This window comes from Lycium barbarum, chromosome 3 (assembly GCF_019175385.1).
Source record: "Lycium barbarum isolate Lr01 chromosome 3, ASM1917538v2, whole genome shotgun sequence".
Taxonomy (NCBI): domain Eukaryota; kingdom Viridiplantae; phylum Streptophyta; class Magnoliopsida; order Solanales; family Solanaceae; genus Lycium; species Lycium barbarum.
Window position 1 is genome coordinate 99,205,476 of NC_083339.1, and position 144,179 is coordinate 99,349,654.

General features: G+C 40.2%; 1 pseudogene; it reads right to left on the reverse strand.

Moving 5' to 3' along the window:
* Positions 1-16,383: 16,383 nt before the first annotated feature.
* LOC132631052 (uncharacterized) lies at positions 16,384-117,723 on the reverse strand (annotated as a pseudogene).
* Between the last annotated feature and the right edge of the window lie 26,456 nt (positions 117,724-144,179).

The following is a 144,179-nucleotide window of genomic DNA, read 5'->3' on the forward strand; positions in this document are numbered from 1 at the left end:
TTCGTATTTAAAGAGAAACCCAAAATTTTGTGTATGAACCCTAACTCTAAAATTCATAAATTTGTTACCAATAAAGAAGGATTCATGTTTATATAGCTATTATTCATCAATTCCATACTAATATAAGCTTACTCCACCAACAAATCAAGCTTTGGTAATCAAAAGTTCATTTAAGAAAGAAACCCCCAAAACCCTCTTTAATCCTTATGTTATTGAAAGACTCTAGCATGAATTAGGGAGTTTCAAAGGTGGATTATGAATCATAAATGAAGAATAGGGTTAGATGAACTTACCCCAATGATGAATGGACTCAGAATCTCTTGTTTTTCTCTCAAAATAGCTCTATAATCGCGAGTAATGAATGAGGAATGATAGGATTTTAAAAAGTATTGAAGGCATTTAAGTCCCCGTCGATCGCTACTGTGGTCTGCAGTCTGCTAAGGCGGAACCGCTGCTGCGGTGACATGACTACTACAGCGGGCACCCCATATTACCCTTAGCCGCTATAGCGGCAGGGCCATCACCACGGCGATAGGGCTGCCGTGGACATCAGTCCCCAGAACAGTATTGTTTTTGACCATTCTCAACCCGAAATTGACTATCACCCGAAGCTCCACAGATACAAAACAAACATGCAAACATACATAAAAACGCGCTAAGAACTCATCCGTGGCCTTGGATATCCCAACGGGGGTCTCGTTGACCAAGTCATCCTCTCATTACTCCGCAACCAACTTTCCAACCCAAGTCCCCAAACACACTCTAATGCTGTCACGACCCAACCCCGTAGGCCGTGACTAGTGCCCGATCTGGGCACCCAAACCCATCTATCAAATGCATTCAAGTATATAGCAGAAGCCGCCAAGGCTATATTCTAAATTTAGATAATTTCCAGAAAAATTTCGGCAGAGTTTCCTTTGTTTTACAGACTATCCAAAATAACCCTGCGCATAGAAAATACCAACAAAGGCCACACCGGCCAACAAGGCAACATGTAAACATATGCGGACCGGCCGCCGCGGCGAATGGGATTGCCCAAACACATCATATACACACATCCGTACAGAAAGACCCAACCCACAAACATGTCCACAAACCTCTAAACAGACCGACAGAATCATATGACGGGACAGGGCCCCGCCGTACCCAAATAGTCAGATATACAGAAATATATACATAACAAAATATGTATGTACCAAAAGTGTACTCCGGATCAAAAGGGAGTACTCCGAAATAGCAGAAAGTGGAGCCTACAGTGATGGATCACCTGTGTCTGTACCTGCGGGCATGAAACGCAGCCCCCGAAGAAAGGGGGTCAGTACGAAAGATGTACTGAGTATGTAAAGCATAGAGTACAGAAATATGAGCCATAACTGAAAACAAACAGGATACAAAGGGGAAATACCGAACAGTATATCAAAATCTGTATCAAAACCATATATACGTAATGCAAACAAAATCATGCAAAGCTCAGGAACGTGGTCACCACTCCGACGCTGGTGCCACACACAGCATAACACCGGAAGGTTCAAATCTCCGTACATCCCCGAGCACACATATCAGCATAGCATATCACCATCCATATCACAGCATAACTCCAAACGGAAACCAGCCCTATGGCGAGGTCTCGGGAACCGTAACACAGCATACGGCCGAATTTATCATAGCGCGCACGAATCATAACCGGCCCGGGAACCGGTGAACGAAGTCATAATAAGGGCACGAGCGGATTCATGAGCAAACAATGCAACTTATAAGTCAAATAGTTCGAATAACTAGTCAATACGGGTTTCGTTTCACAAAAGTATTTCCAACATAGTATTTACGGTTCAAAATATAGTTTAGAATATCGTGGCAGTCAAACATTATTTTATGATAACCAAACTCATAACCAAAAGTGTTTTGCCGACATTAGACAAGAATGGGCATAATAGAGCAAACAAAGAAGTCTCGATGCTAGCGGGCCCACCGCAGGTCAAGTCGAGGTGGCGGACATGAATCACAGACATTTGGGGTCTATGGAATCATACATGGAAGTCTCGAGGCAACTTGATTACATTTATAAAAGTTTCGGACATTAGATCACTTTTCAATATAATATGAGTTTTATAATTCAATTCAATTGAATGAATAATACTAAATTTCCAATTCGGATTTCTAGGAACAGAATTTCCCTCGGGGCTCCAATATCGACCTAGTATACCTAAGACATGCCAAAAGAAGGAATGGGTAGCCTTACATACCTTATATACGTCTTACGCTTGGCCGAAACTCAAGTCCTTTTTCGCTCAGGATCTGCAAATGGTCAAAGTTACCAATTAGGGATTTCAAGGCTTAAGAATTCACTTAACCTCATTTTTGTCTACCGAAATTTCGGCAGCATTTCCCCCATATTTATATATCACCCCGAGACTTAGCTCGGCTCCATATACAACAATAACAACAACCCACAGTATCACAATCGTCACAAGTCATAACAAAATCACTCTAACGTCAATATTCTTTCTTTCTACATAAATCAACAACTTTCATCCAAACTTCACCACCTCCACATTATCGTATTCATTTACTCAATCAAAGTTATTCAAACATATTCCAATAATATTCCAAACGATATACATCAATTTAAGCAATCCGCTGCTTTCCATATTCTATTCAAAACGTCCACAACTACGACGAACATACTAACTTGCATTGTTTCATTCCAAATTCATTAACAACAACCATAATTCACATTTAAAGTCTTAATTTCACAATTATATACGAATATACAAAAATCATATAATTTCCCATAAGGACCCGCAACCATTTTCAATGCCAATTCAACTCGTTAAACATTCATTTACGTCATAAATGCCACAACAACGCAACTAACAAACTAAACAAAATCAAAATTCACCTTGCCTTCACCATGACATGGCTCACGGCCACTTCACCACACACACACACCCCCACGGTTTCTCTCACACACCAAAACTACGGAATTCTCGTCTATTCTCAATCCTTATAATATTCTTACGAATTCCGTAACACAAAAGTGACAAAATCCTTACCTTATCTTGAAATTCCGACTTGCCGCAAACGTGATTCTTTCGCCAAACAAATTGTATCACGTCGGAGAGCATCTTGTACTTGCTACAAATATGAGAAGAACAAGATTTGTTTTATACCATAATCCAAGGCTAGAGAATTTTTTTTTTTGCAACAAGGGGTTCGGCCGAATGGTGTTCAAGAACTCAAGGATGAGTTTTTAATTTTGTTTCTAGATTTCTCTAAGGATAAGCATACCTATATACATAATTGATTAGTAGGCACATGGAAAGCACATGACCATTAAATGGGTCTTGGGCCAAGGCCTCATGGCCGGCCACCCCATGGTCTTGGGCTTCAATTTTCCTTCAAATGTTTCTTGGCCCAATTCGTTGAAATCTCATTTTGTAATTCCCGAAACCAATTTCCGGAATTCCAATTTTTGTCCTTAGACTTCCTCCACATTTCCACACCAATATTTTCATAAACAACATAGACATATTAACTAAAATCAAAGATATGGCCTTATAACATACAAGTCTCAATTATTTTCAAGATTTCCAATTATGCGAAAACACGGGACATAACATTCTCCCCCCTTTAGAACATTCGTCCCCGAATGTTAAATTACTCTTATAAGGTCTTACGAGCATAACGGGGGAGTCCCTCTCTTGTATGTAGTACACATAATTCATCCATCGCTTAATACAACAAGTTTAAAAAAAAAGTTTAGATTACCTGTGGGCGTAGGAAACAAGTGGGGATATTTCCTCCTCATCTCCTCCTCCGACTCCCAGGTCATCTCTTCCCGGTTGTTGTTGCGCCATAGGACTTTAACAGAAGGCACTTCCTTAGTGCGTAGTCTCCTGACCTGCCGATCCAGAATAGTTATAGGCTGCTCTTCATAAGACAAATGCTCCGTTACCTGAATGTCATTTACTGGGAATATTCTTGAAGGATCACCAATACATTTTCGCAGCATGGACACATGAAATACCGGGTGCACTGCCTCCAAATCGGATGGTAAGTCTAGCTCATAGGCGACCTCGCCTATCTTCCGAATGATCTGATACGGCCCGATATACCGCGGGCTTAACTTACCCTTTTTACCGAATCTCATAACACCCTTCATAGGCGACACCTTCAGAAATATCCAGTCGCCAATCCGGAACTCTAATGGTCGACGTCGTCTGTTTGCATATGCTTTCTGTCGACTCTGTGCAGCCAATAATCGCTCCCGAATAAGTTTTACTTTATCCACTACTTCCTGGATCACATCTGGCCCAATTAATTTGGTTTCGCCCACATCGAACCACCCAATAGGAGATCTGCATTTCCTGCCATAAAGAGCTTCGTACGGTGCCATCTGAATGCTGGAGTGATAACTGTTATTATAGGCAAATTCAATAAGCGGCAAATGATCATCCCAGCTGCCTATGAAATCAATAACGCAGGCCCGCAACATATCTTCCAGCATCTGAATAGTGCGCTCGGCCTGCCCGTCGGACTGAGGATGAAAAGCTGTACTGAGGCTCACCTGAGTCCCTAATCCCTCCTGAAATGACCTCCATAAATTTGCCGTAAACTGGGCACCTCGGTCAGTAATAATAGATACAGGGACTCCGTGAAGTCTGACTATCTCTCTGATATATAATCTAGCATAATCCTCAGCCGAATAAGTAGTCCGGACGGGGAGGAAGTGGGCTGATTTCGTCAATCTGTCAACAATAACCCAAATAGAATCGTACCTGCGTGGAGTGCGTGGTAACCCAACAACGAAATCCATATTAATCATCTCCCATTTCCAGGGTGGAATTTCCATCTCCTGTAATAATCCACCGGGCTTCTGATGTTCAATTTTTACTTGCTGACAATTTGGGCACTGACCAACGAACTCTGCAATATCTTTCTTCATACCGTCCCATCAATACAAACTTCTGAGATCATGATACATTTTAGTGGAACCAGGATGAACAGAATACCGTGCATTATGCGCCTCGCCTATGATTTGTCGTCGTAAGCCTGTAACATCCGGTACACAGAATCTGCCTTCATATAATAATACCCCTTCAGGCGAAATTTCAAACGGAGCCTTTTCTTTATTAAGAGCCACATCTCTGTACTGAACCAGAATAGGATCCTCAAACTGTCGCTGCTTTACTTCTTCTATAATAGATGATTCAGCAACTGCACGAACAGAAATCACAGAATCTCCAGAATCTGCCAAACGAACTCCAAGGCTGGCCAACTGATGAATTTCACGAACCAAATCTTTCTTACCAGGTGGTACATCAGCCAAGCTGCCCATAGACTTGCGGCTAAGTGCATCCGCTACCACATTGGCTTTCCCAGGATGGTACAGAATATCAACGTCATAATCTTTCAATAATTCAAGCCATCTTCTCTGCCGCAAATTCAGTTCCTTCTGTTTAAAAATATACTGGAGACTCTTATGGTCCGTATAAATATCAACATGGACCCCATATAAATAGTGCTGCCAAATCTTCAAAGCGTGAATCATCGCGGCCAACTCATGATCATGAGTGGGATAATTCTTCTCGTGCGGTCTGAGCTGCCGGGACGCATAGGCTATAACTCCACCGTGCTGCATAAACACACAACCTATCCCAATACCAGAGGCATCACAATAGACAACATACCCGTTTGATCCTTCTGGAAGGGCTAAAACTGGAGCTGTAATTAATTTTTCTTTCAACATCTGAAAGCTGCGCTCGGAGCCATCAGTCCACTGAAATTTTGCTGCTTTCTGAGTAAGCTTCGTTAGTGGTGCCGCATTAGAAGAAAAATTTTCCACGAACCTCCGATAATATCCGGCTAACCCCAGAAAACTGCGAACCTCTGTCGGTGTAGTTGGCTTGGGCCAATTCTGTACAGCTTCAATTTTTTGCGTATCGACCCGAATACCATCTGCTCGGACAATATGCCCCAAGAATGCCACAGAAGTTAACCAGAATTCACATTTGGAAAATTTAGCATATAATATTTGTTGCCGAAGAATACCAAGTATTGTTCTCAAATGATCTGAATGCTCCTCTGCTGATCGTGAATAAATCAAAATATCATCGATAAACACAATCACGAGCATATCCAGGAAAGGCCGAAATACCCGATTCATCAGATCCATGAATACCGCTGGAGCATTACTCAGCCCGAAAGACATCACTCTGAATTCATAGTGCCTGTACCGGGTCCTGAAAGCAGTCTTGGGGATATCTGATTCTCGCACTCGCACCTGATGATAACCCAAGCGCAAATCTATCTTTGAAAAATACTTAGAACCCTGCAACTGATCAAACAAATCATAAATCCGGGGGAGGGGATATTTATTCTTTATAGTCACCTTATTTAATTGTCGATAATCGATACACATTCGCAGTGACACATCTTTCTTTCTTACAAATAATACCGGCGCTCCCCAGGGTGATGTACTGGGTCTGATAAAGCCTTTATCTAACAGATCTTTCAGCTGCTCTTTCAATTCCTTCAATTCAGCCGGTGCCATTATGTACGGAGGAATAGATATAGGCTGCGTATCCGGCAACAAGTCTATAGTGAAATCTATCTCCCGTTCAGGAGGAAGACCAGGAAGCTTATCTGGAAACACATCTGGGAACTCACTAACAACCGAAACAGACTGAAGAGTAAGTGTATCGGCTGTAGTATCGTGCACACGAACCAAATGATAGATGTAACCTTTCCGAATCATCTTCTTAGCCTTGAGGTACGAAATAAACTTACCCCTCGGCGATGCCGTAGACTCGAACCACTCTATAACTGGTTCCCCTGGAAACTAAAAACGGACTACCTTTTTCTGGCAGTCAACATTAGCATAACAGGAAGCCAACCAGTCCATACCCATAATGACATCAAATTCCAGCATATCTAATTCTATCAAATCAGCTTTAGTGCAGCGATCACATATAGTCACAGAACAATCCCTGTATACCTGCCTCGCTATAATACAATCCCCGACCGGGGTAGCTACCTCAAATGGCTCTATAGGCTCAGACACTATCCCAATTTTACTAGCAACGAGCGGGGAAATATATGATAAAGTAGAACCAGGATCAATCAGTGCATATACAGATCTGGAGAAAACCAGTAATGTACCTGTGACGACATTTGGTGAAGCCTCTTTGTCCTGGCGACTGGCTAATGTATATATGCGGTTCGAGGGACCGCTAGAACCTGAAGCACTGTCACGACCTCAACCGCGTCCCATCGGTGCTGGAATACCTCGCCCCGCAGGGCGTGCAACTGATGGAGCAGATGATGAACCAGCGGCTGATCCCGTCGGCTGAGCTACACTACCAGAACCGCTCGCCAACGGACAATCTCGCATAATATGGCCCTGACCGCCGCATGAAAAACAAGCTCCAGTAAGTCGATAACACTCTCCCGGGTGCGATTTCCAGCAATGGGAACAACGGGGCCTGGGTGGTCTGGGCTGGCTAGGATCTCTGGCTATCTGTGACCCTGATGCTCTGGAGCTCTGACTGGCCCCAAACTGCCCTGCACTGTCAAATCTCCTACCGGCTGGCTGTGTACCCCGGCCTGACGGAGGAGGATGTCTGCCTGACTGCTGCTGCTGAGGCTGTCCACCTCGAGAATCTCCAGAATAACCTGCGGATCTGGCCTTCTTGGGCGTCCTCCTGTCCCGATCTCTGCTGGAGTAATCAGCTCTATGTCGGTCCTCCATACCCAGGGCATAAGCCTGTAGTCGGGCAATATCCATGTCTGTTTGCAATGCCACCGCCATACAACCATCAATCAAATAGCGGTCTAACCCCATGACGTATCTGTGCATCCGATCAGCCATATCTGCTACTATGGCAGGTGCATACCGGGCCAAACAATCAAACTCCATATTATACTCACGGACGCTCCGACCCCTCTGCTGCAGATGCAAAAATCGGTCAACCCGCCTCCGCCGTAACTCTGGGGGCAAAAAGTGGTGAGTGAAAGCAGTCACGAACTCGTCCCAAGTAGCTGGGGTAGCACCCTCACCCCTGGATAGCTCCCAGGACTCATACCAGTGAGCAACAACATCCCGTAGTCTATGCGAAGCCAACTCAACAGACTCAGTCTCTGAAGCCATGACCAAATCTAGTGAGCGCCGCATCCCCCAAATAAAGTCATGGGGGTCCTCGTCGGGCTTAGACCCGAAAAACTCTGGAGGGCCACATAATAGGAACTCTCGAACCCTCAGGCTGTCACGCCTGTCGTCATCGTCATCATCTCTCCGCCCGCGTCTGCGAGCCTGCCCCGCAACCAGTGTGGTCAATAACTGCACAGCCTCTCTCAGTGTCCTGTCCTCCGCCCCTGGCTGAGGAGCTGGAGGCTCGGGTGCGGGTACTCGGGCCCCTGGAGCTACTGATGGACCTGCTCCAGGCTCCGCCGGTGGGGGTGTAGCGGATCCCTCTGAATGGGGCACAACCTCGGGCAAATCATAAACACGAGCCCGGGTAACTCGCTGTGCCTGACTAGTGCCTGCCATCCCTGCCTTGCCCTTCTGGGCCGCTGTTGCCTTCTTCGGAGGCATCACTGCAAACACAATAACGGATCAGATCAAAATCGTCCTAATAGCACAGCTCTAACGCACGATCTAAGATTCCAAAGAAAAGTAACACCCCAAATGCCCTGTAGCCTCCTGTTTATAGACGTGGTGCACAACACACCGATAAACAAGACTCTACGAGACACGGCCTGTAGACATTCCGAGGACAAACCGCTCTGATACCACTTTTGTCACCACCCAACCCCGTAGGCCGTGACTAGTGCCCGATCTGGGCACCCAAACCCATCTATCAAATGCATTCAAGTATATAGCAGAAGCCGCCAAGGCTATATTCTAAATTTAGATAATTTCCAGAAAAAATTCGGCAGAGTTTCCTTTGTTTTACAGACTATCCAAAATAACCCTGCGCACAGAAAATACCAACAAAGGCCACACCGGCCAACAAGGCAACATGTAAACATATGCGGACCGGCCGCCGCGACGAATGGGATCGCCCAAACACATCATATAGACACATCCATACAGAAAGACCCTACCCACAAACATGTCCACAGACCTCTAAACAGACCGACAGAATCATATGACGGGACAGGGCCCCGCCGTACCCAAATAGTCAGATATACAGAAATATATATATATAACAAAAGATGTATGTACCAAAAGTGTACTCCGGATCAAAAGGGAGTACTCCGAAATAGCAGAAAGTGGAGCCTACAGTGATGGATCACCTGTGTCTGTACCTGCGGGCATGAAACGCAGCCCCCGAAGAAAGGGGGTCAGTACGAAAGATGTACTGAGTATGTAAAGCATAGAGTACAGAAATAAGAGCCATAACTGAAAACAAACAGGATACAAAGGGGAAATACCGAACAGTATATCAAAATCTGTATCAAAACCATATATACGTAATGCAAACAAAATCATGCAAAGCTCAGGAACGTGGTCACCACTCCGACGCTGGTGCCACACATAGCATAACACCGGAAGGTTCAAATCTCTGTACATCCCCGAGCACACATATCAGCATAGCATATCACCAGCCATATCACAGCATAACTCCAAACGGAACCCGGCCCTATGGCGAGGTCTCGGGAACCGTAACACAGCATACGACCGAATTTATCATATCACGCACGAATCATAACCGGCCCGGGAACCGGTGAACGAAGTCATAATAAGGGCACGAGCGGAGTTGTGAGCAACCAATGCAACTTATAAGTCAAATAGTTCGAATAACTAGTCAATACGGGGTTCGTTTCACAAAAGTATTTCCAACATAGTATTTACGGTTCAAAATATAGTTTAGAATATCGTGGCAGTCAAACATTATTTTATGATAACCAAACTCATAACCAAAAGTGTTTTGCCGACATTAGATAAGAATGGGCATAATAGAGCAAACAAAGAAGTCTCGATGCTACCAGGCCCACCGCGGGTCAAGTCGAGGTGGCGGACATGAATCACAGACATTTGGGGTCTATGGAATCATACATAGAAGTCTCGAGGCAACTTGATTACATTTACAAAAGTTTCGGACATTAGATCACTTTTCAATATAATATGAGTTTTATAATTCAATTCAATTGAATGAATAATACTAAATTTCCAATTCGGATTTCTAGGAACAGAATTGCCCTCGGGGCTCCAATATCGACCTAGTATACCTAAGACATGCCAAAAGAAGGAATGGGTAGCCTTACATACCTTATATGCGTCTTACGCTCGGCCGAAACTCAAGTCCCGTTTCGCTCAGGATCTGCAAATGGTCAAAGTTACCAATTAGGGATTTCAAGGCTTAAGAATTCACTTAACCTCATTTTTGTCTACCGAAATTTCGGCAGCATTTCCCCCATATATATATATCACCCCGAGACTTAGCTCGGCTCCATATACAACAACAACCAACAGTATCACAATCGTCACAAGTCATAACAAAATCACTCTAACGTCAATATTCTTTCTTTCTACATAAATCAACAACTTTCATCCAAACTTCACCACCTCCACATTATCGTATTCATTTACTCATTCAAAGTTATTGAAACACATTCCAATAATATTCCAAACGATATACATGAATTTAAGCAATCCGCTACTTTCCATATTCTATTCAAAACGTCCACAACTACGATGAGCATACTAACTTGCATTGTTTCATTCCAAATTCATTAACAACAACCATAATTCACATTTAAAGTCTTACTTTCACAATTATATACGAATATACAAAAATCATATAATTTCCCATAAGGACCCGCAACCATTTTCAATGCCAATTCAACTCGTTAAACATTCATTTACGTCATAAATGCCACAACGACGCAACTAACAAACTCAACAAAATCAAAATTCACCTTGCCTTCACCATGACATGGCTCACGGCCACTTCACCACACACACACACACCCACGGTTTCACACACACACCACAACTACGGAATTCTCGTCTATTCTCAATCCTTATAATATTCTTACGAATTCCATAACACAAAAGTGACAAAATCCTTACCTTATCTTGAAATTCCGACTTGCCGCAAACGTGATTCTTTCGCCAAACAAATTGTATCACGTCGGAGAGCGTCTTGTACTTGCTACAAATATGAGAAGAACAAGATTTTGTTTTCGACAATAATCCAAGGCTAGAGAATTTTTTTTTTTTTGGAACAAGGGGTTCGGCCGAATGGGGTTCAAGAACTCAAGGATGAGTTTTTAATTTTGTTTCTAGATTTCTCTAAGGATAAGCATACCTATATACATAATTGATTAGTAGGCACATGGAAAGCACATGACCATTAAATGGGTCTTGGGCCAAGGCCTCATGGTCGGCCACCCCATGGTCTTGGGCTTCAATTTTCCTTCAAATTTTTCTTGGCCCAATTCGTTGAAATCTCGTTTTGTAATTCCCGAAACCAATTTCCGGAATTCCAATTTTTGTCCTTAGACTTCCTCCACATTTCCACACCAATATTTTCATAAACAACATAGACATATTAACTAAAATCAAAGATATGGCCTTATAACATACAAGTCTCAATTATTTTCAAGATTTCCAATTATGCGAAAACACGAGACATAACAAATGCGTTGGGAAACGAACCGCAAGTCACAAATGACCATCTGGATCTCTCGAAATCGATGAATTTTTAAAAAAGGTCCGTTTACCTAAAAGTCAACATTGAGTAAAATATTTTTCGCTTTAAGGCTTATTATCAAAAAACCAATCTCATATTCGCCCGATGAACTCGAAAATCGTACCAACCATCCCCGCAAGTCTAATATAATCTAATGAAGCTTGAAAAAAGAACAATAAGGTCAAAAGTACTATAACGGCCAAACGGGTCGTTACATCAGATACCAATTAAACAATCTCCCATCCTTTAGCGACAAGGAAATGGAACGGGGAAAAAGTACCTGAATCAGCAAACAACTGGGGATATCTGTTACGCATATCAGACTAGGTCTCCCAAGTTGCCTCCTTAACAGGACAATGCTTCCATTGAACCTTCACAGAAGCAATCTCCTTGGACCTCAACTTCCAAACATGCCTATCCAAGATCGCTATCAGCTCCTCCTCATAGGTCAGATTCTCATCGAGCAACACTAAATCCCAACAGACAATATAGGCACCATTAGAATAGTATTTCTTCAACATAGATACATGAAAGACAGGATGAACACTGGACAGGCCTAGTGGCAAGATAAACTCATAGGCAACGTCACTAACTCTATGGAGAATATCAAATGAGAAAAGATACCTCGGACTCAACTTGCCCCTCTTCCCAAATAGCATAACACCCTTCATTGGTGAGATCTTAAAAACCACCTGCTTGCCCACCCCAAACTCTAAATCCCGATAATTCTAGTCCGCATACATATTTTGTCGACTCTGAGCTGCTAGAAGCTTTTCTTGAATAAGCTTCACCCTGTCCACGGACTCTCTCAACAAATATGTGCCCCACGAGCGAACCTCAAATGCATCGAACCACTAAAAAGGAGAACTACACCTCCTACCATACAAATCCTCAAACGGCGCCATATTAATACTCAAATGGTAGCTATTATTGTACGCAAACTCAGCTAGGGGTAAGAAATGGTCCCAATGACCACCAAAATCAATGACACATGCTCTCAATATATCCTCGAGCACCTAGTCCTCTTGGATTGACCATCATTCTGGGGGTGAAAAGTTCTACTAAGGTCCAAGTGAGTACCCAACTCGGTCCGCAAATCCTTCCAAAAATTGAAAGTAAACTGGGGACCTCGATCCGAAACAATGGAAATAGGGACCCCGTGCAATCGTACAATATCACGAATATAGATCCTGGCTAACCTCTTCGCAGTATAAGTGACCTAAACTAGAATGAAATAAGGGGACTTGGTCAATCGGTCAACAATAACCCATACCGAATCAAATTTGCCCAGGGTCTTGGGACGAACCACAATGAAATCCATGGCAATCCTCTCCCACTTCCACTTGGTAATAAGAATCCTCTGGAGCACACCACCAGGTCTGTAATGTGCATGCTTCACTTGCTGACAATTCCCACACTTAGTCATAAAATCTGCAATATCTCTCTTCATCCTCCCCCACCAGTAGTGTTGTCTCAAATCACGATACATCTTCATGGCACCCAGATGAGTGGAGTACCTCAAACTATGGGCCTCGGTCAAGATCAAATGAATCAAATCACCAACACGAGGAACGCACACGCATCCCTTGATCCTCAGGATCCCTTCGCTATCAAGAATGGCCTCCTCGGCCTCACCCCTCAGAACCTTATCTCGAATCTTACACAACTGAGCATGCTTAAACTGATGAGTCCTGATCTGCTCTAATAAGGTCAATCTCGCCTCAACACATGCTAAGACTCTGCCTGCAACAGAAATATCAAGATGAACAAAATTGTTGGCCAGAGTGTAAACCTCCATGGCCAACGGATGCTCGAAAGCAACCAAATGAGCTAAACTTCCCATACTCGTGGCCTTCCGACTCAAGGTATTAGCCACAACATTGGCTTTCGCTGGATGATAAAGAATAGAGATATCATACATAAAGAATAGAGATGTCACTGTCCTTTAGGAGTTCCATCTATCGGTGCTTCCTGCAATTAAGATCTCTCTGGATAAACATGTACTGAAGGCTACGGTGGTAGGTGAAAACCTCACAATGGATGCCAAACAAGTAATGCCTCCAGATCTTCAAAGCGAAGATCACAACTAGCAGCTCCAATTTATAGGCAGGGTAGTTTCTCTCATGGATAGTCAACTTACGAGAAGCACAGGCTATGACACTACCCTCCTGCATCAAGACTGCATAAAAACCCATGGGGGATGTATCACAATAGACTGAGAAATCCTTACCCACCACGGGTAATGCTAGAATCGGGGCTAAACTCAAAAATGTCTCGAGCTTTTGAAAGCTCTCCTCACAATCATCGGACCACTGGAAGGAAACATCATTTTGAGTCAATCTGGTCAACAAAGAAGCAATAAAAGCGAAACCCTTCATAAATCGATGGTAATAGCTGGATAATCCCACGAAGCTACGGATCTCTGTTACAGTATTGGGCCTCGCCCAATCTCTAACGGCCTCAATCTTATTGGGATCAACCATGATCCCGTCCTTAGACACAACATGGCCCAAGAATGCCACAGACTCAAGCCAGAACTCACGCTTCAAAAACTTAGCATAAAGCTTTTTCTCCTTCAACAACCTAAGAACACTCCTCAAATGACGCTCATGCTGCTCTCTACTCTTGGAATAAACAAAGATATCATCAATGAATACAATCATAAAGGAATCAAGATATGGCTTAAAAATGCCATTCATCAAAGTCATAAAAATGAAGCTGGGGCATTCATAAGCCCAAAAGACATCACAAGGAACTTGTAGTGGCCGCAACGAATCCAGAACGCCATCTTCGGAACATCCCCAACCCGAATCTTCAGCAGATGGTAGCTGGACCTTAAATCAATCTTCAAAAATACCGAAGCACCCTAAAGCTAGTCCAACAGGTCATCAATACGAGGAATGGGATAATTGTAACGAATGGTGACCTTGTTCAACTGATGATAATCAATGCAAATCCTCATAGTACTGTCCTTCTTGTTCACAAATAAAACACGAGCACCACAAGGAGAAACACTCGGTCTAATAAACCCCTTACTAAACAGTTCTTGCAACTACTTCTTTAGCTCCATCTACTCAGTGGGCGCCATCCTTTAAGGAGGAATGGAATTAGGACGCGTGCTCGGATCCAAGTCGATACACAAATCAATGTCGAGGTCGGGCAGCATACCCAGTAAATCAAAAGCGAAAACCTCGACAAACTCACTCACAATAGGCACGGAGTCAAGGGGTGGAGAATCAACACTAGTATCGCGAACATGATCTACATAAGTCAAACACCTCGTGGCCACTAACTTCTTTGCACGGATATAGGAAATTATCTTCTTCAAAGCGGGACTCGAAGTACCCCTCAACTCTAATCGAGGAATACCAGGCATAGCTAAAGTGACTGTCTAAGTGTGACAGTCCAAGACAGCATGGTAGGGAGATAACTAGGTCATACCCGAAATAATGTCGAAGTCTACCATATCCAATATCATCAAGTCTACCCACGTATCATACCCTATGAAAGTAACTAAACAAGACCGAAAGATTCGATCAACAATAACAGAATCTCCGACCGGAGTAGATACATGGATAGGCATACCAATACGATCACAACAAGAATCCCAATCAACAGCATGATTGACAGACATAGGAATAAGTAGACCCCGGATCAAATAATACCGAAGCAGGTCAAAGTCGAACAAAAATATTATATGAGATCACAGCATCAGAGGCCTCCTCCTCAAGCCTACTCGAAAATGAATAGCATAGACCGTCACCACAGCCACCTTTAGAAGCCTGCGGACCACCTCTACCTGACTAGTTTCCACCTCTAGTCTGATAAGAGCCACCGCGGCCTGACTGAGCACCGCCTCTAGCTGATGAGCCACCTCTGGCAATAGAAAATACTGTGGCCCACGGAGTCTGGAACCTAGAACCTGCTAGGACCCACTCTACACTGACCTGGGATAATCTCTCATAAGGTGGCTGGGGTCACAACACAAATAGCATGCTCTAGGAGCTGGAGGTCAATACACGGAAGCTGATGAACTGGAGGGACTGGCACGGTCCACTGTACGGGAGTAAGATCCACCATGAGATCGCTCAGCTCCATAGCCACTGGGTCTAGTAGGACCCCTCAAAGAAGCTTGTAGTGCTGACTGGACAGGGTTGCAGGATGACTGATAGAGCCTGGATAACTGTCCCCCACCCCTGTAACTGGATCCACTGAAACTACCATAATGACGTGGCTACTTCTCACTAACCTCTCCTAAAGATCGAGCCTTAGAAGACTCGACACCAATGGCATGATCAACAATAGCCTGGAAAGAAGACCCCATGGTCACAAACTGAAGACAAGCAATATAAATTGGGTACACTAGTCCATTCACAAATCTAGGGACTCTATCCTTCTCTAAGGGAATCATTTGCGCAGTATATCGGACCAAGAACAGAAATCTGGCCTCATACTCAGAAACAGACAACCCACGATATCGCAAACGGAGAAACTCATCCCTGCGTGCATCCCTCAAAGTACGCAACATATACTTCCCCAAGAAGGCCTGATGGAACTGAGGCCAAGAATGTAGGGGCGCACCCACTAGCCTGCTACCAATGAATTTTCTCCACCAAGTCTTTGCGTTGCCTCGAAACTAGAATGACACATAGTCCATATGATCAGTCTCAACTATACCCATCTTTTAGAGACGCTCATGAATCTCTTCAAGGAACTCATAAGTATCCTCGATATGTAAGCCAAAGAATTTAGGCAGCTTAATTTTCAGAAACCTCCGAATTAGATCCTGACTATCACCAGTCATAGCCTGTGCATCAACGGGCCTAGGAGCACCCTCAAGAATCTGAACAACACCAATACGTGGGGCCATGGTTGCAGCAGGATGCATACCTATGGTCTGTCCCTTCTTGAGAGTTCGTACCCCCACTCGAGTTTCAGAACCGCCACCTGGAGTAGTGGCACCCCCTACAACATCCTGGCCGTCATGATGAAGTACCCGGGACATGATATCCTAAAACATAAGGTTAGACACAGTATCGGGTGAGTATGATCTGGTCCTGTACTACTCCCGAATGTCGGTGCTGCCTCCGGATGCTGCTCTAGTGAGGCTGAAAGCATTCACCTCTATCCAGCTACAGGGGCTCTACCCCTAGCTAGTGCAGATCCACGGCCCTTAGCTTGACCACGACCTCTTACTGCTCGTCGTCCTCAAGTGCCTGCCATAGTAGCGAGCTATGGCACCTTATCCCAAGCTATCGTAGCTCGAATTACCACCATCTGTGAGAGAAAAGAATTTGAATGAGATACCAACTTGTAAATTCTAGATACCAATTAGAATAAAGTAGCACGAAGAAATGAAAAAAGGGAAATTTCCTAAAATCCTAAAGACTCTCGCAAAGAAGTACAGAGCTCTTCATACCGATTCACAAGACTCTACTAGACTTGCTCTTGTACTTATAGACCGGGTAACCTAGGGCTCTGATACTAACTTGTTACACCCCAACTCCGGGAACATGCGGGCACCTACCATTTCCCACCTTGGTAGGCAAACCTGTCCCTTAACCAACACCAATCAAATAAATAAGATCAACTCCAAACAATAATATAATTAAGTCTAACATAAAAGTAATAATAAGTGCGGAATAATACATGCCTAAATGAATTTGGTCTAAGTAATACAAGAGTTGCTACATAGATGAAGTCTTAATACATAGTAAGTCTGAATACATAGTCTCGTAGATAAATACTTTCTCAAAGATAGAAATAAGACAAGTAAAGAAAGATTAGCCATCCGGGCTGTAGATCCTGCAATTTCTCACCCCGGATGCTCGTGAATCAAGTCTCGGGATTTGTCATGAGGGGTCAAAGTCTTTCCAACAGCGTACTCTGCACTCATAAAAAGAGTACAACAAGGTAGTATCAGTACAAAACACGGTACTGAGTAAGCATCATAGGCCGACAACAGTTAGATCAAGCATGTAGACAAGGAAATGGAAAGATAATCATGCTCACAGACAAATACAAGTCAACAAGTCCAAATAGTGCAATCAATTACAAGACGATGTCTCAAATATTACACAAGTCCAAACATAAACAAAATAATCACCCAATAACTCAAATATCACCAAAGATCGATATCAAACCAACTGACAATAAGCACATGTAATGTGTATGCAAATGAAATGCAGTGCAATGATACACACATGCTCTGGGGGTGATGTTGTCCACCTCTCGACAGTCAAGACCCATGGGGGACCACTTAGTCCATGTACTGTAATTTCGTATCACACAGCCTAGAATGAATCCTCCATCCAATATCATTGCTAACCACTCCATATCCAACAACATAGAGATGGCTATGCAAATATAGTAATGTTGCATGAATCATACTTACCTCCGTCATCACCATCTTCCAATATCAAAACCAAGACAGATAAATCATAGATATGAGAAACTATGTCATTCATTGACAATATAATAAATAACATATGGATTCCAGTCAATTCATACATGCACTACCATTATAGTACAAGTATCACATGAATCCATTCGTTCCAACTAGTCTTCCATAATACATAGAAACCACCAATTCACATAAGAAAAGTCAAGCATAACATAGGGATTCTACGGGCCACGAGCACGAACACAAAATTCACACAACCCGCGGATACATATAATTCAGAAGAATATGTGAGTGATTCATACCTACTAACCTAAGAATTCCATCCAGACTTCATACACGAAGGTTCACATGATGTCTCCAATAGTTCCCTAATACTACATACGAGTCACTAACCGGAGTCTAACAAAAAAGGTAAGTCATAACCTACTTGGAGTGTCGAACATGAAACACAAAAAAATCACGCGAGCGCCTTGCCCTTCCTTAATACCTCCAAATTCTCAGGGTCTATTTATAACGTAATCTAGATTATAAATCATGAAGAACAATACCCATATTTCTATGCTTTTAATTTGGTCAATTTAAGCCTATGGAATTTGAGGAAACAGGCCCACAAGGGCAAAACGGGAAATTCGAAAGTGAAACATGCAATTCAAGTCTAAGTAATCAAAACCCACTAATCAATTCCAAAAACAACTTTATATTAAGCTAAATTCCTATTTAAAGAGAAACCTCCGATTTTGTGTATGAACCCTAACTCTTAAATTCATAAATTGGTAAACAATAAAGAAGGATTCATGTTTATATAGCTCCGACCCCTCTGCTGCAGATGCAAAAATCTGTCAACCCGCGCCTGCCGTAACTTTGGGGACAAAAAGTGGTGAGTGAAAGCAGTCACGAACTCGTCCCAAGTAGCTGGGGTAGCACCCTCACCCCTGGATAGCTCCCAGGACTCATACCAGTGAGCAGCAACATCCCGTAGTCTATGCGAAGCCAACTCAACAGACTCAGTCTCTGAAGCCCTGACCAAATCTAGTGAGCGCTGCATCCCCCGAATAAAGTCATGGGGGTCCTCGTCGGGCTTAGACCCGTAAAACTATGGAGGGCCACATAATAGAAACTCTCGAACCCTCAGGCTGTCACGCCTATCGTAATCATCATCATCTCTCCGCCCGCGTCTGCGAGCCTGTCCCGCTACCAGAGTGGTCAATAACTGCACAGCCTCTCTCAGTGTCCTGTCCTCCGCCCCTGGCTGAGGAGCTGGAGGCGCGGGAGCTGAAGCCCCTGGAGCTAATGGTGAAGCTGCTCCAGACTCCTCTGACGATGAAGACGTAGCAGAGTCGGCTGACCGGGACGTAATATCACGCATCATCTGAGCAAGGGTCCGAGTACCCTTCTGAGCCCGGCTGGTCTCTCCTACTACGCCCTTTTTCTTCTGGGCGGCCGTCGCCTTTTTCGGAGGCATCACTGAAAGAAAAACAACAACAGATCAAAACAGAATCATCCTAATAGCACAGTTCTATCACACGATCTAAGATCAGAAGAAAAGACAACATCCTAAATGTCCTGTAGCCTCCTGTTTATAGATGTGGTGCACAACACACCGATAAACAAGACTCTACTAGACACGATCTGTGGACACTCCGAGGACAAACCGCTCTGATACCGCTTTTGTCACGACCCAACCCCGTAAGCCGTGACTAGTGCCCGATCTGGGCACCCGAACCCATCTATCAAATATTATCTCAAATTCTATTAACTCATTCTAGTATATGGTGGACGCCGACAAGGCTTTATTTCAAATTTAGGTAATTTCCAGAAAAATTTCGGCAGAGTTTCCTTTGTTTTACGGACTATCCAATATACCCTGCACGCAGAAAATACCAACAAAAGCCACACAGGGCTAACCAAGCAATATATAAACATATGCGGACCGGCCGCCTCAGCGTATAGGATCGCCCAAACAACATATGCGGACCGGCCGCCTCGGCGTATGGGATCGCCCAAACGACATGTACATACATCCATACAGAAAGACCCTAACCCACAAACATGTCCACAGACCTCTAAACAGACCGACAGAATCATATGACAGGACAGGGCCCCGCCGTACCCATGAACGAATATATACAAATGCACTAATAAAAATATATATACCAAAAGTATAAGCTCCGGAAAGAGAGGAGCACTCCGAATAGCAGAAAGGGTGTCCTAAATAGGTGGATCACCAGGCTGTGCGTCCGTACCTGCGGGCATGAAACGCAGCCCCCGGAGAAGGGGGTCAGTACGAAATTTGTACTGAGTATGCAAAGCAGAAGGTACAGAAATAAATCTGAACAATAATCGAATCAGATATATAGAAAATAATACATATAAAAAAATATCAAAATGTTTATTTCCAAAGTATAAATTATGCATAGGGCACAGGAAAATGTGGTCGCCCGCCTGTCGATGGCGCCACAACACAGCATAACACCAGAAAGTTTCAAATCTCCGAATCCCCGTCACACATCACAACACAGCATAACGCCAAACACAGCATAACGCCAAACATAAGTGGAACCCGGCCCTCGAGCAAGGAGCACGGTGAACCATAATCACAGCATAAAACCGGAATGTATCACAAAGCGCACGACAACAGAACTGGCCCGGGAACCGGCGAACGATATCATAGTAGGCACGAGCGGAGTAGTGAGGAATCATATGCATAAAATCATTATTATAAATCTGAAGGATAAGTAAAATAGTCATATTCGAAATCGGAATAATAATTATCACTTTTTGATTCAAAGTTGTCGAATTTACATAAAGGGCGTCGCGGGACCCACGGACGAGTATAGACCCGAACTGAGCCCGCCTATGAAAAACATACCCATTATACATCAAGCAAACTCCTAATAAAAATTATTGGAGCGATCCGAGCCTCTATGCGAAAAATATGGCATTCAGAGATTACAAAATTCCTTAAAGTGAACATTTTTATGCGGATTTCGGAAAGCGATTACTTCAAATACATCATGGTTTATATTTCATAAAAACATACATAAGAGTGCCAAAGAATATATATATGGATCATAACATGCTCGGATCTCGAATTTGGAATTCCCTTAAAGCTCTAATCTAGCCTATGTGAAACTAAGGCATGCCAAAAGAAGGAAGGTTGCTTTACATACCTCAAACGCTCTCCAATATGATCCAACTCAAGCTAAGTCCAAACTATGATTCGGGCTGCCCACGATCTAAAAATAAGCCATAAAATGCCAAACATTAGCTAAAGACTCTTTGGGCATTAAGTTCCAATTTCGCCCTTAATGCTACAGAAATTTTGGCAGCATTTCCCCTGTAAATAGGCTACCCCGAGAATTTAACTCGTCCGTATCAATCAACAACAACAACAACAACCAACCTAACAACATCAATAATAAATTCGGAAGACAAAATAACATTAATAGCTCTCTTTTTCATCATTCGACAACTTTCCAAATATTCAATTCAACGGCTCACATTCAAGCCACCACATCGCTCACACATTTAATTATCCACCCGAGTCTTTACCACAATATTCTAGGACATTCTAAACAATCCACATAATATTTCCAACGACCCGAAAATTTTTCCACTGTTTGGCCGAAAACAGTCCCCTTTTTCCATTCCTCATTTTCAAGTCATGTTTTGTACCACAATCCACAATATAACGTATGATTTTCATAAAATATACAATTTACGTCAAACGCACAACTAGCCTCAAAACAGCCCACAATTTCTCAACATCAATCTTGAGCCACTTAAACACTTATTTCCAACTAGAATTCGTTTCGACGATAACTAAAATACTAAGCGATAGTATTACGATCTTCGACACATTATAAAACTCACATTCGCCCGCGCCACACACATACACATGTTAATGATTCTTATATATACAAATTTTATTCAATGCACAAAGTTCTCCAAATCAGTCCGCAACGCTTACTATGTCAATTTGGGACATTAAATTCTCATTTCTAACCTACAAGTCATCACCATAACCATTACGACGCTAAGCGAGATTTATTCCTTCTTTGCTACAATTTGGAGGCTATAAACACGGCTACACTACACATATACATGTATCGATGATTTTTATTCTTTTCCCCACTCGATACCAATCTAACATAATATAGAATTAATTCATCAATTCCATTTGTCACACCCATATACACGGCTAGAACACCCATCACACAACCCACTTCCAATCATACTATATTTCATGATTTCCATCCCTATTAACATACCATAACATGAATAAATGTTCACAACACAAAAACAAGAGCAAAACATACCTTTCTTCTTCAATCCACCAAATAGTTAGGGTTTGCAAATGGGTACAACTAATGGTTGGATAACCTGAACAACTCTTCCACGCTACTTAGGGACCTCAATATAGTGGGTTAACACCAAGGAAATAATTTTTGGAAAGCTAGAATTTGATTTGGTTTTCCTAAGGTTGGGCCGAAAACAGTGGGGGTTGGGAACTCTCTATTTTCTTGTTTTGTGCTAAGTGATGAAGTGAATAAATGAGGAATGAAGACTTGGTCTTCATCTTTTAAGTGGTTCACAAAATATCCACATTGCCTTGGGTCCACACAATGTGTTGGACCAATTAAAATTGGTCACACAATGTGTGGGACCCCTTTTTAATTCACACGGCCCCCATGGCATTTTTGGCACCACATTTTAAATTCCAATTTTATGAATTGTGGTCCCAATTTTCCCTAAGTGTTCAATGCCAACAATTTCATATATAACTTATATCTCAAAATAAAATCAAGGTCAAGAATCCCGACTTTGTATCCCGAAATAATTTTTTTTTTTTTGTCCTTAACTTATCATAATAAATCCAGATTATTCCACTGTACAAAAATACCGGTTCTAACAGAAGTACTGAATGATATATCAAAATTTGTATCAAAACATATATATATATAATGCAAATAAAATCATGCAAAGCTCAGGAACGTGGCCACCACTCCGACGCTGGTGCCACACACAGCATAACACCAGAAGGTTCAAATCTCCGTACATCCCCGAGCACACATATCAGCATAACATATCACCAACCATATCATAGCATAACTCCAAACGGAACCTGGCCCTATGGCGAGGTCTCGGCAACCGTAACACAACATACGGCCGAATTTATCATAGTGCGCACGAATCATAACCGGCCCGGGAACCGGTGAACGAAGTCATAATAAGGCACGAGCGGAGTCGTGAGCAAACAATGCAATTTGTATATCAAAATACCCTTTCAAAACTTGAGTACTTCATAAGTCATTTCATTAACCAAAGTAGTCGGATAATTAGTTAGTACGGAAGTTTATTTCACAAAAATGTTTCCAAAGTGGTACGTATGGCTCACAACATAGCTTAGTATATCATAGTAATCAAAAAATTATTTCATAGAGGACAATTTCAAAATCGAAGATTCTTTATCGAAACCTATCCAAAAAGAGAGCCTAATAGAACGAATAAGGCATCTCGGGGTTAACGGGCCCACCTCGGGTCAAGTCGAGGTGGAGAACATAAATTACGAACATTTAGTGTCTATGGGATCATACATAAAGATTTCGAAGTAATCCGATTGCATTTACATAAGTTTCGGACGCTTACTTGCTTTCTAGCCAAAATTGGGTCATTAGGCTTCAGTTGAATTGAATGAATAGTAGCCATTTTATAGATCGGATTTTGAGGAGCAGAATTGCTCCCGGGGTTCCGATATCAACCTAACATACTAAGACATGCCAAAAGAAGAAGTGGGGAGCTTTACATACCTTATATACGACTTACGCTCGCCCAAAACTTAAGTCCCGTTTCGTCCGGAATCTGCAAATGGTCAAGGTTACCAATTAGAGATTTCAAGGCTTAAGAATTTCTTAACTTCATTTTTGTCTACCGAAATTTCGGCAGCATTTCCCCTATATATGTAACACCCCCGAGACTTAGCTCGGCTCAATATACATCAACACAACAACCCAATCATCACAAACAACATAAACCATACCTAAATCATTCAAACTTCAATATTCTTCCTTTTTCTATAAGTTGACAACTTTCATTCAAACTTCACAATACCAACTAATGTCCACATTATGGTATTCATTCACTCATTCAAGGTTATTCAAACACATCCCAATTATGTTCCAAACAATATACATAAGTTCTAGGAGTTCGTCATTTTCCATATTTCATCCGAAATGTCAACAACTATGACGAACATACTAACTCGCATTGTTTCATTCCAAATTCATTAACAACAACCATAAGTCACATTTGAAGTCTTAATATCATAATTATACAAGGATATACACGAATATACCAAAATCATATACTTTCTCATAATAATCCGCAACCATTTCCAATGCCAATTCAATTCGTTAAACATTCATTTACGTCATAAATGTCACAACGACGCAACTAACCAACTAAACAAATCAAAGTCACGTTGCCTTACACACCACACAAGTCACGGCCACTACACCTCACACACACACATACACACGGTTTCATACACACACCAAACTATGAAATTCTCGTCTATTCTCAATCCTTATCATATTCATACCAATTCCATAACATTAAAAAGGGCAAAATTCTTACCTTTTCTTGAAAATCTGACTCGTCGCAAACGTGCTCCTTTCGCCAAACTAATTGTATCCCGTTGAAGAGCGTCTTGAGTACACTACAAATATGGGAAGAACAAGATTTTTGGATCAACAACAAAGGCTAGAGAATTATTTTTTTTCTTTCTCAATGGGTTCGGCCGAGAGCCTCCTTTGGGGGTGTTCTTCAATTTCTTTGAGTTTGATTTGGTTTCTTGAAGATTCTAAGAGTACATATGATATATATCTTGATTTAATGGTCACATGTATATCACATGACCATTAAAAAGGGGCTTGGGCCTTGCCTTATGGCCGGCCACCCCATGGTCTTTGGGCCTCAATTTGTTGTTCAATTTTCTTGGCCCAATTCGTTAAAATCCCATTTTTGTAATTCCCGAAACTAATTTCCGAAATTCCAAATTTGCCCTCGGCCTACCCCGATGTCTTAGCACCAATGGTTTCACAACCAACATAGTCATATAAGCTAGAATAAAAATATTTCCTTATAACATACAAGTCTTAATTATTATTATTTTTTTTTTAATCCAATTGTGCGAAAACACGGGATATAACACCAATGCCTCCAGTTCCTCCTCCAGGTGCCGCCGGCCAACAGATGAAAAAGGCTATTCAATTACTGACCCAGTTAGTTACCGCTCAGGCTCAGCAGCAGAGTACGGGTCCTAGTAACAGAGCGGTTAGCGCTAGAGCCCGTGATTTTATGAGCTTGAATCCTCCGAAATTTTTCGGGTCAAAGCCGGATGAAGACCCGCTGGGCTTTATAGATGAGATGCTGAGAACATTGAGGATAATATATGCTTCTGATACGGATTCAGTAGAGTTGGCTTCCTATAGACTGCGGGACGTGGCTGTTCTTTGGTACAAAAATTGGATATCGTCGAGGAGGGAAAATGATCCTCCCCCGGTATGGCAGGAGTTCGTAGATGCCGTCATCTACCATTATTTGCCACCCGAGGTCCAACGGGCCCGAGCTGACAGGTTTTTGAATCTAAGGCAAGGAAATATATGTGCTCGAAAGTATAGTATCCGCTTCAATTCATTTGATAGGTATGCTCCGACCATGGTAGTCGATAAGAGAGACAGGGTGCATCGGTTTGTAAGAGGCTTGGGGCCACATTTAATTAAAGACTTCTTGACAGCTCTACTCCAGGAAGGGATGGATATTTCTCGTATTCAAGCTCATGCTCAAAAATTGGAAGACCAGCAGTAGCCGCACAGGGGGGCGCGTGATTCTGACAGAGGGCATAGTAAGAGAGCTAGATCTGCAGGTGCTAGCAGTGAGTATAGAGGGGATTAGATGCAACAGTGTTCCATGTATTCAAGCCAATCCGCGGCTAGTACACCTCTTCGATTTGGGGGCAGGAGATTTGACTGCCCTATTTATTCTGGATCAGGTAAGAGCTCGAGAGTTTGGGGTTCCCAATTTTGAGGCGATCCTAGTCATAGGAGACCACAAAGTTGAGGGTTTCTGGGCTTAGCAGGTTATTACAGGAGATTCGTTGATGGTTTCTCTTCCATTTCTGCACCACTCACAAAGTTGACTCAGAAATCAGCTAAGTTTCAATGGACAGACGCTTGCGAACGTAGTTTCCAAGAGTTGAAAGACAGATTGACTTCTGCCCCAGTCTAGACACTCCCAGAGGGATTGGAAGGATATGTTGTTTATTGTGATGCTTCAGGCGTCGGGATAGGTTGTGTATTGATGCAAAATGGTAAGGTGATTGCGTATGCTTCAAGGCAATTACGGAAACATGAACGGAATTACCCAACACATGATTTAGAATTGGCTGCGGTGGTTCATGCATTAAAGATATGGAGACATTATTTATATGGTGTCCATGTGGATATTTATACAGATCATAAGAGTCTCCAGTATATTTACAAGCAGAAAGAGTTGAATTTGCGGCAACGACGGTGGCTGGAATTGTTAAAAGATTATGATGTTGATATCTTGTATCACCCCGGAAAGGAAAATGTTGTGGCTGATGCTCTTAGCCGCAAGTCTATGGGGAGTTTATGTGATGTGCGACTAGGAAATAGGGAAATGACTCGTAATCTCCAGCATTTAGCTAGTCTAGGAGTCCGAGTGATGGATTCCGGTAGCCGGGGAACTACTATTCAGAATTCAGTAGTTTCGTCGCTAGTAGCGGAAGTGAAGGCGCGACAATATGAAGATGCCATGCTAGTGCAGTGCAGGGATGCCCTTCCTCAGAGAGAGGAGTCATCATTTGACATTTCAGGAGACGGAGTTCTTCGATGTCAAGGCAGGTTATGTGTCCCCGATGTGGCAGGTCTACGCCACCAAATATTGAGAGAAGCTCATTTCTCCCGTTATTCAATCCACCCCGGAGCGACGAAAATGTATCATGATCTTAAGTCTATGTATTGGTGGAATGGGATGAAGAAAGATGTAGCAGAATTCGTAGCCCAATGCCCCAACTGTCAACAAGTGAAAATAGAGCACCAAAAGTCGGGCGGACTGTTGCAAGCTATAGAAATCCCAACTTGGAAGTGGGAAGTGATTAATATGGACTTCATTACAGGGTTACCCCGTTCTCGACGTAAACATGATTCTATACGGGTGATTGTGGATAGACTCAACAAGTCAGCCCATTTCTTACCGGTCAGGACGACCTATGTGGCAGAAGACTATGCCAAGCTTTACCTTAAGGAGATAGTGAGACTCTATGGTGTTCCAGTATCTATCATCTCCGATAGAGGGACTCAGTTTACAGCTAAATTTTGGGAGTCTTTCCAAGAGCTTTTAGGGACCCGAGTTAGCCTTAGCACGACATTTCATCGACAGACTGATGGGCAAGCTGAACGCACCATCCAGACTCTTGAAGATATGTTAAGGGCATGTATGATAGATTTTGGAGGAAGTTGGGATGATCATTTGCCACTCATTGAATTTTCTTACCATAATAGTTATCTTTCTAGCATTCAAATGGCACCGTATAAGGCTTTATATGAGCGAAAATGTAGATCCCCAATTGGGTGGTTTGAAACTGGAGAAGCTAAATTGATAGGGCCAGACTTGGTCCAACAAGCCATAGAGAAAGTCAAGCTCATACAAGATCGGTTGCTAGCAGCCCAAAGTCGTCAGAAGTCCTATGCGGATAATCGTCGAAGGGACTTGGAGTTCCAAATTAAAGATTGGGTATTCTTGAAGGTGTCGCCAATGAAAGGCGTTATGAGATTTGGAGAAAAGGGGAAGTTTAGTCCCCGGTATATAGGGCCTTATGAGATTGTGCGCAAAATAGGCAAGATGTCCTATGAGTTAGATGTACCTCCAGATTTGGAGTCAGTCCATCCAGTTTTCCATGTCTCGATGCTTCGTAAATGTGTTGGAGATCCTACGAGGATCGTCCCAGTAAATGATGTTCAAGTGAAAGAAAAGTTAACTTATGAAGAGATACCCATTGCCATATTTGACAGGCAAGTACGAAGGCTTAGAAACAAAGAAGTGGCCTCTGTTAAAGTTATGTGGAGGAATAACAATCGAGAGGAAATGACATGGGAAGCGGAAGTGAATATGCAATCCAAATACCCACATTTATTTCAGCCTCTGGACGAGGGCCAAGATGAGACATTGAAATCACAAGGTATGTATGTTTTCCTTTTATGCTTTTGGGTCGTGTGTGGCCAAATTTTAAGTGTTATTGTGTTGTGGCCCTGTGAGGCATCGATATTATGGGTTGTTGTGACAGGTTGGTAGTGCCATATTATAGGGGAAACTCTAGCGAAATTTTTGTAGAATTCCCGAGCACTTTAACATTCGAGGACGAATGTTCTTAAGGGGGGAAGAATGTTACACCTCGGAAATTTTTCGTTGGTTCGCAAGTGAACGAACTAGTGAGGAACGACATTTGATGACCCTAGTTGAGATTTTAAAGATGTTAGAGATGAGGGAAGAGGACTACCAAGAGAAGGCGAAAGCATTTGATAAGTATCGAGAAGGAATTACGAGCAACGAGTTAGCAAGGACTTAATAATGCCTTGGAGAAGAGTTATAATGTCCCTTAGATCGATAAAGAAGTGTTGAACAAGTGTTAAGAAGGTTCCATAAGGATCGGAGATCAAACAAAGAGACGAGAATAAGTTCAGTGGACTGATGGGTTATACGGATCGTATAATGTTATACGAACCGTATAATGGATCGTAAAACCATCACAGAGAAGGTTGCTCGCTGGTGGGACTATACGGTCAGTTATATGGACCTTATAAATTTATACGGACCGTATAACGAGACCGTAAAATGGTCACAGTGAAGGGGTGCAAGACAGCCCCATTTCACGGACGATTATACGGACCGTATAATGGTCCGTATAATGGGTCCCGACAGATCAGCTGTATGTCATTAAATAAGGGACCAAGTTCACAAAATCATTTCCACATTTCTTTCCTCTCTCTAAAACCTCTCTCTACATTTATTATACAAGATTTCAAGGATTATTAGCCATCAACAAAATCAAATAAGGGAATCAAGAGTAAGAACCCATCAAAGATCATCTAAAGTCAAGAAAGCCAAATAGAGGAAAACTAGGGTTTTGCTCAAGGAGGAGTATTATCAACTAAGGCTAGTTTCTACCACTTCTAAGGTAAGATTCATGATATTTACATGATGTTTAAGCAATTGGTGAGTTAAAATACATGGATTGTAGAAAATATGGTAAAATGGGTCATGAATGATGAATAGTGACATTTTGAGGAATAGTTTTAGTTGAATCATGAATGCTTTTGTGTCGTGATATGAATGTGTTATAAATGGTATTAAGATCATGAACTAGACACTTTAGGCGAATTGACGAAGTTGGGTGTTATGACCTTTAATATGGGTAAATTAGAAGCAAATTGAGAAACCTAGACAATGTGGATGACTAATGGCCATTGTTATGATATTAATGAAGGTAGAAACGCTAACATTGGAAGGGAACGTGCAAGTGTAGAATAGTCCGACGAGAAGGTATGTAAGGCTCACCCTTATTTCATAAGGCATGATTCTTGGCCAAATTCCTAATTCCTCTATATGAGTATGTTGTCTTCACATGGTTGATATTCCGAGCTCACAAGCTCACGATCCTTGATATGTGCTACGATTGTACTACGCTCCTCACATGACGAGTAGGCCTATAATGTAGACGTAACGATAATGATAATGATAGTAATAATGATGCTAAAGGTGCCTATGGGCTATTATATGTATGTGTGCCTATGAAGGGCTATAATGAGACCCCGAGCTTATAACGCCGGGTAGAATATATGTATATGAATATGTATAAAGTAGGTATATGATTACGTAACGCGCGCACACCTCTGTAGATGGTACGGATAACCCTGATGCCTTGGTAGGGCCAGGTATGTATGACCTTGAGCCATGGTTGGCCAAGTATGTATGAAACACCGAACCTTCATGGTTGGGCAAGTTATGTATATGTATGTATATATGTGAATACGTTATGTATATGAGATGTAAATAATTATGAGAGTAATTAAGTACGGATGTGGATGTATGTATACGGATACGCAGTAGAAACGGAATGCCCCTATGGAAAGCAAGTAAGTGCCATTATGATGATATTGTTGTCTCCACTCCTATGTTACTGCCTAAGTTGTCTATTATGCTTCTATATTGATGTTGATCATGCTTTACATACTCAGTACATTCTTCGTACAGACGTCCTTTTGTTTGTGGATGCTGCGTCATGCCCGCAGGTGCACAGAGAGACAGACTGGACTCATAGTTGCTTATTCAGATATTGCATAGCAGAGCTCCATCACATTCAGAGCCATAGATTTTGGGTACTTATTCTTTTGGTACATAGTTATGGGCATAGCGGGGTCCTGTCCCGCTCATGTGATATGCTATACTCTTAGAGGCTCGTAGTCACGTGTATGTGGTTAGTTATGTCTGGCCTTGTTGGCCTATATTTTGTATATCATTTTGTTGGCCTTGTCGGCTCATGTACTGTTATATCCCGTATTTTTGGACCTCGGATTATCTCCTGGGGTGACTGTTGACACCCAATTTTGTCCCGCCTCTCCTCCGAAATACATATTTGCGCTTCTAATATTTTCAAAAAATAAAATAAAAAATAATAATATATATTATTTTTACTATAGTTATTGGTCTCTTATCAATAACGGCGTTTTATTATTGTGTTACAACTATTATTATTATTATCATTATTATTATTATTAATAACTATTATTATTATTCTTAAATTATCATTATTACTAATTGTCATTATTATTATTATTGTTAATTGCTAATCACTATTATCAGCGTTATTTTGTTATCAACTATTAATCATCATTATCATCGTTATTTTATTATTAATTATTGTCATTGTTTTATCAATAATTGTTATTTATTTATTATTATCATCATTATTATTATTATTATTATCATTATTATATTATTATTCCCACTATTATTGTTATTATTATTAATTTATTAACGTTTTGTCACTATCAATAATTGTTATTTATTATTGTTATCTTGTTATTAATTATTATCATCTTTATTATTATTATTATTAATTATTATCATTATTCTATTTGTTATTTTGTTATTAATTATCAATATTTGTTATCTACTATTATTATTATATCTATTATTATTTTTATCACCATTATCATCAACATTATCATTATTACCATTATCATTATTGTTATTAGCAGTATTACTACCGCTATTTATTTGCTGCTATTATTTAGTATTATTCAAACTTGCATTTCTCAACGTTTCTACCAACTTCCGCATACGCATCGCATTTACTTCACACATTTTAATGATAGCGTTTGTTATTAAATATTATTGCACGGTCATTGCAACATCATGTAATTTTATTATCCGGATCTTTTATAATCGCATATTTCCGTATTAGGTGATATTCTGGCACCATTAGTACATCGTTAATCAAAATGGGTCTTTCATTCAAATTTAGAAGCCAAACTATTTCTTGCACTCGGTCCGTATTTTGATTTACCGGATCCCAAATCAAAGTCCAATCAACTCATAAATATTTTTGACCAGCCCATATTTTGACCCAAATTTTAGGACCAGTCCATGCTCTTAATTCAGCCCATTCATTTAATACCCAGTCCAAAAAATAAATTGACCCAGCCCACAAATTTTTGGATCCGGCCCACCCCGTTCAAAATAAGGGAAACCCTTTTAGGGTTTCCCATCATTTTTTCTCCTTTTCCCGTCCGCCGCCCCTACTCCTCTCTCTCCTCTCCTCCTCTCTCTCATCTTCTCCGCTCCCTTCCTCTTTCCCCCCCCCCCCCCCTCCACTTCTCCCTGTTCCTCTCCACTTACCCCTATCCCCCCCACGTTCTCCTGTCCCCCCCGCTCCTCTCTCTCTTCCTCAAAACGAAACCCTAGCCCCAAATCCGAAAATCTAGCTATAAATAATCGTTTCCTAGAATGAGTAAAGGGGAGATTTTTTTTGGTTCATAAAATTACCTTGAATGAGGGGTTTTTCGGATCAGTGAGAACCCCCCAAGAACGAGGTCTTTCGATTCATGAAATCCCCCTAGAACCGTTTTTTCTTATTGATTGGTGAAATCCCAAGAACAACTTGTTTCAGCCGCAAAAACCCCCTAGAAATTAGGTTTCAAATTCGGAAAATCGCAGGAATCCCCCATAGATAATATTAATTCTTTTTCGTTGTATTGTTCGATATCGAGTCAAAAATCCACACCATTTTTGTTTGGTTTTATCCTTGGCATCTGTTGGGATTCGAAGAGTATACAAATTCGGGTTTTTTTTTTTGTTTCGAAGTGTTCGAGGTTAGATCGAAACCTTCGCCCCATTTCGCTGCACCCGAAGAAGGTAATTCCCCTTTCCCATTTATTTGTTTGCATTTTTTCGTTTCCTTAGTTACTATGTGTTAACTCAGTTTTCTGCCATTTTTGTGATTAAGACATGTTAGCTTAGTCAAGTTAACTTAGTTTGATGGATAAATCTGTTCGTATGTCAGCATTAGTTAGGATTTTTAATTAGCCTCGTATAATAGTTTAGTTAAATATGTTTTCGGTGATAGTCTGTTTGGTTGTTTTAAGCACGTTTCAAATGTTTGTTCAATTCAGCCATTATATGGCATAGGTTAGATGTTGTTGGTCTTAAACCTTACTAAGTACACGTCTGGTCTTAGATCATCCGAATCTGATTGCATGTTTTAGATAGTTTGGAATCAGCTTGCAAATGCCTCTGTTTGGATTCGTGTTAGACATGTTGAAGAGTGTTATTCAATCAGGAATGAGAATCTTGTGTTCTGAACCTGTTAGACATGTTGAAGAGTTTTTCTTTTGTCTGAATCCTATCTACATGTGTGATTTGAAAGTATGAAGCCTAGATTGTGTTATAGATTGCAAAGTTATCATGATTATGCCCTGAATGTATATATGTCTAATTGAAGGTTTATTCATCTAAAACTGTCTAACTTCTATGTTTGAATTTGTGGCATTTTCCTACCCATTTTGTCTTTCTCCCTGTACTTGCCTATGTCTGATTTCTCTGAAGGAATCTGTCTCAAACACATTGTAGGAAATTATATGATTGTCATTTTGTTCAGTCCAATTTGTTTTAACACATGCTTATGCATTCGTTTGGTTCCAGTTCATAAGCATGTATCCAGCACACTGTTTATACTCAGGGCTATTCGATTGAATTTGTTTAAAGTTTAACTGCCAGGTTACCAGTAGACATGTATACATGCGTCTCTTGTATTAGTTCGATGTGTGTGTATGAACATGTAAATCAGTCAAAGCTGGTCCAGTCAAGATTGTCTGCTAGATAAAGAATGAATAAGCCTGTTTCAGTGTTCCTTGAATCTGCATATACTAGGTGTATGGTTTTTAAAAAAATAGGATCTGCAAATGACTTATGCTCAGTGTGATGTCCTGTAACTCCCCTCCTCATCTCTATTTTTCTATGCTTAACAAATCAGTCCCGAAACCCCCTAAAATATTTCATATTTAGATGTTGGTTTATTGGTAGGTTGGATTCTACCCAGAGTTTGTTTAATTAAATATAAGCAAGGTACCTAAATTTAGTTCATGAAAATGTTTCCATGTTCAGCTGGCTTCTTATAAAAAACAAAATGATTAAAATGTGCAATGTTTGGTTGATCCTCGGCTCCCCTTAAGTTGTTTGAAATTTGTTTTAAGGTTGCTCATGTGTCTTTGTTCTGGAAATTGAATCGAGGCGAATGAACAGCCAAGTATCAGTTTTGCCCAGCGCATTTTTACTCGCTCATTAAGGGTGACAGTTGGTTATACATTGGAACCTTCATTGAAATTCTTAAACAGGAATTGTTACGTTTTAGCTATGTTAGCTTATACTTATTATATTGAGAACAATACACGCCTTAGCTGTTCGACGAGAGGGTTTAGATGATTTAGTCAAGCGGGTATTTGTGATTCATTTTCTGGTTGTGTCCAATTTGTCTGAACCTTTGGCTGAATAGGGCCTCCGACTAAGCTTTTAACCTCGCTGAATTTCTTTCTTTTTTGGTTTGTTTGTCAACTTTCTGTTTCCAGAAATCCCTTGGTTTTGGGGTCGTCTCAGTTTTTTAAATTTACATTATACGTTGTTTAGCCTTATTTATTGAGTGCGTACTAATCCCTCCCCTTTCATTTTTTTTTTCCTATGCATGACCCTTGCATACGAGTCCGAGGGACTCATGCTTCTCCCGCATTCAGAGTTGGACTAAAAGCCCCCAACGAAATCTTCCCGAGTCATTCTCGTTCATCCCAATCCACAACAAAGAAAGCAAAAAGACATAAACTTTTGGGCCACAGCCCAGTAAGCAGGGACAGCGACAGCAGCTGCAGTAACCCAAAATGTTTGGGCCAAAGCCCAATTGTGGCCTGGTCGCAGCAGCCTCAAAATTGGCTGAGTCCATTAAATTATACCTGTTCCTTTATTTTATTTATTTTGTGCATCTAATTTGTATTATGTAACTAACCCTTTACTTTGTCTTATTAACTTAGACGAATTTTAATGAATCAGTAGCCTTAGTTTTAGTAATGGGTAGTCAATCTAAGGAAAACTAATAATTAATGCCGTAAGTTTCATTTTCTTCTTTTATCTCAAGGCTATTTGTAGTATTTATAATATTTACCTTTAGGATAATTGATTTTAATAGCATGAAATTCATATTTTTGAGTCAAAAGATTCATATTTTATTATCTTGGGAATTTTAAAACGTCACTAATACGCAAATAGGAGCTAAAGAATATTTTGTACTCCTAAAATGCAAAATCAATTAATACATAATCGTTAAAGTTGTTTTCAAATAGTTATCAAAACATGTTACAAATTCGCATTTTTTCTTCTATTTATATATTAGGTGTAAATCTTATTTCAAAGAGCATTATTATTTAAAGCCTTAGCAATATTTATAAGTTTATCTTAAATGGCATGTTAAGCTTCCTTTTATGTAAATTATTGTATTTTTTCTACAAATGTCATTCTAAACAGCATTTTTATTTTAAGCCATATCAACCTCTATAAGTTTTAAATAGCATTTAAAATCTTCTTTCATGTAAATTATTATATTTCACCTCAATCTTATTTTAAGCAACATTCTTATATTTTTTTATCAACCTTAGCAACATTTCTTAGCCTTTTTTTTTTTAAAGTGTCAAGCATCTTAATTAATTAACCTAAGTTTGCTCGGACAACCGTAGTTAACGGATTCTAGAGGATGCCTAACCCCTTCCCTTTAGGATAATATAGAACCCTTACCTAGAATCATATTGGTTAAGCAGACTATCAACGGAGGTTTAGTTAGTTTTACCTTAGTTAATAATTAGGTGTCCTAATTCACCATTAAACTAATTAGGTTGCGACTCCTTAAAACGAAACGATTTAGGAATCTCCAATATGTTGTACTCCGCTTTAACCCGGGTTAAAATGGGGTGTGACAGTGACGTCGGTACAAGGAGATATGAACGTTTTAAGGTCGAAAGGTCAGTGGGCTAGGCCCAACTCGGGACCAACCGAGTTGGCCCAAAAAAATGAAAAGAAAAAATTAGGCCCAATGTTTAAGGGGTGGCCGGCCAAGTGAGGCCTAACCCATGGTTTAATTATATTTCTCAAGTGCCTAATTAATTATATAAGGCCTTATCTATTAGAATTTTCAAGAAACAAAGAGAGCATAGAAGGAGAAAAACAAGAGCAACAACATAAGGACCATTTCGGGTTTGGCCATAGAAAAATCATCCCTCAAAATCTTGCCTCTAAAATTATTTTCTTGTTGAATTCCTACTAATTCAAGGTCCCTCTACAACTTGGTGTAGTTGTTTTGGAAGATTGAGCATTAGTTTCATCAATCTCACACTTTGGACAAGTGAAGAAGATTGGAGAAAAAGGTAAGAATTCATACCTTTTCATTATGTTATGAAGGTTTGTTTGTGTTGTAGTATATGGAAATGAGTAGAAACTATGGAAATATGGAAGTTTACAAAGTGTATGTATATATATATATATATATATATGTAGCCGTGAGTGTATATATGTTATATACATATATGAGTTGAATTTTAGGTTGTATTCTAGTTGTGGTTATGGTGAAAATTATATTGGGAATGAAAGTTGAATGAATTTTGGTTGAAGTTGGAATGTAGAAGATTATGTCACTTTAGAATGATTTTGTGATATTATGGAAATGAAGTTGTTAAGATGTGAATTTTGATTATGGTTGATGAAATTGGAAGATGGAAATATGTTATGGATATGTAGGTTGAATATTAGAAGTTTTGGATGAATTATGACTTTGGTGGAAAGTTTGTATATTTTGTATATCTTGTGAATATTTTGTGGAAATGATATGAAATGCTTCCAAATTATATTGTGATAATCTAGATTAATAATGAATATGAAAACATTGAGATTGGTTTGGAAATGGGAAATCGGAATGAAAGTTCTTGCATTATGTCGGAAAGAGACTAGTTGTGTTATATTGTGTCCTATATTGATTGTTGTTGGTGTTGGTGTTGTTGTTGGGTTGTTGTTGATTGTTTTGGCCGAGTTAAATTCTCGGGGATGCTATATGTATAGGGGAGATGCTGCCCAAATTTCTGTAGGCAATTATGAATAAAGATTGAATACTTAAAGATTGGAAATTGAGAATTGGTAAATGTGACCAATTGCAGATTTTGGGCGAAACGGGAATTGAATTTGGAAAGGCGTAAAGAGCATACAAGGTATGTAAAGCTATCCCGATTCTTCTTTTGGCATGCCCTAGGTGTACTAGGATCGGATTTGAGCCTCGGAAAGCGTTCTGCTCATCGGAATCCGCATTTGAAAATACCCTTTTTTCATTCACTGGAATTGAACCCTATAAGTATGCTTTATTGAAAGAATTGCCTAGAAAATCATGAAATGTCCCCAGAACTTCCGTTGGTGACTTTATAAGCTTAAAATACTTAATTTGAGCCTACCTCTTTGTTTGTCCCGAGGTGGGCCCACTATTTCCGATTTTACCCTTTTGTGTTTATGACTTGTCTAAGAGCGGCTTTAAAGGAAATGTTTTAACTACTCCTCTAGCTATTAATTAAAAATTGTTTTAAATGTTCCGTTAAGTCTTGTAAATTGTTTTGGAACTTGGAAATGATTTCAGAAGAATTATGCCTCCGTAATCCATTATGACATCCGAAATACGCTTACTATAATTCTGTCCGGTTTAATCATTTCGACTTGCCATTCGATATGTATCATTGAGTCTCTGAAATTAGATGGTATTTTTATTGCATTTAGTTTCTCACTACTCTGTTCGTGGATGCCTCAATGTTTTCCCCCACTGAGCCCGGGCCAGGATATGTTCTCAAGCGTATTCCTCTGCATTGTTCGCCGTGCCTCGATGTGAGGGGGCAGGTATACATGTACATGGGTTGTGGAGTATGCTGTGCCATGTACACACATTATGATATGATATGATCTGATATGGCCATCTGATATGATATGTTATGTTACGAGGTTATTCCCCCTTTTCTGATCCTTATGTGTTGTGGCACCAGCGTCGGGGGGTGACCACGTTCTGTCTGCCGAGTCCCTTGGCAGGGGCCGGATATGATATGGCATATGTTTCTGTACTCACTCTTTATGTTTTAAAAATATGCATTTAATACTCTGGACATCACACTCACTTTTCTGTACGTTATGTTCCGGTTATGATTTTATTCCGTAATGGAACCAGGTATGACAAACGTTTTCTGCAAGTACTACTTATGCTTTATGATTAGCATTTTGGTAATCTGGATATTCCGTTCATTTTCTGTATCTTCTGCTTTGATTATGACTTTGTTTATTACGTTCCGTGCTTTACATACTCAGTACATATTTCGTACTAACCCCCTTTCTTCGGGGGTTGCGTTTTCATGCCGCGCAGGTATAGACGACAGATTTGCTGACCTGCCTGTCTAGGACATCTATTCTGCTATTCTGGAGAGCTCTTTTGTCCAGAGCCTATACCTTGGTACAGTCTGCTGCTGTTGTATATATGTATGCTATTCAGGGGTACGACGGGGCCCTGTCCCGCCTTATGATTCTGTCATGTTCTGTAGAGGTCTGTAGACATACTTGTGTGGGTTCTGTTTATGTTTCGGGTTGATATGATCTGTGATAGCCTTATCGGCTTCTTTGTGCTATAACTGTTCATCTGTGACAACTAGCAGTGCCAATTGATCATTGTGTTGATATATTCTGTTAATATGTTGGTTTGGGTTATTGGGTACGTATGGGTGTCCAGCACGGACACTAGTCGCGGCCTACGGGGTTGGGTCGTGACATGTACATTGTTGTGGCATAGCTGCCTATGATGATTAAAGATGTTGTCATCCAATGGGACTAGTATGATTGATGCTTAGAGATGTATGATTAATGATGTGGCTCACCTAAATGCAAGCATAAGTATAAGTTAAAGGGTGCCCGGGTGGACTAGCACCGGGTGCTCGTTGCGGCCCCCTAGGCGGGTCGTGACAGGGACACAGCCCGCAGGATTAGTAGTCGACTCTTCTTCATATATGCGCCCTGTGGGCCAAAGCTCACTGGCACCACTAGGTCGTGGTAGGGGCAGAAGGGGAGCATTTAGTTCAAGTGGCCCTCAACCCCGTATTTATGCATTGGCCGTGTGACAGGATCTCGAGTCCTCCCCTGATGTTGTCACAGGTATATTATCAGTATTCTCTAATTATGTTTATACATTGATTGATCCGGGCTTTACCTTTTCGTATATTACTCCTTATATTACTGATCGTATTGGAGTGAAACCCGAGCCAATTAAAATCTTTGAGGTGTCTACTCCTATTAGTGACCTGGTAATAGCTAGAAGAGTATATAGAAACTGTATGGTTGTGGTGTGTGATCGTCATACTGTAGCTGATTTGATCGAGCTGAAAACGTTACATTTCGATGTTATTATGGGCATGGATTGACTGGCTTCCTGTTATGCTAATGTGGATGGTAGGACAAAAATGGTTCCACTCTAATTTCTGGGAAAACCAACACAACATCCCCAAGAGCTAGGTTTATTTCCTATCTCAAAGCGAGGAAGATGATTGCTAAGGGCTACATTTATCATTTAGTCTGGGTACATGACACTGAAGCAAAACCGCTAACTCTTCAATCCGTTCCGGCAGTAAATGAGTTTTCGGATGTGTTTCCAGATGAGCTTCTAGGTCTTCCACAGAAATGGGAGATTGATTTTACTATTGATGTGCTGCCATATACCAAACCCATATTCATTCCTCCTTACAAAATGGCTTCTACAGAATTGAAAGAGCTAAAAGCACAACTGAAGGATTTGCTCGAGAAAGGATTTATTAGGCCTTGTTCATCGCCGCGGGGATCACCTGTCTTGTTCGTAAGAAAGAAAGATGGTTCCTTGCGAATGTGCATTGACTATAGGCAGTTGAACAAGGTCACAATCAAGAATAACTATCCGCTTCCGAGAATCGACGATTTGTTTTATCAATTGCAAGGTGCTTAGTGGTTTTCAAAGATAGATCTAAGATCAGGATATCACTAAGTGAGAGTTAGAGAAGAAGACACTCTGAAAACGGCTTTCAGAACTAGATATGGTCATTACGAATGTCGGGTAATGTCATTTGGATTGACTAACGCCCCAGCAGTATTCATGAATTTGATGAATAATTTGTTCAAGCATTTCCTAGATCTATTCAAAATAGTGTTCATCAATGACATTCTGGTATACTCTAGATCAGAGGTAGAGCATGCAGATCATTTACGTACTGTCCTTAGAATTCTTTGGATTCGAGAATTATACGCCATGTTTTCAAAATGTGAGTTTTGGCTGAATTCTGTAACTTTTCTGGGCCATGTTATCTCAGCTGACGGCATTCAGGTAGATATTCAGAAGATTGAGGTTGTGAAGACTTTGCCAAGTGCTACAACACCTATAGAAGTCCGTAGCTTTCTAGATTGGCAGGCTATTACATAAGATTTGTAGAAGGATTTTCTTTTATTTCTGCACCATTGAAAAAGCTAAGTCAAAAATCAGAAAAATTTTAATGGACCGATGCTTGTGAGCGCAGTTTCCAGGAATTGAAAGATAGATTGACTTCAGCCCCATTCCTGACACTTCCAGAAGGATCAGGAGGCAAGGTTGTTTATTGTGATGCCTCCGGTGTTGGGTTTGGCTGTGTGTTGATGCAGCATGGTAAAGTCATTGCCTATGCTTCCAGAGAGTTGCAGAAACATGAGAAAAACTATCTGACCCATGATCTTGAACTAGCTGCGTTTATTCATGCCATAAAGACATGGAGACATTACTTGTATGGAGTTCATGTTGACATTTATACAGATCACAAGAGTCTCCAGTATATTTTCAAGCAGAAGGAGTTAAATCGACGGCAGATGTGGTGGTTAGAGCTATTGAAAGACTATGACGTAAGTATTTTATATCATCCCGAAAAGACGAATATGGTGGCTGATGCTCTTAGTCGTAAATCCATGGGCAGTTTATGTGACGTTCAGCCTGAGAAAAGGGAATTAGCCCGTGAACTTCAACAGCTAGCTAGCGTAGGAGTTCACTTTATTGACTCAGGCAATGCAGGAGTTGTTGTTCATAACTCAGCAGTTTCATCCTTAGCAGTGGATGTGAAAAAGCTCCAATATGAAGACCCCAAATAGAGTTATTACAAATATACACTTCCTCAGAAAGAGAAGTCACCATTTTAAATTTCTACAGATGGAGTTCTCAGGTACTGAAGCAGGGTATGTGTCCCGGAATGAAGAAATATATAGCGGAGTTTGTAGCTCAGTGTCCAAATTGTCAACAGGTGAAAATTGAGCATCAAATTCCAAGGGGATTGTTGCAAGCTATGGAAATTCAAACTTGGAAACGGGAAGTGATCAACATGGATTATATCATAGGCTTGCCTCGTTCTTGGTGTAAGTATGACTCCATATGGGCAAATTTTTACAGACTTACGAAGTCAGCTCATTTTCTACTAGTCAAAACTATATACTCAGCAGAAGATTATGCATAGTTGTATCTTCAAAGGATAGAGCGACTTCATGGTGTCCTCGTATCCATCATCACACATAGGGGAGCACAATTTACAGTTAATTTCTAGAAGTCCTTCCAAGAAGGTTTGGGAACTCAAGTGAGACTTACCACAGCATTTCATCCACAGACGGATGGACAAGCTGAACGAACTATTCAGATCGTAGAAGATATGTTGCGGGCATGTGTATTAGACTTCAGAGGTAATTGGGATGATCATTTCCCACTTATTGAATTTGCATATAATAACAATTATCATTCCAGCATCCAGATGGCCCCGTATGAGGCTCTATACATGAGAAAGTGTAGATCGCCAATTGAATGGTTTGAGGTAGGAGAGACACAACTAATAGGCCAAGAATTGATCCACCAAGTGGTAGAAAAGATCGAGATTATCCGAGACCAGTTGTCGACGGCCCAAAGTCGCCAGAAATATTATGCGGCAACCGTTGACGAGACTTGGAATTCCAAGTTAACGATTGGGTATTATTGAAAGTGTCGCCGATGACAGGTGTAATGAGATTCGGCAAGAAGGGAAAGCTTAGTTCCCGGTATATTGGTCCTTACAAAATTGTGCGCAAGGTAGGCCAAGTGGCTTATGAATTATATCTAGCTTCGTATTTGGAGTAAGTCCATCCGGTTTTCCATGTGTCGATGCTTCGTAAGTGTGTTGGAGACCCTTCCAGAATCATGGCTGTAGATGATGTCCAAGTTACTGATAATTGTCTCATGAAGAAGTACCCATTGTCATACTAGATAGGCAAGTGCGGAGACTCAAAACCAAAGATGTAGCCTCAGTTAAGCTCCTATGGAGAAACAGTAACAGAGAGGAAATGACTTGGGAAGCAAAAGAATATATGAAGTCCAGATATCGGCATTTATTTCCACCCCCAGAAGAGGCTCAAGCAGAGAGGCCATTGTCCCCAAGTATGTCATATTTTCTTGGTCGTGCGTGGCCATGATTGTTGATGTAGCCTAGTGAAGCGATATATTTTGGGTTGCTGTGATAGGATGGAAGTGCCATATTACAGGTAAAACTCTGGCAAAAATGTTATAGAATCCCCAAGAGTCTAACATTCGAGGACGAATGTTCCAAATATCTCAGGAATTTTGAGTTGTTCCGCTGTAAATAGACTAACACAAGGTTAAGGTAAACATGAAGTCCTTATGAAGTTAAGGGGAGTATTTGATAGCTTTAAGTGGGTGCTACAAGATTTGGAAGTAGCATGACTCGGTGGAACTAAATTCATCGAAGAAAGTGAAATGTAAGTTGTGTTTGGGAAGGTTTCGCATCAATCGAGCTAATTTTTATTTAGAAATTTATTGAGAAGGAGAAATAGGGCTCCTTAGATAGTTGATGAAGCGTTATATAAGTGCCAAGAAGGTTCCACAAGGATTGGAAGTCAAATGAATCAACGAGAGCAAGTTCGGAAAAAATGGGTTGTACGACCACTTATACGGTCCGCATAACTTATACAGTCCCTATAATTATACCTATAGCCATTCCAGAGAGGGCTTATCCCATGGTGGGATTATACGACCATTTATACGGACCGTATAAAATTATACGGACCGTATAAGTGGCCGTATAATCGGGTCGGGTCACTTTTTCTCTTTTTATATATAGATGACCCTTGTTCTTATTTTTCATTTCCCACATTTTCCCCAAGTCTTGAAAGCTCTAGAACCTTCCCCCTATCATATTAACATAAACCCAAGAGAAATCAAAGATTAAATAGCAAGAATCAGGAGAATCAAGTGTGGGGAGACTCACTGGGGTTTGTAGAATTCAAGATTTCCTTTGGTATTGAAGTTGGGGTTTCATTCAAGTGAAATACATTAAGCCAAAGTTCATCCTTATACAATAAAAGGTGAGTTTTAAATCTATTTCATGTTATTAAGAGTATTTGGTTGTTAAATAACTTGGATGAGGGAAGAAAGTAGAAGACAAAGATGAAATATGGATATAATGATATTTTTGAGTAGTAAATTAACTTGAGTCATGATTCTTAGTATGATATGAGTACAATCTTGTTGAGGGGGTACTAATGATGTTGGGGTTGTATTGTATGTAGAGAATATGGTGTTGTGTTGTAGCTATTGTTATGAATGACATTAAAAAGGAGTTTTGAGGGTTGGACAATGCTTAACTTGAAACAAGCCTCTTGATTATGATACTATGGTTGTTACTATTGATTTTTGGGAGTTGTCTATTGTATGGAGAAAGTCAATGAAACAAAGGAAATTCTGCCCAAATTCCGTTAGCCCGCCCTTAGTTGCATTAGTTTAAACTTAATCATGCTTTCAATGACCTAACCTTAGTACGAATCCTCTTTAACGTAGAGTCGCCAGCTTGGAAAGAGGACGTTTAGTAGTTAAGAAGACAAAAGGTATGTTAAGGCTAGCTCATTTCTTTCAAACGCATGATTCCTATGTTATGATTCCATCCATATTTTCCAAAAGCTAGAAGTTCATGAGTCTTAAATGCTTCTTATGATACCAAAGATGAGATGTTTTCTATGTTGAACTTGATGATGAGGATTTTGATGCTAGAAATTCCAAAGCTTATGATTTTGATGCTATTATGAGATTATTGAGTTTATTTCATGAATTCCTTGATTTTATTAGTTCTTGTTGATCTCACCTCGTGGTCCTTGTTCTTTCGAGGTGAGGTATAACGATGATGATTGTACCATAAGATAATTGGAGTTTACCGACCTTACGTCACTCCAGCAGAGTTATAGCATTTGATTGAGCTCTCATGCCTGCTTATTATTATGTATGATCACACCGGGCCTAATTGGCCGGGCAGACACCACTACGGTGGGCGTAGTGGGCGGCTTATGGATAATTAGAATAACACCGTGCCTTTATAGTACGGGCAGACAACACTAGGGGCGGCATAAGATGCTTATCCCGGGTGCGGGAGGCCTGGAAGCGGGCAAATGATGATTACACAGTACCCATATGGTCAGGCAGTTTCTATATATATATATATATATATATATATATATATATATATATATATATATATATATATGTTATGATGTTTTAAAAGTAAAAGTTAGCATGCATGGCTCCGACTTAAGAGGCAGTCAGTTACAAGTTATCTCTTTATTTCACGTTTCTTTTTTCATTATTATGTTATTATTCATGCCTTACATACTCAGTACATCTTTCGTACTGACGTCCTTTCTTTTGTGGACGCTGCGTTCATGCCCGCAGGTAGACAGGGAGAGGGTCCAGATCCCTAGGAGCTTTATTAGCAAATATACAGGAGCACTCCACTACTCCGGAGCTGCGGTTTATTTGTATATACTTTAGTGTTTATAATTGGGGCATGGCGGGGTCCTGTCCCGTCCTTATGATTTTCAGTACTCCAGTTAGAGGCTCGTAGACATGTGTGGATAGTAGATATTTCATGACCTTATTAGTATATATTTTGTATTTCATTTTGTAGCCTTGCAGGCTTGTTCATATACATGCTTGAGGTGGAATCGAAGAATGCTTCGTAACGAGTTTTTTTTAGAATGGCATTTACTCAGGTTGAGTTATTTGATAATTAGAGAAGTGATCCACCGAGATAGATTGGAAAAATGTATGACAAGTGCTACTCGGTAGGCTAGCTCCGGGTACCCGTCATGGCCCTCTGGTTGGGTCGTGACACTGAGAAACAGGAATACTTAAGTCATTAGATATAGTTCTTTGGTACTAAGTTTATGAGTTGGTCGATATTTCAGTTTTTGAAGTCGTAACTGGCAGCACGAGTATGAGTATCCACGTGCAAAATGGCACGACCCAATCAGAGGGACATGACGGGCACCCGGAACAAACCTATCGAGCACCACAGGACCTACATGCATCACATAATCATACCTGAGTGGGCCATAATACTAACTAATGGATGTCATAAACTAGAAGGGACACAAGGCCAAAAGACATATATACAAACATCATCAATCTGAACCTCAAATATACAAGCTAATAAGGCTGCCAAGATAATAATACAACAAAATTTGGACCGAGAAGGTCATAAGGCATCTAACTGTGCATATCTATCTACGAGCCTCTACTAGAGTGTATAACATAATAAGGACGGGATAGAACCCCGCCGTTCGCATATGTACTCAAAAGAACCATACTAAGCTAGTTTACAGCTCCGAAACAACTGGAGTCCTCCTCTACAAGCGATGAGAAGATAGCCTAAGGGTCTGAACCGTCCCCCTGTGGGCATGAACGCAGCGTCCACAAACAAAAGGGCATCTGTACAAATAATGTACTGGGTATGTAAGGCATGAAAGACAACATAATAAAGATATGAAGGTAATATGAGATAAGAGAAATAACATGTCGTCGGAATGCCTCTAAAAGAGGATAAAATTCATGCTTTCCCTTTTAAAAAAACATTTTCATACATATATATATATATAAGTCATGTCATCATAATACCGTACCTGGTCATAATAGGCTCGGTGTTATCCGTACCCAACTGTAGTGGTGTGCATAATAGGTACCGTACCCGACCGACTATAGCACGGCTCGGTGTCATAAATTGGCTATATATATATATATGTATGTATGTATATATATGTATATATATATATATATATGTATGTATGTATATATATGTATATATTATATATAAAAGATGCATGAGAGCTCAAAGAAACATTATGACTCTATCGGAGTGATGTAAGGACGGTACATCTCACCTTGATGGAACAATAGCCATAAGATGAGATCATCAACAAAAATACAAGACCATTAACCATAAGACAAGATCAATAATCATAAGACAAGGATCAATATTATCATAAGGACGTGAAGAACATAAGCTTCTAGTATTTCCTAAAATAGGGTCATTATCGAATTCCTTTATGTAATCTTATATCAATATGATCATGCCGTAAGAAGGAAAGGGACAGTTTTAACATACCTCGTCGTCTATTTAACCACTCAACGTCTATCCTCCCGAGCTTGTTAATCTATATTCAAGATGATTCACACTAATGTTAAGTCGTTGAAACACATATAAGGTCAAACTAAATTAATTGGTAAGCTAACAAAAATCGGGCAGCGTTTCGCCTATATCATCTACCCCCACCAACTCCAAAACAATGCCCAAATAACCATAAAACATCAATAGTATCATAGCTAAGAGATTTCATTTAAATTATACTCAACTCAGTCCCAAAACTTCTCTTAATAGTCAATCCTAACAACAACTTCAACACAACACCTTATGATCTTTTCTCCTATTTCTTTTCCCCAAATCTTAGCATAATTACCGCATAAACTCATAAACATGAAAATAAGATGGAATCTTGCCTCAAAAAACTCAAGAACACTACAATTCCAAGATTGCTTGACTTTAAAATATCCTCCAAAGCTTCTACAAGAAGAAGAGACAAGTTCCAACCACACTTTGAAACCCTAAGTACTTTGATTTTCACTTTGATCCTTGACCTATACTTGGAGAAGTGCTTGAATGTGTTAGGTGAGGTTTCTAGAGCATTCTTGAACTTGGGGTTCTGTTTAAAATGAAGAAAAATGAAGAGGGGTTATAATATTTAAAATCAGCAAAATCCACTGACTTGGAAAATATAGACCGTATATACTGGCCGTATAAAATTATACGGCCAACATGCTATTCGTATAATTTTATACGGACCGTATAGTTGGTCCGTATAATTCCCTTCAAAATTGCACTCTCTATCAAAAATTTAAAATCCTTAAATACGATCTATATCTCAAAATACGGACCATATCTCAATTATACGACCCATATCTTATTTTTCCCAGAAACAACTTTTGACAAACCTTTCCACTTTGATTCACTTATTCTCTAATCCTTCTGTAACTTACCAAACATGAACTTGAACCCTTATAAGAATACGTTAAGCATGTCCAACCTTGTATATCCTCAGAAACTGTTCCGGTGTCCGAAATTAAGACAACTAACGTTCGATGATTCTAAATGTATAAAACTACAAGGTGTAACATTCCTCCCTCCTTAGGAACATTCGTCCTCGAATGTTAAAAGCTAAAGAATTCCATAGAAATTTTGGAAATGTCTCCTCTGTAACTGTACCACTACCAACCTGCCACACAGCAACCCAAACCATACAATGCCACGGAGGGTCACAACAATCAATAACAACGATGGCCCTACACGACCAATAAGAGTGTTACACCTCGGAAATTCCGGACTTGTTGCCTTGTGAATAGGCTAATGTGAGCTTAAGGCGATTATGAAATCCATACAATATTAAGGGAAGTATTAGATAGCTTAAAGTTCATACTATAAGATTTTGAAGTCATGTGAATATGCGAAATTTAATTTATTGAAGGAAGTGAAATGTAAGTCATGTTCGAAAAGGTCTTCGCTATGATTGAGTTAATATTTATTTGGTGATGTCTTGAGGGGATGATATAGGTCATATTGTATGGTTAATGAAGTGTTATGTAAGTGCCAAGAAGGTTCCACGAGGATTGGAAGTAAACCGAATCAACGAGAGAAAGTTTCGTATAACTATGAGTTATACGACCACTTATACGGTCTGTATTGTCACACCCCACCCTAGGTAAGGCGTGATTGGCACCCGGCATCTTGCGAAAACCGAGTGAACCATCTTACAACTGATATCCTTTATGTCTTGAATGGCAACAATAAGATCAAGAGGCTAAATATCAACATAATGTCATGCATAAGTATATGTACAATGGACCCATGATGCTGACATTACTATCGTCACACTATGACTAAGCTGTACACAGGAACTATCTGCAAAGCCTCTATGAACATGACTGAAGTATATAAGTCGGGGCAGGGCCCCCGACATACCCTCTTGTTACAAAAAAAACATATGCCACTCAGACTCGGCAATGCTCCAGGAAGAAGTGGAGCTCACCAATCAAAATTGGTACCTGAAGGCAGCCTCCGATGAAAGATCCTCGTCTATCTACACCTGCGGGCATAAACGCAGCGCCCACAAGAAGGGACGTCAGTACGAGCAATGTACTAAGTATGTAAGGCATGAACAGTAACATAGTAAGAGATACCAAACATGAAAAATAATATAATGAACGTATGAGGATAAAGTATTATAAAAGAGATCAACCTATGCCTCTGAATGCCCTTTTAAAGCGAATGTCGTGCATGCTTAGCTTTTGAAAAAACACTTTTCCGTATATATCCATATATAATATCTTGCCTAGCCGTTAAGGCGCGGTAATATATTTAGCATCTTGCCCGACCATTAAGGCACGGTAATATATACAGCATCTTGCCCGACCATTAAGGCACGGTGTTATCTTGCCCGGCCATGTAGGCGCGGTATTTTCTTGCCCGGCCATTTTGGCACGGTATTATCTTGCCCGGCCAGGTTGGCGCGGTGTTATCTTACCCGGCCATGTAGGCGCGGTGTTATACCCAACTGATCAACATACATACATACACATAAAAATACATAAATGAAATCAACATCATCATTGGCACTACCATTGTCACTATATCATTCCTTGAAGGGTCAACCATCGTAAGATGAAATCGATAATGTCACGGGAGTCTCGAGAATCATGAACTTTGGTAACACTTAAAATAGAACCATTATCTTCTCTATATCTAACCTCGAAGAAACGAATGACATGAGGTGAGACCATAACCAATAATTAAGATCAAGGGATTCATGGAATGGCTCAATAATCTCATAATGCTCTCAAATCATAGCCTCGGAGTTTCTAGAAGAGAATCATCATCATCGTCACAATCATCATAGAACATTTTTTCATTTAACATCATAAGAAGCTTTAAGAGTAATGAAGTTCTAGCTTCAGAAAACAAGGAGGTTATGAAAACATTTATGGGATCACAACTTAGGAATCATGCCTTTGAAAGAAAGGGACGAGCCTTAACATACCTTATTGGTCACCTTAACTTTAACTACTCAACGCTTGTTCTCCCAGGCTCGTAAATCTATATTTAAGAAAATTTATACTATTGTTAGACTCACCTTTATACGCTTGTCTTAGTCCTTCAAATAAATCTTTCTAGAATCTGCCGAAATTTCGGCAGCATCTCCCCTATATTCTTTACCTCCTCCAAATACCAAAACAACTCCCAAACAATACCAACCACATCAAGAACCATATCAATACCAATATATTCCATAAAACATCCCACACGATGTTTCTCCAATATTCGAACCAACCATAACAACGTCCATAATACCATAATCAAAGAATTATATTCAATTTAGTCTCAAATTAATCCAAAATTCCCTTTCAAACTCACCTCATGGCCATCAACTTTAATTCAAATCTTTATGATTTTCTCCTATGATTCTTTCCTTTCCAAGAATTGCTAAACCTTGATATCATCTTAATCATGTAAATAATACCAAGAACATACCTTATAGTAGAAGGACTTCACTTTATTCACCCTTTCAAAGATCAAGTTTAACACCGCCTTAAGATGAAACAAGCACAATTTCCTTCCATAAATTTTCCTTGAGGTATTGATGTTAATATTCTCTCTTGATGATTTGGAAAGGTTATGAAAGATTATGGAGTATTATGGAAGATTAGGGAGAATTATAGAAAATTATGGAGGGTTACGGAAAGTTAGAGAACTCTTATGAGTTCTCTAGAACAGTGGAGAATGAGAAAATGGTGAAATATATGAAAATTAATGGGTTAGAGGGGTATTTATAAGTGTGGTTCGGTACTGCAGAAGCACTGTAGCAGGTCGGTACTGTAGCATTACTGTAGTAGTTACTGTAGAAAGCGTTTTTGCTCGGTCAGCTGAACTTGTAACGTCCATAATTCTCTACTCCGATATCGTATCGACGAGCGGTTTGTTGCGTTCGAACTAGACTCGATGAACTTCATTTAGGCTTTTTAAACACCTTAAAACTCTCAATATACTAGGATATATACCCCTCCAAACTTGACCCAAAAGTCTGTCCAAAATTCTATCAACTTTTTCCAAATTTTCGACAAATTTATTGTCTTCGATTTGCTTGGTCCCGGAGTTTCCCATAGCATATTATATGAACGTAAACTATCATGACCATAGGATTACTTCGTATAATATCATACATCCTTGAATGGAACTCCAATATCCATACTTAGAGCGTCCAACACTTATAAATTATCACGTCCGAAACTACGAGGTATAACATGTATAACTTTATATGTTCCGTATAAGGGGGGGGGGGGGGGGGGGGGGTCCATATAACATGACCTTTACAGAAAGGGATGTTTCCATGGTGGTGTTATACGGTCCACTTATACGGACCGTATAATATTATGCGGTCCGTCTAAGTCCATCAGGCAGATTTTTATGTTTTTGTATAAATGGATGGCCCTTGTTCTTTTATTTCATTTTTCACATTTCCACAAGTATAGAGAGTTCTAAACCCTTCTCCAAGCATATTACACTCCAACTCAAGAGATAACAAAGATCAAGAGGCAAGAATGAAGGTACCCATGTGTTAGAAGTTTTGCTAGGGTTAGTAGTCACAAGGGATTTTTGGGTATTGAAGCTAGGATTTTCACATAAGTTTATAGCTGCTCCAAATCTCATTCCCATGAGATAAAAGGTTAGTTTTCATGATTATTTCATGTTATCATGAATGCTTGATTGTTGAACAACTTGGATAGAAGAACAAAGTAGAAAATGAGGGCTAAATGTAACTTTTATGATGTTTTTGAGCAGTAAGCTAACTTGAGTCATGATTCTTAGTATGATATGGGTATAATATTGTTATGGAAGGTAGAAATAGAGATGAGGAAGCATTGTATGGAAATATGCTAAGAATGGGTGTGAAGTTGTTAGTATAAATTGAGCATGAGAATGAATTTTGAAGGCTTAATGGAATTTGATTACTTGATTATGATATTGTGGGTGTTATTATGGATGTTTGGGAGTTGTTTTGTAATACGGTGGATGTTGACGAAATAGGGGAAATGCTGCCAAATTTTCATTAGATCATGAGTTATTCTAGTTTGAATTTAAGAGTATCATTAAGGCTTAACCATGGTATGAATCCTTCTAAATGTAGATTGTTCAAGCTTCGACGGTGAACGTTAAGTAGTTAAGAAGACCAAGAGGTATGTAAGGATAACCCTTCTTTCATTAAGGCATAATTCCTTTGCTATATACCCTCTCATGAGTTCCATAATTGTTACACCTCGGAAATTTCTCCATGAACGTACAATGAATAGACCAACGAAGAGTATGAGTGTAAGATGTTTTACTAACAAGGGGATGACTACTTATGAGTTTTGAAAATGCGAAAGTTGCAGATTTGCACTTCAGCCCAGTTGGTCGTAAAATAGAATACGACCCGTAAAGTGGTTTACGGACCGTAAACTGCTATCGTCCTCCAATGTACAAAAATTCAACTTTCTGCCAAATGTCTACATGGTTAAATACGACTCAGAATACGGATCGTAAATCGCAATACGGCCCGTAAACTGTGACCGTAAACCACCATGACTCTGGCAAACCTTTCTGGTTCTGTTATCCTTAAATACGGTCGTGAAGGATGGACCGTAAACCAGAATACGGCCCGTAAACTGGGTTTACGGCCACTGTGAACTTCGACTACTGTTCGTAAAAATCAGATTTTAAGTTAAGTATAAGGGACCCTTTTTCATTCTATTCGTTTCATTTTCACTCCACACATTAAGAGACATCTAGAATACTCTCTAATATTCATCCACAAGAGAAGCAAAGGAAAATCAAGATCAACAACAATAAAACCATGAAATCAAGAGTATGAGAATCATCAAAGTTCATCTACACCAAGAAATTGCAAAGGAAGTGAAGTAGGGTTTTTGGCATAGAAGAGTATTGCTACTCAAGGCTCATTTCTACCACATCTAAGGTAAGTTTTATGACTCTCATGATGATTGAAGTATTTATACGTTGAAACACTTGGATTATGGAAGAGTGTAGTAAATGGGTCATAAAATGTGAATAGTGCCATAGTTGAATGATAGTTGGATTGAATCATGAATGTTGATGAGTTGGGAGTATAAATGTGTTATAAATGACGTGTAGACCATAAGATAGGTGTGAGGTATGAGAAAATGTGATGATGAGCTAAAAACCATAAATGTGGAGAAATTGGAGAAAAATGGTGGAATGCGGTAATGTAGATATATGACGATTGTTGATACTATATTGTGAGTATTGTTGTGAATGTTTGGTAGTTGAAATTAAACATGGGAAAAGTAGTAGAAACAAAGGAAATGCTGCCCAATTTTCCCTAGAAAATAGTCACGCGTTCTTATAGTCGATTAACTGACGTTGATGCGAATTCTCTTGAAGGTAAAGACGCGAATATTGAAGAGGAACGATCAAGCGGTAGAATAGCTAAAGGAAAAGTTATGTAAGGCTAGCCCTTTCTTTCCAAGGCATGAATCCTATGATATGATATTATTTCCATACACTTCCATGGCTTCCTTATATTCCGGAACCAAGAGCCTATGTTCATGGATAGCCACGTGGGATAAGAATAAGAGACATGTTATGAGCACGATAACGGAGATGATAAGCTTAAGACTAAAGATTCTAGAGTTCATGGTATAATGTTTAAACAAAGCTAAAGACATTAACTACGATCTATTGGTAATGCTTGACGTATGCACTCACCTTATATACTAATTCCTTCAAGGTGAAGCGGAATGCCTATGAATGCTCCATAATGTAAGCGGAGGCTCTCGACCTTACGTCACCCCGACATTGTTATAGATTGTTCATAAGCCTCAATGCATGTCCTATGACCAATGTTTCGAGAAACTACGAGTCTATGTTCATAAAGGATTTCATGTGAGATAGAGGTAAGAGATACGCTATAGAAATGATAATGGAAATGATGAGCTTAAGCCCAAAGATTATAAAGACTATCATACGATATTTATACGAAATTCATGCTACGAATATGATGTGATTTTCAAAGATTTTCTGTAAAAATTTAAATGTGTGCATTAATGAAAGGTTACGATAAGCTTATAAGATTTATGTGATGGCAATGATAATGATGAGACATATTGATCCTTGAATGATGCATGTGATATGGTCAAGCCACTACGTGGCCGAATACGGAAGATATGTATGTGATATTGTCGAGCCACTACGTGGCCGAATACGGATACTGTCGAGCCACCACGTGGCCGAATACGGATGTTGTCGAGCCCTACGTGGCCGAATACGGATAATGTTTTATGTGTATGAGAAGCTACGGTACTACGATGATGAATGATATGACACGATGATGTGTACGCTATGATGGTTCATGCAGGACGTTTATGTATATGTGATATATGTATGAAATGCATTCATCCTTAAAGGTCGCGCAGGTTTTGCCTTCACCCCATGACTTATGATTTCTATATTATGTTTGTTTCATTCATGCCTTACATACTCAGTACAATATTTGTACTGACGTCGGTTTTCTTTGGACGTTGTGTTCATGCCCACAGGTAGACAGGGAGACGGTGCAGACCTTTAGGAGCTATCAGCAGATTTGCAGTAGCACTCCATTATTTCGGAGGTGCTAATCGGGTTATACTTTTGTGTATATATATATGTATAAATATTTTTGGCACGACGGGGTCTTGTCCCGTCCATATGTCTAGTACTCTAGTAGAGGCTCGTAGATACATATGTATGGGTCATATGGTCTCACAAGGTCACTACTGTATACACGTAGATATGTGTACATTATCTTTTGATATCCAAAGGGCTTATGTATATAAAAGTATTTACGTTCTTTAATGAAAAATGATTTTCTTATGACTATGAGTTTATGAACGAAAAAAGAGGCTTAATGAGTATGATGAGTAGTAGAACGAGCGGTGCTCGGTGGTCAACCCCGGGTACCCGTCACGGCCCCTAGCTGGGTCATGACAGAAGTGGTATCAGAGCAGTTCAGTCCTAGGAAGTGTCTACGAGCCGTGTCTAGTAGAGTCTTTTTTATGGTGTGTTGCGAGCCACATCAATAAACAAGGGGCTACCGGGCATTTAGGAAAAATGACCATCTTTCCTCTATGAGATCCTGCGATAGAGCCGTGTATAAGATTTTATCCTCCCTAACAGTGTGTTGTGATTTCAGAATGCCGCCAAAGGGAAAAGCTACAGCCGCCAGAAGGGCAAGACTACGGCAAAGAGACTGGTAGAAAGAGAGCCCCCGATGTATGTAGAAGAGGGCGAGTCACATAATGAGACCCTATCTAATACTTCCTCCACCCCGCCTGATGTGGAAGAACGAGGAGGAGCTCCAGCTCCAATTCCTCCCCCGGTTGCTTCGGGTCAACAAGTGACCGAAGCTATCCGCTTATTGACACAGCTAGTTGCCCGCCAGGCACAGCTACAGGGTTTGGGTTCAAGTGATAGGGACGTTAGTACTAGAGCCCGCGATTTTATGACTTTAAATCCTCTGGAGTTCTTTGGGTCAAAGTCGGACGAAGACCCGCAAGGCTTTATTGATGAGATGTTGAGGATATTGAAGATTATCCATGCCTCCGAGACTGAATCCATGAATTTAGCATCTTACAAACACCGGAACGTGGCAGTCTTATGGTATAATAATTGGGTATTATCGAGAGGAGAGAATGCACCTCCTCCGGTTTGGCAAGAATTTGTAGATGCCTTCATCCGCCACTACTTGCCACCCGAGGTCCGCCGAGCTAGAGCGGATAGGTTCTTAAACTTGAAACAAAGAAATATGTGTTACACCCTGTGTTCTCATGCGTTGGAAACCATGCGAGTTAAGTGACACTAGTAATGGAAATGAGGCTATCCCCTGAAGCTTATAGGTGGTTAGAGTGATGGTATAGATGTGTCGTAAGGATTAGAAGTTAAATAAATCGAAGAAAAATAAGTTTCGTCGAGGTTCGAAATTTATTGGAATGAAATACGGTCCAAGCTATAATATCCCGTATTTTGGACTAGAAAATTGGACCATCCAACATCAACAAATTTATCCAAGCCCGAAAGATCTAGTCATATTCAAGTATGGGAATCAAGAGATCAATGTGTAAAAGGAATGAAGTCCCGAAATTATTTAAGACTCGAAAGTGAATGACGGTGATTGGAAATAATATTTTGTGTGTACAAAAAGGGACTATGGACTACTGCTATGTCACATGATAATGACAATGACTATGGAGTGTATTAAAAATGATTACTTTTTAAGTGAATTGTGATCAAGGAATTAATTATGTGTATAATTGATTAAGTGGGGTTTTCGTAATTTCCGTAAGGTAGAAATTATTTTCTCATATGAGAAGAAATCTACCTTTTTTCCGTTTTGAGACTTAATAGTACAAAATTTGTACTCTTGATATGAAGTTGGAAACAAATTAGAATTTGATATGATATAATTTTTATCGGTGTCTTAATCTTTATGAAATATTATATGTCCTAATCTTATAAAGTACCCATGATTTATTAATATTAGTGGATAGAAGACCAATTGTTTGGTCCAAGTGCTTGGTACGTGTACCATTCCTGTATACTTAGACAAAGGGGAACCTTAGTATAATAGTTAGTTTAATAATTAAGAGGTGGGGCTACGTGTCTTATGTTGAGAAATTAGGCATAAAAATCAGGCCAGCAACATTTTTCCCTTGGGGGTAAGTCAAAACGTTCCAAGTCTTTTTCATTTTGAGAGACAGATATAAACATTCCAGCAACTTGTTTTCATTGTGTGGGGAAGGAGAAAAATGTTTCTTCTTTTGAGAAGTAAAAGGTGGCCAGCAACTTTTGTATCGTTGGATCATTATTTTTGAAGAAATTGCTCTCGGTTTGTATCTCCTTTTGGATACTCTAAGCAAGTGAAGGGTTTTCTCCACTTATTGATGTGAGTATTTTGTTTAGAACTCACAGGATGGTGTTCGGAAGCTGTGAGTTCAAGTCATAGTAATTGTATAAATAGGATATGGGTTGTTTTGTGATGGTATGGAGATTGGTGGGAGTTTGGTAGCAGCAACGTGTATTTATTCTCAAGAGCAACAAAGCGGGTTTTGCTCTCCGATCCGATATCGTTGTTCCACTTTGTCGTGTTGTTGATTCCGGGTTTTCTTTGAAGGGAAATAAGGTGAAAGAGGATCATTTCTTGGCATATAAGGTAAGAACTATTCTCTCCTAGGTATATTTAAATTCATCCTAGTTATAGCTAAATTATGAGATGGGAACTACGAAATTAATTGTGAGAAATCGGATAAGTTATTATTGTTGTCGTGCAGGCTGTTTGGTGGTTGTTGGAATTGTTTTGAGGGATGGAATTTATTTATTTAATATGGTTGTTGGTATTGTTAGTGATGATTTGGCTGAGTTGAATTCTCGAGGTTTGTTGAATTTATAAAGGAAATGCTGCCCGATTTCCGTTAAGTTCTTAACTAATCAAACACTAATCAAGAAATATGAATTAAGAAGTGATTCCCATAAGTGATTGGTTGTAGATTTATAAGTTTGGGAAGTCGTAGTTTATTGACAATAGTTTTACTCTCATATTAAATAGGCTAAAGGAAGCGAAGAAGCAAGCTTGGTTACGGTTGATCTATGACGGGTATGTAAAGTTATCCCTTTCTTTCTTTTTGCATGTCCTAGAAGTAAGTGAGGAATGATATGAGCTTTGGGGTAATTCCATTCAGAAGTTCCGAATATGATTCATGATTCCTATTCACTTCTTTATGTTAGAACTTTTAAAGTAATTAAGCTATTGCCCTCGAGTCTTTTATATGATTGGATAGTAAATGATGCATAAAAGTTCCTATTCTTAAAAGGCCCTATAATGACTAATGTCATTAACTTTCATAAGCTATCTCATATTGATTTGATAACGGCCTATGATCCCTGAGACTTTATTTGCTATAGTTCATAATGATATTCAAAGAGCACTGAATATGACTATCATCCTGATACTTGAGCGTTGATTAGTCTACTTATCTATTGAGTCTCAAAGGATGATTTATATGCATATGGTTATTCACTACTCTACTCGTGCATACTGTTGTTACATCTTTCACCGAGTCCCGGGCCGGGTATGTTTTCCTGCATAGTTTCATTGCATTGTTCACCGAGTCCCATAATGGGCCGGGTACGGTATATGTATATGATGATATGATGATATGATTATGGCACCAAGTCCCATGATGGGCCGGGTATGGTATATGTGTACACGACTTTATTCACCGAGTCCCATAATGGGCCGGGTACGGTATATGTATATGATGATATGATGATATGATAATATGATTTTATTCATCGAGTCCCATAATGGGCCGGGTATGGTATATGATAATGATATGCATGATTTTATTTCATAAGGCACAGGTACAGTGATTTCTTGATTATCATACTTGTCTACTGAAATCTCTACTTCAGTTATGATCTTCCTTATTGTGTTTCATGCTTTATATACTCAGTACATATCTCGTACTGACCCCCCTTTCTTCGGGGGGCTGCGTTTCATGCCCGCAGGTACAAATACTCGATTTGGTGGTCCTCCAGCTTAGGATTTCTACTCAGCTGTCCTGGAGAGCTCCTTTGTTCTGGAGCCTAGACTTTTGGTACATATCTTATGATATGTATATATATGTTTATCCAGGGGTACGACGGGGCCCTGTCCCATCATATTTCACTTTTAGTACTCTTAGAGGTCTGTAGACATATGTGTGGGTTGTGTATAAGTTCTGTTCAACTGTGTCTATACGATGTGCTATGATATGATGTTCGTCTGTAGTGGCAGCCTTGTCGACTTGCATATGATATTGATATGTCGTGGTAGCCTTGTCGGCTTGCGTACTATTTTATGATTTGATTAGTTGTGATTCCTCAGGCGGCAGTTTATCTGGATGTATATACATGACGACGTTATGAACCTTGGAGTTCTTTTGCAAGTTTCCATATTGTTCTTAGATTCAGTTTGACTATGTCCAACAGGTACGTATATGAGTGTCCAGGTCGGGCACTAGTCATGGCCCACGGGGTTGGGTCGTGACAAAAGTGGTATCAGAGCAGTTCATCCTCGGAGTGTCTACAGACCGTGTCTAGTAGAGTCTTGTTTATCGGTGTGTTGTGCACCACATCTATAAACAAGAAGCTACAGGACATTTAGGATGTTACCTTTCTTTCATATCTAAGATCGTGCGATAGAGCCCAGCCATAGGAAATGAAATTCCTTATACTAACCCTTGATTTCAGCTGAAGAACGACATCGACAGAAGAAAGTGACTGATGATATTGGGAGTTACAAAGTATACAGGTAAGCAACAGTATGAAAGATGCATGTCGGATAAGGTAAGAATATTAAAGTATGATTGAAAGGTAAAGTTGAAGAATGAAAGGGAAGGTAGATAGGAAGGTATAACAGGACAGATCATTAAAGGACCAGGTACGTCTCGAGGTGCGATATGTGAGGTAAGGTTCGACACCTTTATACTTTTACTTGAAATTGGGAGCCCTCTGTGGCTATGACACGATATGATATATACGTATATATGTTGGCCCTGTGAGGCATTGTTGGTATTTCCTGCATGCAGGTTTTGGGATAGTAAGAAGTACAGAGGAAACTCTGCCCAAATTTTCCCAGAAATAGAAAAAAAAAGAATGAGATATACGTTCATAATATGTCTTGAAAGTCGATACCGATAGAGTAAAATTATTGTGTTGGATTAAAGCTTTACGAGATACCCTCCATGTCATCCGTAAGAGGCACCATTCTTATTTGGGAAATTTTATTTCGAAGAAGCATATATGAGCAGCAAAGTTTGGAATTCATTTGAATGGACCAGAATACTTTCCAGCCACATTTTTACCTTAGAAAAGCTCATATTGAAGGACAAAAACGTCCAGTAATTAAGTTTCACTTCATTGGATGAATACAAAGCATACAACAAGTAGTTTATGAACTGAATGATTCGTTCGCGACTCAAGAATAAATCTGGAGGTAAACCATGTGAATCAAGCACTAGAAGTCTTGTGGTGCTTGTCGGATTCTAGTTTTTCTTCTGGTGGTGGTTGGAGAATGCCTCATGATGACATTTTATTAGTTATTAATAAACTAATTAGAGATGGAAATTTGTGGAAGGAAAACCCAAACTTGTGGGCTGTCTAGGATCATGTGTTTCATATGTTGTTGATGAAATTCTAGAATAATTCGGAAGGACTTGTGGTACTAAGGGATGATTTAGAAAAAGGTGGCAAATCTTAACAAAACATTTTATTGAGGTATCGAGTGAACCGATAAGTAGGGATAAATTACGACGAGTTTACAGTTAAAAGGGGTAATGGTATGATTGAGATAAAAGTACGGAGGAGGAAAAATTATGACAAATTATGGAGGTATTGATAAGACAGCTTGTGAGACATTAAGGATAAGATTAATCAGAAAGGGTGAAGGGTTAAATACGCCTACTCCACAGAGTACAATGAAACATAGTAAGAATTGTGAATAAGGTTAAGAAGTGTTACGCTATAGGATTGATCACGAACAGGATATAATGTAAATATTATAAGGATTGTTATGAAAATGAGTAAAGCCTAGAGAAGAAGTGACTAAAAGATATGACGTGATCTATGTGACTAAAGTATAAAGGCACATGTGAAATGCAAAAGCAAGCTATATATTGATTAAGAAAGACTTATGGAGTTCTTCTATAAGGAAAGTTCAGAATAAAGATTAGGTGATAACGGAAATGATAACGAGCACAAGGGAAGAAGGAGTTAATTGAAAGAAGAAGATAAAAAGAAAGTGAGTGGGATTACAGGGTAGCAATGTGTTATAACGTGTATAGCTCAGAAAATGAGTAATATAAGCGACATAATTGTGAAAGACCGAACTAAAGGAAGATGACCAACGAGACAGAATGAATGCCAGAAATGACTGGTATGATAAGAACAAACAGGGATGAATAGAATATGTTATGAAAATGAGAAAGGGGTTATGTAGAAGTAGTGTTTTCCGAAGGATACAGGAGTAGCATGAGATTCCTCGTGCACAAAATAAAAGATGGACATAGACTGGAGAAATGAAAGGACTACTAAAAGAAGCACCCAAGACATACGTAATTAATTGAGTATGAGTAGAGGATAAAAGGGAAATATATAGCTACGAACATAAGGTGTAGTACGACAAGAAGGTGATAAGACAAGACCACTATTAAAATGAATTTGATATGATTTTGAGTAAGTTAGAAGTTAGCGTTGGGTATACAACAAGGGTGAAAGAGCATGAGCCATAAAGGAGTACTGCGTGTATGTGACTTTACCTCGGAAATAGTGAAATCCTTAAAGGTCAAGGATTGTGGATTGGCAAAACAACTGACGTATTGTGAATTTATTAGAAGAAACAGATGATATCCATTGGGATAAAGATAGTGTTATAGGAAAGCATGGGACACTTATCATCAGAATATACGTGCTACCTAATGGAGAATTTGAAACTGTCACGACCCAACCCCGTAGGTCGTGACTAGTGTCCGAATTGGACACTCATATCACCTGTTAACTATAATCTTTTATAACCAGCATATTATGAACTTATTTGTATAAAAAAAACAGGACGTTATTCTAAAGCTGTCACAATTCTGTATGTCGTAGGCACCTGTCTCCTGAGGAGTTACGATCTTCAACAACAACATATATATATCTACGCAAGCCGACAAGGCTGCCACTACATGCAACATCCCAAACATATATATATATGCAAGCCGACAAGGCTGCCATTACGAATGGGTACGCCCCAAACATAAGTCATATTCATACAACGCAACAACAACTATATACAGACCCACACATGTGTCCACAGACCTCTAAGAGTAATGACAGAATCATATGACGGGACAGGGCCCCGCCGTACCCCGACTAAACACATATATATACAGCAAAAGGGAGTTATACCACAAGCTAGGCTCCGGAACAAAAGAGCACTCCAAAGTAGCTGAATAGATATCCTAGGCTGGCGGATCTCCGAAACGAGCATTTGTACCTGTGGGCATGAACGCAGCCCCCCGAAGAAAAGGGGGTCAGTACGGAATATGTACTGAGTATGTAAAGTATGAAATATAGTAATAGACTCATACTGAGACAAGGTGTGTAGGACCCAATGCAACAAACAGAATTTCATAAAACTTGCCTTTGAACATATTTCATCTGTATCGTTCTCATATCAATATCAATATAGAGTTCTGTAACCAAGGCTGAATAATCATTCTGTATATAACATATATAACCTGTCCCGGCCCTTTAGTGAGGGACTCGGTAATTATAATCATAGCATCATAACATAAACATATACGTGTCCTGGCCCTCTAGTGAGGGACTCGGTAATAAGGAATATATGCCCTCCTGGCCGCCATCTCCATATCATCATGTCATCATATCATCATATCATCATATATATATAATGTGTCCCGGCCCTCTAGTGAGGGGCTCGGTGAGTAATATAGTAAATATGCGCACAAAAACGTGTCCTGGCCCGGGACTCAGTGAAGGATATAGCGGTAAGCACGAGCAGAATAATAAGCAACCATATACATGCAAATCATCTTTTGAGACTCAATAGATAAGTAACTGAGCAGCTCTAAAGTGTCAGGATAATAATCATTTTCAGTTCTTTTTAAATCTCATTACAAGTTATAGCAACGAACGTTACAGATTTCATGTACATGTATCAATTTGACATGGTGTAACATTTGATAGTCAAGTATGCCTCTAATTATGCAATTCTTTAAGAGCAGGAACTTCTATACATCATTCATTAGTCAATCATATAGTAGGCTCGTGACCATAACATTACGGAATGAATAGAATCATAAGTCATGCTTGGAACTAGAGAGTAGAATTTACCCCAAGGTTCATATCATTTCTTACTTATGTCTAGGACATGCCAAAAGAAAGAAGGAATAGGCTTTACATACCTTTAGCGTTTAGTCGTATTATAACTTGTACTTGCTGCCCAATAGTACTTATCCTATATCAAGATATCAAGAGCTACAATTAGTCTACGAGGGACTTCAATATGTATTTTAACGTTAACAATCCCTTTCCAACATTTAGACGACGTTTCGTTCGCATTCAAACCAACTAGTACTACAAGCTAATATTGTTAGTCATTCTTTCATGTATCGATCCGAACTTGTTTAAACATGACTTAAGGTAACTTTGGACAGTGCGTACATCATTTAAAACAAGCCCTTATCCACGGCCAAACAGCACACACAACATTACCATTTTCGCTTCGCAATTTTCCAACTTCAACTACAACGACAACAACACGTTTACAACATTACTTATATGATTATTGGAACTGTTTTAGAATCATATTAACTCTTACAACAGCCCACAAACCATTTCAATTTCAACTTGAATCATTAAACTTCACTTTCACTATACGTTCATAACAATAACCAACATTCAACAAACACTAATTCACTCCCAACATTAAAACAGTCCACGGTTTGGATTGTTTTCCCCCTTCAACATGATTCATTTCTTTAACACCTCAATTCACATATTCATAATGCATACCATACACCACAATGTCCATAACAACAACAATCAAAACATGACACAAAACAGTCCATAAATTCCTCTAAACAGCCCCCTACACGGCTTCAACACAACTACAACAACTTCATGATTTTCATCCATTTATCCACACTACAACACATTCAATTCATTCCCAAATACATGTACAAGAAGATTAAGCATGATTCCATTTAAGTCTACAACACACGGCCCACTTCAACTTCAAGAAAAACAGTCCAATACCAACATGCAACATCATAACCTTCAATTCACCACAAAACACATGAGAAGGGATCAATTCTTACCTTGTAACTCAACACTTCAATCGGCTAGCCCTTCACTTTCACTTCTTGAATTTTAACACTTGTTATTGCTATTCCAATGAATGCTACACGTTAATACACCTTTAGGGGAGTTAAACTGCCTAAGAAACTATTTTTTTTTTGGAGCAATTTGGAACACCTCACTCTCGGCCAGCTTGTAGCCGAGAGCTTCCCTCTCTATCACTATGTGTTCTTGACTTGTAAAGATGAAAATGATGTAGTTAGTTGATAGTGAATCATCATTTGTGTTATATATATGCATTACAAGATTTGGACATGTGTCCCACTTAAAATTTGGGTCAATTATCTTTGACCATCCCACTAAACTACACGGCCAACTATGGCTATTTTAAATGGACTGATTTAGTTTTCCAATCCCACTTAATAATCTAATCATGGTTAATTTAATCCCAATTTTCCATTAATGCTTCTATACCAAACGAAATTTGTAGGTAACTTGTGACTTGAAACGAAACCGGAAGTTAAAGTCTCTACTTCGTATCTTAAAATAGTCTTGTCTTTAACTTGTCGCGTTTAGTTTAAAACGTCCCAATGTATGAAAGTATGGGATATAACATCCTCCCCTCTTTAGAACATTCGTCCTCGAATGTCGATTTTATCCGGTCGGGTTCTATAAGAGTCTTGGGAAGGGTTTTTCCTTATCGCTAACAGATAGATTGAGCAGACAATTAACACAATCAAGCAAGGGGGTTTAGATTACCTGTAGGCGTGGAAAACAAGTGAGGATATTTCTTTTTCATCTCCTCTTCAGCCTCCCAAGTCATCTCCTCCCTATTATTGTTCCGCCACAACACTTTAACCGAAGCCACGTCTTTAGTTCGCATCCTTCTGATTTGTCGATCAAGTATGGCTATAGGCTGCTCTTCGTATGATATCTCCTCTGTTACCTGGACATCATCTGCAGGAAACACCCTGGAAGAATCGCCTACGTACTTCCGAAGCATTGATACATGGAAGACTGGATGTACTGCTTCTAAATCCGCTGGTAGATCTAACTCGTAGGCAACTTGGCTTACCTTACGGATAATCTGGTAAGGTCCAATGTATCTCGAGCTCAACTTCCCTTTCTTGCCGAATCTCATAACACCCTTCATGGGTGACACCTTCAAGAACACCCAATTGCCAACCTGAAATTCCAAGTGTCGACGTCGATTATCTGCATATGACTTCTGCCGACTCTGGGCTGCCAGTAACCTCTCCTGAATAAGCTTCACCTTATCGACAGCCTGCTGAACCATATCTCGGCCTATTAGCTTAGTCTCACCAACGTCAAACCAGCCTATAGGGGATCTACACCTCCTGCCATATAGAGCTTCGTACGGTGCCATCTGAATGCTAGAATGGTAGCAGTTATTATAGGCAAACTCGATCAGCGGCAAGTTATCATCCCAGCTGCCCCTAAAATCAATGACACAGGCCCGTAACATATCTTGTAGCGTCTGAATAGTACGCTCGGCCTGTCCGTCAGTCTGAGGGTGAAATGTTGTGCTGAGACTCACCTGTGTCCCCAATCCCTCCTGGAAGGATCTCCAGAAATTAGCTGTAAACTCGGCCCCTCTATCAGAGTTAATAGCTGTGGGAACCCCATGAAGTCTCACTCTCTCCTTAAGATACAATCTGGCATAATCTTCAGCTGAATACGTAGTCCTGACTGGAAGAAAGTGGGCTGATTTTGTCAATCTATCAACGATGACCCAGATAGAGTCATATTTCCGTGGAGTGCGAGGTAGACCCGTGACGAAATCCATATTAATTACCTCCCATTTCTAGGTCGGAATCTCCATCTCCTGTAGTAGTCCTCTAGGCTTCTGGTGCTCTATCTTGACCTGTTGGCAATTCGGACACCGGGCCATGAATTCTGCTATGTCCTTTTTCATACCATTCCACCAATACAAACACCTAAGGTCATGATACATTTTTGTTGATCCTGGATGAACAGAATAACGAGCATAGTGTGCCTCCCCCATAACCTGTTGCCATAATCCTGCAACCTCAGGTACACATAATCTGCCTCTGTATCGTAGTACTCCGTCAGATGAAATCTTGAATGGGGTCTCGTCCTTCTGAAATGTTGTATCTCTGTAATGTACAAGAATAGGATCCTCATACTGACGTCTCTTCACCTCTTCTATAATAGAGGACTCAGCAACACCTCGCACAAAAATTCTACCATTATCAGAATCAGCCAAACGAATTCCAAGACTAGCTAGCTGATGAATCTCACGGACTATTTCTTTCCTTCCTGGTTGTACGCCTACCACACTGCCCATAGATTTACGGCTGAGTGCATCTGCCACAACGTTAGCCTTTCCTGGGTGATATAGAATATCGACATCATAATCTTTCAGCAACTCTAGCCACCTCTTTTGCCGCAAATTTAGCTCCTTCTGCTTAAAGATATACTAGAGACTTTTATGATCTGTATAAATATCAACATGCACGCCATATAGATAATGTCTCCATAGCTTCAAAGCATGTATCACCGCCGCCAACTCCAGGTCATGTGTAGGATAATTTCTTTCATGCTTCCTGAGCTGTCTGGAGGCATAGGCTATAACTCTGCCGTGCTGTATCAACACGCAACCCAACCCAATACCGGAAGCATCACAATAAATAACATAGCCATCTGGCCCCTCAGGAAGAGTTAGAACTGGAACTGTGATTAACTTTTCCTTCAGCAACTGGAAGCTCCGTTCACAAGCATCGGTCCATTGGAATTTAGCTTCTTTCTGTGTTAACCTTGTTAAAGGCGCTGAAATCGAAGCAAACTTTTATACAAATCTCCTGTAATATCCTGCTAGCCCCAGAAAGCTACGTACCTCAGTAGGCGTCGTAGGTCTAGGCCAAGTCTTGACTGCCTCAATCTTTTGCGAGTCTACCCGAATACCGTCTGCTCCAACAATATGCCCCAGAAATGCTACTGAATTCAACCAGAACTCACATTTAGAGAACTTAGCATATAATTTCTGATGCTGGAGGACCTTAAGTACTGTCCTCAAGTGATCCGCATGCTCTTCTTCCGATCGTGAATAGACCAGAATATCATCAATAAATACAATCACGAAAAAGTCAAGGAATGGCTTAAACACCCTGTTCATCAAGTCCATAAACACTGCTGGAGCATTGGTCAGCCCAAAAGACATCACTTTAAACTCGTAATGCCCGTATCGGGTCCTGAACGTAGTCTTCGGAATTTCTGCATCCTTTACCCGCACCTGGTGATAACCTGACCGCAAGTCTATCTTTGAAAAACATTTAGCACCCTGCAACTGGTCAAATAAATCATCAATCCCGGGGAGGGGATATCTATTCTTTGTCGTCACCTTGTTCAGCTGCATATAATCGACCTCAATACACTTTCGCAGCGACCCATCCTTCTTTTCATGTGCTCGCTTTCATTTTCGTCACCGCATACTCTTTATTCCGGGCTTTTCCTATAGAACTTCATAAACCTTCCTCATTCATCCTATATTCTGCTTTTCCATATCATGTTTGCCTTTATACCTTAGTCACATAAATTACGTCATATTCTTTAGTCGCCTCCTCACTAGGCTTTACTCACTCTTATCCCAACACTTGTTATATTCACGTAATATCTTGTTCGTAATCAATCCTATAGTATAACACTTCTTGGCCTTATTCACGACTCATACTATGGTTTAATTACACCCTTTAACTGTAAACGCGTCATATGTTATCCTTTAGGGTCACAAGCTCTTCCGAGTCGTCCTAGCATTTCATCAACAACACGTGGAACACCTGATTCATAACAGCTCACAAGTTGAGTTTTCCTTCCATGAATTCCATCTCCAATTAATTGACTAAGAACTAATAAAGTGTCACCATGAAGCATTTTCCAACATTCGCCAGAAGAAAACTAGGATCTAACAATCACCACAGGACTTCTAGTGCTTGATGCACATAGTTCATCTTCAACTTTATTCTTGAGTCGTGGACGAACCGTTTAGTTCACAGACTGCTTATTGTATGCTTTGTACTTTACCGGACATTTTCGTCCTTCAATATAAGCTCTTTTTTTTCTAAGGCAAAAATGTGACTGCAGGTATTCTCATCCATTCAAATGAATTCCAAATTCTGCTGCTCATATAAGCTTCTTCAACACAACGTCCCCCAAATAAGAATGATGCCTCTTATGCATGAGGTGGAGGTATATTTTGTTAGTTTTCTAGTCCAACATGATAGATTTACCGTACTGGTGTCACCCTTCCATAACCTATTATGAACTTATGTCTCATTCTTTTCTTTTTCCTACTTCAGGGAAAATTTGGGCAGAGTCTCCTCTGTAATTTTTACTATACCAGAACCTGCACGCAGGAAATACCAACAATGCCTCACAGGGCCAACACATACATATATATATCGTATTGTGGCCGCACACGGCTTCCTATATCAATCGCAAGATAAAAATGACGAAATTGCCTCGTATACCCAACACAAACTGTACCTGTCACTCTTTCTTGTTTATTTTTCCTTTTCCATGTTTAACTGCAGGTTTCAAACGTACCTGCAGCATTCGTACTATGTCTAATATATATTTTGTTTACAGTTACTGGTCCCTTTAGCTTCTTCTATGCACACTTTCTAACTGGACTTATCTACAATGTATCCATTCAACCCGTTTCCTTACTATACTTACCATAACTCACCATAATGATGGCCAATTTTCCATTCCGCATATATAAATTCTCATTATGTACCCTTGCTATCCAACTTTCACCTGTACGTGCAACTATTTTCCATTCTAGATTCCTAGATTCCCACGGGTGGGAACGCCTTGGTCACTGTTACTCGTAAATACTTGGTTGTTGACTCCTTTGATTTTCGCTTGCCACGATTAGGTAACAATCTATAACAAATGCACATACACAGGAAATTTCAATAAGGTCTCATATACCTGTAGTCGATCAGTCTCTAGTCTGGTCCGGTGATCTAGATGGTGAAGTGTGCTCCTCGTCATCATTTGTCCGCCATCTACTCGTCTGACCTTCATCGTCTTCTTCATCTGAATCCGGGAAATGTAGATAATCGGGCAACTCCTGGTTTAGCGATGACCAGGACAGGGGGCTGGAATAATCTGTAACACTTACCGGGGTGGCCGGTCTGACCTGGTGCCCTGCCACAGGAGCAACTTGCATGGCTCCAGGGACCGCCTCCCTGGATATCAAAAACTCTGGAGGAATTGTCGCTGGGTCCTCCGAGGGGTCAATCTCGATAGAATAACTGAGGCTCCTCCTGCTCGGTCCTGGAGCCTGGGGTCCCGGACTTACCCTAGGGGCCTTCTTAGCACCCCCGCTATATGAAGCTGGCCTCTTCATCTCTCGCAATTCTGCACCTACCTACAGGAAAGACGTCAGAAACTAATCTTTCCTAAGTCCAGGCTCTATCGTACGATCTTAAGATAGAAGAAAAGAAAGATGACACCCTAAATGTCCTGTACTTCCTGTTTATAAATGTGGTGCACAACACATCAATTAACAAGACTCTACCCGACACGGTCTGTAGACACTACGAGGATTGAACCGCTCTGATACCACTTTTGTCACGACCCAACCCCGTAGGCCGTGACTAGTGTCCGAATTGGACACTCATATCACCTGTTAACTATAATCTTTTATAACCAGCATATTATGAACTTATTTGTATAAAAAAACAGGACGTTATTCTAAAGCTGTCACAATTCTGTATGTCGTAGGCACCTGTCTCCGGAGGAGTTACGATCTTCATCAACAACATATATATATCTACGAAAGCCGACAAGGCTGCCACTACACGCAACATCCCAAACATATATATATATATGCAAGCCGATAAGGTTGCCATTACGAATGGGTAAGCCCCAAACATAAGTCATATTCATACAACGCAACAACAACTATATACAGACCCACACATGTGTCCATAGACCTCTAAGAGTAATGACAGAATCATATGACGGGACAGGGCCCCGCCGTACCCCGACTAAACACATATATATACAACAAAAGGGAGTTATACCACAAGCTAGGCTCCGGAACAAAGGAGCACTCCAAAGTAGCTGAATAGATATCCTAGGCTGACGGATCTCCGAAACGAGCGTCTGTACCTGCGGGCATGAACGCAGCCCCCCGAAGAAAAGGGGGTCAGTACGGAATATGTACTGAGCATGTAAAGCATGAAATATAGTAATAGACTCATACTGAGACAAGGTGTGTAGGACCCAATGCAACAAACAAAATTTCCTAAAACATTCCTTTGAACATATTTCGTCTGTATCGTTCTCATATCAATATCAATATAGAATTCTGTAACCAAGGCTGAATAATCATTCTGTATATAACATATATAACGTGTCCCGCCCCTTTAGTGAGGGACTCGGTAATTATAATCATAGCATCATAAGATAAACATATACGTGTCCCGGTCCTCTAGTGAGGGACTCGGTAATAAGGAATATATGCCCTCCTGGCCGCCATCTCAATATCATCATGTCATCATATCATCATATCATCATCATATCATCATATCATCATATATATATAACGTGTCCCGGCCCTCTAGTGAGGGGCTCGGTGAGTAATGTAGTAAATATGCGCACGAAAACGTGTCCTGGCCCGGGACTCAGTGAAGGATATAGCGGTAAGCACGAGCAGAATAATAAGCAACCACATACATGCAAATCATCTTTTGAGACTCAATAGATAAGTAACTGACCAGCTCTAAAGTGTCAGGATAATAATCATATTCAGTTCTTTTTAAATCTCATTACAAGTTATAGCAAGGAACGTTTCAGATTTCATGTACATGTATCAATTTGACATGGTGTAACTTTTGATAGTCAAGTATGCCTCTAATTATGCAATTCTTTAAGAGTAGGAACTTCTATACATCATTCATTAGTCAATCATATAGTAGGCTCGTGACCATAACATTACGGAATGAATAGAATCATAAGTCATGCTTGGAACTAGAGAGTAGAATTTACCCCAAGGTTCATATCATTTCTTACTTACGTCTAGGACATGCCAAAAGAAAGAAGGAATAGGCTTTACATACCTTTAGCGTTTAGTCGTATTATAACTTGTACTTGCTGCCCAATAGTACTTATCCTATATCAAGATATCAAGAGCTACAATTAGTCTACGAGGGACTTCAATATATATTTTAACGTTAACAATCCCTTTCCAACATTTAGACGACGTTTCATTCGCATTCAAACCAACTAGTACTACAAGCTAATACTGTTAGTCATTCTTTCATGTATCGATCCGAACTTGTTTAAACATGACTTAAGGGAACTTTGGACAGTCCGTACATCATTTAAAACAGGCCCTTATCCACGGCCAAACAGCACACACAACATTACCATTTTCGCTTCGCAATTTTCAAACTTCAACTACAACGACAACAACACGTTTACAACATTACTTATACGATTATTGGAACTGTTTTAGCATCATATTAACTCTTACAACAGCCCACAAACCATTTCAATTTCAACTTGAATCATTAAACTTCACTTTCACTATACGTTCATAACAATAACCAACATTCAACATACACTAATTCACTCCCAACATTAAAACAGTCCACGGTTTGGACTGTTTTCCCCCCTTCAACATGATTCATTTCTTAAACACCTCAATTCACATATTCATAATCCATACCATACACGACAATGTCCATAATAACAACAATCAAAACATGACACAAAACAGTCCATAAATTCCTCTAAACAGCCCCATACACGGCTTCAACACAACTACAACAACTTCATGATTTTCATCCATTTATCCACACTACAACACATTCAATTCATTCCCAATACAGGTACAAGAAGATTAAGCATGATTCCATTTAAGTCTACAATACACGGCCCACTTCAACTTCAAGAAAAACAGTCCAATACCAACATGCAACATCATAACCTTCAATTCACCACAAAACACATGAGAAGGGATCAATTCTTACCTTGTAACTCGACACTTCAATCGGCTAGCCCTTCACTTTCACTTCTTGAATTTTAACACTTGTTCTTGCTATTCCGATGAATGCTACACGTTAATACACCTTTAGGGGAGTTAAATTGCCTAAGAAACTGATTTTTTTGGAGCAATTTGGAACACCTCACTCTCGGCCAGCTTGTAGCCGAGAGCTTCCCTCTCTATCACTATGTGTTCTTGACTTGTAAAGATGAAAATGATGTAGTTAGTTGATAGTGAATCAGCATTCGTGTTATATATATGCATTACAAGATTTGGACATGTGTCCCACTTAAATTTTGGGTCAATTATCTTTGACCATCCCACTAAACTACATGGCCAACTATGGCTATTTTTAATGGACTGATTTATTTTTCCAATCCCACTTAATAATCTAATCATGGTTAATTTAATCCCAATTTTCCATTAATGCTTCTATACCAAATGAAATTTGTAGGTAACTTGTGACTTGAAACGAAACCGGAAGTTAAAGTCTCTACTTCGTAACTTAAAATAGTCTTGTCTTTAACTTGTCGCGTTTAGTTTAAAACTTCCCAATGTATGAAAATATGGGATATAACAGAAATGACTATAAGCACTAGCTAATTATTGATTGGAATAAGTGGAATATGTCCTTGGATGAGTTGCTAGATTGATTGCATTACTCGAGTACAAATTATCAGATAAGATTTTATACTATATATGGAAAGGTTCTCATCGCTTCACGATTTTTTTAAGGTTTCGTACATGGATAATCAAAGTTATACATTATAAAGAAAGATATGAGTATGGTACAGTATACCAAGTGAATTGAAAAAAGGATCAGGTGAATTTGAGATTGGAAATAGGGACATAGGGCGGAATATAAATAGATAATGGTATAAGTACACCCTTAATGGGGAAGCAGGTGAGAGAAGTGCAAGTGTAAGATGGAAACGATTAACGCTGCAATATATTAGATATGGATGCTTAAACTTCAAGTGAGATCCCTTGCTGAAACAAATTAGTAGGATCTGAAGGCCAGCAATAAACGGATAGAAGTCAGGATGGTATTTGAAACAGTGCTCAGAATTATTTGCAAGATCTTGAATGATACGACATTAAAAAGTGGGTGCTTATGAAAAGAAAGAATACGACAAGAGAATGGTAACGAGTAATTTAAGAGATATCATAAAGGATAGCAATGCTATACTGGATTAGAGGCTAAGATTTGTCAATAGAGTTGTGCGCTAATGATATTGCGACTTATAAGTAACAAAGGAAAGGGATATAAAATCCCCTATAGTAGTATATGAGAAGAGGAAGATACGAGCTATTGAAGTACATCAGGTCATAGTTAGTACAGACCTCAGTTAAAAGGCCAGAAGCGTCATGGTTCGGTATCCAGGTATGTTAGTGACTTTCTCAGAAGCATGTTTTCTGACTTATGAGTTTCAAGAACAAAGAGATTAACAACGAGAATAGAGAAAGATTTGTAAACCTATGATGTTAGTAATTTCGGTAAAAGACTATGAAGGGTATGAGCGGATTTAAACAAGTTAAAAGTCGATAAATGGACGACAAGATTTCAGGAGGGATAGAAGCAAGTGTCGGAAAAAGTGAGCAACTAACCGATGAAGACCTATTATGTTAAGCAGAGTGATGGTACAATTAAATACGATATCTTAACGGGAGTAATGATTCAATAAGGGGATGTACCAAAGAATGCGATCAAGGACAGCGTACAAGACTAGTTTAAGCATTCGAGGACGAATGTTCTAAAGGGGGCAAGGATGTTAAACCCTGTGTTCTCATGCGTTGGAAAGCATGCGAGTTAAGTGACATTAGTAACGAAAACAAGATTATCCCCCGAAGCTTATAGGTGGTTAGAGTGATGGTATAGATGTGTCGTAAGGATTAGAAGTTAAACAAATCGAAGAAAAATAAGTTTCGTCGAGGTTCGAAATTTATTGGAATGAAATACGGTCCAAGCTATAATATCCGTATTTTGGACTAGAAAATTGGACGGTCCAACATGAGAAAATTTATCCAAGCCCGGAGGATCTAGTCATATTCAAGTATGGGAATCAAGAGATCAATGTGTAAAAGGAATGAAGTCCCGAAATTATTTAAGACTCGAAAGTGAATGACGGTGATTGGAAATAATATTTTGTGTGTAAAAAAAGGGACTATGGACTATTGCTATGTCACATGATAATGACAATGAATATGGAGTGTATTAAAAATGATAACTTTTTAAGTGAATTGTTATCAAGGAATTAATTATGTGTATAATTGATTAAGTGGGGTTTCCGTAATTTCCGTAAGGTAGAAATTATTTTCTCATATGAGAAGAAAGCTACCTTTTTACCGTTTTGAGAATTAATAGTACAAAATTTGTACTCTTGATATGAGGTTGGAAACAAATTAGAATTTGATATGATATAATTATTATCAGTGTCTTAATCTTTATGAAATATTATATGTCCTAATCTTATAAAGTACCCATGATTTATTAATATTAGTGGATAGAAGACCAATTGTTTGGTCCAAGTGCTTGGTACATGTACCATTCCTGTATACTTAGACAAATGGGAACCTTAGTATAATAGTTAGTTTAATAATTAAGAGGTGGGGCTACGTGTTTTATGTTGAGAAATTAGGCATATAAATCAGGCCAGCAACGTTTTTCCCTTGGGGGTAAGTCAAAACGTTCCAAGTCTTTTTCATTTTGAGAGATAGATATAAACATTCAAGCAACTTGTTTTCATTGTGTGGGGAAGGAGAAAAACGTTTCTGATTTTGAGAAGTAAAAGGTGGCCAGCAACTTTGTTATCGTTGGATCATTATTTTTGAAGAAATTGCTCTCAGTTTGTAGCTCCTTTTGGATTCTCTCAGCAAGTGAAGGGTTTTCTCCACTTATTGATGTAAGTATTTTGCTTAGAACTCACGGGATTGTGTTCGGAAGCTGTGAGTTCAAGTCATAATAATTGTATAAATAGGTTATGGGTTGTTTCCTGATGGTATGGAGATTGGTGGGAGTTTGGTAGCAGCAACGTGTATTTATTCTCAAGAGCAACAAAGCGGGTTTTGCTCTCCGATCTGATCTCGTTGTTCCACTTTGTCGTGTTGTTGATTCCGGGTTTTCTTCGAAGGGAAATAAGGTGAAAGAGGATCATTTCTTGGAATATAGGGTAAGAACTATTCTCTCCTAGGTATATTTAAATTCATCCTAGTTATAGCTAAATTATGAGATGGGAACTACGAAATTAATTGTGAGAAATCGGATAAGTTATTATTGTTGTCGTGCGGGCTATTTGGTGGTTGTTTGGAATTGTTTTGAGGGCTGGAATTTATTTATTTAATATGGTTGTTGGTAATGTTATTGATGATTTGGCCGAGTTGAATTCTCGGGGTTTGTTGAATTTATAAAGGAAATGCTGCCCGATTTTTCGTTAAGTTCTTAACTAATCAAACACTAATCAAGAAATATGAATTAAGAAGTGATTCCCATAAGTGATTGGTTGTAGATTTATAAGTTTGGGAAGTCGTAGTTTATTGACAATAGTGTTACTCTCATATTAAATAGGCTAAAGGAAGCGACGAAGCAAGCTTGGTTACGGTTGATCTACGCCGGGTATGTAAAGTTATCCCTTTCTTTCTTTTGGCATGTCCTAGACGTAAGTGAGGAATGATATGAGCTTTGGGGTAATTCCATTCAGAAGTTCCGAATATGATTCGTGATTCCTATTCACTTCTTGATGTTACAACTTTTAAAGTAATTAAGCTATTGCCCTCGAGTCTTTTATATGATTGGATAGTAAATGATGCATAAAAGTTCCTATTCCTAAAAGGCCCTATAATGACTAATGTCATTAACTTTCATAAGCTATCTCATATTGATTTGATATCGGCCTATGATCCCTGAGACTTTATTTGCTATAGTTCATAATGATATTCAAAGAGCACTAAATATGACTATCATCCTGATAATTGAGCGTTGATTAGTCTACTTATCTATTGAGTCTCAAAGGATGATTTATATGCATATGTTTATTCACTACTCTACTCGTGCATACTGTTGTTACATCTTTCACCGAGTCCCGGGCCGGGTATGTTTTCCTGCACAGTTTCATTGCATTGTTCACCGAGTCCCATAATGGGCCGGGTACGGTATATGTATATGATGACATGATGATATGATTATGGCACCAAGTCCCATGATGGGCCGGGTATGGTATACGTGTACACGACTTTATTCACCGAGTCCCATAATGGGCCGGGTACGGTCTATGTATATGATGATATGATGATATGATAATGTGATTTTATTCACCGAGTCCCATAATGGGCCGGGTATGGTATATGATAATGATATGCATGCTTTTATTTCGTAAGGCACAGGTACAGTGATTTCTTGATTATCATACTTGTCTCCTGAAATCTCCACTTCAGTTATGATCTTCCTTATTGTGTTTCATGCTTTATATACTCAGTACATATCTCGTACTGACCCCTCTTTCTTCGGGGGGCTGCGTTTCATGCCCGTAGGTACAGATACTCGATTTGGTGGTCCTCCTGCTTAGGATTTCTACTCAGCTATCTTGGAGAGCTCCATTGTTCCGGAGCCTAGACTTTTGGTACAGATCTTATGATATGTATATATATGTTTATCCAGGGGTACGACGGGGCCCTGTCTCGTCATATTTCACTTTTAGTACTCTTAGAGGTCTGTAGACATATGTGTGGGTTGTGTATAAGTTCTGTTCCGCTGTGTCTATACGATGTGCTATGATATGATGTTCGTCTGTAGTGGCAGTCTTGTTGGCTTGCATATGATATTGATATGTCGTGGCAGCCTTGTCGGCTTGCGTACTATTTTATGATTTGATTAGTTGTGACTCCTCAGGAGACAGTTTATCTGGATGTATATACATGATGACGTTATGAACCTTGGAGTTATTTTGCATGTTTCCATATTGTTCTTAGATTCAGTTTGACTATGTCCAACAGGTACGTCTACGAGTGTCCAGGTCGGGCACTAGTCATGGCCCACAGGGTTGGGTCGTGACAATATGAGTGCTCGGGAGTATAGCCTTCAATTCAATTCATTGGCTAGATATGCCCCGGCTATGGTGTCCGATATGGGAGATAGAGTGCATAGGTTTGTGAGTGTCCTAGGGCCCCATTTGTTCAAAGATTGCTTAACGGCTTCATTGCAAGACGGGATGGATATCTCCCGCATTCAAGCCCACGCTCAAAATCTAGAAGAGCAACGACATTCGCAAAGGGGCGAGCGTGACATGGATCAGGGGCCAAGTAAGAGGGCCAGATCCATAGGTGTTGATAGAGACCATAGAAGGGGATTGAGGCAGACGTATTCTAGGCACTCAGGTCAGTCGGTGACTAGTATACCTCCACGAGTTGCAGACTAGGGGTCCGGCTTCTCTAGTCATCCCGGACCGGATCAGAGTTTCACCGAGTCGGGCTCTCGGTATAGGAGTGATTCAGGCCAGAGGAGATCATCTATACCACAATGTACCCAGTGCGATAAGCTACACTGGGGACCATGCCGATTGGGCTCGGATGTTTGTTATGTTTGCGGCCAGTTAGGTCACATTATGAGAGAGTGCCCGTTTCGAGGCGGTAGGAACGCGGTTCAGCCCGCAGGATCAGCGGCTGGTTCTTCTTCGGTGCCCCCGGGAGGGCGGACATCCCCGGTTCCGGCAGGGCGAGGTAGAGGCAGAGGGGGAGCAACTACTTCAGGTGTCACTCAGCCCCGTATATATGCTTTAGCTGAGCGACAGGATCCAGAGTCATTTCCCGATGCCGTCACAGGTATATCTGTACCTTTGATAATGTGTGAAAGGAGAAATAAATATTTATCATATTAAACAAGTATGAATTGAGAGGTTTTATGCTATGTAACGACGGTAATCGATAAGGTACGATATGTGGTATTAACAGGTTTTTTATATATATATATCCTTGAGGATAGTATTGATCCACCACTGGTAATCTATATGAAATACCTTTAGAACTACTATCGATAAGACTTAAAGGGGATTGCGAGGACGATGCTACACAAGCCTTAAGGAAGTAGGGTGTGAAGGGTAGAACCTCTAAGATAGCAGTTGCTAAACAATAGATAAAAGATAGGGTCAGTTAGAAAAAGTAAGAGAGTGACATGCGCTACTGAGCAAGTTAGCTATCGATGAAAGCTTCCTTATCGTGCAGACTATATTGTCAATATATTTTATGAAGATGTGAGTGTGAGGAAAATATACGAGACATGAGTTATAGCACTTTAGAAGTTACCACTACTGGATTATGGAGTTAGTAGTACGAGGGTGCATAATCAATAAAGGACATGAGACATGTCCTAAAAGAATTCACTGTATGATGAAAAGGGAATGAGAGAGATTTAAGTTAAGAACCAAGCTAGAAAAAGGTATGTACATTTTCTTTTTATGCTTTTGGGTCATGTGTGGCCATAGATAAATGATTTTATACTTAAATTCTAATTTTTCCCTTAGGGTTCGGGTTTGATAATTTGGGTCCAATTAAAGCATAGCAATATATGTATTGATAGGTTTGTATGACCGTGTAGACCACTAATTTGATCATGTTAGGTTCAATTTCTCGATAAATCACCGTTTGACTTTCGGGGTTGTGATTTGGGGCTTTTGGGTTGATTTTACACCCTAATCCTACTGCTAATAATTGAACATTCTTGTGATCGCATGTTAATTTAGAAAGTGGTAATTGATAGATTTGACCGTTTGGAGGCGATTCGTAAAGGAAAGGCTCAAGTTGGATAGTTCGTGGCACCCGCTCGGCATTGAGGTAGGATATGGCTTACACTAGTTATACTTTGAGTAGAAACTAATAGATGATTGCGTAGTAGTGACTGGAAAAATACGTTTGGTCTTCGGACATGATGTTGGGATAGATATACAATTAGGTTGGTATGATTTCTGATTATGTGGGCTTGTCGCCGTTATATACACATTATTGACATGTGGTGTATTTTATTATGTGGTTGGAGTTGAGGGATGTGATAAATTCATTGTAGTGATTGGAACTCGATATTGATCCGCACACAGTATGTGGACGTTGTGAGTCCCCCATGGGTCTTATATCCCGTATTTTGTGCATTCGGATATTTCAAGATAATTGCGACAAGTTAAGGGCAAGGCTATATTTTGATCTTGTTTAACGCACAAGTTGTTTATAAAAATTATTGATGTGGAAATATTAAGAAAGGCTAGGGGTAAAAAGGAAAATTCACAAGGTGGCTCATGGAAATATTAAGGAAAATTTGGGGTTAAAAAATGAATTATGGAAACTTAAAAGTCTTGAACAAAAAATAAGGCCATGTGGCCGTGTAAGGTGGGGTGGGCCTTGGCCGATATGGATGAATTATATGTGTAATATTAGATGATTTATTACCCATGTTCATCATCTTTTCCACACTTTGAAAATTCAAGAAACTTGGAGAAAACAAAAAGAGAGCCCTTCGGCCATGGCATAGCCGAACAAGACCTTGGAAAATTGATCAAGAAAAATTATTTTCTTCTAGCAATTCAACCAATTGGAAGGTCCTCTTTAACGTGAAGTAGTTGTTGAAGCAAGCAAAACACTTATTTGTGCACTTTACCACCCTAGCCAATTGAGAAGTGTAGTGAAGAAAGGTAAGGTTTAATCCTCTTTTTCATATATTATGAATGTTTTGTACATGTTGTAGTGTGTGGAAATGGATGAAAACCATGAAACTTGTGTGTTGGGGTGGTGGCCGAATATGGGCTTCTTTGTATGGTAAGGAATGAACAAATTTTATCTAGTATTTTGGTTGTTGTCTTCATGGATTCTCTGATGAAAATGAGAGTTTAATGATTCAAATTGAAGTCGAAATTGTTGTGGGCTATTTTAGAAGCCAATGTCATTTGAATGTAGTCTCTTGTATCTATGGAAAATAATGTTGTTAGTGTGTGAATTGTTGGCGTAGTTCATGAATTTGAAAGAAGGAAATGTGTTGTGGTTGTTCCTAGTGCACTTGGAAGTTTTCGAGTAGGGTGGCATATTGGTTAGATTATTTTGAATATTGTGCGAATTGTTTGAAGTGTTCTTGAGTCTTGTTTGAATGGTTTCATATTAGTGTTTGAGTGTGCGAGCATTGGTGTTAGCTTGATTGTATGTAGTTGAAGTGAATGTAAATGGAATGCCGTCGAATTATGTAAAAAGGAGTTGCTAATGTTAGAATGTGTTTTGAATTAATTGTTGATGTTGTTAATATGGTTGTTGGTATTGTTGTTGATGATTTGGCCGAGTTGAATTCTCGGGGTTGTTGAATTTACAGGCGAAATGCTGCGCAAATTTCTGTAGACAAGTGCTAGCTTAGGATTGAATTCCTAAGTAGTTGTAGCTAACGTTTGGTATTTAATGACGTTATTGTAGATCTTGGGGAGCCCGAGACTTGAGTTTGAATTAGCTTAAGAAGCGGGCAAGGTATGTAAAGCTTACCCTTTCTTTCTTTTGGCATGCCTTAGATGTAAATAAGATGTGATACAAACCTCGGGGTAACTCCATTCATAAGATCCGAGCATGTCGACGATTCTTATTCACTTCTTGATGTTACACTCCTAATATAGTCGAACTATGGTCCTTAGGTCTTTTGTATAATTGGATAAAGGATGTGCATACCGAGTTTTTATTCTTAAAGGTCTTATGTCGAATAATGTCCCTAACTTTCTTAGATGAGCTCGGATCGCTCCGAAACATTCTTAGGGAGTTCTAAAGCGAATTATGTCTGTAACTTTCGTAGGTGGGCTCGGATTGGGTTGCTACTTGTCTGTGGCCCCGAGACTTCCCTTTGTATAATTCTAACAACTTTTGAAAGGATTTCACATAATTATCGTCTTAACCCTTGAGTGTTGGTTAGTTTACTTATTTGTCGAGTCTAAAATAATAATGTTTTTAAATTGCATATAGTTTCTCACTACTCTACTCATGCATACAGTATTTACATCTTTCGCCGAGTCCCGGGCCGGTTTTGTCATCGTGCGCACTATGTTATATTCGGCAGTATAATGTGTTACGGTTCCCCGAGTCCCCCACTAGCGGGTCGGGTACCGTCTATATATGTTATGGTGTGATGATGTGTTATGCTGCTATGATGTGTTACGGAGACGTTACGGGGATATGAAATCTTCTGGAGTATGATGTGTTGTGGCGCCAATGACGGCATGGAAGGTGTGAAGGAAGGATTAGCAAAATAAGTGTACTCTAGCGGTTCTAGTTTGGTAATGGTTTGCGACGACAGTCAGAGGATTGTGGTGTCCGTGAAGATATTGTGGAATCAACGAATTCATTCAGTGGTACGATCATCATCAGGATCATGTAATTCAAATTGGGGCAGTTAATATATTCGAGGATCAACCGGGAAACAAAATTTGGGTATGGAAGAATGGAAAATTTGGGTATTTGAGCTAAGTTAAGGGTGGTTTTGATTGATAAGGTGAACTAGAGGTACTATCGGTGAATTTATTAAATGTGGGGGCTTCCTTGAGGTTATTATGGGAATTCCTTGGTCTCTCGTCTATTTGCGTACTCTTTCTTTTTCATTCGAGGACGAATGATTGTTTGGTTGGTATCTGATGTCATGACCTATTTGGTTGTTTTAGGTATTTTACCTCTTTTACTCTTGTTGACCCTTTTCTCTTGCTTTATTAAAGTGGATTTGATACATGAGGATCGATAGTGCGGTTCCCGGGGTGATCGAGATTGGTTTGATGAGTTTTGAAGCCCTTAAGTTGAATAAGTGAAAAAGTGATGACCAATAGTTGACTTTTGGGTATTTGTGTCTTTTTTAGGATTTTAGTCGGTTCCATTAGGTCGGGTTGGTCGATTATGACTTGGTAGGATGATTGGTTTGGTTCTCGAGGCTTCAGGGGTATTTTGGGCCATTGGTTGGAAACCTTATTTTAGGCGTTTGAGGGTTGACTGGGTGAAGATGACCTCTTTTGGAAATTCCAAGTCCGCAAGTGAGTTCGTAACATCGTTTATACTAAGTACGAAAACTTTTTTTTATTTCCGAAAAGTTCTACAGTGGTTTCAGGTGTCAATTCTAAGTTTGAGAAACACCAAAAAATTCTGGTGTTTCAGTGTTAGTTTTGCCTGCATTCGTGGGACTAGGCTGCATTTGAGATGGGATGGGTCGGGGTGACCCTTCGTGTTTGCGATGGTCTTTAGAGTTCGCGATGGACTATCGCGTTCACGAAGGGTAAATTCTGCATGGGCAGAATAAAATCCCATTTCGTATTTCATTGTTCGCATTTTAATTTTGGTAACTCAGATTTGGGAAATTTCGACGGCGTTCTTCAATTTTCATCGCAGGGGTAAGTTTCTAACATCCCTTTTACATTCTACCTTCGATTACTACTTATTTTCATCATAGGATTCATGATTTTAACTTATAAAATTAGGGTTTTTTTATGGAAATGGGTTTTCAAGTAAATTATCAAATTGAATGTCGATTTATGTGTGCATTTCAATGATTTTCGAGATTCTTACTACCTAGACTATGGGTATCCTGATTTTATACTTAAATTCTAATTTTGCCCTTAGGGTTCGGGTTTGATAATTTGGGTCCAATTAAAGCATAGCAATATAGGTATTGATAGGTTTGTATGACCGTGTAGACCACTAATTTGATCATGTTAGGTTCAATTTCTCGATAAATCACCGTTTGACTTTCGGGGTTGTGATTTGGGGCTTTTGGGTTGATTTTACGCCCTAATCCTACTGCTAATAATTGAACATTCTTGTGATCGCATGTTAATTTAGAAAGTGGTAATTGATAGATTTGACCGTTTGGAGGCGATTCGTAAAGGAAAGGCTCAAGTTGGATAGTTCGTGGCACCCGCTCGGCATTGAAGTAGGATATGGCTTACACTAGTTATACTTTGAGTAGAAACTAATAGATGATTGCGTAGTAGTGACTGGAAAAATACGTTTGGTCTTCGGACATGATGTTGGGATAGATATACAATTAGGTTGGTATGATTTCTGATTATGTGGGCTTGTCGCCGTTATATACACATTATTGACATGTGGTGTATTTTATTATGTGGTTGGAGTTGAGGGATGTGATAAATTCATTGTAGTGATTGGAACTCGATATTGATCCGTTTCTATGGGTGTTGTTGGTTTACGTAAGACTTGATATGACTTTTAGTGTTTTGTGATTCCATAGCATATTCATTTATTTCAAGTATTTCTTGCATTTATATACCTTATGCATTCATTTGAACATATATATATTAGATCGGAGTGCGGGCCGCACATATATGTACATATTGGATCGGAGTGCGCGCCATACATATATATACATATTGGATCGGACTGCGCCGCACACAGTATGTGGACGTTGTGAGTCCCCCATGGGTCTTATATCCCGTATTTTGTGCATTCGGATATTTCAAGATAATTGCGACAAGTTAAGGGCAAGGCTATATTTTGATCTTGTTTAACGCACAAGTTGTTTATGAAAATTATTGATGTGGAACTATTAAGAAAGGCTAGGGGTAAAAAGGAAAATTCACAAGGTGGCTCATGGAAATATTAAGGAAAATTTGGGGTTAAAAAATGAATTATGGAAACTTAAAAGTCTTGAACAAAAAATAAGGCCATGTGGCCGTGTAAGGTGGGGTGGGCCTTGGCCGATATGGATGAATTATATGTGTAATATTAGATGATTTATTACCCATGTTCATCATCTTTTCCACACTTTGAAAATTCAAGAAACTAGGAGAAAACAAAAAGAGAGCCCTTCGGCCATGGCATAGCCGAACAAGACCTTCGAAAAATTGATCAAGAAAAATTATTTTCTTCTAGCAATTCAACCAATTGGAAGGTCCTCTTACACGTGAAGTAGTTGTTGAAGCAAGCAAAACACTTATTTGTGCACTTTACCACCCTAGCCAATTGAGAAGTGTAGTGAAGAAAGGTAAGGTTTAATCCTCTTTTTCATATGTTATGAATGTTTTGTACATGTTGTAGTGTGTGGAAATAGATGAAAACCATGAAACTTGTGTGTTGGGGTGGTGGCCGAATATGGGCTTCTTTGTATGGTAAGGAATGAACAAATTTTATCTAGTATTTTGGTTGTTGTCTTCATGGATTCTATGATGAAAATGAGAGTTTAATGATTCAAATTGAAGTCGAAATTGTTGTGGGCTATTTTAGAAGCCAATGTCATTTGAATGTAGTCTCTTGTATCTATGGAAAATAATGTTGTTAGTGTGTGAATTGTTGGCGTAGTTCATGAATTTGAAAGAAGGAAATGTGTTGTGGTTGTTCCTAGTGGACTTGGAAGTTTTCGAGTAGGGTGGCATATTGGTTAGATTATTTTGAATATTGTGCGAATTGTTTGAAGTGTTCTTGAGTCTTGTTTGAATGGTTTCATATTAGTGTTTGAGTGTGCGAGCATTGGTGTTAGCTTGATTGTATGTAGTTGAAGTGAATGTAAATGGAATGCCGTCGAATTATGTAAAAAGGAGTTGCTAATGTTAGAATGTGTTTTGAATTAATTGTTGATGTTGTTAATATGGTTGTTGGTATTGTTGTTGATGATTTGGCCGAGTTGAATTCTCGGGGTTGTTGAATTTACAGGCGAAATGCTGCCCAGATTTCTGTAGACAAGTGCTATCTTAGGATTGAATTCCTAAGTAGTTGTAGCTAACGTTTGGTATTTAATGACGTTATTGTAGATCTTGGGGAGCCCGAGACTTGAGTTTGAATTAGCTTAAGAAGCGGGCAAGGTATGTAAAGCTTACCCTTTCTTTCTTTTGGCGTGCCTTAGATGTAAATAAGATGTGATACAAACCTCGGGGTAACTCCAATCATAAGATCCGAGCATGTCGACGATTCTTATTCACTTCTTGATGTTACACTCCTAATATAGTCGAACTATGGTCCTTAGGTCTTTTGTATAATTGGATAAAGGATGTGCATACCGAATTTTTATTCTTAAAGGTCTTATGTCGAATAATGTCCCTAACTTTCTTAGACGAGCTCGGATCGCTCCGAAACATTCTTAGGGAGTTCTAAAGCGAATTATGTCTGTAACTTTCGTAGGTGGGCTCGGATGGGGTTGCTACTTGTCTGTGGCCCCGAGACTTCCCTTTGTATAATTCTAACAACTTTTGAAAAGATTTCACATAATTATCGTCTTAACCCTTGAGTGTTGGTTAGTTTACTTATTTGTCGAGTCTAAAATAATAATGTTTTTAAATTGCATATAGTTTCTCACTACTCTACTCATGCATACTGTATTTACATCTTTCGCCGAGTCCCGGGCCGGTTTTGTCATCGTGCGCACTATGTTATATTCGGCAGTATAATGTGTTACGGTTCCCCGAGTCCCCCACTAGCGGGTCGGGTACCGTTTATATATGTTATGGTGTGATGATGTGTTATGTTGCTATGATGTGTTACGGAGACGTTACGGGGATATGAAATCTTCTGGAGTATGATGTGTTGTGGCGCCAATGACGGGAGGGGCAACCACGTTCCTGAGCCCTATACATGATTTTGATATGCATTATTTGTGTTTCAAAAGCAAGCGTTTGGTATACTGATTTTTGTACCCGTTTTCCATACTTCTTATTTCAGATTATGATCTTGGTTATTGTATTTCATGCTTTATATACTCAGTACCTATTTCGTACTGACCCCCTTTCTTCGGGGGCTGCGTTTCATGCCCGCAGGTACAGACGCTCGTTCTGGTGACCCGCCAGCTTAGTACACCTATTTTGCTGTTTTGGAGTGCTCCCCTTGTTCTGGAGCCAACATTCGGGTACAGACTTTTCCGTTGTATATATGTATGTATATTCCGGGGTACGGCGGGGCCCTGTCCCGCCATATGATACTTTTGTTACTCTTAGAGGCCTGTAGACATGTATGTGGGTCATGGGTCGTTGATGTCCAGTTATGTTAATATGGTTTATGTCTTAAGCGGTTCTATTTGCTGTGACAGCCTTATCGGCTTGTATGTATATCCATATATATATATATATATATATATATATATATATATATATATATATATTTCTGGGGCGATGTGTTTTATGATAGCCATGCCGGCTTCTGTGTGATACATTTGTTTATATGCGACCGCTTGAGACGACGTCTGATCTTCGTATCTGGATAAGCCATTTGTACGCCGATTCTGGTAAGTGAGTGTGTACGGGTGTCCAGCTCGGGCACTAGTCACGGCCCACGGGGTTAGGTCATGACAAAAGTGGTATCAGAGCGGTTCGTCCTCGGAATGTCTACAGGCCGTGTCTAGTAGAGTCTTGTTTATCGGTGTGTTGTGCACCACATCTATAAACAAGAAGCTATAGGACATTTAGGATGTCACCTTTCCTCCGATCTTAGATTGTGCGATAGAGCTGTATTATTAGGATGGTTCCTTTTCTAACAGATTGCTATGTTTACAGTGATGCCTTCGAAGAAAGCGACAACTGCCCAGAAGGGCAAAGCAGTAGCGGGAGAGACCAGTAAGACTCAGAGAGTTACTCGGGCCCGTGCCCAGACTATGCCCGAGATTATGCCCTAGTCAGCGGGCTCTGCTACGCTGCCGTCATCAGAGGAGCCTAGAGCAGCAGCCGCTGCCGCTATGGGGCGGCTCCACCATTAGCTCCGGAGGCTCCAGCGTCCGAGCCTCCAGCTCCTCAGCCAGGAGCGGAGGATAGGGCGATGAGAGATGCAGTACAGTTGCTGACTAGATTAGTAGCGGGGCAGGCGCGCAGACATAGATTAGGAGGTGATTATGTAGATAGACATGATAGCTTAAGGGTTCATGACTTTTTGACTTGTAACCCCCCAGAGTTCTATGGGTCAAAGCCCGAGGAGGATCCCCAACACTTTATTCGACAAATGCAGCGTACGCTGAGGTTAGTCAGAGCTGTACAAGCCGACAAGGCCATCATAGACAACTATACAACAAAATATAGGCCTAAGGGGGCCATAAAATGTCTAACTGTACCACAACTGTCTACAAGCCTCTAATAAAGCACATGACATAAAAAGGTCAGGACAGGGCCCACCATACTTGTATGTACAACAAAAATATATAACTTACCAAAACACGACAGCAACTCCGAGATAGGTGGAGTGCGCCAATATAAGTTGAATGGCAACCTGTGGAGGTGGATCGTCAACCTGTCTACCTAAACCTGCAGGCATGAAACGCAGTGTCCCGCAGGCGAAAGGGGCGTCAATACAAACAAAGTAATAAGTATGTAAGGCGTGAATGTAACATAAGATAACATGCAAGTACATGGGATAAAAGGAATGCATCCTGTATATCTGAACTACCTTGAAGGCCAATGACATGCATAAGTACTGTAAATATGCATATACAAGGCCTGGTCATATATATATATATGTGTGTGTGTGTGTGTGTGTGTGTGTGTGTATAGCCTCTGTGGGAATCCTATGGTATCATATCAGCTTCTGTGGGCATAATCATCATCATATGACCAGCTGATCAGGTAGTAGTGTGTATATAACGTCGTAACCTTCCCTATACTCCATATAGATATAATATAAGTATATGCGTATATGAAGCCTGTGGGCTCATAGTATGTGTCTGTGTGTGTGTGTATATATATATATGTAATGCAGTGTATGAATAAGATGAGAGTGCATCTTGAATCTATCGGAGTGAGGTATGGTCGTTACCTTCCGATCATCATTATGAAATAGCATTTTCATCAATATGTGATTCTATGAAGCATATCGAATCAGAAGAAGATCTTACAAAGAACAATATTACTGGAACATGAATTAACATAGAACATCCCTAACTGCTAAGAATAGATTCATTATGAAGTAGCATTACGTTTACATTTTATTCATAAGGATCACGGCGAAAGAAGGAAAGTTAGCCTTAACATACCTCAAGTCGCAACACAACCCCACAATGAATCTGTTGGACCAGTACTCCAATCTCCTTAGTCACTACATCACACCTGATAGCCAACAACATAGCAGCAACCTCATATAAGTCTCTTTAGTTTCATATCACTACTCACCCCAAGATTCTCATCAAAACAGCCCAATATACGCTTGTATTCGACACATACACTTTCTTTTTCCAATTATACAAAGTATAATTCCTCGATACAATATCAACACCAACTACTATCCTTAAAACAAGATTTTAGCTCAAAATCACATTAACAGCATGACTCAAGTTAGATTACATCTCAATATAAACCCATGTTCATATTAGAACCTTCCCTCAAACTTCTTACCCTCCAAACTTAGCATAACCATCATATAAACTCATAAACATCGAAATAAGATGGAGTCTTACCATAGGATCTCAAGAACACTTAAATTCCAAGAAAACTTCACCTTGAAGTATCCTCCAAAGCTTCTACAAGAAGGAGAAACAAGTTTCAACAACACTTTGGAAACTTTAAGCACTTGATCTTCTCTTTTAATCCTCGATTTCACTTAGGAATTGATTAGATATGTTGAAGAGGGTTTTCTAGAAGTTAGAGGTCTGGGGAAATGAAGAAAATATGATAAAATGAGGAGTATACAAAGTATATAAAAAAAAAGATAGAACCGACATAAAATATGACCAAAACATTCTGGCCGTATATATATATATATATATATATATATATATATATATATATATATATATGTACGGTCCAAAATACTGGTTGTATATATATATACGGTCCGTATATGTGGCGTATATCCCAACAAAGTTTTTTCCCTCTCTACCAAGAGAACTACGGATCGTATTTCAAAGTACGGTCAATATTTCTGATATATGGTCCGTATTTTTACTTCCCAAAACTCACCTCCAACGAATCGTATTCTCTTAGATTCGTTTATACCCTAATCCTTCCAACACATGCCAAACATGAACTTAAACCTTCGTATACTCAAGATGAAATCTCAAAGATAATTCTGGTCTCCAAATCCATAACAACCAACTCACGAAGATGTTAAAACGAAGAAGCTTAACCTACAAAAGTATGAGGTGTAACATCCTCCCCCGTTAGGAACATTCATACTCAAATGTTAAACATTTGGAAGTGTACAGAAATTTTTGCAAAGTCTCCTCTATAATCACACCACTACCAACCAGACACACAACCCAACATTACAGTACAATGCCAATTAGGGCTACAACAATGGTCCAACACGAATATCAGGAGTAACTGATAAATAATACATACCTAAAGATGATATTGTCATGGTCTACATCTGCCCTAGGGTTAGAAACAAATGAGGATACCTAAACTTCATATCATCCTCGGCTTCGCAAGTCACCTCTTCTACATCCTTATTCCTCTAGAGTATTTATACGGAATGTACATCTTTGGTACGCAACCTATGAACCTGGCGATCTAGAATAGCAATAAGGACTTCCTCATATGATAACTGCTCTGTAATCTGGACATCATCTACGAGTACAACTCTGGAAGGGCCTCCGATGCACTTACGGAGCACGGATACATGGAAGACTAGATGTACTGACTTCAATTCTGAAGGTAGGTCGTGCTCATAGGCTACTCGACCTACTCTACATAGAATCCTATGTGGCTCGATATACCAAGGGCTAAGCTTGCCCTTCTTACCGAATATCATAATGCCTTTCATAGGCGACACCTTCAGGAATACCTAGTCATCTACATGGAACTCCAAGTCTCATTATCTATTATCTGCATTAGACTTCTGATGACACTGAGCTGCTAGTAACCAATCCTGAAGGAGATTAACCTTCTGTCACGACCCAACTGGAGGGCCATGACGGACACCCGGTGCTACCCCACCGGGCACCTCCTATCGTAGATTCATATTCCAATCTCATTGAGCCACATGGCCGACTCATGATTTTTCATACATCAACAATGCTAATCACATCGGGCAATGACACATTGCTATCATCATCAATAAAAATGCCCATGTCCATGTACAAAAGTTGACGTGGCTAACAATATAATATATAAAATGTGAGCTGACAAGGCTACAAGACATCTAACCATACACAACTGTTTACGAGCCTCTAAGAAGAGTATGTAACATCATATAGATGGGACAGGACCCCGCCATGCCCATATGTATGTACACTAAAGAATAATACCAACAGCTGTAGCTCCGGATGAAATGGAGCTCCCCTACGCAGTCCTTAAACAAGAAATCTATGGATCAAGCCTGTCTCCCTGTTACACCTTGGAAAATTCCCCATTAGTGTACAGTGAATAGGCTAGCAAGGAACACGAGGTATATGATGATTTGGATAAGTAAGAAATAGCATTTGATGATCTTAATCGAGATTCCAAGACATTTGACCAAAAGGAAGAAGCTTGGTAAAGAAAGTAAAGGGTATGTTGCGTGTTGGGTAAGAATTACGAGTGACGAGTTAATGATGGCATAATGATGTCATGGATATGAGTGATAACATCCCTTAGATTGGGATTGAGGTGATAAACAAGTGTCAAGAAGGTTTCATAAGGATCGGAGATCAAACGAGTCGACGAGAACGAAAACGGAACCACTAGGCATTATACGGCCCAACATACGGACCGCATAAATTATACTAGCCGTATGTTAGGCCGTATAATTGGTCAAGAGGGACATCACAATCTGGACCAAACATGCAGTCCAACATACGGTCAGTGAAAAATATACGGACCGTATGTTGGTCCGTATAAGTTGGTCGGGACAGGTTCAACATTTAATATAAGAGACCTCTCTCATTTCATTTTATATCATTCCCACTCTCCACAAGTCAAGAAACCTCTAGAATATTCTCCATCACTCATCCACAAGAATTAAAGGGAAGACCAAGATCAACAACACCAAATCCATGAAAACAAGTGTATGAAACCTAGTGAAAGTCATCCAAACCAAGAAATCCTAAGAGAAGTGAAATAGGGTTTTGGTGCTCGAAGAGTATCTCCATTCAAGGGTTGTTCATCCATCATCTATGGTAAGTTTCATGACCATACCATATTTTTTAAGGTATTGGAAGGCTAAGACACTTGAATTGTAGAAAGACATAGAAAATGGGTCATAAATGAGTAAATAGTGTCATTGTTGAATAGTTGTTGGGATAAATCATGAATGTTGGTATGTCGTGATCGTGAATACGTTATAAATGACATTTAGACCATGGAATAAGTATTATATATGAGAAAAACGCGATAATGAGCTATAACCATAAATGTGGAGGAATTGAAAAGAAATGGTGAATTGTGGTAAATGTATACAAATGATGATTATCGTTTGCAATATTGTGAATGTTGATATGAACGTTTGGGAGTTGATATATAACATGGGAAAAGTAGTGTAAACGAAGGAAATGCTGCCCAATTTTCTCTTGCGTTAGTAAGTCCGTTCTTATAATTGTTAGCTAATGTCGATACGAATTCTCTTGAAGGTAGAACGTGTGCACTAAAGGAGAACAAGCAAGCGATAGATTAGTAAACGACAAAGGTATGCAAGGCTTATCCTTTCCTTCAAAGGCATGAATCTTTCAAGCTTTCCATGATCCTCCTATATGATGGAGCTTATGAGTCCGTAAATATACCAAATTACATTCGAGCATGCTAATGATGATGATGAGTTAAAGTATAGCGATTCGAGAGTTCATGATATGATGATCCTATAACGTTAATGATGTAATTATTGTTAACACTCACCTTATATACTATTTCCTTCAAGGTGAGGCAGAATACTCATGGATGCTCATACTATAATCGGGGGTTCACGACCTTATGTCACCCCGAGATAGCCATAGTTGCCTTCAAAGCCTAATGTATGCTCCTAATGATAAATGTGAAATGATGCTAAGTCATGATATGTATATAAGATGATCAATAATGCTAGCTTATAATATGCCTATGTTATGTATGAAAATGCCGAGCTATGATAAGATTATGATATGTTCATGAGATTTGTTATAACGATGGGTTGTGACTGACTATATGACGATACCATTTCACCGCGCCAATATGGTCGGGCATGTCACCGCTAAGGCGGGTTGCATATGATTCCACCATGCCTATATGGCCGGGCATGTCACCGCTAAGGCGGGCTGCTTTGTTTACACCGCGCCTAGAGCGCCGGGCATGATCACCACTAGTGGGCGGCATATGATGATTACCCGGACGCAGGTTAACGATGAGGATTACGATGTGATGAGATATGTGATGTGCTGATATATGTGCCATGATTATGTAAAATATGATATATGTGCCATGATTATGTAAAATATGATATATGTAAGAAATGTATTTGCCTACGACCCTCATGCAGGTTATATCTTTCCCTTATGGCTCATGATCCCTGTATTATATTTATTTCATTCTTGTCATACATACTCAGTACAATGTTCGTACTGACGTACGTTTTCTTTGGACGCTGTGTTCATGCCCATAGGTAGACAGGGAGGTAAGCTCGATACAGACTCGTAGGAGCTGTCAGCTAATTGAAAGCACTTCTTTGTTCCAGAGGTGCTTGATTATCTTTTGTGTACATTTGTATATGTTGGGCACGACGGTGCTGTCCCGTCCATATTTCTAGTACTCCAGTAGAGGCTTGTAGATACGCAGTGTGGGTTACGTGGTTTCACGAGGTTGCCGTTATGTAAATATATATATCCATATATTATTTTGATAGCCTAAAGGCTTACGTCTCTAATAGTATTTATGTCTTCAAATGAAAGATGATTTCCTTATAATTTGAGTATGAATGTGATAAAAGAATGTTAATGAGTGTGATACGTAATAGAACGAGCGGTGCTCGGCGGTTAGCCCTGGGTACCCGTCGCGGCCCCTAGCTGGGTCATGACAAAAGTGGTATCAGAGCAGTTCGGTCCTAGGAAGTGTCTACGAGCCGTGTCTAGTAGAGTCTTATTTATGGTGTGTTGCGCGCCACATCAATAAACTAGAGGCTACAGGGCATTTAGGAAAAATTACCATCTTTCTTCTTATAAGATCGTGCGAAAGAGCCGTGTATAAGATTTTATCCTCCTTAATAGTGTGTTGTGATTTCAGAAATGCCGCCAAAGGGAAAAGCTACAGCCGCTCAGATGGGTAAGGCTACGGCAAAGAGGCGGGTTGAAAGAGAGCCTCCAATGTGAAGAGGGCGAGTCACATAAATGAGGCGCTATCTAATACTTCCTCCACCCCGCCTAATGTGGAAGAAAGAGGAGGAGCTCCAGCTCCAATTCCTCCACTGGTTGCTTCGGGTCAACAAGTGACCGAGGCCATACATCTATTGGCATAGTTGGTTGCCGGTCAGGCACAGCGGCAAAATGCGGGACCAAGTGATCTGTCAGCGAGTACCCGAGCCTGGGACTTTATGAGTTTGAATCCTCCGGAGTTTTTCGGATCGAAGCCAGATGAAGACCCGCAAGGTTTCATAGATGAGATATTAAGGACATTAAAAATTATTCATGCCTCCGAGACTAAATCCGTGGAGTTGGCCTCTTATAGACTCCGCGATGTGGCGGTATTGTGGTATAATAAATTGATAGCATCGAGACAAGAGAATACGCCTCCACCCGTATGGCAAGAATTTGTAGATGCTTTTATCCGTCACTATTTGCCACCCGAGGTCCGCCGAGCTAGAGCGGATAGATTTCTAAATTTGAGGCAAGGAAATATGAGTGCCCTGGAGTATAGCATGCAATTTAATTCTTTGGCTAGATAAGCCCCGACTATGGTGGCCGACATGGGAGATCGTGTACATAGATTTGTGGGAGGTTTGGGACCATATTTGTTCAAGGATTGTTTGACAGCCTCTTTGCAAAAAGGGATGGACATTTCCCGAATACAAGCCCATGCCCAGAACTTAGAGGGGCGACAACAACCACAAAGGAGTGATCGTGATATTGACAGAAGGCAAAGCAAGCGAGCCAGATCTATGGGGACAGGTAGCGACTATAGAGGGGGATCGAGGCAGACTTCTTCCCGACATTCAGGACAGTCAACGACTAGTGCGCCTCCACGATTCGCGGATAGGAGATTTGATCGCTCTTTTCCTTCAGGACAGGGTCAGAGTTCGAGAGCTTCGGGTTCTCAGTTTGGGGGTGATTATAGTCAGAGGAGACCACCAGTTCCACTATGTAGCTGATGCTAGAAATAACACTCCGGGCATGTCGCCAGGACACAGATGCTTGTTATGTTTGTGGACAGACTGCGCATTTGATGCAAGATTGTCCCTCGCGGTATGGTAGAGGTGGGGTTCATCCCACAGGTTCAGTAGCTGGTTCTTTCTCAGTGCGCCCGGTAGGGCAGACTCCCCAGATGTCAGCAGGTCGAGGTAGAGGCAGAGGGGTAGCATCCACTTCAGGTGCCACTCAGCCCCATGTATATGCTTTAGCCGGACGGCAGGATCTTGAGTCCTCCCCGGATGTGGTTACAGGTACATTGTCTATATTCTCCCGTGGTGCGTATGAATTGATAGATCCGGGCTCTACTTTCTCTTATATTACTCCATATGTTACTGGTTGTATTGGGGTGAAACCTGAGCCAATCAAACCTTTTGAGGTATCTACTCCAGTTGGTGATCCCGTGATAGCTAGACAAGTGTATAAAAATTGTGTAATTGTGATATGTGATCGCCAGACCAAAGCTGATTTGATTGAAATGGAAATGTTAGATTTCGATGTAATTATGGGTCTGGATTGGTTGGCCTCGTGTTATGCAAATGTCGATTGTCGAATGAAAGTGGTTCGATTCCAATTTCCGGGAGAGCCCGTGCTTGAATGGAAGGGTAACGCAGCATCTCCAAAAGGTAGGTTTATTTCCTACCTTAAGGCAAGAAAGATGATAGCCAAAGGCAAAGTCGCCAACTTTCCAATCCGTTCCGGTAGTGAATGAATTTCCAGATGTATTTCCTGATGAACTTCAAGGTCTTCCTCCAGAAAGAGAGATTGACTTCGCTATTGATGTGTTGCTGGACACCAAGCCTATTTCTATTCCTCCGTACCGAATGGCTCCGGCAGAATTGAAAGAGCTAAAGGCACAGTTGAAAGGTTTGCTAGAAAACAGTTTTATTAGACCCAGTTCATCACCGTGGGGAGCGCCAGTCATGTTTCTGAGAAAGAAAGACGGATCTCTATGAATGTGCATTGATTACAGGCAGTTGAACAAACTGACGATAAAGAACAAATATCCTCTCCCAAGGATTGATGACTTATTGCAATCAACTATAGGGTGCCAAGTGGTTTTCTAAAATAGACTTGAGGTCGGGTTATCACCAAGTGAGGGTTAGAGAAGAAGATATTCCTAAAACAGCTTTCAGAACGAGATATGGCACTATGAATTCCGAGTGATGTCGTTTGGGTTGACTAACGCTTCGTCAGTGTTTATGAATCTGATGAATAATGTATTCAGGCCACTCTTGGATTTATTTCTGATAGTGTTTATTGATGATATTCTCGTGTACTCTCGCACAGAATCGGAACATGCAAATCATTTGCGAATTGTTCCTAGCATTCTTCGAGCCCGGGAATTATATGCAAAATTTTCGAAGTGCGAGTTTTGGCTGAATTCGGTAACATTTCTGGGCCATGTTATTTCAGACAATGGCATTCGAGTTGACACTCAGAAAATTGAAGCTGTGAAGACTTGGCCAAAGCCTACAACGCCTACAGAAGTCTGTAGTTTTCTGGGTTTGGCAGGTTATTATAGGAGATTCGTAGAGGGCTTCTCATCTTTTTCAGCCTTATTAACGAAGCTAACCCAGAAGTCAGCTAGATTTCAGTGGAATGATGCTTGCGAACGCAGCTTCCAAGAGTTGAAATACAGATTGACCTCAGCTTCGGTCTTAACACTGCCAGAAGGGTTAGATGGCTATGTTGTGTATTGTGACATTTTCGTTGTTGGATTAGGATGCGTATTGATGCAGCATGGTAGAGTTATTGAATATGCTTCGAGACAGCTGCAGAAACATGAAAAGAACTATCCAACTCATGACCTGGAATTAGATACGGTTATTCATGCACTGAAAATGTGGAGACATTACCTGTATGGTGCGCATGTTGATATCTATACAGATCACAAGAGTCTTCAGTATATTTTCAAATAGAAGGAGTTAAATCTGCGGCAGAGGCGGTGGTTGGAATTATTGAAAGATTATGATGTGAACATTTTGTACCACCCCGGAAAGGCAAATGTCGTAGCTGATGTGCTTAGCCGCCGATCAATGGGCAGTTTATACGAAGTTCCTTCAAAAAAGAAGGAAACGGTTCCCGAGCTCTATCAATTAGCTAATCTTGGAGTACGTGTAATTGATTCGGGTAGTGCAGGGATTGGCATTAATGATCCCACAATCTCGTCCTTGAACATGGAAGTGAAAGAGCATCAGTATGTAGATCCTCAACTGTGCCATTACAGAGACATATCTCATGGAAAAGGGAAGTCTACATTTGATGTTTCTATGGATAGAATTCTTAGATACCGAAGCAGGCTATGTGTGCCGAATGTGGCAGAATTGCACCGATGAATTCTAGAAGAAGTACATTGTTCTCGGTATTCTATTCACCCAGGTGCCACCAAGATGTATCATGATCTTAAACTAATGTATTGGTGGGATGGCATGAAGAGAGACATAGTAGAATTTGTAGCACAGTGTCCAAATTGCTAACAAGTAAAGATCGACCATCAGAAGCCAGGAGGATTATTGCAAGCAATGGAAATTCCTACTTGAAAATGGGAAGTTATGAATATGGATTTTATCGCGGGGTTACCTCGTTCTCGAGGTAAGTATGATTCTATATGGGTGATCGTGGATAGACTCACGAAAGCAGCTCATTTTCTTCCGGTTAGAACCACATATTCAGCAGAAGATTATGCGAGGTTGTATCTCAAAGAAATTGTGCGACTTCGTGGTATTCCACTGTCCATTATCACAGATAGAGGATCACAGTTTACAGCCAAGTTCTGGAAGTTCTTCCAACAAGGTCTAGGTACTCAGGTGAAGCTTAGCACGGCGTTCCATCCGCAAACTGATGGGCAAGTCGAGCGCACTATTCAGACCTTGGAAGATATGCTACGATCATGTGTGTTGGATTTCGGTGGTAGTTGGGATGATCATTTGCCGCTAATCGAATTTGCGTACAATAATAGTTATCATTCCAGTATCCAGATGGCTCCGTATGAAGCACTATATGGAAGGAAGTGTAGATCTCCAATTGGATGGTTTGAAATAGGAGAAGTACAGCTAATAGGCCTTGAATTGATTCAACAAGCGGTAGAAGAAGTTAAGGTGATCCAAGATCGATTGTTGACAGCACAAAGTCGCCAAATGTCTTATGCGGACAATCGCCGATGAGACTTAGAATTTCAGGTTGATGATTGGGTATTTTTGAAAGTATCGCCGATGAAAGGGGTGATGAGATTTGGCAAGAAAGGGAAGTTAAGTCCTAGATACATTGGACCCTATAAAATTATCCGCAAGGTGGGTCATGTAGCCTATGAATTGGACTTGCCTTCAGAGCTTGAATCAGTCCATCCAGTCTTCCATGTTTCGATGCTCCGCAAATGTGTTGGAGATCCCATGAGAATTGTTCCGATTGATGATGTCCAAGTGACAGAAAATCTAGCATGTGAAGAAGTGCCTATTTCCATTCTAGACAAGCAAGTGCGAAGACTTAGAAATAAAGAGGTAGCATCAGTCAAGGTCTTATGGCGAAACAACAACCAGGAAGAAATGACTTGGGAAACGGAAGAGTGTATGAAGTCCAAGTACCCGCATTTATTCCAACCCCCAGAGGAGATTCAAGATGAAGCCCCAACATTATGAGGTATGTATGCTTTATTATCATGATTTTGCTCGTGTGTGGCCATATATATGTTGAAATTGTGGTATATCCCTGTGAGGCAATGATATTATGGGTCGTTGTGACAGGATAGTAGTTCCATATTATAGGGGAAACTCTGGCGAAACTTTCGTAGAATTCCGAGTGTTTAACATTCGAGGACGAATGTTCCAAAAGAGGGGAAGAATGTTACACCTTGGAAAATTCCCCGTTGGTGTACAGTGAATAGGCTAGCAAGGAACACGAGGTATATGATGATTTGGATAAGTAAGAAATAGCATTTGATGATCTTAATCGAGATTCAAAGACATTTGACCAAAAGGAAGAAGCTTGGTAAAAAAAAGTAAAGGGTATGTTGCGTGTTGGGTAAAAATTACGAGCCACGAGTTAATGATGGCATAATGATGTCTTGGAGATGAGTGATAACGTCCCTTAGATTGGTATTGAGGTGCTAAACAAGTGTCAAGAAGGTTCCATAAGGATCGGAGATCAAACGAGTCGACTAGAACGAAAACGGAACCACTGGGCATTATACGGCCCAACATACGGACCGTATAAATTATACTGGCCGTATGTTAGGCCGTATAATTGGTCAATAGGGACATCACATTCTGGACCAAACATACGGTCCAACATACGGTCAGTGAAAAATATACAGACCGTATGTTGGTCCATATAAGTTGGTCGGGACAGGTTCAACATTTAATATAAGGGACCTCTCTCATTTCATTTTACTTCATTCCCACTCTCCACAAGTCAAGAAACCTCTAGAATATTCTCCATCACTCATCCACAAGAATTCAAGGGAAGGCCAAGATCAACAACACCAAATCCATGAAAACAAGTGTATGAAACCTAGTGAAATTCATCCAAGCCAAGAAATCCTAAGAGAAGTGAAATAGGGTTTTGGTGCTGGAAGAGTATTTCCATTCAAGGGTTGTTCATCCATCATCTACGGTATGTTTCATGACCATACCATATTTTTTAAGGTATTGGAAGGCTAAGACACTTGAATTGTAGAAAGACATAGAAAATGAGTCATAAATGAGTAAATAGTGTCATTGTTGAATAGTGGTTGGGATGAATCATGAATGTTGGTATGTCGTGATCGTGAATACGTTATAAATGACATTTAGACCATGGAATAAGTATTATATACGATAAAAATGCGATAATGAGCTATAACCATAAATATGGAGGAATTGAAGAGAATTGGTGAATTGTGGTTAATGTATACAAATGATGATTATCGTTTTCAATATTGTGAATGTTGATATGAACGTTTGGGAGCTGATATAGAACATGGGAAAGGTAGTTCAAATGAAGGAAATGCTTCCCAATTTTCTCTAGCGTTAGTAAGTCCGTTCTTATAATTGTTAGCTAAAGTCGATACGAATTCTCTTGAAGGTAGAACGTGTGCACTTGTCACACCCTAATTCCGCTAGGGTGTGATGGGCACCCAACCCTTACCTAGGGCCGAGCGAACCCTCAGACTCTTGCTGCACATAAAATCATGTCAAACTTTTCAAATCAAATGAGATGAAATACATCGTAATTTTTTTTTTCCAGAAATATTCTTTCACGTAGCTTCCAAGCATAACGAATCAATAATCATACAAAATTCAGTACACAACACATACCGACATTTTGGCTGATGGAGCCGCTTACAGACTGACAACCAATACCCACGACGCTGTCTGCAAAGTCTCTAACGTAATCCAGAAAGCATAACATACCAACTCTGACTCGGCAGCACTCCGGGAACAAATGGAGCTTGCCATCTGCACTGGAACATCTTCTATACTATCTTCAACTCACCTAGGAGTACCTACGCAGCATGAAATGCAGCCCCCCGAAAAGAGGGGGTCAGTACGAAATATGTACTGAGTATGTAAAGCATACAACACAGAAAGCAAAGTCACAACTGAAATACGATATATAGAAAGCGAGCACAATAGCCAGCATACTAAGGAGTCGTATCCGGCGTACAACAGGCAAAAGAAGTTCCGGAGAAATCAACACGGCAATCGGGATGACAAAATGTTTGCTTTCTGTTGGAAAACATCTTTGTTTCACACACATAGAAGAATCAACGCACAATTTCCGCGGCCATAAGTCCAGCGGTCACAATCACACATACCGCGGTCAAGTATCCAGCGGTTTTCTATCACAAGTTCGACATACCGCGGTCAAGGGTCCAGCGGTCTATGTCGGCATAATCACAAGTGCGGCAGACGCGGTCAAGGGTCCAGCAGTCAATGCCACACATCCAGCATGACGCGGTCAAGGGTCCAGCAGTCAATGTCGGGCACGCCGCGGTCGAGGGTCCAGCGGCCAATATCACATATGCGCATATTCACATAACCGGCCCGGGACTCGGTAACACAGAAGATAACCAGACAAAATGCCAAATTATCACTTTCCAAACATAATCACACATGCCAGGATCATGCATCACACAGGACTCAGGTATACCAAAATCGTATATCGGAAAATAAGGAAAATAAGTAGTTTGTCCAGAATCTCAGGGTAAGATTTTTAAAAACGCTTTAGATGTCAAAAACATTTTATAATGCTCATGAAGGTGGTCATAACACGTATCATATAGTGAACAGCACAATAACCAGGGGTTACCTGCGAACTCCGGACAAGAGTACATTGGCTAAAGCCGTACATCACATGTCAGGGTTTCGGTCCCCACAATTGGGTCAATAATCATTAAAATCCTCTCGGGATAGATAAAATATCTCCCGTTTAGTAGTCGGAACAATAACCATGAGTTCCCTTGACTTACCGTACGGGAATAAGACAAACAGAACAATAAGAGAGGCATCGGGGATAGCGGGCCCATCTCGCGCCAAGTCGAGGGGGCGGACGAGAATCACGCCCATTAGACTCTACGGAGTCATCCAGGAAAGTTTTAGAACGATCGGGTTACATTTGTAAACGTTTTGGAAGTCCAACCACTTTTCTAGTAAAATGCACCTTTTATAATTCAATTCTATTGAATGAATAGTAACGAAAACTAATCTCGGGTTACGATGAGCAGGATGGTTCCCGAGGCCGAATTCTCAACCTAGTAGACCTAGGGCATGCCAAAGAAGGAAAGGATAAGCTTTACATACCTTTCGCGCTACTCACGCTTGTCCAAACTCAATCTCCGTTTCGCCCAAAACCTACAAATGGTCATTTTTACCAATTGTTAACTATAAGGCTTTTGGTATTCAATCTTTAACTCATCACTTCTCTACAAAAATTTGTGCAGCATTTCCCCTATAAACTCGTCTATCCGAATTTCCAATTGCTCTCCTGTTGACACAGAAATACCAACAATAACATATGGACACAACTATATCTTCAATTCTTTTATTTCAACAAGAACAACAACATATCAAAACAGCCCCCAACTGTAACATAACGATGCCTGAAATTCTAACGAACACTTGCAATACACCAAGCAGCCCATATGCACTTCTTATACCTTATTTCATGCAATATTTTCAGAAACTTTCAGGGAAATACAACAGCAGCCACTCGACACCACATCATCTACTCATGTGCAATAAAACCACATTATTATCTCTATAATCCTTACAACAACCTACAACAATTTAACTCCAACTCTAACCATGAAATTCCTTCACTCTCCTCACATATCCATGATTACAACAACCAAAATATTAATTCAAATCAGTCCATCAATTTCAATTAAAACAGCCCCTCACCCATAAATTTCAACAAAACAACAAACGAGTTTATAATGTTGTTTTCTCCGTTCTAATTCGTTAAAACTCTAAATAAACACTTTAATAACATAAAAGGAATTTTATAAATACCTTATCAGAAGATCCACCACGAAAATTTCATCCCCCAAGACCAATATTTATCTCAAATTGAAGGCAACGCAACATACAACGTTTTTCTCTTCATGAGCTTCGGGATTCGGAGCTCGGATTTTGATCAAAATGGCTTCCTTAGCCTAGGATCTCTCTCTCTCTCTCTAATGTTTTTGGAGGATATAAGCTGAAAATGATCAGCCCTCAAGTGAATTTGCCATATATATTAACGTTAATGGGCCTCATGGGCCGAAACATTAGTGTTTGGGTCGGGTCCAAACTTGCTGCCCTGCCAGCCCAAATTGCATCGTCCATATTTCCTTATCCAAATATCATTTTGACGAGCGGTTTGTTGTGTTGGAAACTAAACTCGATGAACTTCATTTTAGGCTTTTGAAACACCTTAAAACTCCTCCTATACTAGCAGATATGCCCCAAACAATATGGGCTAAAAATCTGGTCCGAGATTTTACTGAAGTTGTTCCGATTCATTTTGGTTAGATTCGTTTATCTTCTAATAGTCCTCCAACTCTCATGTAACCTCTTATACATACATATACATACCCATATACATACATAACAATCCATACACGTCTCGGAGGGTCCGGAGAATCACCATAACCTTAAACGTAACTGGAGAACTTACGAAGCTTCGACGAAACTCTAATCGCAAAAATATATTCATATCTTTTATCCATCTTCTATATCATTACTAATAATCTCAAATACTTTAAAAGGGCACTCACATTACCTCATATACGCTCATAACGCGATTTCAAATCCTTTAGGTTACGATGTCACCTCGGGATACTTAAGGCAACCATATATATAACGATATTCTTACTAACTAGATTAACTTTCCTTGAACTTTCTTAACTCATTCTTTCTTGTCTTAATTAAAATAGCACAGACTCTTACGGGGTGTAACATCCTCCCCCCCTTAGGAACATTCGTCCCCGAATGTCAAATTAGTCCTACATAATTATACTGCTTCTGGTGATCTTATAACGATTCACTTGTAACTTGAACTCATCTATCATGTTGTGCCTTTCTTTACTTAGACTAATCCCATTCTCCACCTGACATCTGTTAATATTGATCTTCCAAATATAGTAGACACGATTTAGCTACCTCCGTAATCGACTGCAACTTACCATATCCATCTATACTTGAAGCTTAAGTCGAGTTCTTCTTGCTCGTTCTCTTTAAATTCACTGTCTTCTAGCAACTAGCTCGTTCTGACCATCTCACTTAAACCATTTCGCAATTTCCCTTAATCCGACTTATAACACTTCAAGCATATTATCTCGTGTCGTTTCTCTATTTTTGACTCAACTCTTCTATCGCCCCTTTACTCAGGTTCACCTGGGTCCCCAATCCCTCCTGAAATAATCTCCAGAAATTTGCTGATCATATATGCTTTCCCAAAATAAAATTTCCCAAGTAAGGATGATGCTTCTTACGAATGACATGGAGGTTATCTCTTAGAATTTAACCCAACATAATAGATTTTCCCTATCGGTTTCGACTTTCAAAACATGCTAAGAACTTATATCTCATTTTCCTATTCATATTTCCGGAAAAATTTGGGCAGAGGTTCCTCTGTATTTCTTACTATCCCAAAACCTGCACGCAGGAAATACCGACCATGCCTCACAGGGCCAACACACATACGTATATACATATCATATCACATCGTATCATAGCCACACAGGGCTAACAATTTCAAATAAAAGTATAAAGGTGTCGGGACTTACCTCACATATGGCACCTCGAGACGTACCTGATCCTTTAACTATCTGTTCTGTTGTACTTTTCTATCCACCTTCTCTTTCATCCGCAAATCTCACATTTCAATCAAATTCCAATATTCTTACCTTACCCGACACGCCTCTTTCGTACCATAACTTACTTGCGTATTGTGTAGCTTCCAATATCATCGGTCACTTTCTTTTGTCGATATCATTCTTCAGCTGAAATCAAAGGTTAGTAAGAGGAATTTCATTTCTTATGGCTGGCTCTATCGCACGTTCTAAGATCCAAAGAAAGGTAACACCCTAAATGCCCTGTAGCCTCCTGTTTATCGATGTGGTGCACAACACACCGATAAACAAGACTCTACTAGACACGGCTTTGCAGACAACCCCTAGGACAGACCTGCTCTGATACCACTTTGTCACACCCTAATTCCGCTAGGGTGTGATGGGCACCCGACCCTTACCTAGGGCCGAGCGAACCCTCAGACTCTTGCTGCACATAAAATCATGTCAAACTTTTCAAATCAAATGAGATGAAATACATCGTAAATATTTTTTTTCCAGAAATATTCTTTCACGTAGCTTCCAAGCATAACGAATCAATAATCATACAAAATTCAGTACATAACACAGACTGACATTTTGGGTGACGGAGTCGCTTACAGACTGACAACCAATACCCACGACGCTGTCTGCAAAGTCACTAACGTAATCCAGAAAGCATAACATACCAAATCTGACTCGGCAGCACTCCGGGAACAAATGGAGCTTGCCATCTGCACTGGAACATCTTCTATACTGTCTTCAACTCACCTGGGAGTACCTGCGCGGCATGAAACGTAGCCCCCCGAAAAGAGGGGGTCAGTACGAAATATTTGCTGAGTATGTAAAGCATACAACACAGAAAGCAAAGTCACAACTGAAATACGATATATAGAAAGCCAGCATAATAGCCAGCATACTAAGGAGTCGTATCCGGCGTACAACAGGCAAAAGAAGTTCCGGAGAAATCAACACGGCAATCGGGATCACAAAATGTTTGCTTTCTTTTGGAAAACATCTTTGTTTCACACACATAAAAGAATCAACGCACAATTTCCGCGGCCATAAGTCCAGCGGTCACAATCACACATACCGCAGTCAAGTATCCAGCGGTTTTCTATCACAAGTTCGACATACCGCGGTCAAGGGTCCAGCGGTCTATGTCGGCATAATCACAAGTGTGGCAGACGCGGTCAAGGGTCCAGCAGTCAATGCCACACGTCTGGCATGACGCGGTCAAGGGTCCAGCAGTCAATGTCGGGCACGCCGCAGTCGAGGGTCCAGCGGCCAATATCACATATGCGCATATTCACATAACCGGCCCAGGACTCGGTAACACAGAAGATAACCAGACAAAATGCCAAATTATCACTTTCCAAACATAATCACACATGCCAGGATCATGCATCACACAGACTCAGGTATACCAAAATCGTATATCGGAAAATAAGGAAAATAAGTAGTTTGTCCAGAATCTCAGGGTAAGATTTTTAAAAACGCTTTAGATGTCAAAAACATTTTATAATGCTCATGAAGGTGGTCATAACACCTATCATATAGTGAACAGCATAATAACCAGGGGTTACCTGCGAACTCCGGACAAGAGTACATTGGCTAAAGCCGTACATCACATGTCAGGGTTTCGGTCCCCACAATTGGGTCAATAATCATTAAAATCTGTCTCGGGATAGATAAAATATCTCCCGTTTAGTAGTCGGAACAATAACCATGAGTTCCCTTGACTTACCGTACGGGAATAAGACAAACAGAACAATAAGAGAGGCATCGGGGATAGCGGGCCCACCTCGGGCCAAGTCGAGGCGGCGAACGAGAATCACGCCCATTAGACTCTACGGAGTCATCCAGGAAAGTTTTAGAACGATCGGGTTACATTTGTAAACGTTTTGGAAGTCCAACCACTTTTCTAGTAAAATGCACCTTTTATAATTCAATTCTATTGAATGAATAGTAACGAAAACTAATCTCGGGTTACGATGAGCAGGATGGTCCCCGAGGCCGAAATCTCAACCTAGTAGACCTAGGGCATGCCAAAGAAGGAAAGGATAAGCTTTACATACCTTTCGCGCTACTCACGCTTGTCCAAACTCAATCTCCGTTTCGCCCAAAACCTACAAATGGTCATTTTTACCAATTGTTAACTATAAGGCTTTTGGTATTCAATCTTTAACTCATCACTTCTCTACAAATATTTGGGCAGCATTTCCCCTATAAACTCGTCTATCCGAATTTCCAATTGCTCTCCTGTTGACACAGAAATACCAACAATAACATATGGACACAACCATATCTTCAATTCTCTTATTTCAACAAGAACAACAACATATCAAAACAGCCCCCAACTGTAACATAACGATGCCCGAAATTCTAACGAACACTTGCAATACACCAAGCAGCCCATATGCACTTCTTATACCTTATTTCATGCAATATTTTCAGAAACTTTCAGGGAAATACAACAGCAGCCACTCGACACCACATCATCTACTCATGTTCAATAAAACCACATTATTATCTCTATAATCCTTACAACAACCCACAACAATTTAACTCCAACTCTAACCATTAAATTCCTTCACTCTCCTCACATATCCATGATTACAACAACCAAAATAGTAATTCAAATCAGTCCATCAATTTCAATTAAAACAGCCCCTCACCCATAAATTTCAACAAAACAACAAACGAGTTTATAATGTTGTTCTCTCCGTTCTAATTCGTTAAAACTCTAAATAAACACTTTAATAACATAAAAGGAATTTTATAAATACCTTATCAGAAGCTCCACCACGAAAATTTCATCCCCCAAGACCAATATTTATCTCAAATTGAAGGCAACGCAACGTACAACGTTTTTCTATTCATGAGCTTCGGGATTCGGAGCTCGGATTTTGATTAAAATGGCTTCCTTAGCCTAGGATCTCTCTCTCTCTCTCTCTCTCTAATGTTTTTGGAGGATATAAGCTGAAAATGATTAGTCCTCAAGTGAATTTGCCATATATATTAACGTTAATGGGCCTCATGGGCCGAAACATTAGTGTTTGGGTCGGGTCCAAACTTGCTGCCCTGCCAGCCCAAATTGCATTGTCCATATTTCCTTATCCAAATATCATTTTGACGAGCGGTTTGTTGCGTTGGAAACTAGACTCGATGAAATTCATTTTAGGCTTTTGAAACACCTTAAACCTCCTCATATACTAGGAGATATGCCCCCAACGATATGGGCTAAAAATCTGGTCCGAGATTTTACTGAAGTTGTTCCGATTCATTTTGTTTAGATTCGTTTATCTTCTAATCCTCTTCCAACTCTCATGTAACCTCTTATACATACATATACATACATAACAATCCATACACGTCTAGAAGGGTCCGGAGAATCACCATAACCTTAAACGTAACTGGAGAACTTACGAAGCTTCGACGAAACTCCAATCGCAAAAATATATTCATATCTTTTATCCATCTTCTATATCATTACTAATAATCTCAAATACTTTAAAAGGGCACTCACATTACCTCATATACGCTCATAACGCGATTTCAAATCCTTTAGGTTACGATGTCACCTCGGGATACTTAAGGCAACCATATATATAACGATATTCTTACTAACTCGATTAACTTTCCTTGAACTTTCTTAACTCATTCTTTCTTGTCTTAATTAAAATATCACAGACTCTTACGGGGTGTAACAGCACTAAAGGAGAACAAGCAAGCGATATATTAGTAAACGACAAAGGTATGTAAGGCTTATCCCTTCCTTCAAAGGCATGAATCTTTCTAGCTTTCCATGATCCTCCTATATGATGGAGCTTATGAGTCCGTAAATATACAAAATTACATTCGAGCATAATAATGATGATGATGAGTTAAAGTATAGCGATTCAAGAGTTCATGATATGATGATTCTATAACGTTAAAGATGTCATTATTGTTAACATTCACCTTATATACTATTTCCTTCAAGGTGAGACAGAATACTCATACTATAATCGGGGGTTCACAACCTTATGTCACCCCAACATAGCCATAGTTGCCTTCAAAGCCTAATGTATGCTCCTAATGATAAATGTGAAATGATGCTAAGTTATGATATGTCTATAAGATGATCAATAATGCTAGCTTATAATATGCCTATGTTATGTATGAAAATGCCGAGCTATGATAAGATTATGATATGTTCATGAGATGTGTAATAATGATGGGTCATGATTGACTATATGAAGATACGATTCCAACGGGCCAATATGGTCGGGCATGTCACCGCTAAGGCGGGCTGCATATGATTCCACCGTGCCTAGATGGCCGGGCATGTCACCGCTAAGGCGGGCTGCTATGTTTACACCAAGCCTTGAGGGCCGGGCATGATCACCACTAGTGGGCGGCATTTGATGATTACCCGGACGTGGGTTAACGATGAGGATTACGATGTGATGATATATGTGCCATGATTATGTAAAATTTGATATATGTAAGAAATGTATTTACCTACGACACTCATGCAGGTTATATCTTTCTCTTATGGCTCACGATCCCTCTATTATATATTTCATTCTTGTCTTACATACTCTGTACAATGTTCGTACTAACATCCGTTTTCTTTGGACGCTGTGTTCATGCCCACAGGTAGACAGGGAGGTGAGCTCGATCCAGACTCGTAGGAGCTGTCAGGTGATTGAAAGCACTCCTTTTTTCCGGAGGTGCTTGATTATCTTTTGTGTACATTTGTATATGTTGGGCACGACGGGGTCCTGTCCCGTCCATATATCTAGTACTCCAGTAGAGGCTCATAGATACGCAGTGTGGGTTACATGGTTTCACGAGGTTGCCGTTATGTAAATATATATACATATAATATTTTGATAGCCTAAAGGCTTACGTCTATAAAAGTATTTATGTCTTCAAATGAAAGTTGATTTCCTTATAATTTGAGTATGAATGTGATAAAAGAATGTTAATGAGCGTGATAAGTAATAGAACGAGCGGTGCTCGGTGGTTAGCCCCGGGTACCCGTCGCGGCCCCTAGCTGGGTCGTGACACTCCCTGTCCACCTGCGGGCATGACGCACCGTCCACAAACAAAAGGACGTCAGTGCGAATAATGTACTGAGTATGTAAAGCATAATCAACATCATAGTAGGACCATAATAAATAGCATAAGATAGAAAAACCAGGAGGTAATAGAGCCATTTGTACCTCTAGTGGCCATCATCAGATTTACTTACTTGTCTTTCATAGGGACCTTCCATTTCTAATGCTTACTTATGTATATATATACATATATTTATTAGTATCATACCCGACCATGGAGGTTCGGTGTTTCACGTACCCGACCATGAAGGTTCGGTGTTTCACGTACACGACCATGACAAGGCTTGGTGTTATACATAGCTGGCCCTACCAAGGCTCAGGGTTTTTCGTACCCAACTGCAGAGGTGCGCGTGCGATAAGTATCATACCCGACCATATAAGCTCGGTGTTACATAATAGTCATACATACTTAGAAACGTATACATAAGAGTCCATAAGTATCATCAACATCATTACCATCATCGCTTTCATTACATCTATCCTTGGAGAATCAACTATCATATTAGGGAGGTAATAGAATCGTGAAAGTATCAAGGATCATGAGCTTTAGTAACTTTTAAGATAGAGTCATTTGGAAGACCTTATGGAACTCATGAGAGGGTATATAGCAAAGGAATCATGCCTTAATGAAAGAAGGGTCAGCCTTACATACCTCTTGGTCTTCTTAATTACTTAACGTTCACCGTCAAAGCTTGAACAATCTACATTTTGAAGGATTCATACCATGGTTAAGCCTTAATGATACTCTTAAATTCAAACTAGAATAACTCATGATCTAATGAAAATTGGGCAGCATTTCCCCTATTTCGTCAACTTCCACTGTATTACAAAACAACTCCCAAACATCCATAAGAACACCTACAATATCATAATCAAGTAATCACATTCCATTAAGCCTTCAAAATTCATTCTCATGCTCAATTTATACTAACAACTTCACACCCAGTCTTAGCACATTTCCATACAATGCTTTCTCATCACTATTTCTACCTTCCATAACAATATTATATCCATATCATACTATGAATCAGGACTCAAGTTAGCTTACTACTCAAAAATATCATAAAAGTGACATTTAGCCCACATTTTCTACTTTCTTCTTCTACCCAAGTTGTTCAACAATCAAGCATTCATGATAACTTGAAATAAGCATGAAAACTAACCTTTTATCTCATGGGAATGAGCTTTGGAGTGGCTATCAACTTATGTGAAAACCCTAGCTTCAATACCCAAGAATCCCTTGTAGTCTACTAACCCTAGCAAGACTTCTAACACATGGGTACCTTGATTCTTGCCATCTATTTATACAAAAAAAAAAAATATATGCCCGATGCACTTATACGGACCACTTATACGGTCCGTATAAGTGAACCGTATAACACCACCATGGAAACATCCCTTTCCGTAAGGGTCATGTTATACGGACCCCCCTTATACGGACCGTATAATTGGCCGTATAACTCACAGTTATACGAAACTTTCTCTCGTTGATTCGTTTGACTTCCAATCCTCGTGGAACCTTCTTGGAACTTAAATAACACTTCATTAACCATACAATAAGCCCTATAGCATCCCCTCAAGACATCACAAAATAAATATTAGCTCAATCATAGCGAAAACCTTTTCGAACACGACTTACATTTCACTTCCTTCAACAAACTAAATTTCGCATATTCACATGAAAGCAACATCTTATATTATGCCCTTTAAGTTATATAATACTTCCCTTAATCTTGTAAGGATTTCATAATTACCTTAAGCTCACATTAGCTTATTCACAAGGCAACAAGTCTGTAATTTCCGAGGTGTAACACCTTCTCCACTACCTGTTGGATCAATTCAGGCCCTTTTAACCTTGATTATCCAACCTCGAGCCATCTGATAGGAGTTCTGCACCTTTGGTCATACAGGGCCTCATACGGGGCCATCTGGATAATGGAATAGTAGCTATTCTTATACAAGAACTCAATAAGCGGTAAATGATCATCCTAGCTACCTCCGAAGTCTATCACATATGCTCATAGCATATATTCGAGCATCTGAATTATAGGCTGAGCCTGCCTATCTGTCTGGGGATGAAATGGTATACTAAGGTTCTCCTGTGTCCCCAATCCTTTCTGGAAGGACCTCCAAAAGTTAGTTGCCAGCTGTGCACCTCTGTCTGAAATAATAGATACTGGAACACCATGAAGTCACACTACCTCATTAATTTACAACTTCGCATAATCCTCGATAGAATAAGTAGCCCTGACAGGTAGAAATGTACTGACTTTTTAAGTCTATCAACAATCACCCACATCGAATCAAACCTGCGCTGAGAATGAGGTAAATCTGTAATGAAATCCATAGTAATCGCCTTCTATTTCCAGGTTGGAATCGCTATGTCCTGCAACAGTCCACCAGGCTTCTGATGCTCAACCCTTACCTACTAGCAATTAGGTAATTGGAGCCACGGACTCTGCTATATCGTTCTTCATACCATTCTGCCACTAAATCTCTTTGATAAAACGGTACATCTTCATCAACCCTGGATGAATAGAGTAGCGAGAATAATGATTCAGAATCTCTTCGGTAACTATCAGAGATAATCAGACAATTATGCATCTCACACCGGGTCAAAATTGTTCATGTAATGTAGGGTATCTTATGGATGTATTATTAGGAAGATTTATGGTAATCTAGTAACCATTTTCGAAGATTTGGTAGGTTTTCAATTCAGAATGGAGGTATGACAGTGTTAACGATCTTTATTAAAGTTTGGCAAAGGGATTTTATAATATTTTGTTAATGGCATCTATTCGGCCAGTTCTAATGGTTTACACTGGTATTGGCGGCAAATTGAAAAGTTACAAATGCTTTCAGGAAGTTTTTAGCGTGATCAGATGATTTTCTACGAATTTGGCTTGGCAAAGCAATCAGTAGGTGTGCATAAAGTTTGGTGATTTGAAATTTTGAGAAGGATTGGACGATCAGATTTGACTAAGTGGTTCCAACTTCGGGATACTAAACTAACGAGATTGGAATTAGCGTAATAAGCTCTTGATAAGATCGATTGTGATGGGAATACTTAGAATTTGCTTATATAAAGAATGATTCTTTCCTAGCGAAAGGAAGTCATGATTTGGACTGGAGCAATGTGTCGATGTGCTCTAAGGAATCTTGGTGATGATGATAGCTTGGAAGGTGTTAAGGAAGGATTAGCAAAATAAGAGTACTCTAGTGGTTCAGTTTTGGAAATGGATTGCGACAGCAGCCAGAGGGTTGTGGTGTCTGTGATGATATTGTGGAATCAACCAATTCATTCAGTGGTATGGTCATAGTCAGGATCATGTAATTCAAATTGGGGTAGTGAATATATTTGAGGATCAACCGGGAAACAAATTTAGGGTATGGAAGAATGGAAAATTTGGGTATTTGAGTTAAGTTACGGGTGGTTTTGTCACGCCCCAAACCTGGGCCTGGACGTAACACGGCACCCGGTGCCTGACTGCATGTGACCGAGCGAACCAACTGGCTGACTGAATCAACATGTGATTTCAAAACATGACTGAATATGGAAACAACTAAACACATGATGATATACTAAAGGTCTGGCTGAAATCATAATGCGGAGATACTTAGACAATCTGAAATATATCTGACTGTAGCCAACACGGCTAAACCAAAACGATTGAACAACTGCCAACAAGGCTAACATAATAAATGTCTAACTGTCTGAACTGTGTCAATGAAGCCTCTAAGAGTACTGAATAATAGAGCTGTCTATAAACTGAAATAACTGGATAGCTGACAACGCCCCGAAGGAATGTGGGGCTCACCAGTAGCTGATACGTGCACTCCTAATTAGCTGAGTCGTCAACCTGTGTATCGTTACTTGTATCGCGAGATGCAGGCCCCCAAGCAATAAAAAGGGACATCAGTACATTTGAATTGTACTGGTATATAAAGCAACTGAAGCAATAAAATACTGGAATTGAAACTGAAACTGAAACTGAACTAAACAGGAAAGTAAGAAGCTGAAGTACTCCCTGTTCTGGATGAAGAATCACCTGTAAAACTGTAAATATAACTGTGGCCTGGGGCCCAAATAATGTGCACAAAAACTGTGGCCTCTGGCCCAAGAAATACGTATGCATAAACTGTGGCCTAGGGCCCAAAAATACAGATACAGGTGTTCAACATTAAAAATTTACAAGACTGAGACTGGCTATAGCTGATAGCATGATAACTGTTTCTGATTATAGGACTTATGCAAATAACTGGTTATACACTGACTGAGACTCATGTGATAACAATGCATAAGTCTATAAAGATTACGTGCTGAGTTCATGATGTTCAAAGTGACAACCATGAACGAATTCTGTAACTGCAACCCTAGAAGATAACAGTTCTATATCATATCATGAAACTAGGGCTAAACTATATTCTGAGTCAAATTGCGGACAAGTATGAAGAATGAGGCGTAGGGAGAATCATGAATATTCCCTAGCGTAGATAGTTAACCTCACATACCTTAATTCCAGCTTTTGAGCGTAATACAATGTTCGTCAACCCTTTCAACTTTGATCTATATCAATACAAGTCAAAGGGATTCTATATTAGCAATAATATTCATGCTTTGGTCATCTAAGCATTTTATCAAACACTTAGTGGGCATGAAGCTCCACAGTCTCCATTAATGGTGATTTCTTCACCCAATTCCCATTCTATTACTCGTAGGTGATTCTACAATCTTAATTAGATGTAATTAACATCATTCTCCATCACCCATATGAATACAACAATCCCAAGTCAACAATCCAAAAACCCTAGCATAGTTCATATAATTCTCTTTATCAAACCCAGTTACTATTCTCCCAAGAACTTATCAACACTTTAATCATCATGAAACATCATAAAACTTACCTTAGTTATTGTAGGAATAAGCCTTGAGTTGAAATGCTTCACTTGAACAAAACCCTAGTTCCACCTTCCATGGAATTGCTTGACTTGAATGGATTTGATGTGTTTCTCACACTTAGTTTTTGTGGATTGATGAAGTGGATCTTTAGTTTCACTTGGATTCTTGCATATGAAGTGTTTGGATGGCTTTAGAGAACCCTTGAGTCGTGTCGGAGAAATGGGAATGAAACAATGAGTTTGGGTCTCTTATTAATATCTTAAAATCTGACCCATCGGGCAATTCTACGCCCATTTTTACGGACCATCAAACTGTTTGACGGACCGTCAAAATGGTCCGTAAAATTACCCAGCAAAAATTGACTTTCTGTGACCATTTTACGCTGGCTTGAGTCAATTTGACGGACCGTATAATTGTTTTACGGACCGTCAAAATGAACCGTAAAACTGCCCAGCAAAATATGATTCTCTGTGACCATTTGACGGACCGTATAAATGTTTTACGGACCGTCAAAATGTTCTACGGACCGTCAAATGGTCCGTCAAAATTCTTCTGCTCGGACAGTCTGTCGTATAATGGGCATAACTCTTTGCACAGATGTCTGTTTGAGGCCCATAATATACCGTTTGAAAGATATTTCAAGGTGCTGCAACTTTCATCAAGGAAGTTTTCCCAAAATCCAAATGAATTGAGGGGTTATGGTCGTTGGAAGTAAGACCTTCTATAAACTCACTTGCAACCATGCCCCGTAGAGTGGTTTCCAACTTTTCTTTGCCCAAAGACATTTATTATGACTTAATTGGTTTTCAAAACACTTCCTATAACCCTCATATTGGTTCCATTATATTATCATCTTATGAGTCAAACTTTCGTCCGACGTTACGAGGTGTTACAATATCTCCCCCTTGGGATCATTCGTCCTCGAAGGATAACCATTCGGGATTCTACAAACATTTCGCCAGAGTTTCACCTGTAATAAGGCACTACCAACCTGTCACAACAACCCATAATATCATTGCCTCATAGGGCTACATCACAATAGCATTATAAATTGGCCACACACGACCAATAGCATGAAAATAAAACTTTCATACCTCAAAATCTTGGTGCTTCATCATAAATCTCTTCTGCAGGCTGAAACAAGTGCGGGTACCTGGATTTCATATCCTCCTCGGCTTCCCATGTAGTTTCCTCAACTTTCTAACTCCTCCACAGGACTTTCACTGAGGCTACTTCCTTAGTTCTCAACTTGCGAACTTGACGATCAAGCATGGCTACAGGGATCTCCTCATAGGTGAGGCCATCCTTAACTGTTATAGCATCAGCAGGAACAACCAACGAAGGGTCTCCCACACACTTCTTCAACATGGATACATGAAACACTGGATGAACAGCAGCTAACTCTTGTGGCAACTCAAGTTCATAAGCTACTAGACCAACCTTTCGTAAAATTCTGTAAGGTCCAATATATCTGGGACTGAGCTTCCCTTTCTTGCCAAATCGCATAACACCCTTCATAGGTGAGACTTTAAGGAACACCCAATCGTCAACTGAAAATTCTAACTCCCTTCGTCTCACATCTGTATAAGACTTCTGGCGACTCTGAGCCGTTTTCAAACGCTCCTATATTAATTTGACTTTCTCCATAGCCTGGTAAACCAAGTCTGGTCCTAACAACTCTGCTTCACCTACTTCGAACCAACCAATTGGTGATTTGCACCTTCGCCCATACAGAGCTTCAAACGGTGCCATTCCAATGCTAGCATGATAACTGTTATTATAGGAAAACTCGATGAGAGGTAAATGGTCATCCCAATTACCCTTGAAATCTAGGACACATGCTCTCAACATGTCCTCAAGGGTCTGAATAGTGCGCTCTGCCTGACCATCTGTTTGTGGATGGAAAGTTGTGCTGAGGTTCACCTTGGTACCCAATCCTTTCTGAAAGGATTTCCAGAAGTTTGCTGTAAACTGAGCACCACGATCTGAAATAATGGACACTGGTGTCCCAGGCAATCTGACAATCTCGTTAACATATAGTTTGGCATAATCTTCTGCTGAATCTGTGGTCTTGACTGGCAAAAAGTGCGCTGACTTAGTAAGCCTGTCAACGATCACCCAAATAGAGTCATGTCTCCTAGCTGAACGAGGTAAACCTGACACAAAATCCATATTGATCATTTCCCATTTCCAGACAGGAATATCAATGTTCTGAGCTAAGCCACCAGGCCTCTGGTGTTCGGCTTTCACTTGCTGACAATTCGGGCACTTAGCTACAAAATCTGCCACATTCTTCTTCATATCGTTCCACCAGTAAATCTCCTTAAGATCATGATATATCTTAGTGGAACCTAGGTGAATGGAATACCTGGAATTGTGAGCTTCTGACATGATTCGCTCTCTGAGCCCATCTACATCTGGAACACACAATCTACGTCGGTACCTCAAGGTACCATCATCTCCCCCTTATTCGAAAGTCGTTGTCTTATGCTTGTGGATTCCCTCTTTTAGCTGCAACAAGTAGGGATCATTAAACTGTTTCTCCTTGACTTCCACGACTAAAGAGGAAAGAGCTCTATTCTGGACAACTACACCCGCATCCTCGGATTCCAACAGTCGAACTCCAAGATTGGCCAAACGGTGTACTTCCTTTATCAAAACTCTCTTACCTACATCCACGTGGGCTAAACTTCCCATGGAAAGCCGACTAAGAGCATCAGCTACAACATTCGCTTTCCCCGGATGATAGAGAATATCCACATCATAATCCTTAAGCAATTCGAGCCATCTCCTCTGCCTAAGATTCAACTCTCTTTGCTTGAAAATATATTGCAGGCTTTTATGATCGGTGAAAATATCCACATGCACTCCATACAAGTAGTGCCGCCATATCTTGAGTGCAAAAACAACAGCTGCTAACTCTAAGTCATGGGTTGGATAATTCTTCTCATGAGTCTTAAGCTGTCTGAACTCATAAGCAACAACCTTAGCATGCTGCATTAAAACACATCCGAGACCAACTCCCGAAGCATCGCAATAAACCACGAACCCTTCAGTTCCCTCCGGCAGCGTCAAAACTGGAGCAGAAGTTAATCTCTTCTTCAACTCTTCGAAACTCTGCTCACATACCTCTGACCATTGGAATTTGACTTTCTTCTGAGTCAGCTTAGTCAGCGAAGCTGAGATAGAGGAAAATCCCTCAACAAAACGCCTATAATAACCTGCCAGACCCAAGAAACTTCTGATTTCTGTTGCTGAGATGGGTCTAGGCCAATTCTTGACAACATCAATTTTCTGAAGGTCCACCTTAACACCTTCACCTGATATTACATGGCCTAGAAAGGCCACTGATTTGAGTCAAAACTCGCACTTTGAGAATTTTGCATAAAGCTCACGATCCTTGATAGTTTGCAACACTATTCTAAGATGCTCTGCATGATCTGTCTCACTACGGGAATACACCAATATGTCATCAATAAACACAATGACGAATAAATCAAGATAAGGATTGAATACTCTGTTCATAAGATCCATGAAAGCTGCTGGTGCATTCGTCAACCCAAATGACATGACAAGAAATTCAAAATGACCATAACGGGTTCTGAAAGCGGTCTTCGGAATGTCAACTTCCTTAACCTTTAACTGATGGTAGCCTGATCTGAGGTCAATCTTGGAATAACACTGAGCACCCTGAAGTTGATCAAATAGGTTGTCTATTCTGGGAAGAGGATACTTATTTTTAATGGTGACCTTGTTCAACTGGCGGTAGTCTATACACATATGCAAGGATCCATCCTTCTTTCGGACAAACAAGACCGGTGCGCCCCAAGGTGAGACACTTGGCCTTATAAATCCCTTATCAAGAAGATCCTTCAACCGAACTTTTAACTCCTTAACTCTGCTGGGGCCATCCTATACGGTGGAATAGATATCAGTTTAGTGCCGGGAAGTAGGTCAATTCCAAAATCAATTTCCCTATCGGGAGGGACTCCGGGTAGGTCATCTGGAAAGACTTCTGGAAATTCACTAACAACTGGCATTGACTGAAAAGCTGGAGTCTGGGCATCTGCATCCCTGACTCGAACTAAGTGATAAATATACCCCTTGGAGATCATCTTTCTGGCTCTAAGGTAGGAAATAAATCTACCCCTAGGTGCTACTGAATTACCTTTCCATTCTATAAGTTCATCGGGAAAATCAAATGTCACAGTTTTGGTTCTACAACCCATAGAGGCATAACAGGACTCTAACCAATCCATACCTATAATCACGTCAAAATCTACCATCTCTAATTCTATTAAGTCTGTTATGGTGCTGCGATGGTAGATTAACACTGGACAGCCTCTATAGATATGCCTAGCTATAACTGATTCCCCAACCGGTGTGGATACTTCGAAAGGTTCTTGCAACTTTTCGGGTTCTATCCCAAATTTCTTAGCAATATACGGGGTTACATAAGATAGAGTGGATCCTGGGTCCATAAGAGCGAATACATCGAAGGTGAAGACTGTTAGCATACCTGTGACAACATCTCCACGAGCCTCTGTATCCTGGCGACCTGACAGTGCATACAGACGATTCTGACCACCGCCCGTATTACCAGGCTTTGCTGCTCCGCGCCCCTGCTGGGCTTGGAAATTTCGGGGAGCTGATGAATTTGTGGACTGAGCTACATTATTGTTACCTCCGGTATTCCGTCTTGCGGACGGACAATCCCGCAGAAAAAATGACCCGGCTGACCACACCCAAAACAACCATCCATGCCCAAACGGCATACTCCTGAATGTTTCTTACCACAAGTGTTGCATGTAGGGTGTTGAAAACCACGGTTGGTCACGCTGGCCTGTGAATGTGAGCCTGTCGTTCTGAAGTTCCGGTCTTTCTGGTTAAACTTGGACCTTTGAAATGGAGCACTAGCTGTTGAGGGAGTAGGTCTTGATGACCTATTCTTAAAAAACTGACGGTTGCCATCACCTTGAGATCCCCCATGACTAAAATTACCAGCAGACTTAGCCCTCTTACTAAACTTTCTATCTTTTTGCTTCTGTACGGCTTCTTCTTCCTTCATTCTTGTCTCGTTACCTTGCACGAATGCCAGTATCTTGGAAATAGTCATCTTGTCATTCTGAGCAACTGTGTTGGCATCCCTGTGCAACTCAGGTTTAAGCCCAAGTACAAATATCCTAACCACGGCTCTCATATCAGGAACCATGTGAGGAGCATGTCTGGACAATGACACGAACTTGAGGTAATAGTCCTGAACAATCATGTCCTTTTGCCTTAGATTCTCAAACTCTATAGCCTTGGCTTCTCTAACCTCAATTGGCATGAAATGTTCAATAAAAGCGTCTGCAAATTCTTCCCAAGTAGCAGAAGGTGCATCCTCCCCTCGGGATTGTTCCCATGTCTCATACCAAATATGGGCCACATTTTGCAGCTGGAAAGCCCCGAATTCTGCTGCCTCTGTATCAGTAGCATGCATCACACGAAATATTTTCTGGAGTCCATCAATGAAATTCTGGGGGTCTTCCTCCTTCTTTAACCCTGTTAACACTGGCGGCTTCATCCGCATAAACTCCTGACTCCTAGAACTATTTGACCCACTACTAGTGCCTGAGCTAGGGGCCGTTTCCTGTCACTGGGCCTGATTTGCCAAAATTTGAGTGAGTAGCTGAATAACTCCTCTAATATCTGCATCAGAAGTATTGGGAGGCATAGCAGCGGCATTAGCTGTGGCGGCTGCCTGGGCCTGAGTGCCCCCTTCTGTTGCTGCGTCAGCGATAGCCCTCTGGCTAGTAGCCGTATGTTTCTTGTTGTACTTTCTTTTTGGAGCCATTTCTGAAATACGTAATTCGCACGAGTTAGAAGAATTCCTAAAAGCATTACTCTATCTGCACGAACTAGAGTATGAAAGAAGTGAAACAAATCCTGAATGTCTTGGTGGTCAACTGTTTATATGTGTGGAGCCCTCACACATATAAAAGAGACCCCACTGGACACGGCTTCATAGACTCCCTAAGACACTTAAACCTGGGGCTCTGATACCAAGCTTTGTCACGCCCCGAACCTGGGCCTGGACGTAACACGGCACCTGGTGCCTGACTGCATGTGACCGAGCGAACCAACTGGCTGACTGAATCAACATGTGATATCAAAACATGACTGAATATGGAAACAACTAAACACATGATGATATACTAAAGGTCTGGCTGAAATCATAATGCGGAAATACTTAGACAATCTGAAATATATCTGACTGTAGCCAACACGGCTAAACCAAAACGATTGAACAACTGCCAACAAGGCTAACATAATAAATGTCTGACTGTCTGAACTGTGTCTATGAAGCCTCTAAGAGTACTGAATAATAGAGTTGTCTATAAACTGAAATAACTGGATAGCTGACAACGCCCCGAAGGAATGTGGGGCTCACCAGTAGCTGATACGTGCACTCCTAATTAGCTGAGTCGTCAACATGTGTATCGTTACCTGCATCGCGAGATGCAGGCCCCCAAGCAATAAAAAGGGACATCAGTACATTTGAATTGTACTGGTATATAAAGCAACTGAAGCAATAAAATACTGGAACTGAAACTGAAACTGAAACTGAACTAAACAGGAAAGCAAGAAGCTGAAGTACTCCCTGTTCTGGATGAAGAATCACCTGTAAAACTGTAAATATAACTGTGGCCTGGGGCCCAAATAATGTGCACAAAAACTGTGGCCTCTGGCCCAACCAATACGTATGCATAAACTGTGGCCTAGGGCCCAAAAATACAGATACAGGTGTTCAACATTAACAATTTACAAGACTGAGACTGGCTATAGCTGATAGCATGATAACTGTTTCTGATTATAGGACTTATGCAAATAACTGGTTATACACTGACTGAGACTCATGTGATAACAATGCATAAGTCTATAAAGATTACGTGCTGAGTTCATGATGTTCAAAGTGACAACCATGAACGAATTCTGTAACTGCAACCCTAGAAGATAACAGTTCTATATCATATCATGAAACTAGGGCTAAACTATATTCTGAGTCAAATTGCGGACAAGTATGAAGAATGAGGCTTAGGGAGAATCATGAATATTCCCCAGCGTAGATAGTTAACCTCACATACCTTAATTCCAGCTTTTGAGCGTAATACAATGTTCTTCAACCCTTTCAACTTTGATCTATATCAATACAAGTCAAAGGGATTCTATATTAGCAATAATATTCATGCTTTGGTCATCTAAGCATTTTATCAAACACTTAGTGGGCATGAAGCTCCACAGTCTCCATTAATGGTGATTTCTTCACCCAATTCCCATTCTATTACTCCTAGGTGATTCTACAATCTTAATTAGATGTAATTAACATCATTCTCCATCACCCATATGAATACAACAATCCCAAGTCAACAATCCAAAAACCCTAGCATAGTTCATATAATTCTCTTTATCAAACCCAGTTACTATTCTCCCAAGAACTTATCAACACTTTAATCATCATGAAACATCATAAAACTTACCTTAGTTATTGTAGGAATAAGCCTTGAGTTGAAATGCTTCACTTGAACAAAACCCTAGTTCCACCTTCCATGGAATTTCTTGACTTGAATGGATTTGATGTGTTTCTCACACTTAGTTTTTGTGGATTGATGAAGTGGATCTTTAGTTTCACTTGGATTCTTGCATATGAAGTGTTTGGATGGCTTTAGAGAACCCTTGAGTCGTGTAGGAGAAATGGGAATGAAACAATGAGTTTGGGTCTCTTATTAATATCTTAAAATCTGACCCATCGGGCAATTCTACGCCCATTTTTACGGACCATCAAACTGTTTGACGGACCGTCAAAATGGTCCGTAAAATTACCCAGCAAAAATTGACTTTCTGTGACCATTTTACGCTGGCTTGAGTCAATTTGACGGACCGTATAATTGTTTAACGGACCGTCAAAATGAACCGTAAAACTGCCCAGCAAAATATGATTCTCTGTGACCATTTGACGGACCGTATAAATGTTTTACGGACCGTCAAAATGTTCTACGGACCGTCAAATGGTCCGTCAAAATTCTTCTGCTCGGACAGTCTGTCGTATAATGGGCATAACTCTTTGCACAGATGTCCATTTGAGGCCCATAATATACCGTTGGAAAGCTATTTCAAGGGGCTACAACTTTAATTAATTAAGTTTTCCCCAAATCCTAATTAATTGAGGGGTTATGGTCGTTGGAAGTAAGACCTTCCATAAACTCACTTGCAAACATGCCCCGTAAAGTGGCTTCCAACTTTTCTTGCCCAAAGACATTTCTTATGACTTAATTGGTTTTCAAAACACTTCCTGTAACCCTCATATTGGTTCCATTATATTATCATCTTATGAGTCAAACTTTCGTCCGACGTTACGAGGTGTTACAGGTTTTGATTGATAAGGTGAACTAGAGGTACTATCGGTGTATTTCTTCTCTGTGGGGGCTTCCTTGAGATTATTATAGGGATTCCTTGGTCTCTCGTCTATTTTCGTAGTCTTTCTTTTTCATTCGAGGACGAACGATTGTTTGGTCGGTATCTGATGTAACAACCCATTTGGTCGTTTTAGGTATTTTACCTCTTTTACTCTTGTTGAACCTTTCTCCGACTTCATTAGAGTGGTTTTGACACATGAGGATTGGTAGGGTGATTCCCGAGGTGATCCAGATTGGTTTGAGGAGTTTAGAAGCCTCTAAGTTGAATAAGCGAAAAAGTGTTGACCAACAGTTGACTTTTGGGTATTATGTCATTTTAGGATTTTTTTGGGTTCCATTAGGTTTGGTTGGTCGATTATGACTTGGTAGGATGATTGGTTTGGTTCCCGAGGAACTCAGGGGTATTTTGAGCCATTGGTTGGAAACCTTATTTTGGGCGTTTGAGGGTTGACTGGGTCAAGATGACCTCTTTTGGGAATTCCAAGTGCACGAGTGAGTTCGTAGTATCGTTTATACTCATTATGCATATTTAGTTTGTGTCTGGGAGGTTGCGCAGTGGTTTGGGGTGTCGATTCGAAGTTTGGGAAACACCAGAAAATTCTGGTGTTTCAATGCTAGTTTTGCCCTTTGCATTCGTGGGACTAGGCCGCGTTTGCGATGGTCGGTCGGGTTCACGATGGAATGTCACATACGCGAAGGGTAAATTCTACCTGGGAAGAATAAAACCCCATTTCATATTTCATTGTTCATATTTCAATTTTGGGAACTCGGATTTGGGAGATGTCAAGGGCGTTCTTCAACTTTCTTCGCGAGGGTAAGTTTCTAACATCCCTTTTACCATTATACCTTCAATTACTATGTATTTTCATCATAGGATTCATGATTTGAACTTTGAAAATTGGGGTTTTTCGTGGAAATGGGTTTTCAAGTAAATTATCAAATTGAAGGTCGATTTATGTGTGGATTTCAAATATTTTTGATATTCTTACTACCTAGATTTTGGATTTCAAATTGAATATTCTACGATGATATCCTAGAATATACTAGGATATCATCGATGAATACAATCACGAATAGATCCAGAAAATTCCTGAATACATTGTTCATTAAGTCCATAAACACTGCCGGTGCATTAGTTAGCCCAAACGACATTACTCGGAACTCGAAATGGCCATATCTTGTTCTGAAAGCTGTCTTAGGGATATCTTTCTCCATAACTCTTACTTGGTGATACCCGGACCTCAAATCAATCTTCGAAAACCACTTGGCACCTTGCAATTGATCAAATAAATCATCAATCCTCGGGAGGGGATACTTGTTCTTAATTGTCACTATATTCAATTGTCGATAATCAATGCACATTCTGAAGGATCCATCCTTCTTCCGGACGAACAATACGGGTGCCCCCCACGGGGATGAACTAGGCCTAATGAAGCCTTTTCCAAGCAAGTCTTTCAATTGCTCCTTCAACTCTTTCAACTCTGCGGGTGCCATCCTATAGGGAGGAATAGATATGGGATTAGTGTCTGGCAACACATCAATCGCAAAATCGATCTCTCGCTCGGGAGGAAGGCCTGGAAGCTCTTCCAGGAACACATCCGGAAATTCGTTCACTACCGGAACTGACTGAAGAGTCGGCGACTCAGCTTCTACATCTTGAACTCGCACTAGGTGATAAATGCACCCTTTCGTGATCATCTTCCTTGCCTTTAGATAGGAAATAAACCTACCTTTTGGTGACGCCGTATTTCCTTTCCATTCTAAAACTGGTTCTCCCGGAAACTGGAAGCGAACCATTTTCATTCTATAATCAACATTGGCGTTGCAAGAAGCCAACCAATCCATGCCCATAATGACATCAAAATCTACCATCTTTAGTTCATGCAAGTCAGCTATAGTACGGTGGTCACATATCACGACTACACAATCTCTATACACTCGGCTAGATATCACCGATTCGCCAACGGGCGTAAACACCTCAAAAGGTTTGATCGACTCCGGCTCGACTATAGACCCGCAATATATGGAGTAACATAAGACAATGTGGAGCCCGGGTCAATCAAAGCATATCCATCATGAGAGAATACCGATAATATACCTGTGACTACGTCAGGAGACGACTCAAGATCTTGGCGTCCGGCCAAAGCATAAATACGGTGCTAAGAACCGCTAGTACTGGGAGCTCTCCCTCTGCCTCTACCATGGCCAGCTGGCGCATGTGAACCTGGCCCCGTAGGGCGTACAAATGCCGAAGATCCGGATACCGACCCTGATGGCTGGGTCCTACCTCTACCATGTACTGAGGGGCAATCATGCATAATATGGCCTGGCCGAGCACATGAATAGCAATCATCTGAACCAAATCGGCATCGACACCAATGCAGGTTCCCACACTGGGAACACGGTGGTACGGGTGTCCTTGACTGGCCCAAATCACCACTGAACTGAGGTCCTGTATAACTCGGACTCGGCCCTGAACGAGCAGATCTATCAAGGCCCTGGCCTGAAAACCGTGGAGGTGGACTGGTCATAGAATAGCCTGAATGGCTGGGAAGCTGCTGTCTGTGTCCACCCCTGGACTCGCTCCTCGAACCTGGAAGTCTAGCTCTCGTGCTATGTCCCCTATCTTGCACACGTTCATTTCTCCGCTGCTGTAGGTGTTCCTCTAATTCCTGAGCATGTGCCTGAATGCGTGCAATATCCATGCCATCCTGAAGGGACGCAGTTAAGCATTTATCCATCAAGTGTGGCCCTAGGCCTTTCACAAACCGATGCACCCGATCGCCCATATCCGCTACCATGGCCGAAGTATACCTAGCCAAGGAATTGAAGTGGAGACTATACTCTGTAGCACTCATGCTACCTTGCCTCAGATTCAATAATTTATCGGCCCTAGCGCGCCAAACTTCTGGGGGCATATAATGACGGAGAAAAGCATCAACAAACTCTTGCCATACCGGTGGAGGTGCATTGGCTCCCCGCGAAGCCATCCAAACCGTATACCACTGGATTGAGACATCCCTCAATCTATATGATGCTAGCTCCACCGATTCGGTGTCTGAAGCATGTATCAACCGGAGCGTCCTTAGCATACTATCAATAAAGTCCTGGGGATCCTCCTCCAGTTTCGACCAAAAGAATTCCGGGGGTTTCAAAGCAATGAAGTCACGGGCCCTTGCACTAACCACCCTATCACCTTGCTCTGCGCTTGGCCTCTGAGTCTGGGCCGCAACCAACTGAGTCAACAAATTAATGGCCTCTCTCACGTCTTGGCCCGAAGCATTCGGTGGAGGAGCTGGAGCAGGGGCTGAGGCTCCCACGTGCTCCTCGATAATAGGCACTGTCTGGGAGGACTGAGATTAAGCCGCACTCTGGTTCTCATCTTCCTCTACTACCGGTGGCGGTGCTCTTTCAGCCCGCTTTTATGCCACCGACTTGCCCTTTTGGGCTGATCTAGCCTTTTCTTTTAGGCATCTCTGAAATACATAACACACGATTTAGGAACAAGAATTTCTTACATCATAGCTCTATCGCACGATTCTTATGAAGAAGAAGGTCATATATTCCTAAAATGTCCGCAGCTTCTCGTTTATAAGTGTGGCGCACAACACACCCATAACCAAGACTCTACTAGACACGGCTCGTAGACACATCCTAGGACTGAACCTGGCTCTGATACCACTTTTGTCACGACCCGGCTAGGGGCCGCGACGAGCACCCGGTGCTACCCCACCCGAGCACCCCCTTATCGTACATAACACAACATCTAGGTGAACCATAAGTCAATTCGTGATTTTCTTATCATTAATCATATTGATCCCATTAGACGACCATCATCATTTAACACATCATAGGCATCTGTGCCACATCATAAGTACAAGGCCGACGTGGCTAACAAAAGATATACAAAATATGGGCCGACATGGCCGAACATGTCTACCCACATACACATGACTACAAGCCTCTAAGAGTATGACATATCGTATGAGCGGGACAGGACCCCGCTATGCCCATAATTATATACACAAAAGAATAAGTACCCAAAAGCTACGGCTCCGAAAGAAATGGAGCTCTGCTATGCAATCTCTGAATAAGCAGCTATGGATCAGGTCTGTCTCCCTGTGCACTTGCGGGCATGACGCAGCGTCCACAAACAAAAGGACGTCAGTACGAAGAATGTACTAAGTATGTAAAGCATGATCAACATCAATATAAAAGCATAATAGATATCATATGAAAATATCATAGGAGGGGAGACAGTAATATCATCAACATCATGTCGCTTACTTGCATACATCGTCGTTCGTATCCCATAATAATACTCGTACCATACTTGTGCTCATATTCGTATACATGTCCTTATTCGTATTCTTGTACATAGTCTTATCACATTCATATTCATATTATATACATAGTCATTTCATATACATAGCATTTACATAACATACCCGACCTCATAGGATCGGTGTCTTATACATGCTTGGCCAACCAAGGCTCAAGGTCATACATACCTGGCCCTAACAAGGCATCAGGGTTATCCGTACCATCTGCAGAGGTGTGCGCGCGTTTCGTAATAGTATACATACTTTATACATAGTCATATACATATAGTCTTACCCGACATCATAAGCTCGGGGTCTTATCATATCCCTTCATAGGCATACATATACATATATCATAGCTCGTAAGCATGTCTAATCTCATTTTACTCTCATCATCATTACTATCCTCATCATTGTCGTTACATCTACATTATGGACTTACTCGTCATACGAGGAACATAGTATAATCGTTGTACATATCAAGGGTCGTGAGCTTATGAGCTCGGAATGTCAACCATTTGAAGACAACATACTCATATAGAGGAATTAGGAATTTGGCCAAGAACCATGCCTTATGAAAGAAGGGTTAGCCTTACATACCTTTCCGTCGAACTATTCTACACTTGCACGTTCCCTTCCAATGCTAGCGTTTATACCTTAGAAGTTTTAGGAACAAGCTTTGGTTGATAATACTCCTCTTTGAGCAAAACCCTAGTTTTTCTCCATTTGGATTTTTTTGACTTGGATGATCCTTGATGATTCCCTTATCCTTGATTCACTTGTCTTAATGTTATTGATGACTTATAATCCTTGAGAACTCATATAATAATGTAGAGAGAAGTTTTAGAGAGAAGTGGTGTAATGTTGTAATGAAATAAAATAAGTCTTGATCCTCATATTTAATGAATTGGAAAATCTGTGCTGGGTGAACAGTGGTCGTCCATGGAGGTTTACGATCCATATTTCATTTTACGGACCGTCCCTCGTGGTCATCTTTAAGCTTAAGCAGGACCAAAAACTTTGGCCTGCATGCATGGTGATTTACGACCATGGTTTACGGGCCATAAATCACTTTACGGTCCGTCCACCAGGTCGTGTTTAGCCATTTCCTCGGCTTGCAGAAAGTTGAAGTTGGACATGCCAGTTTACGACTTTAAGTTTACGGACCGTATTGCACTTTACGGTTCGTATTTTGCACTATACGACCACTGGGCAGTTTTACCAACTTTCAATTTTTCTCATTTCTTGACTTTTCATTCTAATCATCCACATCCCTTTACATATATTTTCCATGAAACATTATACACTCGCACTCCTCGCACACATCATTAGTTCATTTACTTGCGTACCAACGGGAAATTTTCCAAGGTGTAACATTAGGTTTGTATGACCGCGTAGACCACTAATTTTATCATTTTAGGTTCAATTTCTTGATAAATCACCATTTGACTTTTAGGGTTGGGATTTAGGGCTTTTGGGCTGATTTTACACCCTAATGCTGTTGCGACTAATTGAACATTTTTGAGATCGCATGTTAATGTTGAAATTGGTAATTGATACACTTGACCATTCGAAGCCTATTCATAAAGGAAAGGCTCAAGTTGGATACGTCGTGGCACCCGCTCAGCATTGAGTTAGGCTATGGCTTACTCTAGTTAGACTTTGATTAGCGACTAATACATGATTGCGCAGTATTGAAGGGGAAATCATGTTTAGTCTTCGAACATGGTGTTGGGATAGATATACAATTAGGTTGGTATGATTTCTGATTATGTGGGCTTGTCACTGTTATATACGCATTATTGACAAGTGGTGTATTTGATTATGTGATTGGAGTTGAGGGATGTGATATGTTCATTGTAGTGATTGGAACTCGATATTAATCCGTTTCTATGGGTGTTGTTGGTTTGTCCAAGACTTGATATGACTTCTAGTGTTTTGGGATTCCATAGCATATTCATTGATTTCATGGATTTCTTGCATTTATATACCTTATGCATTCATTTGAATATATACATATTAGACCAGAGTGCGCGCCGTTCATAAATATATACATATTGGATCGGAGTGCGCGCTGCACATATATATACACATTGGATCGGGATGTGCGCCGCACAAGATATACGGACCTCGTGAGGCCCCCATGGGTCATGACTATTGAGACGTCGAGATTCCATTTGTAGCATGTGTGTGAGGGTTTAAGTATTGGCCATTGCATTACATGACATCCATCTTGTCACGAACCAAATCGGAGGGCCATGATGGGCACCCGGGCCCTACCTATCGAGCCCTGCTAATCATGCTTTCATATCATACTCATGAATAATGGTGGACCCCGAGGGTCATCATATGGAAATTTGATAGATCATAAGAGAACTATACCGAAAAGGAAAGAGCCCAAAGTACATACGTATATAATTATACTGGACAAAACTATACAAGCCGACAAGGCCATCATAGACAATTATACAACAAAATGTAGGCCCAGGGGGGCCATAAAACATTTAATTGTACCACAACTATCTACAAGCCTCTAATAGAGCACACGACATAAAAAGGTTGGGACAGGGCCCCGCCATACCCATATGTACGACAAAAGACATACCAAAACACGACAGCAACTCCGAGACAAGTGAAGTGCTCCAATATCAATCGGATGGCAACCTACTGAGGCAGATCGTCAACCTATCTACCTAAACCTGTAGGCATGAAACGCAGCGTCCCCCAGGCGAAAGGGGCATGAGTAAAAACAAAGTAATGTGTATGTAAACCATGAATGTAGCATAAGATGACATGAAAGTACATAGGATAAAAGGAATGCAACCTGTACATCTGAACTGCCTCTGAGGGCAAATGACATACATAAGTACTGTATATATGCATATATAATGCCTGTCATGCCTCTGTGGGAATCCTATGGCATCATATCGGCCTCTATGGGCATAAAAATCTTCAAACGACCAGCTGATCAGGTGGTAGTGCGTATATAACGCCGTAACATTGCCCATACCCCATATAGGTATAATATAAGTATACAGGCATACAACGCCTGTGGGGTCATAGTATGTATGTATATATGTATGTCAGAGTTACGTAAGGTCGTTACCCCTCCGATCATCATTATGAAATAGCATTTTCATCAACATATGACTCTGTGAAGCATACTAAATCTGAAGAAGGGGTTACTAAGAACAATACTATTGGAACATGAATCAACATAGAACATCCCTAACAACTAAGAATAGATTCATTATGAAGTAGCGTTACGTTTACGTTTTGTTCATAAGGATCATGCCGAAAGAACGAAAGTTACCCATAACATGCCTCAAGTCAGCAACACAACCCCACAACAAATCTGTTAGACCAGTACTCCAATCTTCTTAGTCACTACCGCACACCTGACAACTAACAACATAACAACAACCTCATATAAGTCTATTTAGTTTCACATCACTACTCACCCCAAGATTCTCATCAAAACAGCCCAATACGCACTTGTATTCGACACTTATACCCTTTCTTCTTCCAATTATACCAAGTATAATATCCTCAATACAATATCAACACCAACTACTATCCTTACAATAAGCTTTTAGCTCAAAAACACATTAATAACATGACTCAAGTTAGATTACATCTCAACAAAAACTCAAGTTCATATTAGAACCTTCCCTCCAACTTCTTTCCCACCAAACTTAGCATAACCATCATATAAACTCATAAACATGGAAATAAGATCGAGTCTTACCTTAAGAGCTCAACAAAACTTCAATTCCAAGATCATTTCACCTTGAAGTATCCTCCAAAGACTTCTAAAGAAAGAGAAACAAGCTTTAACAACACTTTGGAAACTTTGAGCACTTGATATTCTCTTTTGATCCTTGATTTCACTTAGGAATTGATTAGATATGTTGGAGAGGGTTTCCTAGAAGGTTAGAGGTTAGGTAGGAGTATATGAAATATATAACAAAAAGGTACTGGAATTGACATAAAATACGGCCAAAATTTTTTGGCTATATATATATATATATATATGTATATATACGGTCAAAAATACTGGCCCCATATATATACGGTCAAAAATACTATCCATATATATATACAGTCGGTATATATGGATTGTATTTCCCAATAAAAAAAATTTCATCTCGGCCAAGAGAAGTACAGACCGTATTTCAAAGTACGGTCCGTATTTCTGATATATGGTCCGTATTTTTACTTCCCAAACTAAGCTCCAACGAAACGTATTATCTTTTATCATTTATCCCTTACTCCTTCCAACACATGCCAAATATGAACTTAAACCTTCAAATACTCAAGATGAGCACGTCTAATCTTGCAAAATCTCAAAGACAATTTCGCCGTCCAAATCCATAATAACCAACTCACGAAAATGTTAAAACGAAGATGCTTAACCTACAAAAGTCTAGGTTATAAGATCCTCCCCCATTAGGAACATTCGTTCTCTAATGTTAAACCTTTGGAAGTCTACACAAATTTCGGTAGAGTCTCCTCTAAAATCACACCACTACCAACTTTCCACACATCCTAACATTACAGTACAATACCACACAGGGCTACAACAATTAATAACACCAATGGTCCCACAAGACCATCAAGAGTAAATGAAAAATAATATATACCTGAAGACGATAGTGTCCTGGTCAGCATCTGCTCTAGGGTCGGAAACAAATGAGGATATCTGAACTTCATATCTTCCTTGTCTTCCCAAGTTATCTCTTCTACATCTTTATTCCTACAGAGTACTTTTACGAAAGCTACATCTTTGGTTAGCAACCTATAACCTGGCGATCTAGAATAGCAACAGGGACTTCCTAATATGATAATTGCTTTATAATCTGAACATCATCTATAGGTATAACTCTCGAAGGGTCTCTGATGCACTTATGGAGCATGGATACATAGATGACTGGATGTACAGACTCCAAGTCTGAAGGTAGGTCGAGCTCATAGGCTACTCGGCCTACTCTATGTATAATCCTAGACAGTCCGATGTACCTAGGACTAAGCTTTCCCTTCTTACCGAATCTCATGATGCTTTTTTATAGGCAACTCCTTCAGGAATACCCAGTCATCTACCTGGAACTCCAAATCTCATCATCTATTATCTGTATAAGACTTCTGGCTACTCTGAGCTTCTAGTAACCTCTCCTGAATGAGATTAACGTTCTCCACCGCCTGTTGGATCAATTTAGTCCCAACTAACCTTGATTCTTCAACCTCAAACCATTCGATAGGAGATCTGCACTTCCGCCCATATAGGGCCTCATACGGGGCCATCTGGATACTATAATGGTAGCTATTATTACACACGAAGTCAATAAGCATTAAATGATAATCCCAGCTACCTCCAAAGTCTATCACACATGCTTGTAGCATATCTTTGAGCGTCTGACTAGTAGGCTCAGCCTGCTCATCTGTCTGGGGATGAAATGTTGTACTACGATTCACTTGTGTCCCCAATCCCTTCTAGAAGGATCTCCAAAAGTTAGCTGCAAATTGTGCACCTCTGTCTGAAATAATAGATACTGTAACACCATGAAGTTGCACTATCTCCTTAATCTACAACTTCACATAATCTTCAGTGGAATAAGTAGTCCTGACAAGTAGAAAATGTGCTGACTTTGCAAGTATATTAACAATCACCCATATTGAATCAAAACTGTGCTGAGAATGAGGTAAGCTTGATATCATGGTACATCTTCATCGACCTTGGATGAATTGAGTAGCGGGAATAATGAACTTCTACCATAATCTGCTGACATAACCTAGCAACATTCAAAACACACAACCTGCCTCAATATCTCAGAACTCCGTCATTGAAAATTCGAAAGGGTGACTTCTTTTTATGTGGTGCTATCTCCCTGTACTGAATCAATGAAGGATCCTCATATTGGTGTTCCTTATCCTCAGCTACTAAGGATGATGTCGATGTACCCTGAACTGTGACTTCTGCATCGCCTAAGTTCAATAATCAACTAGCTAACTGATGAAGCTCGTAAGCTAACTCCCTCTTCTCTGCTCACAAGTAAGACAAACTGCCTATAGATTTGCGGCTAAGGGCATCAGCTACTACATTCGCCTTCCCTGGATGGTATAGAATATTAACGTCATAATCCTTCAACAGCTCCAATTATAGCCTTTGACGTAATTCAACTCTTTTTGTTTAAAGATATACTAAAGGCTCTTATGATCTGTGTAAACATCTATAAGGACACAATATAAATATGTCTCCAAATCTTAAGTCCATGAATCACTGCAACTAACTCCAAGTCATGGGTCGGATAATTCTTCTTGTGCTTTCTTAGCTTCCTTGAAGAATAAGAAATAACCTTACCGTGTTGCATCAACACACAACCCAATTCGACGATCGAGGCACCACAATAGATAGTATAACCCTCTGATCCCTTTGGAAGTGCCAGAACTGGTGCTAAAGTCAGTCTGTTCTTCAACTCCTAAAGACTCTGCTCTTGAGCATCTGTCCACTAGAACTTAGCTGCCTTCTAAGTCAGCTTCGTCAATGGTGCTGAGAGAGAAGTGAAGCCCTCTACAAATCTCCGGTAATATCCTGCCAACCCCAGAAAACTACGAACCTCTGTCTGTGTCGTGGGTATAGGCCAAGTCCTCACAAACTCTATCTTCTGGGTGTCAACCCTGATGCCTTCACCAAATACAATATTTCCAAGGAAAGCCACGGCCAGATCTCACATTTAGAGAACTTCATATAAAGCTTCTTATCCTGAAGAACCTTAAGCACAACATGCAAATGATCCGCATGCTCAGCTTCTAATTGATAGTAGACTAAAATATCATTGATAAGCACAATCTTGAATAGATCTAAGAAGGGTCTAAATATGTTGTTCATCAAATCCATGATTATTGCTAGCGCATTAGTCAACCCAAAAGACTTCACAAGGAACTCGAAGTGACCGTATCTGGTCCAAAATGTTGTCTTCGGAATATCTTTCTCTTCTCTCTGACCCTGACCTGATAATAACCTGACCTCAAGTCTATTTTAAAAAAGCATCTGGCACCCTGCAACTGATCAAATAAGTCATCAATCCTTGAACGCGGATACTTTTTCATTATCATCACCTTATTCAACTGTCTGTAATCTATACACATCTTGAATAGATCTCTCGGCGAAGCTATATTACCTTAGCATTCCAGAATCGACTCTCCTAGAAACTAGAAACAAACCATCTTTGTTCTACAATCAACGTTGGCATAACTGGAAGCCAACCAGTCAATACCCATAGCAATATCAAAGTCTACCATATCTAATACAATCAAATCTGCTACGTTATGACTGTTACAAACTATAACTACACAATTCCCGTATACTCAACTAACTATTACCGGGTCTCCAACAGGTGTAGACACCTCAGAAGGCCTAATCTTCTCAGGCTCTATCCCAAACTTACTAGTAATAAAAGGAGTGATGTATGATAAAGTAGAGCCTGGATCAATCAATTCATACACGTCATGAGAGGAGACTGATAATATACTTGTAACACGTCATGGGATGAGACTGATAAAATACACATCCTGCTGACTAACCAATGCATAGACGTGGTTCTGAGGACCGCTCAAGCTGGGCGCTCCACCTCAGCCTCTACCACTGCCGGCTGATATATGAGAACTTAGCCCAGAAAGGCGTACTGATGATAAGGAACCAGTTGCAGATCCTGTCGGCTGAACTATACCTCCACCACCTCTCGATGGACAATCTTGCATAATGTGGCCAAGATGACTGCAAATATAATAAACATCTGAACCCAAACTGAGTGCAGCATGGTAAAGATGTCCTCATCTGACCGAAATCACCTCTAGACTGGAAATCAGAAGCCCTGGAACTCTGGCCTGACTCAAAATAAGTGGGTCGATCAAATGTCGATCGTGGAACTGTGAAGGCGTGCTAGCCGCTGAATAGGTTGGACACATAGAAAACTGTTGTCTATGACCACCCTGGTACTTGCCAAAGGAAACAGAAGATCTAGCCCTCTTACTCTAGCCCCTATCACGCTCTCGATCAACTCATTGTTGTTGCTTTCGCTCCTCTAAGCCTAGAGTATACGCCTAAATACGACAAACATCCATGCCCCTCGGAAATGAGGTCGTTATGCAATCATTAATCAAATGCAGCCCAAGTCCAATTACAAATCGGTGTACCCAATCCTCCATCTTAGCTACAATCATGGGAGCATACCTGGCTAGTGAGTTAAAGCGAAGACTATACTCCTAAACACTAAAATTCCCCTAGCGTAGATTCAGAAATCTATAAACACGAGCCCGTCGGGTGTCCGCTGGCAAATAGTGTAAAAAAAACTCTTGAACTCCTGCCATACTACTGGAGGTGCATTAGTCCCCCTGGACAACCCCCAAGTGTCATACCACTGAACAGCAACATCCAACAAACGGTAGAAAGCTAACTCTACTGACTCAGTGTCAGAAGCATGCATTACCCTCAATGTCCTTTATATCCGATCAATAAAATTCTATAGGTCCTCGTCTGATTTTGATCCTGTAAATACTAGAGGGTCCAAATTGATGAAGTATCGAACCCTGGCATTAATACCCCTATCAGCATAATCGATACTCATGCCCTGACTCTAAGCCTGAGCGGCCACTAACAGGGTCAATAACCGAATAGCATCTTGCGTCTGCTGGCCAGGTGTATCATGTGGAGGAACTAGGGGTGATGTAGCTATATCCCCTCTGGACCGTTCTGGAACCGAAGGGTTCTGAGACGACCGAGATGGGACCTTACTTTGGGACTCATCCTAGCCCGTATCTACTGGTGGCTGCTGACTGGTACCCTCATCTATCACGGCCTTGCCTCTCTGGCCAGCTGAAGCTCTTCTCATCACAGGCATCGCTGAAATCAGAACACGTTATTAGAAAAGGAATCCTGATGATACGGCTCTAACGCATGATCTAAGATAAGAAAGACAACCATCCTAAATGCCCAGTAGCCTCCTGTTTATAAGTGTGGTGTAAAACACATCATAAATAAGACTTTACTAGACATGACTTGCAGAAAACCCTAGGACAGAACTGCTCTGATACCAAGTTTGTAATGACCCAAACCGGAGGGCCGTGACGGGCACTCGGGCCCTACCTGTCGAGCACCACTAATCGTCATTTTATTTCATACTCATGAACAAGAGTGCACCCGAGGGTCATGAGATGGCAATTTGCCAGATCATAAGTGAACTGTACTTAAAAGGAATGAGCCCAAAGGACATACGTATATAATTATGCAGGACAAAACTATACAAGCTGACAAGGCCATCATTGAAAACTATACAACAAAATATAAGGCGAGGGGGGCCATACAACGTCTAACTGTACCATAACTGTCTACAAGCCTCTATATAGTACAAGACATAACAAGGTCGAGATAGTGACTCGCCATACCATATGTACAACAAAAATATATAACATACCAAAACACGACAATAACTCCTAAACAAGCAGAGTGCTCCAAATCAGCTGGACGGCAACCTACTGACGCAGATCGTCAACCTGTCTACTTGAACCTGCGGGCATGAAACGCAGCGTCCACCAGGCGAAAGGGACGTCAGTACGAATAAAGTACTGAGTATATAAGGCATGAATGTAACATAAGATGACATGAAAGTACATGGGATAAAAGGAATGCAAGTTGTACACCTGAACTACCTCTAAGGGCCAATAACATGCATAAGTACTATATATATGCATATATAATGCATCCCATGGCATCATATCGGCCTCTATGGGCATAATCATCATCATATCGGCTCTGTAGGCGTAATCATCATATGACCAATTGATCGGTGGTAGTGTTCATATAACACCGTAACCTTCCCCATACCCCAGACAGATATAGTATTAGTATACGCGTATATAACGCCTGTGGGATCATAGTGTGTGTGTGTGTGTGTATATATATATATATATATATATATATATATATATATATATGTGTGTATATATATGCAATGCATGAATATGATAAGAGTGCATCCTGAATCTTTCGGAGTTACGTAAGGTCATTACTGTCACGACCCAGCCCCGTGGGCCATGACTAGTGCCCGAGCTGGACACCCATACGTACCTGTCAACATTATCGGACTGATACTACTGGCCCTCAACTAACCACATCACATCAAAATATTACGCAAGCCGACAAGGCTGCCACTACGAAACGATATATAAGCAAGCCGGCAAGGCTGCTACAGCGACAGAACATCCATAACGATCATATAGAAACAACTGATCACATCTGAATACAACCCACATACATGTCTACAGACCTCTAAGAGTTTCAACAGTGAAATATGACGGGACAGGGCCCCGTCGTACCCCTAGACAACATACACAAATATACTTCAAAAAGGGTCTGTATCAAAATCTAGGCTTCGGAACAACGAAGCTCCCCAAGATAGCAGAAAGGGAATCCTAAGCTGGCGGATCACCAAAGCGAGTATCTGTACCTGCGGGCATGAAACCCAGTCCCCCGAAGAAAGGGGGTAAGTACGGAATATATACTGAATATGTAAGGCAGTTCTGAATTATAAAACAAGGAAAAGCGCAACATTAAGCAAGTTTAGAAAGCAACCCGGGGGTAACCTGGAACAGCATTTTGAACCATGTCATGTGGACCCGTACACAAATTCTAGCATACACAATATAAATATAGAATATCCTACTCGTAGCCGCTTCCGGCTAATAACACAATAGTCCCTTCGGACGGCCGCTTCCGGCGTAGTCATGATGGCCCGTTCGGGCAGCCGCTTCCGGCTTAGCTAGGGTGGCCTCTTCGGGCAGCTGCTTCCGGCATAAGAATATCATAGTTACGTATCAAGACATAATAAAGTATGTTCTGAGAATCAAGAACATTAGCCATCTTAGTGGCTCTAAGAATAGGATTTTATATATCGATTGTTATCCAACGTACAGAAAACTGACGAGGGAAGCTCAATCACTTAAGAGTTCTAACATCAAGAAGTGAATAAGAATCATAAATCACACTCGAGACCTATGGATAGGATTACCCCAACGCTTATATCATTCATCACTTAAATCTAAGACATGCCCAAAGAAAGAAGGGTTAGCTTTACATACCTGCTAGCGACTATTCGTAAATCCGTTCGCCTCGTCGCTCTTTTAGCCTATTTAATATAAGAGTAATGTTATCGTTAGTAGCTATACTTTCTAGTCCACAAATATATAGCCCATTTTTTATAGGACTTTATCCTTTAGCTTACACAACCTCGGGTAGGGTTTTCTATTAGTTAAGGACTTAATGAAAATCGGGCAGCACTTCCCCTATATATTCGCCTACCCCGAGTTTCCAATTATTCTCCTGTTAACACAGAAATACCAACAACAGAGATATACATACGAAATTCTCACAATTCAGCCCATAACAATTCTAACAACCCAACAACTTCTCTTAACCCATTTCAACCCACAATTTCCTATAACATCGATTTCATGCATTTTCTTATTTCCAATTTTGTCCAATCCAATTTTAATAACTCCATTACAACACTATTAACACAATTACACCATAAAACAAGAAAATCTTACCTTAATTTTCTCGGAGGAACTTCTACTCTTAATTGCTCCAATTTCGCAATTTCTTCTTCTCCGACTTAAAATCCAATGTTGCTATCACCTCCTTGAATTTGTATTTCACTTGAACTTGATCCAAAATAGCAACAAAGTAAATTTTTTCCCTCCATCCATGGCTGGCCGAGCAGCCATGGAAGTGTCGCCCCTTTTTTTTTCTTTCTTTTCAACTTGCAAATGAAAACGGACAACAATTTGATCATTTCCATGTATTTTTATATGGTGTCCATTTATTGGACACGTGTCCTTTTCCACTACCATGACTCATCAAATATTTTGCTGATTTTTTTTGTTTTTGTTTTGTTTTTTTTAATTAAAACGGGTGGGGCCCACAATTAAGTTAAATTAATTAATTTAATCAATCACTAATTCCTACTTAATAATCTAATCACAATTAATTAATCCCTAATCTCCAATAATACTTTTACAATAATAATATTTTATAAACCATTTAAGTTTTAATTAAAATTGAAAATTTAGAGGTTCCTATGTCGTGTCCGAAAATAACTCTGCCTTTAACTTGAGTCGATTTTCTTGCGAATAATTCGACGTATAAAAATACGGGGTATAACATCCTTCCCCCCCCCCCCCCCCCCTTTAGAACAATCGTCCTCGAATGTTGAACTGATCCTGAACTCCCAATACTTTCTCAAGTGGTCTCTTACCTAATTATGCCCTTTTTATACCTCTTCCATTTGTCGACTCGCTTTAGTTCATTACCACTTGACCTCTATTCTAAACGTCCCTATAGAACTTGGTAAGTCTTTCTTATTCGTTCTACCTTTGTTTTTTTTTTCGTTTCCCACTAATCACATCATATCCTTTAGTTACTTCCTTGCTAGGCTTTACTCATTTCTATAGCAATCCTTATGGTATTCACATCACATCCTGTTCGTAATCCATCCTATAACGTAACACTTCTTAACCCCATTCACGATTCTTACTCTGTTTTAATTACACTCTGTGGACTAGGCTTACTTAACCCTTCACCCCTTTCTGATCAATCTTATCCTTAATATGTCACAAACTGTCTTATCAATACCTTCATAATTTGTCATAACTCTTCTTCCTGCATACTTTTATCTCAATCATACTACTACTCCTTTTAACTATAAACTAGTCATAATTTATCCCTACTTATCGGTTCACTCGATACCCCAATAAAATGTTTTGTTAAGAGTTGCCACCTTTTTCTAAATCATCCCTTAGTATCACAAGTCCTCCCGAATCATCCTAGCATTTCACCAACAACCTATGAAATACATGATCCTAGGCAGCCCACAAGTTTGAGTTTTTCCTCCACAAATTCCATCTCCAATTAGTTGATTAAGAACTAATAAAATGTCACCATGAAACATTCTCCAACCACCACCAGAAGAAAAACTAGAATCCGACAAGCACCACAGGACTTCTAATGCTGATTCACAGGGTTTACCTCCAGATTTATTCTTAAGTCGTGAACGAATCATTTAGTTCATAAACTACTTGCTGCATGCTTTGTACTCTTCCAATAAAGTGAAACTTGATTGCCGGACGCTTTTGCCCTTCAACATGAGCTTTTTCTAAGGCAAAATGTGGTTGGAACGTATTCTGGTCCATTCAAATGAATTGCGAATTCGCTGCTCATATAGTCATCTTCAAAACAAGGTCTCCCAAATAAGAATGATGCCTCTTGTGGATGACGTGGGGGTATTTCTTAAAGCTTTAGTCCAGCATAATAAATTTACCTTGTCGGTATCTACCTTCAAAACATATTATGAACTTATATCTCATTCTCTTCCTTTTTCCTACTTCTGGGAAAATGTGGGCAGAGTTCCCCCTGTACTTCTTACTATCGCAGAACCTGCACGCAGGAAATACCAACAATGCCTCACAGGGCCAACATATATACACATATATCCTATCGTATCATAGCCATGCAGGGCTCCCAATTTCCAGTAAAAGTATAAAGGTGTTCGGACTTACCTCACATATCGCACCTCGACACGTACCTGATCCTTTAACGACATGTCCTGTTATACCTTCCTATCTACCTTCTCTTTCATCCTTTAACTTTACATTTTAATCGTATTTCAATATTCTTACCTTATCCGACATGCCTCTTTCGCACCATTACTTACCTGCGTACTGTGTAGCTCCCAATATCATCGGTCGCTTTCTTCTGTCAATGTCGTTCTTCAGCTAAAATTAAAGGTTAATATAAGGAATTTTATTTCCTATGGCTGGGCTCTATCGCACGATCTTAGATATGAAAGGAAGGTAACATCCTAAATGTCCTGTAGCTTCATGTTTATATATGTGGTGCACAACACACCGATCAGCAAGACCCTACTAGACAGGGACTGTAAACACTCCGAGGATGAACTACTCTGATACCAATTCTGTCACGAACCAGCCCCATGGGCCATGACTAGTGCCCGAGCTGGACACCCATACGTACTTGTCAACATTATCGGACCGATACTACAGGCCCTCAACTAACCACATCACATCAAAATATTACGCAAGCCGACAAGGTTGCCACTACGAAACAATAATATAAGCAAGCCGGCAAGGCTGCTACAGCGACAGAACATCCATAACGATCATATAGTCACAACTGATCACATCTGAATACAACCCACATACATGTCTACAGACCTCTAAGAGTTTAAACAGTGAAATATGACGGGACAGGGCCCCATCGTACCCCTAGACAACATACACATATATACATCAAAAAGGGTCTGTATCAAAATCTAGGCTTCGGAACAACGAAGCTCCCCAATATAGCAGAAAGGGAATCCTAAGCTGGTGGATCACCAAAGCGAGTATCTGTACCTGCGGGCATGAAACGCAGCCCCCCGAAGAAAGGGAGTCAGTACGGAGTATGTACTGAATATGTAAGGAAGTACTGAATCATAAAACAAGGAAAAGCGCAACAGTAAGAAAGTTTAGAAAGCAACCCGGGAGTAACCTGGAACAACATTTTGAACCATGTCATGTGGTCCCGTACACAAATTCTAGCATACACAATATAAAAATAGAATATCCTACTCGTAGCCGCTTCCGGCTAATAACACAATAGTCCCTTCGGACGGCCGCTTCCGGCGTAGTCATGATGGCCCCTTCGGGAAGCCGCTTTCGGCTTAGCTAGGGTGGCCCCTTCGGGCAGCCGCTTCCGGCTTAAGAATATCATAGATACGTATCAAGACATAATAAAGTAAGTTCTGAGAATCAAGAACATTATCCATCTTAGTGGCTCTAAGAATAGGAGTTTATATATCGACTGTTATCCAACGTACAGAAAACTGACGAGGGAAGCTCAATCACTTAAGAGTTCTAACATCAAGAATGAATAAGAATCATAAATCACACTCGAGACCTATGAATATGATTACGCCAAAGCTCATGTCATTTATCACTTAAATCTAAGACATGCCAAAAGAAAGAAGGGTTAGCTTTACATACCTGCTAGCGACTATTCGTAAATCCGTTCGCCTTATCGCTCTTTTAGCCTATTTAATATAAGAGTAATGTTATCGTTAGTATCTATACTTTCTAGTCCACAAATCTATAGCCCATTGTTTATAGGACTTTATCCTTTAGCTTACACAACCTCGGGTAGGGTTTTCAATTAGTTAAGGACTTATCAAAAATCGGGCGGCACTTCCCCTATATATTCGACTAACCCGAGTTTCCAATTATTCTCCAGTTAACACAGAAATACCAATAACAGAGATATACATACGAATTTATCACAATTCAGCCCCTAACAATTTTAACAACCCAACAACTTCTCTTAACCCATTTCAACCCACAATTTCCTATAACATCGATTTCATGCATTTTCTTACTTCCAATTTTGTCCAATCCAATTTTAATAACTCAATTACAACACTATTAACACAATTACACCATAAAACAAGAAAATCTTACCTTAATTTTCTCGGAGGAACTTCTACTCTTAATTGCTCCAATTTCGCAATTTCTTCTTCTCCGACTTAAAATCCAATGTTGCTATCACCTCCTTGAATTTGTATATCACTTGAATTTGATCCAAAATAGCAACAAAGTAAATTTTTTCCCTCCATCCATGGCTGGCCGAGCAGCCATGGAAGTGTCGCCCCTTTTTTTTTCTTTCTTTTCAACTTGCAAATGAAAAATGACAACAATTTGATCATTGCCATGTATTTTTATATGGTGTCCATTTATTGGACACGTGTCCTTTTCCACTACCATGACTCATCAAATATTTTGCTGATTTTTTTTATTTTTTTTTGTTTTTTAATTAAAACGGGTGGGGCCCACAATTAAGTTAAATTAACTAATTTAATCAATCACTAATTCTTACTTAATAATCTAATCAAAATTAATTAATCCCTAATCTCCAATAATACTTTTACAATAAATAAAATTTTATAAACCATTTATGTTTTAATTAAAACTAAAAATTTAATGGTTCCTATTTCGTGTCCGAAAATAACTCCGCCTTTAACTTGAGTCGATTTGCATGCGAATAATTCGACGTATAAAAATACGAGGTATAACAGTTACACCTCCGATCATCATTATGAAATAGAATTTTCATCAACATGTGACTCTATGAAGCATACTAAATAAGAAGAAGAGCTTACTAAGAACAATATTATTGGAACATGAATCAACATAGAACATCCCTAACTTCTAAGAATAGATTCATTATGAAGTACTACGCTTACGTTTTGTTCATAAGGATCATGTCGAAAGAAGGAAGTTAGCCTTAACATACCTCAAGTCGTCAACACAACCCCACAATGAATCTGTCGGACCAGTACTCCAAACTCCTATAAGTCTCTTTACTTTCACATCACTACTCACCCCAAGATTCACATCAAAACAGCCCAATATACGCTTCTATACGACACTTATACACTATTTTTCTTCCAATTATACCAAGTATAACATCCTCTATACAGTCTCAACACTAACTACTATCATTACAACAACATTTTAGCTCAAAAACACGTTAAAAACATGACTCAAGTTAGATTACATCTCAACGTAAACCCAAGTTCATATTAGAACCTTCCCTCCAACTTCTTTCGCTCCAAACTTAGCATAACCATCATATAAACTTATAAACATGGAAATAAGATGGAGTCTTATCTTAGGAGCTAAAGAACACTTCACCTTGAAGTATCCTCCAAAGCATCTACTAGACGGAGAACCAAGCTTCAACAACACTTTGGGAACTTTAAGCTATTGATCTTCTCTTTTGATCCTTGATTTCACTTAGGAATTGATTAGATATGTTTGAGAGGGTTTTCTAGAAGGTTAGAGGTCAGGGAAAATGAAAAAAATAATATAAAATGAGGAGTATATGAAATATATATATATATAAAAGCTGGAACCGACATAAATTACGGCAAAAAAATACTGGCCCATATATATATATATATATATACGGTCAAAAATACTTGTCGTATATCATATATATATATACATATATATATATATATATATATATATACATGATCCGTATATATGGGTCATATTTCCCAACAAAATTTTTGCCTTCTCTGCCAAGAGAAGTACGAACCGTATTTAAAAGTAAGGTCCGTATTTTTACTTCCCAAACTCAACTCCAACGAAACATATTCTCTTCGATTCGTTTATCCTCTAATCCTTCCAACACATGCCAAACATGAGCTTAAACCTTCGTATAATCAAGATGAACACTTCTAATCTTATAAAATCTCAAAGATAATTCCTCTCTCTAAATCCATAACAACCAACTCACGAAGATATTAAAACGCAGATTCCTAACCTACAAAAGTACGGGGTGGAATACATCTCATTGCATTGCATGTATTATAATCCATTCTATATTGATCTACTGAGAGTGGGTTATGATTGTGTTGTTATTGCCTTGAGAGTTATGGAGACTTGACAGACTCATGGTTTAGAAACTTCACCTCAGGCTATGATTTGGTTGTGTGATATTCTGTAACTCTGGTCGATTAATATGTGCCTATTTTTTTAACTCTTTAATTATGTGCCTTATATGCGTGAACTAATCTTAGTAGGCCTATGATGCTTACCAATACTAGCGTTGTACTGATATTAGTCTTGTTATACTCTTTCTTTGAGTGCAGAATTTGTCACATGATCTCCGTCTCAGCCTCGTGGTCACCCGAGGCCTATTGCTAGGATATTCTCGGGTGAGCACTCCTAGATTCGTAGCTCGGAAACCACTCCCTTGCTTATCTATCTATTTGATTCCACAGATAAATTCTATCGATGTATTTTTTGCTTAGTAATCTTTAGACTTGCTTTTACCGATTAATGGCTCTTGTACTATGGCTCAAACTAGATCATTGGGCTGTTGTTGTATGTCGTACTTTATTTTATTAATTATATATATCAAGAATGCTTAGTACTGATTTTAGCTTCTCATGATTTCTGTTGAATAAATTAAGTAAGGGAAGGGTTCACTCACCAGGGGGATGGCGTGGGTGTCCTTATGATTCACGAATTAGGTCGTGATAAGTTGGTATCAGAGCCTTCGGTTATCCGGTCTTACAAGTACAAGAGCATGTCTTGTAGATTCTAGCAGATCGATACCAAGAGCTCCGTACTTATCTGCCAGAGGCTATAAGACATTTAGAAAACTTCTATCTTTTCACTCCTTTCATGCTACTTTATTCAAATTTGTATCTGGTTGGTCCAGATTAGTATCTGACTTCACCTTCTATTCTCTCACTGAATGTGACAACATGTTCTCGAATTCTTAAATGAGTGGTTTGACATGACATGGCGCAGTATGGTAAGAGATGTGTCATCCTGATTCAAGCGTGTGACCAGGTTCAGTTTCTAGCTATGACTTAAAGATTCAGTTGTGTGGGATTGTGGTTAAGACTCGTTCTATTGTGGGGATTTTCTTGAGAGCTGGGAGAGATAGTTTAGAGGACCACATTGTCGTGACCCAACTCGATGGGCTATGAGTAGTGCCCGAGCTGGACACCCATGTACGAACCTGCAAGATATAATCAAACTGAACTAAGGACAATATAGAAATTTGTAAAAGCATGTTGTAGACTCATAATGTCATATATCAGAATGAACTTGTCTCCTGAAGAGTC